The sequence below is a fragment of the Chiloscyllium plagiosum genome, unplaced genomic scaffold (assembly GCF_037043375.1).
Source record: "Chiloscyllium plagiosum isolate Xiang-an unplaced genomic scaffold, Cpla_swu_hap1 HiC_scaffold_29, whole genome shotgun sequence".
Taxonomy (NCBI): domain Eukaryota; kingdom Metazoa; phylum Chordata; class Chondrichthyes; order Orectolobiformes; family Hemiscylliidae; genus Chiloscyllium; species Chiloscyllium plagiosum.
Genome location: NW_028270167.1, coordinates 4,348,662 through 4,492,840, shown reverse-complemented (window position 1 = coordinate 4,492,840; position 144,179 = coordinate 4,348,662). Strand labels below are relative to the sequence as shown.

Sequence of the window (144,179 nt, the reverse complement as noted above, 5' to 3'; positions counted from 1 at the left end):
GTTGGTCTTCATGGATGCGGATCGTTAGCTGTTTTCCTGTTTGTCCTATGTATGTTTTGTGCAGTCCTTGCATGGTATTTTGTACACTACATTGGTTTTGCTCATGCTGGGTATCGGGTTCTTCGTTCTGGTGAGTTGTTGTCTGGAGAATGAATGGATGCTAATGGGGACTGTTAGAAGCTAAGAATGGGTTGTGTGTGGGAGCAGGTGATGTGATGACAAGGCCTGGTGTGTGGGGATGGGGGAAAACATGGGGGAAGATGCTCAAGCCCTAAAACTATTGAACTCCAGTCCAGATGGCTGCAGGGTCCCCAAGCAGAAAACAAGGTGTTGTTCTTCCTTGCTGGAACACTGCAGCAAGCTTGAGACAGAGATGTTGGCCAGGGAACACGGTGGGTGTGAGAGTGGCATGTAACACGAAGATCAGGATCTTTTTTGGAGATAGAATGAAGGTGTTGTGTGAAGCAGTTTGCACTTTGTTTCCTCAATGTAGAGGAGACCACTCTGTGAGCAGCAAATGCAGTTGACAAGCTGTAGTTTGGTTAGTGGTAAGAAGGGCACCACCCATCATATCTCTTGTGCGCACCTAGTCTCTCTGTATCTCGTTGCCCTCGAAACGGCCACAATGGTGAAGGAACTGTTGCACATCTCTGTCTGGAATAACCCTTTGCAAAGATGATCTGGAGAGCAATGCAGAGGTTTGTCACGAACAGCTCCATGACACAGGACTCTGATCTACAGACTTCCCTGGGAAGTACATTGTGACAAACATCAACTGCTCCTAGAGCATTGTCACCTCAGTGGAAGGCACTTTTTGCTCTGCCTAAATCTTGGTGAACTTCCCGTGTAAAAAGATTTCCTTGACCGTGCGTTGCAGACTGACACATTCCAAGGTCGTGGACTACATGCTGGGGAACACACCAACACTTGGGGCAGCTGACATCAAGGTGCAATAGGAAAGGCCACTGTCTAAGGCCTTTCTGCCAATGATATCCCAAGTGTCTGTTAACTTCTAGAACTCATTATAGTTTGTATCTAAATGTACATACTTCCTAGTCATATTCAGTAAGTGATCCAATTCTGCATTTGGATGGAAACCTGAGTGTGATGCTGAAAAGAAAAAACATGATATTTTCTGTAATGTATAACTTGAACTGTTTTGTAATGTACTCATAGGTAATTAATGAATAAAGTATATTTTTGCAAAACAAATTCTTGACTCATTGAGTGATTCCTTCCTGAGCACTGGAGGAGTCATGAGGAACAAACATATGGAACATAAAAATAAAACAAATACATGCTGATGCTGGAGATCTGAAAAAACAAAAAAAACAGAAATTGCTGCAGAAACTCTGTTGGCCTGGCAGCATCTGTGGAGAGAGAACAGAGTTAATATTCCAAGTCCATTGGCCCTTCTTTAGAACGGAACAAGAGTCATACTGCATTCGGGAGGCTAACTCTGTTTGTCTCTTCACAGATGCTACAGGACCTGAGGAATTTCTCCAGCAAGTTCGGTTTTTGTTTGAGACATATGGAGCAGTCTGATGGTTTTTTAAAATAATGCCTTTTTAAAATTATATCTTAGGTGTAGAAAATGGCAATACTTTGCATTGTAAGTAGTTCTTTTATTTCAAAAAGTAACACCACACTGTGATACTAAACCACACGCATCAGGATGCCTCTGTTCGTCAATGAATATTAATAATTTGAATATAGCTCTGGAAGGAGGTCTGATGCATTATATTTTTTATCCATTGGTTGTGTGCTTCTTCCACTTGGTTTCGTGGGGGTAGTGCATACATTTTCCCAGCTTCTCATAGAGTCTGCCTCTCTTGTTCGCACTTTTACTTGACTTCAAGATGTTCTGTTTATTTATAGAGCAGCACACATTTCTCTCCTGTAGTCTCCCTCTCCTTACAGGAGCAGGTCCCTTGTTGATTCAGTTTCATTGCAGTAATGTCCAGTGGCTGCTTTCTGTTCTCTAAGATACACACGCTGACACTCTAATACAAAACTGTTATGACCACAAAGAATAATCATTCCTACAGCAGAATACATTCCACAATTCCTGGTCAGGAGGGAGGGAGGCTTCTGGTAAAATTATGACATTAAGAGGTGCCAAATAGGATCACGTAAGCTGATACATGTGGAACAGAGACAAAGAAAAGAGCCTTTGGCAAAGTCAAGTCTCTGTGTACCAGTGCAGGTCTGTCACTAGGAGTCTAGAACAAGCAGTAACAAATTCAAGCTTCACAAATTAAGAGAACGCTAATTGATTTGTCCTTTGAATTCAACATCAATCAATTCAAGATTTTTGACGAATATTTTCAATAGGGCATATTGTTACACAACTCCGGAGCAGTTAGATTTGAAACCAGGTCTCCTGGATCACAGGTAGGGACACTGCAAGAGCCTGGTACCCCCTTGTAACAAGTCTCAGAGTGACATTGCCATTTGTTGGGAGCAGGTTGCATAGTTAACAATGCTGCCTCACAGCGCCAGGGACCTGCGTTCAATTCCAGCCTTGGGCAACTGTCTGTATGGAGTTTGCACATTTTCCCCGTGTCTTGAGTGGGTTTCTGCCAGGTGCTCTGGTTTCTTCCCACTGTCGAAAGATATGCAGGTTGGGTGGATTAGCCATGCTAAGTTGCCCCATAATGTCCAGGCTGTGCAAGCTAGGTGGGCTAGCTTTGGGAAATGCAGGGCTACAGGGATAGGGATGAAAATGTATTGCTGGAAAAGCGCAGCAGGTCAGGCAGCATCCAAGGAGCAGGAGAATCGACGTTTTGGGCATGAGCCCGATAGGGATAGGGTAGAATGCTCGATGGGCTGAATGGCCTCTTTCTGCACTGTAGGGTTTCTGTCATTCCTGCCAGTCACTTCACATGTCAGCAAAATAAAGAAGTAGGTCATCGACTTCAGGAAGTGGAGTGGAGGGCACAACCCTGTTTGTATCAATGGTGCTGAGGTGCAGGTGGTTGGGACCTTCAGTTCCATGGAGTAAACATCACCAATGATCTATCCTGGTCAATCCATGTCAATGCTACAGTCAAGACAGCACACCAATGCCTCTACTTCCTCAGGAGGCTAAGGAAATTTGGTGTGGCCACAATGACTCTGACCAATTTTTATAGATGCACCATAAAAAGCATCCTATCCGGATGCATCATTGCTTGGTATGGCAACTGTTCTTCCCAAAACTGCAAGAAATTACAGAAAGTTGTGAATGCAGCCAAGTCCATCAGGAAAACCAGCCTTCCATCCATTGACAACAAAAACAGAAATTGCTGAAAAAGCTCAGCAGGATTGGCAGCATCTGTGGAGAAAAATCAGAGTTAACGTTTCAGGTCCAGTGACCCTTCCTCAGAACTGATGGTAACTAGGAAAATGTTGGTTTTTATACAGAAGATAGGATGATGAGAGGAGTTAAGGTGTAAATGATAGGTGTGGATAGAACTCAAACAGAGAAGGACAATTGGATAGACAAAGGAGTGGATAACGATTAAGCTAGGAGATGAATAGCTATTAATGGGGTCTGTTAGTGGCTAACAGTGGTTGGTATGTAATAGCAGACCATGTGATAACAAGGCCTGGATTGTGGGGGAAGGGGTAAGGACATGGGATAAGCTCAAGCCCTAAAGTTGTTGCGCTTGATATGGAGTCTGGATGCTGTAGAGTTCCCAAGCAGAAAACGAGGTGCTGTTCTTCCAGTCTGTGCTGAGCTTTGCTGGAGCAACGCACCAAGGCTAAGACAGAGATGTTGGCTAGGGAACAGGGTGGGGTGTTGAAGTGGCAGGCAACGGGAATCTCAGGGTCTTGTTTGCGGACCGCATAACAGTCACACAATCTATCTTTCATTTCCCCAATATAGAGTTTCTTTCCATTGATTCTGTCTATACTTTCCACTGCCTCGGCAAAGCATTCAACATAATCAAAGACCCCTCTTACCCCAGTTCAACTCTCCTCCACCCTCTTCTGTCAGGCTGAAGATATAAAAGTTTGAAAACATGTACCAACAGATTTAAGAACAGCTTCAACCCCGCCGTTATCAGACTTATGAGCAGACCTCTCGTATATTAAGGTTGATCTTTCACTGCACCTTCTCTGCAGCTGTAGCACTATATTTTGCATTCTGTTCTTTTACCCTGATATACTTATGTAAGGTATGATTTGTCTGGTTAGCGCGCAAAACAGTATTTTTCACTGTACCTCGGTACATTTGACAAATTGTAAGTAGATTTCAGTTTTCTGTAAGAAAAATAGGATGGTTATGGTAGGGGATTTTAACTTTCCAAGCATAAACTGGGACTGCCATACTGTTAAGGGTTTAGATGGAGAGGTATTTGTTAAGTGTGCACAAGAAAACTTTCTGATTCAATATGTGAATGTACCTCCTCGAGAAGGTGCAAAATATGACCTACTGTTGGGAAATACGACAGGGCAGGTGACTGAGGTGTCAGTGGGGGAGCGACCATAATTCTATTTAAAATAGTGATGGAAAAAAATAGACCAGATCTAAAAGTTGAAATTCTAACTTGGAGGGAGGCTAACTTAGACGGTATCAGGCAAGACCTTTCAAAAGCTGATTGGGGGCAAATGTTCACAGGTAAAGGGATGGCTGGAAAATGGAACGCCTTCAGAAATGAGATAATGAGAGTCCAGAGACAGTATATTCCGGTTCGGGTGAAAGGAAAGGCTGGTAGGTGTAGGGAATACTGGGTGATTAGAGAAATTGAGGGTTTGGTTAAGAAAAAGAAGGAAGCATATGTCAGGTATAGACAGGATAGATGGAGTGAATCCTTGGAAGAGTATGAAGGCAGTAGGAGTATATTTAAGGGGGAAGTCAGGAGGGCAAAAAGGGGACATGAGATAGCTTTGGCAAGTACAGTTAAGGAGAATCCAAAAAGTTTTTATAAATACATTAAGGACAAAAGGGTAAGGGAGAGAAGATGGCCCTTCAAAGATCAGCAAGGCAGCCTTTGTGTGGAGCTGCAGGAGTTGGGGGAGATATTAAGCGAGTATTTTGCATCAGTGTTTACTGTGGAAAAGGACATGGAAGATATAGAATGTAGAGTAGTAGATGGTGACCTCTTAAAAAATGTCCATATTATAGTGGACGAAGTGCTGGATGTCTTAAAATGCATAAAAGTGGATAAATATTAGGGTACACCTGATCAGGTGTACCCTAGAACTCTGTGGGAAGTTAGGGAATTGATTGCGGGGCCCCTTGCTGAGATATTTGTATCATCAATAGTCACATATGAGGTGCTGGAATACTGAAGGTTGGCTAACGTGGTGCCACTGTTTAAGTAAGATTATAAGGACACGCCAGGGAACTATAGACCGGTGAGCCTGATGTCAGTGGTGGGCAAGTTGTTGGAGGGAATCCTGAGGGACAGGATGTGCATATATTTGGAAAGGCAAGGACTAATTATGGATAGTCAACATGGCGTTGTGCGTGGGAAATCATGTCTCATAAACTTGATTGAGTCTTTTGATGAAGTAACAAAGAGGATTGATGAGGGCAGAGTGGTTGATATGGACTTCAGTAAGGCGTTCGACAAGGTTCCCCATGGGAGACTAGTTAGCAAGGTTAGATCTCATGGAATACAGGGAGAACTAGCCATTTGGATACAGAACCAGCTCAAAGGTAAAAGACACAGGGTGGTCGTGGAGAGTTTTTTGTTTTTTAGACTCAAGGCAGGTGACCAGTGGAGTGCCACAAGGATTGGTGCTGGGTCCAATACTTTTCATCATGTATATACATGATTTAGAGTCATAGAGAAGTACAGCATGGAAAAAGACCAGATATCCCAACACAATCTAGTCCCACCTGCCAGCACCCGGCCCATATCTCTCCAAACACTTCCTATTCATACACCCATCCAAATGCCTTTTAAATGTTGCAATTGTACCAGCCTCCACCACTTCTTCTGGCAGCTCATTCCATACACGCACCACCCTCTGTGTGAAAAAGTTGCCCCTCAGGTCTCTTATATCTTTCCCCTCTTACCCTAAACCCATGCCCTCTAGTTCTGGACTCCCTAGCCCCAGAGAAAAGACTTTGTCTATTTATCCTATCCATGCCCCTCATAATTTTGTAAATCTCTATCAGGTCACCCCTCAGCCTCTGATACTCAAGGGAAAACAGCCCCAGCCTGTTCAGCCTCTTCCTATAGCTCAAATCCTCCAACCCTGGCAACATCCTTGTAAATCTTTTCTGAACCCCTTCAAGTTTCACAACATCTTTCCGACAGGAAGGAGACCAGAATTGCATACAATATTCCAACAGTGTTAGGGTGAAAGGAAAGGCTGGTAGGTATAGGGAATGCTGGATGACTAAAGAAATTGAGGGTTTGGTTAAGAAAAAGAAGGAAGTTTATGTAAGATATAGACAGGATAGATCGAGTGAATCCTTAGAAGAGAATAAAGGCAGTAGGAGTATACTTAAGAGGGAAATCAGGAGGGCAAAAAGGGGACATGAGATAGCTTTGGCAAATAAAATTAAGGAAAATCCAAAAGGTTTTACAAATACATTAAGCACAAAAGGGTAATGAGGGAGAGAATAGGGCCCCTCAAAGATCAGCAAGGAGGCCTTTGAGTGGAGCCGCAGAAAATGGGGGAGATACTAAATGAGTATTTTGCATCAGTATTTACTGTGGAAAATGATATGGAAGATATAGAATGTAGGGAAAGAAATGGTGACACTTTGAAAAATGTCCATATTACAGAGGAGGAAGTGCTGGATATATTGAAATGCATAAAAGTGGATAAATACCCAGGACCTGATCAGGTGTACTCTAGAACTCTGTGGGAAGCTAGGGAAGTGATTGCTGGGCCTCTTGCTGAGATTTTTGTATCATCAATAGTCACAGGTGAGGTGCTGGAAGACTGGAGTTTGGCTAACGTGGTGCCACTGTTTAAGAAGGTGGTAAGGACAAGCCAAGGAACTATAGACCAGTGAGCCTGACATCGGAAGTGGGCAAGTTGTTGGAGGGAATCCTGAGGGACAGGATGTACATGTATTTGGAAAGGCAAGGACTGATTAGGGATAGTCAACATGGCGTTGTGCGTGGAAATCATGTCTCACAACCTTGATTGAGTTTTTTGAAGAAGTAACAAAGAGGATTGATGAGGGCAGAGCAGTAGATGTGATCTATAAGGCGTTTGACAAGATTCCCCATGGGAGACTGGTTAGCAAGGTTAGATCTCATGGAATACAAGGAGAACTAGCCATTTGGATACAGAACTGGCTCAAAGGTAGAAGAACTGGTTCAAAGGTGGTGGTGGAGGGCTGTTTTTCGGACTGGAGGCCTATAACTACAAGGATCGGTGCTGGGTCTTCTACTTTTTGTCATTTACATAAATGATTTGGATGCATGCATAAGAGGTATAGTTAGTAAGTTTGCAGATGACACCAAAATTGGAGGTGTAGTGGACAGCGAAGAAGCTTACCTCAGATTGCAATGGGATCTTAAACAGAAGAGCCAATGGGTAGAGGAGTGACAGATGGAGTTTAATTTAGATAAATGCGAGGTGCTGCATTTTGGGAAAGCAAATCTTAGCAGAACTTATACACTTAATGGTAAGGTTCTAGGGAGTGTTGCTGAACAAAGAGACCTTGGAATGCAGGTTCATAGCTCCTTGAAAGTGGAGTTGCAGGTAGATAGGATAGTGAAGAAGGTGTTTGGTATGCTTTCCTTTATTGGTCAGAGTATTGAGTACAGGAGTTGGGAGGTCATGTTGCGGCTGTACAGGATATTGGTTAGGCCACTGTTTGGAATATTGCGTGCAATTCTGGTCTCCTTCCTATTGGAAAGATATTGTGAAACTTGAAGGGGTTCAGAAAAGATTTACAAGGATGTTGCCAGGTTTGGAGGATTTGATCTATAGGGTGATGTTGAATAGGCTGGGGCTGTTTTCCCTGGAGCGTCGGAGGCTGAGGGATGACCTTATAGAGGTTTATAAAATCATGAGGGACATGGTTAGGGTAAATAGACAAGGTCTTTTCCCTGGGGTGGGGGAGTTCAGAACTAGAGGGCATGGATTTAGGGTGACAGGGGAAAGATATGAAAGAGACCTAAGGGGCAACGTTTTCACACAGAGGGTGGTGTAAATGTGAAATGGGCTGCCAGAGGAAGTGGTGGATGCTAGTATAATTGGAACATTTAAAAGGTATCTGGATGGGTATATGAATAGGAAGGGTTTGGAGGGATGTGGGCCGTGTGCTGGCAGGTAGGACTCGTTTGGATGGGCTATCTGGTCAGCATGGACGGGTTGGACCGGAGAATCTGCTTCCCTGCTGTACATCTGTATGACTCTATGACTCTGTGACTCAGATCAAATCAAATGTGAATCATTGTCATAGTTGAGTGGTTGACCAATAACTGTTCACAGAGGTAGTGAGGCACTGGATTGAAGACATGCATATCCATGCCTCATAAAGTACAATGAACAGAGATGTTCAGCTGTGTCCGGTGTCAGGAGATGGAATGGTATCCAGTTGTTTCCACTAATGGGGCATGAGAATGGCCTACAGGTGTATCTAGTGTCTGGGGTGGGTGGTGGTAATTTATCATTACGTCCAGTATCAGGATCGGGAACGGTTTAAAGCTGTTTAAGAATGGTGCCTTGTTTTAAACTCATTCACGGGATGAGGGCATCGCTGACTAGGTCAGCATTTATTACCCATCCCTAATTATTCCTGAAGAAGGGCTTATGCCCGAAACGTCAATTCTCCTGCTCCTTGGATGCTGCCTGACCTGCTCCGCTTTTCCAGCAACACATTTTTCAGCCCTAATTATTAAGAGTCAACCACATTGCTGTCGGTCTGGAGTCACATACAGGCCAGACCGGATAAGAATGGCAGCTTCCTTCCCTAAAGGGCATTAGTGAACCAGATGGGTTTTTCTGACAATCGACAATGGACTCGTGGTCATCACTCAACTCTTATTTCTGAATTATTTTTGCTGAATTCAAATTCCACCATCTGCCATGGCAGGAGTTGAACCTGGGTCTCTGGATTAATGATTCAATGATAATACCACTAGGCCATCACTATTAAAGAAGTTTGACTGGAGACTGGCTTTATTTTGATCCCAGCCTCATTATTGGCAATGGCACAAACCCGATACAGTTGGGCCTCTTTTAATAAAACAAACCCGTGACAAGAGGTAGAATCAGCCTATTTCACTAAAGCAGCTTAAAGCTCAGTGCTAATAATTTAACGTTTATTGATCGAAACAGTAAAACGTTTATCAGCTTGACTTGAAGCAAACTGTTTTCAAGTACTGCAGTGGTTTCCTTAGGGCCATTTTCTGATTGTTCCCAGTGGGCTAATAAGACAAGGACTGCGAAAGATTAGTCTAATAGGCCTATAATTCCCCTAATGTGATAACACAGAGGTCACACATGTAACACCACTGTCTGAGGACAAGCATTACATAAACTTAACTATTTGCAGGGAAATCTGATATCTTTAAAAGATAAACATGGGGTTTAAATATAATAACTGTGTTCAATAATATAATGTCTGACATTGTAAGATACAAGCTTCTAAAGATGTAAATACTTGCAATTCTGAAGAAGAGTCATACCTTACTTGAAACATTTACCTCTGCTTCACTCTCCATTGATGTTACCAGAACTGTTGAGTTTCTCACAACTAGGACAAGTTTAATCTGAATCACTTATCACTGATGTTGTTGTTAAAGGTCTTCAGATTGACTCATTCTGAAAGCCTGAACATAATAGTCTGCAGCAAATGTTTGATGTGAAACTGTATTTGGGTTTTATTGCAAAGCCTGATTCCCTCTTCTGACTGACTGTGAGGACTCTGGATAATAGGAATTGTATTCACTGCCTCCAACTTCAAACACCTCTCTCCTCTCTTAAAACGAAGCAGTGTGGGATTCTGGCTGAAACTTTATTGCTGGAACAGCACAGCAGGTCAGGCAGCATCTAGGGAACAGAAGATTCGACGTTTCGGGCACATGCCCTTCTTCCTGAAGAAGGGCATGTGCCCGAAACGTCGAATCTTCTGTTCCCTAGATGCTGCCTGACCTGCTGTGCTGTTCCAGCAATAAAGTTTCAGCTTTGATCTCCAGCGTCTGCAGACCTCACTTTCTCCTCCAGTGTGGGATTCTGGCCAACCCAACTCTGCTGTAGAACCTAGAACATCGAACATTACAGTGCAGTACAGGCCCTTCAACCCTTAATGTTGTGCCGATCTGTGAAACCAATCTGAATCCCATCTAACCTACGCTATTCCATTATCATGCATAGGTTTATCCAATGACCATTTAAATGCCCTTAAAATTGGCCAGTATACTACTGCTGCAGGCAGGGCATTCCACACCCCTACTACTCTCTGAGTAAAGAAACTACCTCTGACATCTGTCCTATATCTATCACCCCTCAATTTAAAGCTATGTCCCCTCGTGCTAGCCATCACCATCTGAGGAAAAAGGCTCTCTGTCCACCCTATCTAACTCTCTGATTATCTTATATGTCTCTATTAAGAATCCTCTCAACCTTCTTCTCTCTATCAAAAACAGCCTCAAGTCCCTTAGCCTTTCCATGTCTGCCCCACTTTCAAGGAATTTCATAGATCTGTAATCCATTATACTGCATTCAGAGTGGAGTAAAATAATTGCTATTAAAGGGGGGCGGGCGCTGGTCAGGGGAAGAAATGACTATAATAATCCACATCAAACAATGACAATAGAAAGATTGGAGAGCTGGATTAACTGGATAGTTCTACCATGGGCCTGGCATATACACAATCAGCTGAGTAACCTCTTTTATCAATGTTGAATGGCCCACTCCTGCTCTATTATTCTATGATTCTAGATCTGAATTTTATATTTGAATAAGGGAAGTATATGAGTAACAGTTTGGATTTGCACTTAATACATTATCGAAAAGACAGCAAGACCAACTGAGTGGCATTCCCTTAGTACAGCACGAGACTGTCAGGCCACAACTTCCAAACTCAGAGGGCAGGATAATATCAACTGAGCCTCAATGGTGGTTTTATGGGGAGAAACTGCTGAAGAAAGCCTCAGTGTCAAGCTGGGAGAAGAAAGCCTCAGTGTCAAGCTGGACGGCTTAGTGGTTAGCGCTGCTGTCTCACAGTGCCAGGGACATAGGTTCAATTTCATCTCAGGTGACTGTTTGTGTGGAGTTTGCACGTTCTCCCCATGTGGGTTTCCTCTGGGTGCTCTGGCTTCCTCCCACAGTCTAAAAATGTGCAGCTTAAGTGGATTGGCTGTGGGAAATTGCCCATAGTGTGCAGGGTAGATGGCTTAGCCATGTGGAATGCAAGGTTACAGGGATGGGGTAGATGGGTGGGTCCAGGTGGACTTGATGGATTGAATGACCTGTTTCCACACTGTAGGGATTCTGTGATCTAAGATCATTGTTCTGTTGCAACACCAACTAAAACACATAATCTTCAGTGTGGTTTCACTGTTGAATCTCATCACAAAAGTTCACAAGCACATCTGCCATGTGAAAAGGACGTTAAAGGTTTTTTTTTGCTAATTTGAAATAATTGGAGTTTTGAGAATTTGAGCAAAAATGTTTAGTAAAAAAGACTCAAATTTTAAAAAGTTGTTTCCTTTTGTTTGGAGCATTGTTAATTTTTTTGTAAGAGCTTAAATTGGAGACTTCAGCTGTGGTTTAACCAGCATTCTCACCTCTGAGTAAGAAGGTTGCAGACTCAAGTCCCACTCCACAAGTTTGAGCATTAGTCTAGGTTGCTATTTCATTACTTCTGAGTGAGGGCTGCATCGCCAGAAGTGCTGATTATTGAACTGAGACCTTCTCTGCCCTCTTGAATGGATGGAAATGATCCTATTTTGAAGAAGAGCGGTGGAGAATTCTCCCTAGTGGCTTAACCAACAGGGCTCTCAACCACAAACAAAACAAATTGCTGGAGAAACTCAGCAAGTCTGGCAAAATCTGAGAGAGAAATCAGAGTTAATGTTTTGAGTCCAATGACCCTTCTTCAGAACTACTAAATTTTTTCAGCAATTTTTGTTTTCCTTCGGAGGAAGGGTCACTGGGCCCGAAACGTTAAGTCTGATTTCTCTCCACAGATGCTGCCAGACCTGCTGAGCCTTTCCAGCTATTTCTGTTTGGTTTCTGATTTCCAGCATTCACATTTCTTTTTTTTTATTTCAGGCTCTCAACCAAATACATTGAAGCAGATTATCTCACTATTATCATGTTGGTGTTTGTGGGCAATTTAGCTGCCATGTTTTTTAAACGCCAACAGTGACTGCAGTTCAAAAATTACTTAATTGGCTTAATGTGTTTTGATACATCCGGAGTTTGCAAAAGGTGCAAAAGATGCAAAGTTTTCTTTATATGCCAAGGTTGAATTCTTGAACAAGGAATCAAACGCACAGTTTACGAAAGATTAAACAAAACATGGACTTACATCAAAGACCAAGATTACTAAATACTATTTGTCATTGAAAAATGCACATTTGATCCTAACTATATACCTTCTCTCCTCTTTCTCTTTCTACTTTTAACTTATGTGTATGTATCGACGCATTCTTTTTCAGATCCTAGCTGCACTAATCAATGGGCACTTGCCTTTCACAACATGACATGTGTGCATTCCCAGTTTCAGTCCATATCAGTGGATACCCAGATGTTCTGTGCTATCTGAACATCAATCTTTTTTTTGATATTCCTGGTTCAACAGGGAAACAGAAAACATAATTGTTTTAGATTGATGAGGCTTCAAAGGAAAGTGGAGTCTTGGAGACTGGAAGTGAATATAAACCTGCACGAGCTGGAGAAAGACAATCCTTGTGCACATATATTATCAGCTTTGATAATAGTCGTTCAGTCTTAGATTTCTAACTACTGTTCTATTCATACAAAATGGATTTCTTATTTTTGATCTTGGTGTCTATTAGTTACATCTTCATGTTTGTTTCAGTCCGAGTTCAGGATGTTTACAGAGTAATTTCTGATGTTAGACTTCTCTATTGGGAATCTCATGACCATCGAGGTCACTTGAAGTTTAAAAGTCAGCGTTATAAGTTTGCCTGACAAAGGAAAACAGTTGCCGCATGGTTAACCTCACCTCCTGTTCTTTAGCTGGATTTCGAGTCCATAATTCACTTGTAATTGTGATGCCATCAGACAGAATGTGATTAATGCAATACAGATGCATCTCGGTTCTGGTTTCAGAGTGAAAAATAGGTGAATTAAAGTAAGGATTTCTTTTTCATCGAGAAATGAAGGAGAATTTGTTTCTAATGGTCTCTGAAGCAAGAACAAATCTTGCAATTTGAAGTAGAAATCAGATTTAAAAAAAATAATTTTAAATGATTCTTACCCATTCACTGTGTATTTGTCTTAGATATTGTACTCTGAGAAAGATTCTTTTTAAGTAGGTGACTAAAAGGTGGGAGATACAGGAACTACCACAACTTTTAGGAGATATTTTGATGAGCGCTTGAAGTACCATATCATATAACCAACATGCCAAGCGCTGGAAAATAGAAGTTTAGATCAGAGTGGTGCTGGAAAAGCACAGCAAGCCAGGCAGCATCCGAGGAGCAGGAAAATCGATGTTTCGGGCAAAAGCCCTTAATCAGGAATAGAAGTGGGAAGCCTCCAGGGTGGAGAGATAAATGGGAGTGGGGGGAAGGGAGGGGGAGGGGTAGGTGGGGAAGGTGGAGCTGGTGAGAAGGTAGCAAAGAGTACAGTAGGTGAATGGGGGTGGGGATGGAGGTGATAGATCAGAGAGGAGGGTGGAGTGGATAGGTGGGAAGGGAGATTGGCAGGTAGGACAGGTCATGGGGAAAGTGCTGAGCTGGAAGGTTGGAACTGAGGTAAGGTGGGGAAGAGGAAATGAGGAAACTGGTGAAGTTCATATTGATGCCCTGGGGTTGAAGTGTTCCAAGGTGGAAGATGAGGCGTTCTTCCTCCAGGCGTCGGGTGGTGAGGGAGCGGCGGTGAAGGAGGCACAGGACCTGCATGTCCTCAGCAGAGTGGGAGGGTGAGTTGAAATGTTGGGCCACTGGGCGGTGTGGTTGATTGGTGCGGGTGTCCTGAGATGTCTGTGAGGAGGCGTCCAGTCTCCCCAATGTGGAGGAGACCGCAATGGATATAGTAAATGACATTAGTGGATGTGCAAGTAAAACTTTGATGGATGTGGAAGGCTCCTTTGGGGCCTTGGATGCAGGTGAGGGGGAGGGGGGTGTGGGCGCAGATTTTGCAATTCCTGCGGTGGCAGGGGAAGGTGCCAGGATGGGAGGGTGGGTTGTTGAGGGCGTGGACCTGACCAGGTAGTCATGGAGAGAACGGTCTTTGCGGAAAGGGGTGGGGAGGGAAATATATCTCTGGTGGTGGGGTCCGTTTGGAGGTGGTGGAAATGTCGGCGGATGATGTGGTTAATGCGAAGGTTGGTAGGGTGGAAGGTGAAGACCAGGGGGGTTCTGTCATTGTTACGGTTGGAGGGGTGGGGTTTGAGGGCGGAGGTGTGGGATTCGATGAGATGCGTTGGAGGGAAATTGTGGTCTCTAAAGGAGGAGGCCATCTGGTGTGTTCTGTGGTGGAACTGGCCCTCCTGGGAGCAGATACGGTGAAGGCAGAGGAATTGGAAATAGGGGGTGACATTTTTGCAGGAGGTAGCGTGGGAAAAGGTGTAATCCAGGTAGCTGTGGGAGTCGGTGGGTTTGTAAAAAATGTCAGTGTCGTCATTAATGGAGATGGAGAGGTCCAGGAAGGGAAGGGAGGTGTCAGAGATGGTCCAGGTAAATTTAAGGTCGGGGTGAAATGTGTTGGTGAAATTGATGAACTGTTCAACCTCCTCTCGGGAGCACGAGGTGGTGCCAATGCAGTCATCAATGTAGTGGAGGAAGAGGTGGGAAGTGGTGCCGGTGTAATTACGGAAGATGGACTGTTCTACATAGCCGACAAAGAGACAGGCATAGCTGGGGCCCATACGCGTGCCCATGGCTACCCCTTTGGTCTGGAGGATGTTGGAGGATTCGAAGGAGAAATTGTTACGGGTGAGGACAAGTTCAGCCAAACGAATGAGAGTGTCAGTGGAAGGGTACTGTTGGGGACGTCGGGAGAGGAAGAAATGGAGGGCTTGGAGGCCCTGGTTATGGCGGATGGAGGTGTAGAGGGATTGGATGTCCATGGTCAAGGTGAGGCGTTGGGGGCCAGGGAAACGGAAGTCTTGGAGGAGGTGGAGGGCGTGGGTGGTGTCTCAAACATATGTGGGGAGTTCCTGGACTAGTGGGGATAGGACAGTACCGAGGTAGGTGAAGATGAGTTCAGTGGGGCAGGAGCAAACTGAGACAATGGGTTGGCCAGGGTGGTCAAGCTTGTGGATCTTGGGAAGGAGGTAGAATCGGGCAGTGGATGATATGGTTAATGCGAAAGTTGGGAGGGTGGGAAGTGAAGACCATGGGGGTTCTGTCCTTGTTACGGTTGTAGGGGTGGGGTTTGAGGCGGAGCCCTCCAACGCATCTCATTCCCCTCCCACTCTGTCGAGGACATGCAGGTCCTGGGCCCCTTCCACCGTCGCTCCCTCACCACCTGACACCTGGAGGAAGAACGCCTCATCTTCCGCCTCGGAACACTTCAACCCCAGGGCATCAATGTGGACTTCACCAGTTTCCTCATTTCCCCTCCCCCCCACCTTACCTCAGTTCCAACCTTCCAGCTCAGCACTTTCCCCATGACCTGTCCTACCTACCAATCTCCCTTCCCACCTATCCTCTCCACCCTCCCCTCTAACCCATCACCTCCATCCCCACCCCCATTCACCTATTGTACTCTTTGCTACCTTCTCGCCAGCCCCACTCCCCCTCCCCCCAATTATCTCTCCACCCTGGAGGCTTCCTGCCTCTATTCCTGATTAAGGGCTTTTGCCCGAAACATCAATTTTCCTGCTCCTCGGATGCTGCCTGACCTGCTGTGCTTTTCCAGCACCAATCTGATCTAAACTCTGGTTTCCAGCATCTGCAGTCCTCACTCTTGCCTAGCTGGAAAATAGAACTAGACTAGATGGGTGCTTGATGACTGGTGTAGCCATGATGGACCAAATGGCATGCTTCTATGTTGCAGAGGCCGATAAATCACCCAGATCAGATTGACTACACCCCAGAGTTCTAAGGAAGGTAGACGAAGAGATAATGGAGGCATTAGTGGTGATCTTTCAGAAATCGCTGGAATCGAGGAGGGTCCCAGAGGACTGGAAAATCGCTAACATGCTATCTCTGTTTTAAAAAGGGGTAAGGCATAAAACGGAAAAATACAGACTGATTAGCCTAACCTCGGTTGTGGGTAAGATCCTGGAATCCATTGTGAAGGATAAGACTTCTGAATACTTGGAAGGGTATGGTAAAATAGGGCAAAGTCAGCGTGGTTTCATCAAGGAGATGTCATGCTTGACAAATCTGCTAGAATTCTTTGAGAAAGTAATGAGCAGGTTTGACAAAGGAGAGCCAATGGATGTTATCTATCTGGACTTCAAGAAGGCCTTTGATAAGGTGTTGCACAGGAGCAAGATAAGTGCCCATGGTGTCAGAGGCAAGGTGCAAGCATGGACAGAAGCTTGGCTGTCTGACAGAAAGCAGAGGGTGGGGATAAAAGGGCCCTTCTCAGGATGGCAGCCGGTGACAAATGGTGTTCCACAAGGCTCAGTGTTAGGACAACTTTTCACTTTATACATTAATGGTCTAGATGAAGGAACTGAGGGCATCCTGGCTAAGTTGCAGATGATACAAGAATAGTGCTACGACATGGGATAAACCCCTCTGCTAATTTAATCCCGACACACAGAGAAGTTCACCTCGTGCCGTAATCTGTCAAATTTTGAGAGGCAACGAACTATTGCAGAGGTCACTATTTAAAGTAAAAGTTAACAATTTTATTCTTTAAGTTAAAAAGAGAAGATCAGACAACTACTTCCAACTCCTTTCTCTTAAATCTATCTTGTACCTCCCACTCGACAATACTGGTCCAATTAAAAAACCCTGACTAAAATTTACAAAAAAAAAAATCATGTTTCAAAACCAGTCGACTTTGTTGATTCTCCTTTGTACATTTTCTTCTGTAGATTTTTCTCTAGGTCGGCTCTGATGTTCTGCTGCACAAACTTCTTATCGACAGGTACCTTTCAGAGAGCTCTTTGTCTAGCAGTCTATACTTGTTGGTGTTCTTAGCATTTCTCCCTCTAACTGTTCAAAATGTCTCATTATATACCCCAAAACATCAAATCATTTCCTTAGTTTGATGTTGTCAAAATACTAAATTCAAATTTGATTGGGTTTTGGTATCTTGGGGTATAATTTAAACCGATTGGCCGAATTTGAAGTTGTTTTTGTATCATGGCAACTCAGTCGCACTATTGGTTTCACAGTCAAATGTTACATTTTTTTTTCAGCACACTCTGAAAGTCTGTGCCAGCTTCCAGTCTCTCTTAAAGGTACAGTACACAGCTACACCTTCAAAATAAGAGGTAGAAGGATAAGCAGCATTGAGGAGGCGGGAAGGCTGCAGAAGGATTTGGACAGGTGAGGAAAATGGGCAATGATGTGGCAGATGGAGTACAATGTGGGAAAGTGTGAGGTCATGAACTTTGGTAGGAAGAACAGAGACATGGACTATTTTTTGAATGGGGAGAAAATTCAAAAAATCTGAAGTTCAAGGAGACTTGGGAGCTCTAGTCCAGGATTCTCTCAAGGTAAACTTGCAGATTGAGTCAGTAGTTAGGAAGGCAAACGCAATGATGACATTTATTTTGAGAGGACATGAATATAAAAACAGGGATGTACGTCTGAGGGTCTATAAGGCTCTGGTCAGACCACATTTGGAGTATTGTGCGCAATTTTAGGCCTTATATCTCAGGAAGGATGTATTGGCTGGAGAGTGTGTTCAGAAGAGATTCATAAAAGTGGACCTAGGAATGAAAAGCTTAACATATGAGGAACGTTTGGGAACTCTGGGTCTTTACTCGATGAGTTTAGGAGAATGAGGGGGGATTTAATTGAAACTTACAGAATACTGAATGGCCTGGACAGAGTAGATGTTGGGAAGATGTTTCCATTGGTAGGAGAGACTAGGACCAGAGGGCACAGCCTTAGAGTGAAGGGAAAACCTTTTAGAATGAATATAAGGAGAAACTTCTTCAGCCAGAGAGTGGGGAATCTATGGAATTCATTGCCACAGAAGGCTGTGGAGGCCAGATCATTGGGTATATTTAAGACAGAGAAAGATAGGCTCTTGAGTATCAAGGGTCACAGGGAGAAAGCGGAAGAATGGGATTGATAAACATATCAGCCATGATAGAATGACGAAGCAGACTCGATGGACTGAATGGCCTAATTTCTGCTCCATATCTTAAGGTCTTATGGTAAAACTCTGCTACTTTAATACACAACCAATAAGTACTTAAGGATAATTGATATAATCAAAACTGTTGAGATTTAGAAATTGTGTCAGCCCAAAGCTTTGGAGTTAAGCCAATTGGGTTCAACTGAGCTGTGGCTCAGTGGTTAGTGCTCTTGTCTCTCTGTCAAAAAGGTTCAACTCAAGAGGCTTGAACAGAGTCTGGGTTTCCACCGCTGTACTGAGTGAGGGCTCAGCTGCCCCAGGTACCATCTTTCAAATGTGATGCTGTACATGACAAAGATTGCATCGCACATCGAGGTGGGGAATTCTTCTCTGTGTCCGAGCTGTATTTATCCTTTAATCAGCACCTAAACCAAATCACCTGATTGTTTTCAACATGGCTGTTTTGGGGACTTTAGTTTGCAAATTGGCTGCCCCACTTCCTACATTGCAACAAGCACTTCACAAGATCTTCATTGACTATAATGCCCTCACAGAGATGTCTTTAAATTAAGAAAAATTAAGAAAAATTGTTCTCGAAATGAAAGTTTTTTTTTCATCTGGGTTTCACATGTGATTGACATTCTTTTCTTTCAGTTTTGGCAATTTCATTACCATCCCCTACTTCCGCCATAATCCCGACCACACCAGTCTCCCTCTGGATTGTCCTCATTTATCCCCACCCTCCTGAGTGGCCAAGACTCAGCTCTCTTATAATATCTGAGAAACTAGGAGCAGGAGTAGGCCATTCAATATGATCATGCCTGGTAGTCCAACTCAGTCCCTTGTTCCCATTTTCTCCCTGTACTCTTTGATCCATTTAGTTCTATGAATTGTATCTAACTCCTTCTTGAAAATATTCAATGTTTTGGCTTCAACCACTTTCTGTGGCAGAGAATTCCATAGGCTCCCCACTCTCTGGGTGAAACATTTCTCCTCATCTCAGTCCTAAACGACCTACATCTGTCCTTAGACTGTGGCCCCTGGTTCTGGGCTACTGGGTCATTAGGAACATCCTTCTTTGTTTACCCTGTCTAGTTCTGTTAGAATTTTATACACTTCTGTGAGATTCCCCGTCACTCTTCTTAACTCCAGCAAATATTGTCCTAACCGATCCAATCTCTTTTCACACACCAGTTCTGCCACCCCAGGAATCAGTCTGGTAAACCTTTGTAGCACTCCCTCCATAGCAGTACACCCTTCCTCAATTAAGCAGATGAAAACTGCACACAATACTCCAGGAACAAAAACTGAAATTGCTGGAAAACTTCAGCAGCATCTAGGAGAGAAATCAGTGTTAAAGTTTCGGGTCCAGTGACCGTTCCTCAGAACTCCAGGTGTGGTTCCTCCAAGACCCTGTACAATTGCAGCAAGACATCCCTCCTCCTGCATTCCAATCCTCTCCGCACTTTCCCAATGCTGTCTGTGAGAGTCTCTGAAATCTTATACTTCTGATCATTCAGCACAGAAGGAAAAGCTTCAAGCCTCAGACCTTTTAAAATAATATTAGTGAATCTGGAAAAATAACAGGTCACCTGTCACTCTGCCTCATGGGCCTAAAGACTGTGTCAAAGCACAGTGTAACTATTATCACAGCAGGATTTGGAAGAGACAGTCACCAAGAGACACAATTACTGTAAACAGCTCCTGATATTATCCCAAAAGATCAGATCCCTTCAACGTCGAATGCTGGAATAAGGGGTGTCATGAACTGACAGCTAGAATGGGAGCTTCAATAAGATAGAACTCCCTCTGTGCACCAGGCTTTCTTTCTGCTGACAGAACTAAAATGGATGCCTGGAAACAAAGCTCTTGGAATCACCATAACACAGTAATAGACTGATAGAGAGATGACACTTCCTGTAATGTGGAAGTCCAGATAAGAAGCACAATCTTAAGATTAGATAGAAAACCGAAAGATCTGTGGATGCTGTAAATGTGAAACAAGAACTGAAATTGCCGGAAAAGCTTGGAAGGTCTGGCAGCATCTGCGGAGAGAAATCAGAGTGAATGTTTCGGGTCAGGTGACCCTTCCTCAGAACTGAACCCAAAACATTAACTCTGATTTCTCTCTGCAGGTGCTGCCAGACCTGCTGCACTTTTCCAGCAATTTCTGTTTTTGCCTCTTAAGATGAGGTTTGTTTTATCCAGCTGTGAAATGGTAGTGAAAATCTGAAACTTTCCCCTTGGAAAATCTGTGAAGGTGGGATGTCAACTGAAAATTTCGTAACTTGAGATTGGTGGACTATTTTTTATTAACGCTAATAGACTAGAGTAAGATGGTGGAATTAAGGTACACATCAGTCTTAGTCTTAATAAATGGATCAGCCACGATCCTATTAAATGGCAGAGCAGACTCGAGGGTCAAATGGCCTATTCCTGTTCCTATTTCTTACTGGGTTATGCGGGAATTGGTTAGCTCAGTTGCCTGGATAGCTGCTTCTGATGCAGAATAGCACCAGCAACACAGTTTCAAATCCTGCACCAGCTGAAGGTACCTCGAAGGATTCTCTTTCTCAGCCTGTCCCCTTGCCTAAGGCATTGTGACCCCCAGATGTCTAATGGGAGAGTGGCCCTGTAGCACCTTACCTTAAAAGATCTTGCAGAACACACTCATGTGGTCACATTGTATCCTCCTGTTGCTGTGCTCCCACTATCAGACAAGCAGATCCCAAACTGTGCCAATGTTATAGCTCCCTACCACCCTGAACCACTGAGCACAAAACACAAAAGCATACCAACTCTGTGCATGAAAATGCAACTTGAGGTAACTGCTCAGAAGCAACATCCAAGCTACTTAGCAGTCACTGACCTTTGAAAGAGACATTAAATCAATGTCCTCATTCGGCTTTTCAGGTGAACTTTAAAAAATTGTACAGAAGATTTACTCAAGGAAGGGAGTTTTCCTAACACCAGATCAATGTTCATTCTTCAACCAATACTGTCAAAGATAACAAAGATGTGGAGGAGCTAGTGTTGGACTGGGGTGGATAAAATTAAAAATCACAAAACACCAGGTTATAGTCCAACAGGTTTATTTGGAAGCACTAGCTTTTGGAGCGCTGCTCCTTCATCAGGTAACTGTCAAGATAACAAAGTAATTGTCTACCAGTTGTTTGTGAATCAGGCTGGCATACCTAGCTGCATTAACCTAAAAGGAGAGTTAGACTTGTTGTTTCTATAAGGGCATCCCAAAGTCTTTTCAACCAAGGAAGTTGGTTTGAAATAGTCATTGTTATAAAAAGGAAACAACAGCATATCTGCACATAGAAAGGTCACCAATATCAATGTGATAATGGCCAGATTATTATTTTAAGCAACATTAATTAAAGAGTAAATATTGGCTGTAACATGTGGGATATTTTTCCTATCCTTCAAAATAACGGCACAGAATCCTTTATAGTCACCTGAGAGGGTAAGCAGAACCTCTGTTTAATGCCACTTTACCCTCAGAACTAAACAGCAGCATCAGCCAGGTTTGGACTGAAGTCCCTGGAGTGGGATAGAACCATAATCTTCTGACTCAGAACAAGAATGCTACCAACTGAATCATAAATGACCACATGTCTGAGCTTGTGGAATTTAAATCTAATCCATTCCTCAAAGTACTTTGAGACATTTTTGTTCTAGAAAGGGGCTGTGTAAATGCACAGATTATCACCTGCTTGCAGTAAGTTGACTTTTAAAAAGCCATATATTATTTATTATACCCTTGTGTCTGAGCACTGTAGATTTCTATATTAGTGTTTTAAGGGTCAAGAAGCTGGGACAAATGACACCCTTTGGCAGGTATGTGGCAATTATGACAAGAGTGTAGTTCATCAGTCAGTTCAGGGAAGACTAATTAAGGAATAAATTGCTGGCCACTTGGGATAGATCTTACGGAATTAGATTAAAAAAGGATGCTTGAGTCAGAGCTAAGAGTTACTGTGATACTGGAAGATCACAAACGATGCCTTTATTCAAAGGTCATTACTTTCTGCTGGTTCCATGTGGAAATGAATGTGACTTGTCTTTACATTAAGGGAAGACTTCCTAGTGTGATCAAAAAGTGTACTAACTAATTCTTTGTGCACACATTACCGATTCTGAAAATCTGATTGAACAATTGTGAAGTGTTGGAAGCTGTATTTTGGATTGATGGATTTCATTGTGCTCCTGAACTTAATGTAAAATAATTGTAATTGCTCTCATGATGCATTTCCCATGTTGTCGTCCATTTCATTCTTTGAATACATTTACACACATGCAACAGGCATCTCTCCACATACAGTGCTGTTTGTTACTGAAGTTCCCCTCTTGAAACTAAAACTAACTTGATTTTGTTCAATTTGTAAAGTTTCTGCCTTGTTTTGCTGAAATATGCACTGCTTTCAATTCCACATGCTGCTAGTCTAATATCCTGTGTTAGCTGTACAGAAAATTTCTTCAATTAAATATTGGGAAGTCCACTCTGTAGCATCCAATTCCATCTCTCTCCCTAGCAACTGTGAGAGGCAGTTCCAGACTGTTCATAATCTCAATGCCCTACCTGAATATGTATACCCCTCCTTTGTGATGCTCCTTTGAACTAAGTGGTTTGGCCACATGTCCTCAAAGCTCCTTATGTGGTTGGGTGTCAAATTTCTCTGATAATGCTCCAGTTATACACCTTTGTCATTTACTTTATGCTATACAAGTGAAAGTTAATGTTGTTAGCTTGAAGCTCCCACCTAAAAACCCGGCCTTTGTGTCTATGCCATGCATTTCATTTCTCCAGCAATCTGCAGTTCCAGTTTTTATATGATCTCAGGGCCACTAGTTGGGGCTGTTGTGCCACGTGTAACCTTCATCTATTTTACCGGTGGAAGTGTTAACACCCCCAACATTTCCTATAATCAGACTGACATTCACTGAGATTAAAAATAACTCTGAGTTATACCATCTCCGCAGTCAATCCTGGAACCCACATTTGCATATCAACAGCTTCGGCAACTGCTTGTCCTTCAAAATGTACAGTACCAGCTCACACTAGCTCTGCACTGACTGCTATTCATTTATGAGATGGAAGCCCATATTGATTTTGTAATGTACATAACACATGTTATGTATTGTGATGTAGTGGTTATGTTACCAGACTAAAAATACAGAGAAGGTGCATTTATAATCGCACCTTGGATATTAAGAATTTGAACTCATTCACAGGACCACAGAATTCTCAAATTCCAAATAAAAAAACTGATATCAGTAAAAATGACCATGAGGCAGTTAAATTGTTGTGAACAGCTGATTCACTGATATCCTTTGGGCACGTTAAAGTGCAGTCCTTACCTGGTTTGATCAATACACAACTGATACAGTCCCACCAGGTCAGGCAGCATCCAAGGAACAGGAGGATTGACTTTTCGGGCATAAGCCCTTCTTCAGGAATGAGGAAAGTGTGTCCAGCAGGCTAAGATAAAAGGTAGGGAGGAGGGACTTGGGGGAGGGCCGTTGGAAATGCGATAGGTGGAAGGAGGTCAAGGTGAGGGTGATAGCCCAGAGTGGGGTGGGGGCGGAGAGGTCAGGAAGATGATTGCAGGTTAGGAAGGCGGTGCTGAGTTCGAGGGATTTGACTGAGACAAGGTGGGGGGAGGGGAAATGAGGAAACTGGAGAAATCTGAGTTCACCCCTTGTGGTTGGAGGGTTCCTAGGCGGAAGATGAGGCACTCTTCCTCCAACCAACATGTTGCTATGGTCTGGCGATGGAGGAGTCCAAGGACCTGCATGTCCTTGGTGGAGTGGGAGAGGGAGTTGAAGTGTTGAGCCACGGGGTGGATGGGTTGGTTGGTCCGGGTGTCCCAGAGGTGTTCTCTGAAACGTTCCGCAAGTAGGCGGCCTGTCTACCCAATATAGAGGAGGCCACATCGGGTGCAGTGGATGCAATAAATGATATGTGTAGAGGTGCAGGTGAATTTGTGGCGGATATGGAAGTATCGCTTGGGGCCTTGGAGGGAAGTAAGGGAGGAGGTGTGGGCGCAAGTTTTGCATTTCTTGCGGTTGCAGGGGAAGGTGCCGGGAGTGGAGGTTGGGTTGGTGGGGGGTGTGGACCTGACGAGGGAGTCACGGAGGGAGTGGTCTTTTTGGAACGCTGATAGGGGAGGGGAGGGAAATATATCCCTGGTGGTGGGGTCCGTTTGGAGGTGGCGGAAATGACGGCGGATGATATGCTGTATATGGAGGTTGGTGGGGTGGTAGGTGAGGACCAGTGGGGTTCTGTCCTGGTGGCGGTTGGAGGGGCGGGGCTCAAGGGAGGAGGAGCGGGAAGTGGAGAAGATGCGGTGGAGGGCATTGTCGACCACGTCTGGGGGGAAATTATGGTCTTTGAAGAAGGTCCGTTTGGAGGTGGATATATTTCCCTCCCCTTCCCCCCCCCCCCCCCACCACCAGGGATATATTTCCCTCCCCTCCCCTATCAGCATTCCGAAAAGACCACTCCCTCCGTGACTCCCTCGTCAGGTCCACATCCCCCACCAACCCAACCTCCACCCCCGGCACCTTCCCCTGCAACCGCAAGAAATGCAAAACCTGCGCCCACACCTCCCCCCTTACTTCCCTCCAAGGCCCCAAGGGATACTTCCATATCCGCCACAAATTCACCTGCGCCTCTACACACATCATTTATTGCATCCACTGCACCCGATGTGGCCTCCTCTATATTGGGGAGACAGGCCGCCTACTTGCGGAACGTTTCAGAGAACACCTCTGGGACACCCGGACCAACCAACCCAACCACCCTGTGGCTCAACACTTCAACTCCCCCTCCCACTCCACCAAGGACATGCAGGTCCTCGGACTCCTCCATCGCCAGACCATAGCAACACGACGGTTGGAGGAAGAGTGCCTCATCTTCTGCCTGGGAACCGTCCAACCACAAGGGATGAACTCAGATTTTTCCAGTTTCCTCATTTCCCCTCCCCCCACCTTGTCTCAGTCAAATCCCTTGAACTCAGCACCGCCTTCCTAACCTGCAATCTTCTTCCTGACCTCTCCGCCCCCACCCCACTCTGGGCTTTCACCCTCACCTTGACCTCCTTCCACCTATCGCATTTCCAACACCCCTCCCCCAAGTCCCTCCTCCCTACCTTTTATCTTAGCCTGCTGGACACACTTTTCTCATTCCTGAAGAAGGGCTTATGCCTGAAACGTCGATTCTTCTGTTCCTTGGATGCTGCTTGACCTGCTGCGCTTTTCCAGCAACACATTTTCAGCTGATCTCCAGCATCTGCAGTCCTCACTTTCTCCTTTGATACAGTCCCACACCAACCCCAATGATGTGTCCTAGATGGCTACTCAGCTGTATTAAATAGCAGCAAACAAATTGCATTTTTGTAGTGCCATCAATATAGTAGAATTTTCTAATGTGTTTTGCTGAGATATTAATGAAACCAAATTTGGCACTGAGCCACATAAGGAGATATTAGGTAGTGCAGAGGTGAATTTTAAGCAAGATTTTATTTTGAAAGGGACATTGGAGGGAATTCTAGACTCTGGAATCCAGGATACTCAAGTTGTTGCTGTTGATCCTTTGGGATTACACCTTTCTGTGTCTCTAAGACCATAAGAAACGGGAACAAGAGTAGGTTGTTAGGTTCCTCGACCCTGCTCCACCATTCAATAAGATCATGGCTGATCGGACATTCCTCATGTCCACTTTCCTGCTCTTTCTCTGTAACCCTTGACTCCCCAATTGATCATGAATCGATCTCAGCCTTAAATATACACAAGTATCCCCCATCCCCCTCCAGTTCTCTGTGGCAAGGAGTTCCAATGACTCTCAATCTTCTGAGAGAAGAAATTACTCCTCATCTCAATCTTAAATTGGTGCCCCTTTATTCTGAAACTATGCGCTCTGATCGTAGACTCTTCCATAAGGGGAAACATCCTCTCAGCATTTACCCTGTTAAGCCCCTTCAGAATCGGAAATGTTTCACTTAGATCACCTCTCATTCTTCTAAACTCCAATGAGTAGAGTTCCAACCTGTTTACGCTTTACTTATAAGACAATCTCTCCCTCGGGATCATCCTAGTGAACCTTCTCTGACCTGCCTCCAATAAAATTTTTTCTTGAGTAAGTGGACCAAAATTGCTCACAGTATCCCAGTTGTAATCACAATACACAGCACTCCAGCACCTTGTACAGTTGCAGTAAGGCTTCCCTACTCTTTTACTCCAACCTTCATGAAATAAGGGCCAACATTCCATTACCCTTCCTGATTACCTGCTGTACCTGTGGGCTAGCTTTCTGTGCTTCATATTCAAGTACCCACTGGCCCCTTTCTGTTGCAGCTTTCTGCAGATTCTCTCCATTTAAATGGTATTTTATTCTTTTGTTCTCATTTTCAAAATGAACAACTACATTTTCCTACATTATACTCCATTTGCCATATTTGTGTCCTCTTTGTGTCTAGTACCACCAGCCCTAACATTAATTTGGGCACTGAATATTCTCTTATCTGAGTTCCCTGCAGAGTCCACCAACGTCTGACTTTATTTGTTGGGAATCCATATTCATATTTAAAGACTATCTGGCAAATACTGGAATATTTTGAACTGTGAAAACATTCTCTGGATTGAGGGGGCTTGGGAATGCAGTTTACAATGTGCTGTAAGCCACCCTCATTTCCCTGGAAATCAAATGGCTTTGAAGAACGTGCTGGGAAAAATTTTCAAGGACATAAGAGAAGGGATTTATTACCTTAATTCCAAAACAAGGCTTTGGGAACTGACTAGAATCACCAATGTTAATCCAGCAACTCTCTCTGTGTTTAGAGTTCTGTTTTATAGAACCAGGGGTCCTGAAATTCTGTTCCTTCGAATAAATCCCAAAGAACCTGAAAAGAGTTTCTAAATGCAAACATTTTTGTCTGATAGAGCCTGAAGTAGTGGTCTGTGACTAATTTTCAACAGTATGAATCAAAGTTGATTGGAATCAGAAGTGGACATTTATCATCAATCTATGCTCTCAGCAATTCGACTTCATCCACAGGAAATTCAGCAAAAATAAAAATTCATCACAGTTTATCCATTGTTTCTAGACCATTGGCCTACAAGAGTTGTTTATTCTATCCCCTTTCATGTTTTCTTCGAAAATGTACCATCTCTGAAGGGTTATCTTATTTCTGGGATTAAGATGATCTGGTTTTGATGCCAGATCAAAGTTTAAATGTTAACCAGCGTTTTCCATTGAGTTTAAGAATAGGTTTTCTTCATAATAAGCAGATTATTTTGAGCTCATTAAAGTAGTACAAAAAAGAAATAATTGGTCATTGAATCAAATAGTTTACATCATGGTGTGACTGGTAGAGTAGTGGGACTTGATTATTAGTGCATTCCTCCCATCACACATCATAACAACTTCTCAACAAAATGATCCCAGATTCAGCCTCCAATGTCCAGAATTATGGGACCACCATCCCTGAGATCATCAAAGTGTTCCTAAATGCCTCAGTGTTCCTAAATCTTGTCTCCATTTGCCTCGTACTCTCTTCCCAGATATGTACATATAGGGTAGGAAATAGAAATGAGGTTGTGAAACAAGCAGAGCAACAGTGTTGGGAAGAGAGACATATTTTAAGAACTGTGTTTGTTACATGTGGTGCAGTGAGGGAGGCATTTTCTCTTTGTCTAGTTATTTTAATTCACTGTTAATGAGCTGTACAGAATTTTAATAATCTTTGCCTGGCATGGTATGAACTAGTTTCCAACAAAGTGACATGAATTATGTTGATTGTATCCTCTTATCATTTTAATTAAATGCATCTTTAAGTTACGTTAAAAAGCAATTCACTGATGTGCTAATAAGGAGATGTTTATTGAATACATTATCAGTCTTTTTAAATAGGTATCTGTATTGAGGAATCTTTGATATATGTTGATGAGATGTTTTCTTTTCTTTGCTAATTGTTGTATGCCAAATACCTATTATTGATCAGTTGTAATTAAATATGTCTAATATTTAATATTATATGTCATACACATCAGCATGGTCTCTATTTTAACTCGAGACGAAGGGTTCATTTTAAGTGTGTTAGGTCCACTGCCTTTCTCTGAAGAAACAGAGGAAAGAAGCAGAATTGAGAGGTAGAGAGTGAGACATAGTGCAGGGATAAACAGCCAATGCTAATCCAGCAATTTGTTTAATGTTTATCAATTTCTGTTCCCCTCCTTTGCTTCTCTGCTGCCAGTCTGAGAAAACAGTGGCACCACCTTTCCCATTGAGAGGAGTTCACTTCACTAACCCCTCCTGATATCTTCTCAGAGCCCAAAGATAAGGAGTGAGTCCAGGGAACGAACCACTCAGTCTATCTCTCTTGCTTCTTGCACACTAGTTTGCAATGTCCCTGTTATAGATTGTTTCTTTTAGTTTCCTTCTCCAGTCCACTTACCCATTTAATCTCCTGTAGCAGGAACCTAACTAAATACTAAAATAGAAGCACAGTACTGTGGATGTGGGAAATCTGAAACAATAAAAAAAGTGCTGGAAAGATTCAGCAGATCTGACAGCTTCTGCAGAGAAAGCAAAAAAATGAACATAACAAGTTGAGTGACTTTTTTTAGTGCTAAAGGAAAGTTGAAATTTAATGGGTTGAAAGTGGGAATGGGGAGGAAGAACAGAAAGGAAGTTTTGGGATATGGTACAGGGAAGGAGACTTTAAATTACAAAGCTATCACTGAATAATAGACAAAATGAACAATAATGGTTACAGTAAAGAAACAAAGAATTGTTCAGCACGTAAATGAGTTTTTTGTCGGTATTTCTTTATGTTCCCTGGGATGTTGAGAAGCTTTGAATTGATCGGTTTGCAGCTGTCAGTACTGTGAAGGGAAGTGACCAAATTAATTCAGGCAATGCCAAGTGAAAAATTCAAATATCAGAGGGCACACGTCAGACATCAGAAGGTTAGTGAGAAAGGTAATTAGAAAGAACATTTTAATATAACTGTTATAATATAACCTACATTCAGATAGGTCAGTGACTGTTTTACGAATGCACTAATTTCCTGTCCACAAATTTTAATTCGAGCTACCATTTTTCAAAAAAACGTGATGTAAACATTTAAAGTTGAAATTTTCTATGTGGACATTTACTTCACTGACTCAAAGACGTTTACAGCACAGAAGGAATGTATTTGGCCCATGATGTCCATGCCAGTCAACAAAGATGTGATTACAATAATCTCATCCTTTAGTTTTTTTTGACTCATAAATGTGGAGGCCAAGAAATTATCTAAATACTGCCTGAATGTTATGAGAGTTTCTGAGTCACCTACCTTTTCAGGCAGTGAGGTCCAGCCTCTCACCACCCTCCTTGTGAAAATATTCCTCCTGAACTCTCCCCTTATCCTCCTCCCTTAAATCTACGACCCCTGGTTTTTACCCCCTCTATGAATGAAGAAAGTTTACCTCTAATTTATCTGTAAACTCTTTGTTGCTGAATCAAATAATTTAAAATGTATTTTAAAAAGAACATTTATGCAATTACCTCACTAACTGAAATTTATAATGGCCAAATTAAGGTTTTAAATAAATTAGAATTACAGCTGATTAAATCTCTCATAGTAACATTTATCCATTGTAACATCCTCCATTGTAATAGTGATGTTCTTTCAAAAGTATGTCATTGACTATAAAGCCTCTTTGGGATGCTTTTTATTACTCTTTCCTACCTTTAATTAATTCCTTCCGGGATCTGGATTTAGATTTTCTTTTCACCTCACAGAAGTTGTCTAGAAATATCAGCTACAATTCTTTTGCAACAATTCATTCATTGATGAGACTTGACAAATGGAAAGTTTAAACCTCATCGTATGAAGATTTAGAGTTTACTTGTTAACTGAAGATTGAATATTAATTCTTATAGAAATGATGGATGTAAAACAGTAAAAGTAAAGCTACAAGACCATCTCTCTCATTAAAGAGAGATGGCTGCTGTCTCATTAAAGAGAGATGGCTGATGGGGAATTAACCTGAGGATCTCCATGCTTCAGACAAGGGGAGAGGTTGAGAAGTGAAGTCCTTCATGGTGACATCAGGCAATGCAGGAATTGAACCCACGCCAATGGTATCATATGGTGTCACAAACCAGCCATCCAGGCTAACCAACCCCCTTGACGGATGGATAAATTCATGGTCAGTTGGATTTTGTTTTTCACTGTCTTACAAGAGACATCTATGAGAGGCAGGATATTCAACATGGTGAAGAGTCCATGTTGTTTGGCACTAACTTTTTCTTATTTTAAAGGCAGATATGAAGTTCCATGTTCCAGATGTGATGCGATTGGACAAACCACTCAGCTTTAAGCAAAATACTATTTAAACACTACAGTTTAAACACGAACAAAAGAAAGTGGAATTTAGAATAGCTTAATTATTGGAAAACGTAACCGATCCAATACAGTAACGTAACTAATTAACTGTTCCAATATAATAACATCCCATTTACACACCCCTTGGCAAAAAGGTAGATACAGATGCAAATTCTTACAGGCAGGAGGGAGCAGGATCCAGGGAGATTTCCAAGAAAGTCAATTAGGAATCATTTACTAAAACATGCAATCCTTCTGATACTCAAAACATCTTGTGACAGCTACAGCTAAAAAAAATCTATAACCTGAACTGGGAGAACTGGCCACTTCCATTCCATTGTCAAACTATTTTAAAATAACCCAGCTCCCTCGACTCTTCAGCACCTCTGCCTTTGCAACCTCGCTTCAAAAAATTCCAGGACACAATAACCTTTTCAAAGTGACAGCATCATCGCAATTGTTATTGAAAATTAAATTTTTAATAACTCCCCCTTGCTGACCTATTTAATATTGACCTTCTAAAAATGTCATAAGTAACTGCCTTGTTTATTTGTGGATATTTCATTTTCAGGGTTTTAAACCAAGTTCACATTTAAACCAAGTGACACACAAAATGGGGCATTTCTGAACTCATCCCATTTTTCCCTGTGCCCTTCACTTCTTCTCTGGAAATCCTGGCTAAGTCTCCACCCAAACTGCAGCGGAGTTGTTAAAATCCTAACAAACATGATCAGAATATTTCACAGAGGACTGAACATGTGGGAAATTGTCCCTGTTTTAGTGTGAACTGCCAATATCAATCATTACGCAATGAAAGTCACAGTGCCTCTGGACTCCTCAGGGATTTATTTAATTTTGGCTGTTTTATTTTTGATAGCCCAGATGTTGACAGCAGTAAAAGAATCCTGCATTGGGACTGAGACCATTTTCAAGGAACTAATTTTCATTTCATTCACTGCATCAATATTTGTTAACCTGTCAAGCTGAATAATAAATGGAATTCTCAGAAAACCTTTTAAGAACATATGAAATAGGAGCAGGAGTGGGCTGTTTAGCCTATGAGGCTGCTGTGCCATTCAGTAGAAGCTCAGCTGATCTCAGTTCCACTTAAGCAAGCATCCACAGTTCTCTGAGGTAGAGAATTCTAAAGGTTTACAATAGTGAACAAATTTCTCCTCATTTCAATGGCCAACCCTTTATCATGCAATGATGAACCCTCAGTCAGGAGTGTCCATTCAGGAGAAACAGCCTCTCACCTGCCACACTGTCACACTCTCTGTCACCTCTCATTCTTCCAAACACCAGGGTATTTGCACAATCAATGTTCTCCCCTAAAGGAGCTTCACATCAGAAAGCCTGTAGAATACAGAGTATAAGGAAGCCTGGGTTCAACTGTCACCTGATCCTAAACAGCTTGATTGGAAATTACACTACTCTCCTCTCGTACCCACGGGCGATATGTTCCAATACCTACCGGGGAAGCCTGAAACCGCGGATAGGAGTGAACCCATTTGTTTCTTTTTTTTTCCACAAGTTTACAAAAGAAAACTAAAAAAAAGACCCAAGTATAAACATTGATATACAAATAAATCTTAAATAAATGATAACCAAAATCTATGAAACAAGAAAAAAAATACTGAGAGAAAAAAAAGACAAAACTCAACTAACTACTCATCTAACTTACAACTAACCAGAGTGTATCATTAAAATTCTTACATTATTCAAGAGAAAAAAAAACCCAACGGATAACACATAAATTGAGCAGTGATATACATGCTCAGAATGTGTTAACATCAGATCACAACAAAACCCGTATTTATCCAAAACATCCCGAGTATAGAGCATATAAAATTTACAAAAATAAAAGCTCTTTAGTACATTCAGATCAATATAATAAAATAAACTATAGTAAAAATGGTAAATAGTAAAAAAAAAGTATAAAACGTATTTAAATGGAAATCTTCCCCCTTATTCCCAAGGTCATCACTTCCTTTCCAAAATAACCCATCATAACCTCTCCCAACTAGTGCTCCACCCTTGACCCAGGCACCCCATGCTAGGATAAAGAAAATTCAAGTATACTACTGAACTAGAACTAATAGTGAGTACCCTATTCCCCCACCCACACCAACACCAATATTTGGTAATGTTAATATTATATATGAACATATATGACTATAAAATTACAGTCTCAGCAAATAATAGTAAAATATATTAGTACAAAATTACAGGGGAAAACAACCCTGCTCGCAAGAACAAAGATAAAATAAGATAAGGTAGCCACCTTCCCCCCATCTACATTAACTAGACCCCCTGGCCTATATATATATATATATATATATATATATAAAAAAAGGGGGGAAAGGAAATCCTAAGTAAAGGATGAATAAATAAGTCTTTCTTCCCACCCCCCAGAGATAATATTAAACAATAAGATAATGAAAGGAAAAAAAAGGGTAGGGCAAAACAACATGAATTAACTCTTATAATTTGTCTATGATAGTCCAAAAGTTCCTTGGCCTTCTCCGGTGATCCGAAGTTAAACACGGACCCTTCATGGCTAAAGTGTAGTATAGCTGCGTCGCGCAAGAGTATTGAATGTTTAAATCCCTTAAACACTTCTTTGCTTCATCAAACGCCTTCCTCTTTCGAACCAAAGCTGGGGAAAAGTCCTGAAATAACATCATCTTGGATCCTTTATAAGTCATGGCTTGTGGATCTTTCCCAAGATTTCTGGAGGCTTCCAAGAGCATCTGCCTCACCTTATAGCTCTGCAATCGGAACTGGACCGGACGGGGCCGCTGGTTTGAGCTGGGCCCGCATATTGCAACCTTATAGGCCCATTCTACCCTTACCTGGCCTGACCCAGCCTCAAGATTCAATAACTGCAGAAGCCACTGTTCAAGGAACCTTGTAAGCTGGCTGCCTTTTTCTTCCCGTTTGGGAAGGCCCAGCAAACGAATATTTTTCGATGACCTTGATTCTCGAGGTCGTCAATGTGGTTCTCGAAGGTCCGGACTTGCTGCTCGAGGGTCCGGACCCGATCCACGGCTGATTCTGCAACGGCCTTGGAGATCGCAGCCTTTAGCTCCACCCTTCCGACTTGGCATTCGATTTCTTCGCTGTCGCGGCTGTGCTTTTGTAGCGCGGCTGAGAGTGAATTTCACCGACTTCGGGACTCTTCTATGAAAGCATCGATCTTTGCCTCGAGTTTGGAGATTATTTCCACAAGGCTCGCCACCGTATGTAAGTCCCCCGGGACGGCTGCGGATGCCTCTGCTGCAGCTCGGGAGGGTGGGGGAGGGGCTCCTGCCTGCTGAGAACTGCGGGCTCTTTTCCCCCTAGTCATTTTTACAGGAGACTGAACTGCATAAATTTAGTACGAAACCACTAAATACATTAAATAAAAACTATTTTTAGTTGATTTGGTGAGTGTGGTGGGGGAGGGTGGCCCACTTTGTCTAGATCTTGGGAGGAGCACTGTAGACTCAGACTTGCTGAGTCGCCGCCATATTGGATCTCCAACCTATTCATTTCAATGGGGAATTTACCGTCCCGGCAGCCCCCTGGTCCCTGGAGGCTCCCTATAATATGTTCGGGCTGTGGTAAACCACAGGTAACTGAAACCGCGGAAAACGATTCCGTGGATACGGGGATTGCCCTGTATCTAAAATACCACATCGATCCAGCTAAGGAGGTATTAAGTCAGGTGTTCAACTGCTTATGATGGACACAGACAATGACCAAGACTTCCTCTTTTCTCCCGATGTGTTGGGACGTGTGTGTTAGGTGGTGACTAATACACTGCAGCCACCAAGAACTCACCCAATTGCCTGCCAATCCACTTCTTATGAGCTGACTAGCTGATCATGGGCAGGTAACTCAGTCTCAGGGTCATCAGATTCTGACAGATAATGGACCACAGGCAGATGGTTCTGTATCATAGAATCCCCACAGTGTGGAAGCATTCAGCCCTTCAAGTCCACACTGACTCTCCAAAGAGCATCCCACCCAAACTCATGCCTCCATCCCTGTAACCCTGCATTTCCCAAGGTTAATCCACCTAGCCTGCACATCCCTGGACACGGTGGGCAATTTAGCATGGCGAATCCACCCAACCTGCACATCCTAGGACTGTGGGACGAAACTGGAGCACCTACACAGACACAAGAAGAATGAGCAAACTCCACACAGACTGTCGCCCACGGATGGAATCAAACCCAGGTCCCTGGTACTTGGGGCAGCGGTGCTAACCACTGAGCTACTATGCAGTAATATCATTGGGCTTGTGATCCATGAGGTTCCAGACTAATGCTCTAAGGACATGAGTTAAAATCCCATCCTGGGAGATGGCGAAATTTAAATCTTTGAAAATCTGGTATTAAAATCTAGTCATGTTGTGGTCATTGATGATTGTCATAAAAACCTAGCTGGTTCATTAATCTCTTTTACAGAAGGAAATCTGCCACGCTTACCTGGCCTGGCCTACATGTATCTCCAGGCCCATGGCAATGAGATTCTTCTGAAATGGCACCAGCAAGCCACTTGATTCAAGGGGTATTGGAGATGGGTAATGACTAGCCAACAACTCTCACATCCCCTGAGAACCAGTACTTTTATTAATAAAACTTGCCATTCAAGGTCCACGCCTTGGGGATCCAGCAGTGAGAAGATACGTTTATTTTCTTGTTCCCTTGAGGTGGGGGGTTGTGTGCCGTGTCAAGGACAAGGGCATGAGAATGGTTTTCAGAGACCATCCCTTTGCCTGTTGTCTTTGCCTCCAGTTGCCCCCAGACTGAGACAGTTGGAGACTTCCCCCCTCCCCACCCCACCCCCCCTCCAGCAGGCCATTCTGGTCTCACACTTGGGAAACTAGCTAGCTTTCTCCTCACTGGGAAGATGGATGGATTGAGGCCCTTAACCAGCCATTAAGTAACCACTTAACTGCTGATCGGTTGGGAAAGTTGCCAGTGGACCTTCTTGCCCAGTATTTAATTGCAGAGGTGGCAGGAAAGGGTAGGTTTGCGAGAGAATTTAGCTCAATTCTTTCCCCTCTCATTACCTCCAAGTATCTCACTGAGTGAAACTTAGTTACACCCACAATACAAAGCCAGAATAGGACAGATGCTAGAAATCTCAAATAAAATCAGAGACACAAAAAGGCTGAAGGTGTTGACATGAAAAGTTAACTTTGTTCCCCTTTCTCGATGTTGCTAAGTATTTCCAGCATGTTCTTTGTTAGTTGTCAAACTGTTTTTAGGCAACAATCTTCTTCCTTACATAGTAATCCTGTCTACATCCTTCAGTTACAGTCGATGTCTTTGAGATTGGTCTTCTGTTTAATTTTCCTGTCGACTTTTGAGATATGATGTTCTTCCTTAGGTTGGAGACCATATAGTAACCTGTATACACTCCTCCTGATGGGTTCCTCTAAATGTCAAGTACAGTTACAGAAGCATTTCCTTGCTGGTAGATATTCTTAATCAACCTGTTCAGACATCTTTAAAATGCCACTGGAACAAATGGGACTTGAACCTAGACCTCCAGATTCAGAGATAGAGACACTACCACTGCATCACCCAGGCCCTATCAATTCTCCTGTAATAAAGCCTAACTTTATATACTTCCCCAAAACAAAGGAAAGAACGATGGATGCTGGAAATCAGAAATAAGAACAGGATGTGCTGCTTAAACTCAGCAGGTCTGGCAGCAAATGTGGAGAGAAATCAGAGTTAATGTTTTGGGTTCCCTCACCCTGCTTCAGAACAGATCATATGCTTCCCAATTGCTTCCTGTATTTACTGTTAATTTTTAAATGATTCATGAGTAAGGATGGCCACATTGTTGTGCATGCCAACATTTAAAAGTCTGTCACATTTTAGAGAAAGGATTCTACTTTTCTATTTTCCCAACCAAAATGGATAACTTCACCTTTCTCTGTGTTATACACCAGCAGATTCTTAGCTACTCTGTCAGCTTGTCTATATCCCTCAGTTACACTCCACTTTCAAATACCTTTGAAACTGCTCTTATGTTTATTTTTCTCTCTACCTGTTGATCTCAAATGAAAAGCCACTTGTTCTGGGAACAGCAATAGCTAGTGATGCGAAGCTCCTAAAAGTTCCCAATGAGCCCCTGATGAAGTGAATGAGGAGTTGTTAACTCTGTTCACTGGTTCTCAATCAGCAATGATTGCTATCACATCATTTCACATCACGCTGTGCTCCCAGAGAAAACCAACTCCTTCCTGACTCAATCATTTCCTAAAGCCGCCAGTTGCTCACTGGAGAGAGAGTCTCAGACAGAGAGGCAATCACATCTCTGCACTGCGGAGAGATTTGGCCAACTCTGTGAGATTTAGTTACAGTCACTCACCTCGGGATACAGAGATGATAATGTCACACACACAGCCTCAGGACTGAGGTACAGTCCTATCCCAGCTCTCTGTTGGAAGGGTGATATATCAGAGTGATGGTAAAACTGATTCCTTTCAGATTACCAGCTGCCCTGCACCGATAGAAACACAAACAACAGCATCAGCGATTTATCAAGAGCAAGGAGCATGAAATTGATTCTTAACTTCTAATAAGTCAGCTTTAATTTGAAAAGTGTACCAGGAAAGAGTAACACATTGCCAGCTCAAAGTTGCTGGGGGAAAGTGAGGGAGACAAGTGAATTTTCACAAGCTGAGATGAGAAGCAGCCATGGACTCATTATATTTATCGCAAGGGGGTTGGGAGCCCGTCAATGTGAGGTATATATTGAGGGATTGGTCAGGCTGCCCCAAACTACAGTAAAAGCTGGTGCTGCTTCTCTTCATCTTTCCTTTTTTCCCATCATTCGCTTTGGGCTGAATCTTACTTGTTTTTGCTAAGTGCAAGATGCAGCAGGTTTTTAGGAGGGAATTTTACTGCAAGCCTCAGTGAGATTTCCTGCAATGTCTTACCAAACCCGCCCCATTAGCTACCTGCCCTGCCCCTCTGGTATCCCTCATGTCTTGCCCCATCTTACCACACGCACATTCCCAGAACAGCTCATCACTCAGCAGATGTCTCCCTAAAGACCAGCATTTCCCAAACTCGTGTCACCTTTCAAAGCCCGTTGTGCTCCTGGACGGACACTGTCTGACCAAAGCTGCCCTGTATGCTTCCTGACATTTGCCTCAGATCCAGCTGATGGGGGGAATGGATGCCCTGCTCTACGGGCAGGATCCTGTAAGTCTTACTGGAATGGGGGTGATGAAAATCCGGGACTTCCCCTTCCCCCAGGATCAGCAGTTGAGGCCATGCCAGCTGCACCCTCCCAAGTGAGAGCAGTCAGGCGGCTGCAGGATGCCCCCTCTGCACTACCCACTCACTCACTCGGGACACCTCTCTCCACCTTCACCAAGAGTTACTGTAGTGCCATTTACTTTCATCTTCTGTAACGCCTGCCTCTCTTTCACTCCAGGAGGAAAGCAGCCCCCAGATGGGAAGCGAGAGTCCAGAAGGGTAGTGGGCTTTTAGATGTTCACCTCCTCAGCCTTCATGTGGAGAGGATCCTGACTGACCAGCCCAAGTGACTGTCTAATGGGGTCTATGCCCCAGACTGGTATAGGAGGCTGCCCTGACCTAATAAGCCAGGACTCCTACAGTGAATAGTATCACCATTGACCCTGCTAACATCCAGGACAAGACTTCCAGCTTTGTGACTGACCTATCCAGCATGACAAGAGAGCAGGATTATGAGCCAGATCCTTCTGGCTGAGGGGACAATGGGCAAAAACTGAAAACAAGGCAAGGCAGGGATGCTGTGAACATTGGGGTAGGCTCCAAGTGAGTGAGGGCTATGAGAGTGTGAAGATCCCAGGGATACAGCCCAGTTTCTTCCTGAGCTGGGTGTGTGTCTCTGAGCTGAGTATGTGTCTCCCTGAGCTGAGTATGTGTCTCCCTGAGCTGGGTGTGTGTCTCCCTAGCTGGATGTGTCTCTCTGAGCTGAGGTGTGTGTCTCTGAGCTGGGTGTGTCTCCCTGAGCTGGATGTGTCTCCCTGAGCTGGATGTGTCTCTCTGAGCTGAGGTGTGTGTCTCTGAGCTGGGTGTGTCTCCCTGAGCTGGGGTTGTGTCTCCCTGAGCTGAGGTGTGTCTCCCTGAGCTGAGGTGTGTGTCTCCCTGAGCTGGGTGTGTCTCCCTGAGCTGAGGTGTGTCTCCCTGAGCTGGGTGTGTCTCCCTGAGCTGATGTGTGTCTCCCTGAGCTGGATGTGTCTCCCTGAGCTGGATGTGTCTCTCTGAGCTGAGGTGTGTGTCTCTGAGCTGGGTGTGTCTCCCTGAGCTGGGGGTGTGTCTCCCTGAGCTGAGGTGTGTGTCTCCCTGAGCTGGGGGTGTGTGTCTCCCTGAGCTGAGGTGTGTGTCTCCCTGAGCTGAGGTGTGTGTCTCCCTGAGCTGGGTGTGTCTCCCTGAGCTGAGGTGTGTGTCTCCCTGAGCTGGGTGTGTCTCCCTGAGCTGGGTGTGTCTCTGAGCTGGGTGTGTCTCCCTGAGCTGAGGTGTGTCTCCCTGAGCTGGGTGTGTCTCCCTGAGCTGAGGTGTGTCTCCCTGAGCTGGGGTGTGTGTGCCGGAGCTGGGTGTGTCTCCCTGAGCTGGGTGTGTCTCCCTGAACTGGGTGTGTCTCCCTGAGCTGAGTATGTGTCTCCCTGAGCTGAGTATGTGTCTCCCTGAACTGGGTGTGTCTCCCTGAGCTGAGTATGTGTCTCCCTGAGCTGAGTATGTGTCTCTCTGAGCTGGGTGTGTGTCTCCCTAGCTGGATGTGTCTCCCTGAGCTGGGGGTGTGTCTCCCTGAGCTGGGGGTGTGTCTCTGAGCTGGGGGTGTCTCCCTGAGCTGGGTGTGTCTCCCTGAGCTGGGGGTGTGTCTCCCTGAGCTGGGGGTGTGTCTCCCTGAGCTGGGGGTGTGTCTCCCTGAGCTGGGGGGTGTGTCCCCCTTAGCTGGGTGTGTGTCTCCCTGAGCTGGGTGTGTCTCTGAGCTGCTGTGTGTCCCTGAGCTGGGTGTGTATCCCCCTGAGCGGAGTGTGTGTCTCCCTGAGCTGGGTGTGTGTCTCCCTGAGCTGGGGGTGTGTCCCTGAGCTGGGGGGTGTCTCTCCCTGAGCTGGGTGTGTCTCTCCCTGAGCTGGGTGTGTCTCTCCCTGAGCTGGGTGTGTCTCTCCCTGAGCTGGGTGTGTCTCCCTGAGCTGGGGTGTTTCTCCCTGAGCTGGCTGTGTGTCTCTGAGCTGGGGGTGTCTCCCTGAGCTGGGGGTGTGTCTCCCTGAGCTGGGGGTGTGTCTCCTTGAGCTGGGTGTGTGTCTCCTTGAGCTGGGAGTGTGTCTCCCTGAGCTGGGAGTGTGTCTCCCTGAGCTGGGAGTGTGTCTCCCTGAGCTGGGAGTGTGTCTCCCTGAGCTGGGTGTGTGTCTCCCTGAGCTGGGTGTGTGTCTCCCTGAGCTGGGTGTGTATCCCCCTGAGCTGGGTGTGTATCTCCCTGAGCTGGGTGTGTGTCTCCCTGAGCTGGGTGTGTGTCTCCCTGAGCTGGGTGTGTGTCTCCCTGAGCTGGGTGTGCGTCCCCCTGAGCTGGGTGTGCGTCCCCCTGAGCTGGGTGTGCGTCCCCCTGAGCTGGGTGTGCGTCCCCCTGAGCTGGGTGTGCCTCCCTCTGAGCTGGGTGTGAGTCCCTCTGAGCTGGGTGTGAGTCCCTCTGAGCTGGGTGTGAGTCCCTGAGCTGAGTGTATGCCCCTGAGCTGGGGGTGTCTCTCTGAGCTGGGTGTGTCTCCCCCAGAGCTGGGGGTGTCTCCCCCTGAGCTGGGAGTGTGAGTGCTTGAGCTGGGTGTGTGTATCTGAGCTGGGTGTGTCCCCCTGAGCTGGGTGTGCGTATCCCCCTGAGCTGGGTGTGCGTATCCCCCTGAGCAGGGTGTGCGTATCCCCCTGAGCTGGGTGTGCGTATCCCCCTGAGCTGGGTGTGCGTATCCCCCTGAGCTGGGTGTGCGTACCCCCCTGAGCTGGGTGTGCGTATCCCCCTGAGCTGGGTGTGCGTATCCCCCTGAGCTGGGTGTGCGTATCCCCCTGAGCTGGGGCTGTCCCCCTGAGCTGGGTGTGTCCCCCCCTGAGCTGGGTGTGTCTCCCCCTGAGCTGGGGGTATGTCTCCCCCTGAGCTGGGGGTATGTCTCCCCCTGAGCTGGGGGTGTTCTCCCCCTGAGCTGGGGGTGTGTCTCCCTGAGCTGGGTGTATGTCCCCCTGAGCTGGGTGTGTGTCTCTCCCTGAGCTGGGTGTGTGTCTCTCCCTGAGCTGGGTGTGTGTATCCCCCTGAGCTGGGTGTGTGTATCCCCCTGAGCTGGGGCTGTCCCCCTGAGCTGGGTGTGTGTCCCCCTGAGCTGGGTATGTCTCCCCCTGAGCTGGGGGTGTGTCTCCCCCTGAGCTGGGGGTGTGTCTCCCCCTGAGCTGGGTGTATGTCTCCCTGAGCTGGGTGTGTGTCTCCCCCTGAGCTGGGTGTGTCTCCCCCTGAGCTGGGTGTGTCTCCCCCTGAGCTGGGGTGTGTCTCCCTGAGCTGGGTGTATGTCTCCCTGAGCTGGGGTGTGTCTCCCTGAGCTGGGGTGTGTCCCTGAGCTGGGTGTGTCTTCCTGAGCTGGGGTGTGTCTCCCTGAGCTGGGGTGTGTCTCCCTGAGCTGGGTGTGTCTCCCTGAGCTGGGTGTGTCTCCCTGAGTTGGATGTGCCTCCCTGAGCGCACAGTGTCCTTGCTGCAGTATTACAATAGGAGTTACCATGGGCAGCACTAAGTTCCAGCAGTATCCTGTAAGTATATCAGAGATGTGCAATGAGAGTTTAGAGATACTGATTCATCAATGTCAATGTGTGGCTGGTGCCTATGGAGCGTGGCCCTGAGATGTTTCCATTCTGTATCCAACATGGAGCCCTTTTGGAGCAAATGGTACCCGTTCCCTGCTCTGTTTTCTATGTCAATATTTCTCAATGCCTAGCTTGTTTGACACATTTGGTGAAATGGGAAACTGAATATTAATGATGCTGTTAACAAGGTGTTTAACAAGCTGTAATCCCTCTTCATTGGCAACCTGCCGCTGTCTGGTAAGAAACTTGCCCCACCACTCGTCTAAAGTATAACACAAGCAGGGATGGTCCTGATGTCGAGATGGGCCTCACTGGACCTCTCGGTCTAATTCTGTCACAAATCTCACCATCACTCAAGCCCTTTTTCCGCCCAGTCTCTCTCTCTCTCTGACCTCCTCTTTCTAAATCTCATCCTTTTATTCTCCATCTTTTTACTTCTTTGTACTATCAAGCCAAATAATATAGCAGGAGAAAAGCCTTTTGAAAAATTACTGTGTGCAAGGGATGAGTGAGAGAAGATCTGATTAAGGAAGGATGTTATTAGGGAAGGATATTATTATAGGAAAGGTATTATTAAAGCTGGAGAGAATTCAGAAATGATTTACCTGGATGCTACTAAGAGTGGAGGGTTTGAGTTATAAGGAGAGACTGGATGGGCTGGGACTTTTTTCACTGGAGCGTAGGAGGTTGAGCGGGACCTTATCGAGGTTTATAAAATCCTGAGGGGTACAGATAAGGTAAATGACAGGTGTCTTTTCCCTAGGATGGGGGATTTCAAGACTAGGGGCATAGTCTTGGGGTGAGAGAGGAGAAAGATTTATAGAAGACATAGGGGGCATTTTTTTTTACACAGAGAGTGGTTGGTGTGGGTACAGTTACAATGTTTAAGAGACATTTTGATAAGTTCATGAATAAGAAATGCTTAGAGGAATATGGGCCAAGCAGAGGCTGGTGGGACTAGTTTAGTTTGGGATTGTGGTCGGCATGGATTGGTTTGACCGAAGGATCTGTTTCCATGCTGTATGACTCTAATAAAACAGTGAGGAAAAGGCAAGACAGCACAATAGCAATAAGGGAAATGCTAACCAGCGTGTGGTGGGAAGGGAGCACATCAATAGATAAGGTGAGTTGTTGTAAAAATAATAAAAAGACAGAATTAAAGGCAATCCTTCTGAATGCAGCAAGATGGATGAATTGTTGGCATAGATAGAAATAAACAGGTGTGATCAAATTGCCATTCAGAGATGTGGCTGCAGGCTGACCAAGACTGAGATTCTAATATTCAAAGGTATTTGAGTTTTGGAAAGGTGAAGCAAAAAGGCAGAGATGGAGTAGTGTTGCTTTAAAGGATGAGATTAGTGTGAGAAGATCTTTGATCAGCAATTCAAGATATACCATCAGCTTGGATGGAGCTAAGAAACATCAACCAGAAACAATCAATGGTAGGACTTGTTTATAGGTCACTAACCAAATCAAGTCACCATAGCCCCTTTCTCTCTCTCATTGAAGGATTAACCTGAGGGTCACCACACCTCTGGCAAGGAGGGCCGGGAAGGGGTTGAGAAGCTAGGATCTTCAAGGTGCAGGAATTGAAGCCTTGCTGTTGGCATCATTCAGCATTGCAAACTAACCATCCAACCAGCTGAGCGAACCAAATCCCACAGGATGAAGGTCACTAAACACCAGTTATAACGTCAAGCATGGATTAATGCAGACAATTGCATGTAGCGTAAGTAATCATAGAGTCTTAGCGTCATAAAAATGTACAGCACGGAAGCAGACCCTTTGGTTTCGACTTGTCCATACCAACCAGATATCCTAACCTAATCTAGTCCCATTTGCCAGCACTTGGCCCACATCCCTCTAAACCCTTCCTATTCATACCCCATCCAGATGCCTCTTAAATGTTGTAGTTGTACCAGCCTTCACCACTTCCATTGGCAGCTCATTCCATACACATACCACCCTCTGTGTGAAAATGTTGCCCCTTAGTTCCCTTTTAAATCTTTCCTCTCCCATCCTAAACCTATCCCCTCTAGTTCTGGATTCTCCCAATCCAGGAAAAAATGACTATTCACCCTATCCATGCCCCTCAATCTACATGACTTCAATCTACATATAGACTGGTTAAACGTAAATAGCACTAATGCTCTTGGGGATGAATTCCTGGAATATGTAAAATGGCTTTCTGGAACACTTAGATTAAGGATCAGACTACAGAATAGATTATTTGAAGTTTAGTCATTTGTAATCAGAAAGGGCTAATTAATAATCCAATTGCAAAGGCATCTCTAGAGAAGACTGATCATAGTATGTGGAATGTGACATCAGGTTCAAAAATGATGTCATTTAATCTAAACAAAGGAAACAACAAAGACTGGGAAGCGGCAGGGAATGGTATGATGGTAGACAAGCAGTGAATATATGACTTAGAATAAATTTTACATTCCTTTGAGGCATTCAAACCCAAGCAGAAATGTGATTCAACCATGGCAAAAGGAAATTAAAGATTGCATTAGATCAAAGGAAGCTTATAAGGTTGTCAAGAAATTGTAGCCTGGGAATGGGGAGCATTTCAGAATTCAACAAAAGTGGACCAGGAACCTGATAAAGAAAATACAGAATATGAAAGTAAATTAGTGTGAAACATAAACATGGACTGTAAAAGCTTCTATGGGTTCTAAAAAAGGAAAGAATCAGCAATGACAAATGTGGACAAACTGTAGACAGAGATTGGAAAATTGATTAAAGGAAATAAAGAAACGGCAGGGAAACTAAATAACTAGTTTGTGTCTGTCTTCATGGAGAAGTATATATTTTTTAAAAACTCCCAGGAATACTGTAGCACGGTGACTCAGTGGTTAGCACTGTTGCGTCACAGAGCCAGGGACTTGAGTTTGATTTCAGCCCCAGGTGAATGTCTGTGTGGAGTTTGCATATTCTCCTTGTGTCAGCATGGGTTTCCACCAGATGCTCTGGTTTCTTCCAACAGTCCAAAGATGTGCATGTTAGGTGGTTTGGCCATGGGACATGCAGGGCTACAAGGATGGGGTGGTTCTGGGTGGGCAGCCCTTCAGAGGGTTGGTGTGGACTTGATGGGTTGAATGGCCTGTTTCTACATTGTAGGGATTCTATGATTCTACAAAAGATCTACGGGATAGTGAGAATAAGAAACTGAAAGAAATTGTATCACTAAAACAAATTAGCACTAAGAAATTAATGGGCTTAAAATTTTTCAATGCTTAGACTACATCCCAGAATGTTGAAAGAAATATCTTTAATATTAATGGATATGTTAATGAGCCTTTTCTAAAATATTGTTGGTTCTGGAATGATTCCCCCAAACGCAAGATGGCAAATGTTACTGCATTACTTAGGAAAGGAAGACGAGAGAAAAGGAGAGAGGGATCCACAGGCCTGATATCCCGAAATCAGTAGGAGGTAAAATGCTAGAACCTAGTATAAGAGAAGTGATACCTGGGCATCCTTGAAAATAATGGTGAGATTGGACAGGTTCATAATAGCTTTATAAAAGGAAAATCATGTTTGACAAATCTGTTAGAGCTTTTGAGGATGTTAAGAGCAGAATAGGGAAGAGGGAGCCAGTGAATGTGGTGTATTTTAGAATTATATGATCATGTCCCACACACAAAGTTGTAAGCAAATGAGAGCTCATGGGTTTGGGGATGACAAATACATTCAATAACCTTATAGGCTAACTTCAATACTTACATATTCCTGGGGATTTTGTTTTAGCAACTTCAAAGCCACTCAGGACTTAATTCCTTCTGCCAGACTGTTTTAGAGACTGCTTCACTATATAAAAGAACCTTGCACACTCACTGACCTTCTGGTTGGTTATGTTTCTCGAAAAGCACCTCTTTCCATCCCTGTCTCCCTGCATCATAGGATGCCTTGCTGCTAGGCAATAGTTCAATTTTACTTGCCCCTCTTCTACCCTTGTTCTCCAAAGCATTGTGTTTCTCATCTCAAGGTTTGTTATTAGAAGTATGTATCTCAATGTATGTAAATAAACTCCAGATAAACCATTATCATTCACACAACTGACCTAGCATGAAACTAAAACAATCTCCTCTTCTTAACCAACATGATTTAGAAATACATAGGCAGTAGGGCGGTTAGCACTGCTGCCTCACAGCGCCAGGGATCCGGGTTCAATACCTGCCTCAGCCGACTGTCTGTGTGGAGTTTGCACATTCTCCCTGTGGGAGCGAGTTTTCTGAAGAAGGGCTCGTGCCGGAAACGTTGATTCTCCTGCTCCTTGGATTCTGCCTGACCTACTGCGCTTTTCCAGCAACATATTTTCAGCCCACACTCTCCCTGTGTCTGCATTGGGTTTCTCCGGGTGCTCTGGTTTCCTCCCACAGTCCAAAAATGTTCAGGTTACATGGATTGGCCATGCAAAATTTCCCATAGTGTCCAGGGAATAGCAGGTTAAAGTTATTAGCTATGGGAAATGGAGGGTTACAAGGATAGGGCGGGAGGGTTGTTCTGGGTGGATGCCCTTTGGAGAGTCAGTGAACTCAAAGGGCTGAATAGCCTGCTTCCACACTGTAGGGATTTTATGATTCTATGAAATCAAACTAAGCATGGTTCTGTCCATGTTATACTCCAAGTTTCCAAACCATAATAACATATAAGTCTTCATCAGATATTGATCTTTTCTCTGAGCTTCATGTATTTTCTGAAATTTAGAGAAGATTAATCATCCTATTGTGAAAAATATAATTGTAGAATGTTAAAACTTAAATATTTATGGCAGTGTGATGGCCTAGTGGTATTATCACTAGTCTGTTACTGCAGAGACTCAGGTAATGTTCTGAGAACCTGGGTTCAAATCCTGTCATGGTGGATGGAATTTTAATTCAATAAATATCTGGAATTTGGAGTTTAATGATGGCCATGAAACCATTGCTGATTGTTGGGGGGGAAGAAATCCCTCTGGTTCACTAATGTCCTTTTCGGGAAGGAATTTGCCATCCGTACCTGGTCTGGCCGACATGTGACTCCAGACATATAGCAATGTGGTTGACTCTTAACTACCCTCTGGGCAATTAGGGATAGACAATAAATACTGGCCTTGAGAGTGGTGTGGGGTCCATTTGTCGGTGGCGGAAATGTCAGCGGAACATGCGATTTATGCAGACATTGGTGGGTGAGGACCAGGGAGGTTCTGTCCTTGTGGCAGTTGGAGGGGTGGGGTTTGAGGGCAGAGGTGCAGGACGTGGATGAGATGTGTTGGAGGGCATCTTTAACTGCGTGGAAGGGAAAATTTCGGTGCTTAAAGAAGGAGGCCATCTGGTGTGTTCTGTGGTGGAACTGGCCCTCCTGGGAGCAGATGCGGCGAAGGCAGAGGAATTGGGAATATGGGATAGCATTGTTGCAGAAAATAGGATGGGAGGAGGTGTAATCCAGGTAGCTGTGGGAGTTGCTGGGTTTGTAAAAAATGTCAGTGTTGAGTCGGTCCTCATGGATGGAGATGGCGAGGTCCAGGAAGGGAAGGGAGGTGTCAGAGATAGTCCAGGTGAAGTTAAGGTCGGGGTGGAATGTTTTGGTGGCGTTGATGAACTGTTCAACCTCCTCGCAGGAGCACAAGGTGGCGCCAATGCAGTCATCAATGTAGCGGAGGAAGATGTGGGGAGTGATGCCGGTGTAACTACAGAAGATGGACTGTTCTATGTAGCCAACAAAGAGACAGGCATAGCTGGGGCTCATACGGGTGCCCATGGCTACCCCTTTGGTCTGGAGGAAGTGGGAGGATTGGAAGGTGAAATCGTTGAGGGTGAGGATCAGATCAGCCAAACGAATGAGAGTGTCGGTGGAAGGGTACTGTTGGGGACATTGGGAGAGGGAGAAATGGAGGGTTTGGAGGCCCTAGTCATGGCGGATGAAGGTGTATAGGGACTGGATATCCATGGTGAAAATGAGGCGTTGGGGGTTGGGGAAACGGAAGTCTTGGAGGAGGTGGAGGGCGTGTCTCGAATGTATGTGGGGAGTTCCTGGACTGGGGGTGGGGGTGGGGGGTATTAGGACAGTATCAAGGTAAGTGGAGATGAGTTCGGTGGGGCAGGAGCAGGCTGAGACAATGGGTCGGCCAGGGTGGTCAGGCTTGTGGATCTTGGGAAGGAGGTAGAATCGGGCGGTGCGGGGTTCCTAGACTATGAGGTTGGAAGCTGTGGGTGGGAGATTTCCTGAGGTGATGAGGCTGTGTATGGTCTGGGAAATGATGGTTTGGTGATGGGGGGTGGGGTCATGGTCGAAGGGGGGCGGTAGGAGGAGGTGTCTTTGAGTTGGCGTTTGGCTTCAGCGGTGTAGAGGTCAGTGCATCAAACTACCACTGCACCCCCCTTGTCTGCTGGTTTGATGGTGAAGTTGGGATTGGAGCAGAGGGAGTGGAGGACTGCATGTTGTGAGGGCGAGAGGTTGGAGTGGGGAAGGGGGGGTGGACAGGTTGAGGCTGTTAATGTCCCGGCGGCAGCTGGAAATAAAGATATCGAGGGCAGGTAACAGACCAGCACAGGGTATCCGGGTGGATGGGGTGTGTTGGGGGTGGATGAAGGGGTCCTTGGAAGGTGGGTGGGAATCTTGATGAAAAAGTAAGCTCGGACGCAGAGGCTGCTGAAGAAGCGTTCGATGTCACAAAATGTGTTGAATTCGTTGATCCGGGAGCAGAAGGGGTTGAAGATAAGGCCTTTGCTGAGGACTGATTGTTCATCATCAGTGATGGGGAGGTCTGGGGAGATGGTGAAAACTCAACAGGGCTGGGAGCTAGTCTAATCTCCAGCATCTGCAGTCTTCACTTTCGCTTAATAAATGCTGGCCACTGATGCCCACACCCTGTGAATGAATTTTTTTTTAAAATTAGGAAATCAAATTACAGAGAGCAGTTTTCATAGACATTTTAACATTGGAACATCTTTAGGAAATGTCTTCAAACCAACTCTATCGGTACTCTAAAATACAACAAAGAACTGCAGATTTTGGAGATTTGAAACAAAAGCAGAAATTGCTGGCAAAACTCAGCAGGTCTGGTAGCATCTGTGGAGAAAGCAGAGTTAATGTTTAGAGTCTGGTGACACTTCATCAAATTCTGTTGTTGTTTCTAATTGTAGCCCAACAGCTTTTTTTAATTATTGTCAAATTGACAACCTTCCAAGTTTGTCCCTAGGTCTCAGAAATCAAACCTGGCAAAATGCTCACAAACTCAAAGAAGAAGTTTTATAGTTATAAATGCATTCAACGTGCTGGCAGAAGACTGATGACAGGCTATGGAAACTCATCAATCAAGAACTGAAGAGTCTATTCAGTTTTCCAATGAGCTATAAGAAGGCAAAGAGAAAATCTCGACAGCCTGTCGTGATGGGAGTGTGGGGGTGGAGCATTTAGATTCAGGAAGCTTGAGACAGTCCTGGCACAGTCACAGTGGGTTGAGGGCTCTCTAGTGCTCTGATTTTATCTGCACACCTCTCTCCTTGAGTATTTGTACCATTTCTGAATGTTTAGACAGAACATCGAACAATGCAGCGCAGTACAGGCCCTCCAGCCCTTGATGTTGTGCCGACCTGTGAATTAATGATTTCCAAATCTTTCTTATGGAAATATGATGGGGCTTCTAAAAGTACAATCTGGGTGGAACTGGATTGGATACAGGGGGCCCCACAGTGAGTGGCTTGCTGACGTCTATTGTCTTGACTTGCATGAAGGATGGAAACTGACAAGAATAGTTTCTTTGTAAATTGCACAGTTCAACACCCATGCTATTATCTGCTGTGAGTTGCTGCTAACTGGCAGCAGATTTCACGGCAGGCAGGCTTGTTGCTGAGCACGACTTGGCTGAGATTGATCTCAGTCTATCTCCGTCTATGACTTCCTGTCACCCAGCCTGTCACTGAGGCTCTTGCAATCGCTGCACAGTTTAAATATTTCCTGATTGCACTGCTGATTCTGCTGACGATCAACAAGTGCTACTTGAGGTGTAAGAAGATAAATGTCAGTGAGGGCATAAATAATGACAGAGAGCAGGCAAGGGGCCTGACACTCATCAACAGAATTGCTCTGTGTGAAACAGTGACAGCAAAATTGCTTGTAATTTCAGAACTGTGTTCCAGTTTGTTCTGGATCATTCCACCGAAATTTACAGCAAACATTGGGCGCGTCAGCAGACGAAAGGAGCTGATGTCCTCATTTGTCAACAGAGCAAGCATTCAGCAGGATACAGGGAGATTACTGAGTTCCTTCTCACTGCCTAATAACTGCGTACATTACCTGTGTGCTGTGAATGTGGATCTCAGTACTACAGGGAGTAACTGAGGTGAATAACATAGGATCATCAAATCCCTATAGTGTGGAAGCAGGCCATTTGACCCACTGAGTCTATACTGACCCTCCAAAGAGCATCTCACCTGGATCCACCCCATCCCTGTAACCCTGCATTTCCCATGGCCAATCCACCTGACCTGCACATCTTTGGACTGTGGGAGGAAACCGGAGCACCCGGAGGAAACCCACGCAGACACAGGGAGAATGTGCAGACTTCACACACACGCCCAGTCACCTGAGGCTGGAATCAAACCCAGGACCCTGGAACTCTGAGGCAGCAGTGCCAACCACTAAACCACCATGCCACCTTGGCATGCATTCAATAGAACCACAGAAATGTACAGCACATAAGGAGGCCATTCAACCCATCGTGTCTGTACTGATTCTTTGAAATGGCAGCTGTGAGTAGCATCCCCCATTCCCCCTCTCTCCCTGAAACCTTGTAAGTTTCTTATCCTCATTTAGGAAGTATTAAGTTCTTAACAGCAGCCTTCTAACTGATACAACACTGTGCCATGGTACTGATAGAACACCACTCTGCCATGGTAGTCTCTACTGCATTGGCTGCTGAGGAAGACAGGGGCCTGAGAGAGTACACTTCTGTTTTCTTCCAGCCCTTGTTGACCAGGTGAGTTTTTTACTTCTGCTCTCTTCTTCCAATACCCCTTCAACCAGGTAGCCTCCATAGGTCCCAGCCATCAGCACTGCCTCCCACTTATCAGGGTCAATGTTCACTGTCTTCATAAGCCACCTGCAGCTGTCGTTGCTGCAGAGCACTGGGCAGCCAGTGACTGGGCCAGCGGGCAAGAGGTTCTAAGACAATACAGCCATCACCTGACCAAGAATGTGGTCAAACCAGCACAGCTATCATGGTCTTGGTGATGAGGTCACACACATTCTTAAAAAAAATCATTCATGGGATGAGGGCATCACTAGCCAGGTCAGCATTTATTGCCCATCCCTAATTGCCCAGAGGGCAGTTGTGAGTCAACCACATGGCTGTGGGTCTGAAATCATGTGTAGGCCAGACCAGGTAAGAATGGCAGTTTCCTACCCTACACGACATCAGTGGGTTTTTCCCAATAGTCGGCAAAGGATTCATGGTCGAAGAACGAGGAGAACAAAGAACAATCCAGCACAGGAACAGGCCCTTTGGCCCTCCCAGCCTGCACTGCCACATTTTGCCCTTCCCTTCCATTCTAAAACTGTCTTCACCTACAGGATCCGCATCCCTCTATTCGCTTCGCTTTAGGTATTAGTTCAGGTGCTTCTTGAGTCCTGCTATTGTGTCTGCTTCCATCACCTTCTCTGGCAGCGCATTCCAGGCACTCACCACCCTTTGTAGGAAACATTTGCCTCACACGTCCCTTTTAAACATTTCCCCCCACTGCATTATGAACCTGTGTCGCCTAGTGATTAACATCTCCACCCTGGGAAAAAGCCTCATACTTTCCACTCTATCCACACCATGATAAATGTCTATCAGATTGCCCTTCAACCTCCTGCGTTCCAGTGAGAACAAACTTAATCTACCCAACCTTTCTTCATCGCTAAAATCCCCCATACCAGGCAACATCCTGTTAAAACTTTTCTGTATCCTCTTCAAAGCATCCGCATTGTTCTGATAGTGTGGTGACCAGAATTGTACTGGTCACCATTTATACTCCTCATTCCAGAGTTCAAATTCCACTATCTGCTGTGGTGGGATTTGAACTTGGATCATTAACTGGGTTTCTGGATTAATAGCCCAGTTGTAATTCCTCCAAGCCATTGCCTCCCCTCAAGCTATAGGGACCTCTGAGTTGGTGATCCCAAGGATAGACAGAAAAGTGAAAATTGTTCAGTCTTTTCTTGTGCCAGTGTGAGTTGGCTCAGCCTCACCACCAAGAGAAATTCATTGAGGACACAAACTTTGTAGGCTCTCTGGTGCTCACGGCTGCTGCACACGCCCTCACTCAGCCTGAACACAACAGAGGCAGCTTTTGAAATTCTGGTGTCGGTTTCAGAATCAATTGACTGATTGTTTCTCATCATATCTTCACTCTACAATCACCAGTAATCAACAAGCTTCAGGGTCACATTGTCAATGCTGATAGATGACCATGTAGCAACATCCAGGGTCATGGCATTCATCTTCCTGATACTGATAGTCAAATCAAAGTCTTTACAGAAGTGAGAGAATCCATCCATTTGTTGCTGAAGCTTTTCCTCAGGGTTAGTGCAGCACCATTAGCATAAAGCAACTCCCTGCTGAGGCCTGGATGGACGTTTCTCTTCAATCTCAGCTAAACAAGGTTGAAAAGCTACCATCAATTCAGGAATGTAGGTGGACACCTTCTGTAGATGAATGTAGACAAATTACAGTAACAAAGAGAAGGCTATGCCGAAGAACTTTAGTGTAAGAATGTAACATGGTTGACCCCACTGCAGATCTCAAAGTGTTCTGATGTTGCTCGTGCTGTCACTGGCTTTACCCATTTTAGAATGAGGAGATCACGGGCAGCACATGGCTCAGTGGTTAGCACTGCTGCCTCACAGCACCAAGGTCCCAGGTTTGATCCCAGCCTTGGGTGACTGTGCAAACTCCACGCAGACATTCTCCCCATGTCTGCGTGGGTTTCCTCCGGGTGCTCTGATTTCCTCCCACAGGCCAAAGATGTGCAGGTCAGGTGAATTGACTATACTAAATTACCCATAGTGTTAAGTTCATTAGTCAGAGGGAGATGGATCGGTGTGGACTTGTTGGGCCGAAGGGCCTGTTTCCACACTGTAGGGAATCTGAGCAGCTTTAGGGGCTAGTCATATTTCTTCAGCAGTTGAAATAGACTGCCTCTGCTCACATGGCCAAATGCCTTGCTGAGATTGATGAAGGCAATATATATCATGTCTCCTTTATTCACAGCCTTCCTTTTGCAGCTACCAAACCAAAATGATCATGTTGATCATAGATCTTCCAAACTCAGATGTGGAGAATCTGCAGGCTGCCTAGGCCAATACAAAGCAATGTTCAGCAGAGAGGTGCCTTGATAGTTACTGCAGTCACTCTTACTCTCGCTCAGGGTCACAATCTTTTGAACAATCTTTAGAAATCTAAAGTACAAAGACAGTTGAGAGTTCTAGCCCAGGATTCTCTCAAGGTAATCTTACAGGTTGAGTCAGTAATTAGGAAGGCAAATGCAAAGATGACATTTATTTTGAGAGGACTTAAAGATAAAAGTAGGGATATGCTTCTGAGGCTTCTATAAAGCTCTGGTCAGACCACATTTGGAGTATTGTGCACAGTTTTGGGCCCCATATCTCAGAAAGGATGTACTGGCCATGGAACGTGTTCAGCGGAGGTTCATGAAAATGGTCTCAAGAATGAAAACCCAACATATGAGGAACATTTGAGGTTTCTGAGTTTATACTCAATGGAGTTTAGAAGGATGAGGGGGATCTAATTGAAACTTACAGAATACTGAATAGCCTGGACAGAGAGGATATTGGGAAGATGTTTCCATTGGCAGAAAGACTAGGACGTAGGGGCACAGCATTAGGGTAAAAGGGAAGACTTCTTCAGCCAGAGAGTGGGGAATCTATGGAATTCATTGCCACAGAAGGCTGTGGAGGCCAGGTCATTGAGTATATTTAAGGCTGAGATTGATTGGTTCTTGAGTATCAATGGTTACAGAGAGGAGACGGGAGAATGGGGTTAAGAAACTTATCAGCTATGACTGAATAGCAGAGCAGACCCAATAGGCTGTTTGGCCTAATTTCTAATCCGTTGCCTTATGGTCTTATGATTTAACAGACATATTGCTGAGCATTGTCCTGACCCTCCAGGAGAGAAACAGAACATGCAGATGTTATCAGAGCCTTGGTTTTCCTTGCTTGATGTATTCAGCACCTAGAACATTGCAATTTGCAAGTGAGTCAATAAGTTTTTAAAAAGTGTTTATTCATTAATGAATCTGGGCATTGCTGCCAAGATTAACATGTGTTGCCCATCCCTAGTTGCCCTGGAGGAGATTGTGGTGGGCTGCCTTCTAAAGTCCTCAGGGTGTAGGGATGCCTGTAATGCATTAGGACAGGATTTTGACCCCACGATAGTGAAGGGACAGTGATATATTTCCAAGTCAGGATGGTGAATGGCTTGGAGAGGAACTTGAAGGGGGTGGTATTCCTACATATCTTCTGCCCTTGTCCTTCTCGATGGTGGTTGTTTAAGGAGCATTGTTGAATTTCGGCAGTGCATATTGTAAATGGTTCACACTGGTGCTACTGAGCACTGGTGGTGGGAGTGTGAGTGTTGAAGATGGTACATGGGCTTTGAATCAAGTGGGCTGTATTGTCCTGGATCGTGCCAAGCTCCTTGAGTGTTGTTGGAGCTATAACCATCCAGGCTAGTGGGGAGTATTCCATCTCATTCCTGACTTGTGCCTTGTAGGTTGTAAAGAGTCAGGAGGGGAGCTTTTCACTTCAACATTCCAAGCATTTGAGCCACTCTTGTAGTCACATGCCTGGTCCAGTTAAATCTTTACACTAATCCTATTCCCAGCTCTTGGCTCATAGCCCTCAAAGCAATGGCAAGTGAATATCTAAATACTGCCTAAACATGACAATAGCTTCTGACAGAATCCTTCTTAACCTGGATGGCACAGTGGCTCAGTGGTTAGCACTGCTGCTTCACAGCGCTAGGGACCTAGGTTTGATTTCCAGCCTTGGCCAGCTGTGTGTGCAGAGTTTGTACATTCACCCTGTATCTGCGTGGGTTTCCTTCAAGTGCTCTGGTTAACCCCTACAGTCCAAAGTTGCATGAGTTAGGTGGATTAGCCATGCTAAATTGCCCATAGTGTCCATGGATGTGCAGGCTAGGGAGATTAGCCATGGAAAATGCAGGGTTTCAGGGATAGGGTGGGAGACTGGGTCTAAGTGGAAGGCTATTCAGGGGTTCAAAACAATTTGATGGGCCAAATGGACTCTTTCTACACTGTAGGGATTCTGTGATTTTTTTCAGACAGTGACTTCCAGACTCCCACCACCCTCTGAGTAAAAAGAAAAATCCTCAACTCTCCTCTCAGCCTTCTGCTTCTTACCTCTAAATTGTGCTCCCTGGTTATTGACCCCTCTGCTGATGGGAATGGTAACCCACCCTTATCTACGCCCCTCATTCTCTTATACACCTCATTCAGGTCCCCTCTCAACCTTTACTGCTCCCAGGAAAACAACAGCAGCCTATCCAATCTTCTTTCATATTTCAGCCTGGGCTGAATCATTGGGAGTCTCCTGGCATCCTCTCCAGGACAATCATATCCTTCTGATAAAGTGATGACCAGAACTGTGCACAGTAGTCTGGTTGTGGCCCAATCAGCTCTTTATACACTTCCTGCATAACCTCCTCCTTTTGTATTCTATGCCTTGGTTTTTAAGGTAAGTATGGTATGTATCTTCTTAACTACCTTATTCAGCTGCGTTGATACCTTTAGGCATCCGTGAGTATGCATACCAAGGTCCTTCCTATTTTCATTCCTTTCCAGGGTCCTCCCATTCAGAGTGTAGTCCCTGGTCTTGTTATTCCTCCCAAGTGCATGACCTGATAGGTTTCTGAGTTGAATTCCACTTACCTCTGCCCAACTGATCAGTCCCTTGAATCTTCCTCTCGTTTATAGCTATCCTCACTATTTTGCACCCTACCAATTTTAGAGTCATCTGTGAATTTCTTGATCATATATCCTATGTTTAACTTGAAATTATTAACAAGCATCACAAACAGCAAGGGTCCCAGCACTGAGCTCTCTGAGAACCCAGTGGGAACAGACTTACAGTCTCTCAAGCAGCATGCTCTGCTTCGGTCCTCTCAGCCAGTTTAAGATCCAACATGCAATTTTGCCTCAGATTCCATGGGCTCTTACTTTCTTGGCCAGTCTGCAGTGAAACACCTTATCAAAGCCTTGCTAAAGTCCACGTGATCCATATCAAATGCATTACCCTCATCAACACTTCTGTTTGCTCCAAACAATTCAATCAAATTTGCCAAACATTGCCTGAACAAATCTCTGACTATCCATTATTATTGTGTCTCTTCTAGTGCAGATATATTCTGTCCCTCAGGTTTCTAATAACTTACTCACCATTAGGTTAAGACCGACTAATTTCCTGGTCTACTCTTCCTCCCTAATGAGACAAGATTTGCAGTCCTGCAGTCCCCCATCACTTATTGTGTCAAAGTAAACCCAGATATTGTGGAAAATTTATGAACATTAGTCGAGGTGCACCACCTTGCAGTTTGTTGGACATTTCTTCATTTCTTCTGTATGAGATGTGGCCTTCACTAACAAGACCAGCTTTAGCTGCACATCGGTAATAGGCCTTGGACTGCATCGTTTGTTCAACCATTTCAGAGGCACAAGAGTCAAATATATTTTCTGGGTCTGAAGTAGCACATAGAGTCATATAGCACAGAAACAGACCCTTCAGTCCAACTCATCCATCCTGACCAGACATTCCAATTTGATCCCAACCCATTTGCCAGCATTTGACCCACATCCCTCTCAACCCTTCCTGTTCATATACCCATCCAGATGCCTTTTAAATGTTGTAATTGTACCAGCCTCCACCATTTCCTCTGGCAGCTCATTCCATACACACACCACCCTCTGCATGAAAAAGTTACCCTCGGGTCCTTTTTAAATCTTTCCCCACCACTGTAAACCTATGCCCTCTAGTTTTGGACTCCCCCCACCCTGGGAAATAGAGCTTGTCTATTTACCCTATCCATGGCCCTCATTTTACTAACCTCCACAGCCAGACAAGGTAAAGATGGAAGATTTATTTCCCTATTAGTGGACCAGATTTTGTTTTTAAACAATCAACAGTAGTTTCATAGTCACCACTATTGGGACTAACTTTTGATTTCAGATTTATTAATTGAATTTAAATTTCAATGATCAGGAGCCTGGTCTTGTAGATTACCAGTCTAGTGACACCATCACCACAACTTAAGGAATTAATGAAATCAGGCCACTTGGTTTTAATGAAGTGTTCTAACACAGTGATGTCACCCTCAAACCAGCCAGCTGTTTCCACTCTTGCAGCCCATATGTTGAGAGCGCAGAGTCATAGATTTGGAGTTGAGGTATGCACCATTTCTCTTCGGTGCTCAGTATAAGAAATGCCCGAAGGTTCATGAAAACACAGGCTTTGGGTATCAAATATCATGGTTAAATATCCCAGGTGTTTCAATGCACTGTATGCAAGTGGGTTAAACTTGTTAATGCAGCACACACAGTGTAAACTGACAGTTAAATATCACACTTTGGTACACAATCTGTACTGAGAAAATTAATTGGCATTTGAATTATGATGATGATGTCATGTGCAGAATAACGATGGCACAATCCGTTTTGAAATTCCAAGCGTTCTGTGAGATCAGTGCCTGGAGGAAACATGCAGACATTTCCATAAAATCGCATTACATTCTGTGCAGGCAGAGAATGCCTTCATTATTTGCATGTTCGGGTTCTCACTAATCAGACCCTCATTAGGAAAGATTTACATATTGTGAGCCTCTGACTAGCTCACATTTCAAACAATCAATGGGAAATGTCAGAGGAGCAGTTTTAACGCAGCAGGAGAGATTAATGTTCCATCAGAGCTATGGCTCAGAAACAGGCCATTCAGCCCAACATATTCTGTGGTCATCCTTTCCTAATCCCCTGTTACTACCTTAATCTCTTATTCCCTTATCCCCTTCCTTCAATCACATAACTGACCTATTCTTAAATGTGGACATGGTCTCTATTCCAAACACTAACATTCTTCACCTCACGACTCACTAATATTTAAGCTCATATCCATACCTACTCATTCTAGGCTCCTCAATCTCTTCAATTTTTCTTTTGTCTGTTAGCCCCCTCTCTGGAATTCCTAATGGCTCTGACAATCATCCCACAACTCTGCAATTCTAATAAAAATAATCCCTTTTACATTCCTTAAATTTGTAAGAGCCTATACATCATCCTGGTACACCTTTACTGCATGTTCTCTATCACCTCTATGCCTTCCGCATTTTGTGGAAGCTAAATTACAGCCATGTTTCCCACATTCCAACAGTGGCTACACTTCAATGAGTGCTTGCATTGTCATAAGAATGTCGACAAGTCCTGAGGTGAGGCAACTAATGTGTAAAAATGCAATTTTTTTCTTTCTCTCTTGTCATTTCTTTTCCGTTTTTCTTTCCTCTCATTTTTGCTCTTCATTAAGTAATCCTCACTCCTGCACTGGAGACTCAGGTACTGTACTAAGACAAATCTGAGTTCCAGGGCCCAATGTAAGGTGCTAATCCTGGATCCTAAACCTCAGGAGTAAGACACATCCAAAGGTTCCACGGTGGACTGTCCTGTGCTGCCAGAGGCACGCTGGGGAATTGGTCTGTTGTCTTCATCAATCACACAAAGTTAATCAACACAGCGACAGCACAGGTCAATATTTATAGCTACTCCTTGCTGCAGCTCCAGATTATATTGCTGGTGCTAAATATTACCTTTGCTTCCTCACACACTGCATCCTAGTTCACACGGGGGAAGTTGTTGATTCTGCCAGCATGTGAGTTTTGGACTTTATCTGTTGGAGAACATTCCAAGACACAGAGAGAGAGGGTGATTTTAATAAATTGTGTGGAAACCCCTCAGACAGACTGAATTGTACAATATTGACAGCAATCGTGAGTAACATCAGACGAGTGTCACAAAGTAACCTCGTCTATTTTGGAACAGGTTTCAAGACTAATTGTTAACTCTGTTTCTCTCTCCATAGATGCTACCAGACCTGCTGAGTTTCTCCAGCAATTTCTGCATTAGTTTCCAATTTCCAGCATCTGCAGGATCATTGCTTTTGCCCGTCTGTTTTATGGGGGCAAATTCAGTTAAATTACCCCCAGAGTCACAGATGATTTAAAATCCTCATTTGTTTCTGTGTTGTATCCCAGGGAAGAAACTGTCAGTGCACTGACTGCAACAACTCAAGGAGAAACTGCACCGACAGCTTCTCTGGGAAACTAAGGATGGACAATCAATGCTACGCAAGTCTGCAACTCTTAAATAAATTTTACATTTTGCACCTTACCATTGCCTACTTGGAGATAGGCAAAAGTGAGGACTGCAGATGCTGGAGATCATAGTTTAGATTACAGTGGTGCTGGAAAAGCACAGCAGGTCAGGCAGCATCCGAGGAGCAGCACATTGACGTTTCGGGCAAAAGCCCTTCATTCCTGATGAAAGGCCTTTGCTCGAAACGTTGATTTTCCTGCTCCTTGGATGCTGCCTGACCTGCTGTGCTTTTCCAGCACCATTCTACTTGGAGATAGCCTGAATTAGGCTGGCCTTGAGCTATCTGACACCAGGGAAATATTACTGAGGTTCATCTCATGAAACTGATAGCTCATGACCATAGATGTCACAGAACCTTCCTCATCTTCGATTTCATGATCCTTATCTTTTCACCAAATGTAGAGTTACCCTGCTCCTGGTGTGAGGCACCCTGTTGACCTGTCAATCAATTGGTAGTTGAATGATAGACCCAGAATTTCTCCAGAAGTCTCATCCCTTTAACTGTGATCACCAAATTGTCTTCCTGCTCACTTGCTGTGAATAGATCAGCAACCATCTTAATATGGTTTGTCCAAATGAGGGGAGACAACAGCCTATTGGTATTATCACTGGTTTGTCAATCCAGCGGCCCAGGTTATGCTCTGGGGATCCAGGTTTGAATCCTGCCATGACAGATGGTGGAATTTGAATTCAATAAAACTAAACTCTAGAATTAATGATGACCATGAATCCATGGTTGAAAAAAACCCATCTGGTTCACTAATGTCCTTGAGGGAAGGAAACTGCCATCCTTACCTGGTCTGGCCTATGTATTACTCCCAACCCACAACAATGTGGTTGACTCTTAACTGCCCTCTGACTGATATGGGATGGGTAATAGATACTGCTTAGCCAGCAATGCTCTCATCCCATGAGTGAAATTTTAAAAAGATCGTCTGTATTGTAGTAATAAACTAATGTGAAATATTTTCAGACATCTGAGGGTGGTGCCAAGTTGATCAGATTAAAAACTTATTTTCTCTTACCTTAAGTTTATCTCTGAACACCGTGGAATAAAGCCCCTGAACTCTAACATTCACAGAATCTCAGAGTGTTGCAGGTGCAGAAGGAGGTAATTCAGCCCATCTTGCCTGCACAGCCTGTTAAACGAACAGCATTGTCTGCTGCCACTTTGCGGCGTTCTCCCTGGACCCATACACAATGTTTCTATTCAAATAACCACCCAGGTGCCCCTCTTGAAAGTCTGAATTGAACCTGCCGCCTCCAGATTTCACAGGCAGTGCATTCCACACCCTAACAACTGGCTGAGTGAAAAAAGATTTTTTTCCACATCACCCTTGCTTCATTTTGACATCGTTTGAAATCTGTGCCCTCTTGTTTTTGTTTCTTTGACAAGTAGAAATAGTTTCTCCTCTGTCCAGCCCACTCATGGTTTTGAAAACCCCAATCAAATCTCCTCTCAGCCTTACTTTCTCCAACGAGAACAATCCCTAGATCCCGCAGATGTTTTCGGACGGAAAACTCTCACAATGTGAAATAATTTGGACAGCGAACAACTGAGTAATCCCAATGTTACTCATCATGGAGGTTACTTGCTGGGTTACATTCATTGAATCATAGGATCCCCACAGTGTGGAAGCAGGCCATTTGGCCCTTCGAGTCCATACTGACCCTCTGAAGAACATCTCACCCACACCCATCCCCATACCCGTAACTCACGTTTCCCATGGCTAATCCACCAAACCTGCACATCTTTGGACTGTGGTAGGAAACCGAAGTACCCGGAGGAAAACTATACAGACACGGGGAGAATGTGCAAACTCCACAGACAGTCACCAAATGCTGGAATTGAACTGGAATCCCTGGTGCTGTGAGGCAGCAAGGGCTAACCACTGAGTTAAAGCTGTTCAGCAAACTGATCCCAGGGGACTGTCCTAGTAATCATGAATTATTTTAATTTAATGGATTAAGGTACTTGTGGTAAATAGAGATTGAATTTGTCATTTTAATTAACTATCCAATGGGCAGGAGCCTCTGTCATCTGATTAATGACCATTATCCCAGAAAGTTGACCTTTCACTCTTGAAATTTGATTTGGGATCCAATCTAAAGCAGTGATCTGTTTAAATTAACAGTGATCAGTATGTGCTGCTGCCTCAAACTTAACAAACTTGCTTCATTGGGCCATCCTTTCAGTGTTTGATTTTTATTGACGCTGTCAACTCGAAGCTTGTGATCCTGAAGGAATCTTCCTCATAAAACAGATAAAAAAAAATATAAAGAGGAGAAGGTGGGCGGGGCAGGGGCTTGCTGGGTCTGTATTGTCTGCACTTTTGTATGTAACAGTACTGTCTAATGTACAACTGTCATTGCTGTTGTCTCTTTATATCTTTGTGAAACTGGGATTTGAGGTTTGTCCTCATGTCCCTGTAAACTGTTTGTTTGAATGGTAGGGTTTGGGGCCTGGCTTTGCTGCTCCTCTCCCTTGTAAAACTGCTGTCTTTTGTGTACAGCTGTCAATGTTTTTTGTAAACTGTTTTGTAAATAAAAAAAAAAAAAAAAATATAAACAGGGGGAAAAAAAAAAAAACTGGGAGAAAAAAAAACAGATAAAAAAAAATATAAAGAGGAGAAGGTGGGCGGGGCAGGGGCTTGCTGGGTCTGTATTGTCTGCACTTTTGTATGTAACAGTACTGTCTAATGTACAACTGTCATTGCTGTTGTCTCTTTATATCTTTGTGAAACTGGGATTTGAGGTTTGTCCTCATGTCCCTGTAAACTGTTTGTTTGAATGGTAGGGTTTGGGGCCTGGCTTTGCTGCTCCTCTCCCTTGTAAAATTGCTGTCTCTTGTATGCAGCTGTAAATGTAACTGTTTGTTGTAAACTGTTTTTGTAATTTGTTTAATAAAATAATATAAAGAGAAAAAAAAAACAGATAAAAAAAAATAAAACAGATAAAACTTGTGAATGCTGAAGATGTGCAATACCCCAAAAATAGAAATTGCTGGAGAGCCTCAGTAGGTCCCGCAGCATCTGTGGAGAGAGAAACAGAGTTAACATTTCAGGTCCAATGACCAGTCAGTTCTGAAGAAGAGTCACTGGACCCAAAATGTTACTCCATCGAGTGGTCTGAGTGGTCCAGGGTATTATCAGGGTCTCTGGATTAATAGTTTATTGAAAATACTAGTAGGCATCACCTTCCCATAAATAAGGGTCATAACTTCAAGATGTATTTTACTCATTTGTGGGGTGTGAGCTTTGCTGGTTGGCCAGCATTTATTGCTCTCATTGCCCTTGAGAAGGTGGTGGCAAGCTGTACACATTATGCCAGGTGCAGTCTCACAAATGCCTTGTACAGTTGCAGCAACACTTCCTCACTTTTATACTTTATTCTTTTAGCAACAAATGCCAAGATTCCACTTGCCTTCTTTATTACCTGCTGTACCTGTGCACTAGTTTTCCGTGATTCATGCAGGAGGGCACCTAGATCTCTCTACACCAAAGCACTGTAGCATTTCTCTCCATTTGCTTCTAAAGGATGTGTTGATCAAACATAATGCTGCACTTGGGCCAGGATGATGCTACACTTGCAAATAACCTCAAGGGAAGAGAATTAAAATAAGTTATAAAACATGTTAGTGCATCTCTTGAAGGGTCCATAGATGGTGCTGTGAATAGTGCAAGGTGATATGCCCAAATCATTAGAATACAGACAATTAGAGCTTGGTTAAGTCTCAGTTAGAAGGTCTGGACCTGTTTCTGACTGGAACAGAGATGGCCTTGTACGAGAGACATCAAGTTATGTTCAACAATGCTAAAGGAATATTCTTGATCACCTAACACGGTAAGAGAGAAGTCATTCTGTCATCTCCAAATGAACATTTGCTAATCTGTGTATTTTGCCTCTCTCAGGAGATATTGTAACTCTGAGGGGGTGTGAGTGTCTCTATTGTGAAGCATTGAGGTTGGTTAGCTCAGTTGGTTGGATGGTTGGTTTGTAATGCAGAGTAACGCCAACAGCATGGGTCATTTCCCACACTGGCTGAGTGTACTGTAACATTACATTACTTACAGTGTGGAAACAGGCCCTTCGGCCCAACAAGTCCACACCGACCCACCGAAGCGCAACCCACCCAGACAGATTCCCCTACATTAACCCCTTAACCTAACATTATGGGCAATTTAGCATAGCCAATTCACCTAACCTGCACATTTTTGGACTGTGGGAGAAAACCGGAGCACCCGGAGGAAACCCACGCAGACATGGGAATTGAACCCAGGTCTCTGGCGCTGTGAGGCAGCAGTGCTAACCACTGTGCCACCGTGCTGCCCACTGTAGTTACCATACCGGGACTCTCCTAAATCTCTCACCTTGCCTGAGGGATGGGTGACCCTCAGATAAAACCTCTCTAATGAGGGAACAGCCCCAGTGGGCTCAGCGTGGAGTGGTGGCAGACCCCTGGTGGTTGAAAGCACCACCCGTGAAGGCTCCTCCCGTGATTAATACGAGGTTGACAGGCAGACAAGTTGCTCGGCCTAGGTACCTACATGGTGGTTCCAAACCCCATATGGAGATAAGACTTTGACAATAAGATCTGGGCGCTTTTCTTATCTTTTGGCTTTCTTTTACTTCTGCTGTAGTTTTCTTTAAGATCCCGGTTTTGTTATCAAGATGGCACTGGAGAATGGCGATGTTGTAGATTTTTGACGGTACTCCTGTATTCCTATACGTGAAAACATGTGAAATAAAATCTATTTCTAGTTCTAAGATGATGGCAACTTTATTTTGAATCAACACAACAGATTGGAGGCCGAGAGTGTCTTTTACTGTTTGTTAGTTTCCCATATGGCCACCAATCCCTTATTTGTGTTGAAGGGAAAACATGGATTTCAAATTGAGAAGCAAATCCAGATTTTGAAGACACAATTTCATCAATGATAGCTGATTATCAAAGTACCAGGATGTCAATAATCAGCAGATTTTTATCTTGACAAAGTAAGATAGTATGATACTTGGTACTCAGCAAGGTCTCTTCCACTCGCTGGCACTTTCCATGAGCAGTAATTGAAATATTAAAACCTTCAGTATGACATTAATGGGTTTTTCTCTATTGAACTGAATGCAAACCACATTAAAAGTCCCATGGTACTCTTCCAGATGTTTATTTCTGTAAAGTTTCCAGAGTTGATGCTATCCAGCTGGAACTAAACCCAATCAGTGCTTGTCATCTGTAGAAAGACTCCTGTTTGTACTAAGTTTCAACATCCACCTACTGTTCCACTCCAACTAACCCTGCTCAGGCATAGAGAATATAGAGAGTCTGAACTTCAATATGGCTCTCTAAAATATGCTATAATCACACCCTCTAGCTCTGGATGTATGTTTGCTCGCTTGCTGAGCTGGAAGGTTTGTTTTCAGACGTTCCGTCACCATATTAGGTAACATTATCAGTAAGCCTCCAGATGAAGCACCAGTGATATGGCCTGCTTTCTATTTTTATTTAAGTTTTCTTGGGTTGGTGATGTCATTTCCTGTTCTTTTTCTCAGGGGTGGTAAATGGGATCCAAGTCAGTGTGTTTGTTGATAGAGTTCTGGTTGGAATGCTATGCTTCTCAGAATTCTCACGCATGTCTCTGTTTGGCTTGTCCAAGGATGGATGTGTTGTCCCAGTCAAAGTGGTGTCCTTCCTCATCTGCATGTAAAGATACTAGTGAGAGAGAGTCATGTCTTTTTGTGGCTAGTTGATGTTCATGTATCCTGATGGCTAGTTTTCTGCTGTAGTGTAGTGTTTGTTACAGTTCTCGCAAGGTATTTTGTAAATGACATTAGTTTTCCATGGTGTCTGTGTGGAGTCTTTCAAGTTTATTAGCTGCCGTTTAGTACGTTGGTGAGTTTGTGGGCTACCATGATGCCAAAAGGTTTGAGTAGTCTGGCAAACATTTCTGAGTTGTCTTTGATGTAGGGGAGAGTGGCGAGGGTTTCTGGACATGTCTTGTCTGCTTGTTTGGGCTTGTTGTGGAGAAATCGGTAGACTGTGAATCGGGTGCCTGTTTTTTTTGAATTCACTATATAGGCACCTTAACAGACACTAAAAAAGCCATCTTAGTAAGAGGATTAAATTACAACTTCCAGGATACAGACAAGAAATATTTCTTAGCAGCATTAGAAACAAAACTGAAAGACAACCAACTCACAGAAGAAATCCAGCAAACCATCAGACAGACAGTTGCACTGACATTAAGCAGAAAAAAACGAAGGAAACACACTCAATACACAAGAAAGGAAAGCACTGGAAAGACTAAAATGAGCATTGTTTTCAGACCTGCAGACAAAGGACTCCAGATAGTCATTTTAAATCAAAGAGACTACATTGAAAAAGTGAACGCACTACTTGCAGATACCAACACTTACCAACAAGTGGCGTTAGACATGACCTCACAACTGGAGAACCGAGTCACAGCCCTACTCAAAAAACTTCAGAAACCTGGAGAAATAAATAAGACTGTCTTCTAAAATTTTAAACCAAACAGATCCAACACACCACGCTTCTATGGATTACCCAAAATTCACAAACCAGGAGCCCCCCTTGGACCCATAGTCTCACTACCTGGAACACTACCTTACAGATTGGCCAAGGAGCTAGACCAAAGACTAAGACATTTAGTAGAAGACTCAAGCCATTCCATCCACTCCACTCAAGAATTCCTGAAGACCATCAAAGACACCAAGATAGAAAAGGATGAAAAAATGGTCTCCTTTGACGTAACAGCCCTGTTCACATCCATCAACATCAACCTGGCCAAGGAAACACTGACTATACTATTAGAAGAGCCAAACACCACCAACTTCATCAGCAAGGACAGTATTGTCAAGCTAGTGGACCTATGCCTTACCACCCACTACACCTTCAACAACAAAACCTACAGACAAACCAACTGAATAGCCATGGGATCTCCAATATCAGGATTCTTAGCAGAGGCCATAATGCGGAGACCTGAACAAACAGCTCTGCCAATCATCCAATCCAAACTTTCGGTCCGTTACATGGATGACACCTTTGTCATCACTAAACAAAACAAATTAGAGGAAACCTTCAAGACCATCAATAATACCCTTACTGGCATAAAATTCACTAAAGAGGAGGAAAACAACAACAAACTGCCATTCCTAGATATCACAGTAGAGCAAACAGTCAATGGGGAACTTCAAACCAGCGTCTACAGGAAAACTACACAAATGGACCAAATACTGAACTACAGAAGTAATCATCCTAACACCCACAAACGAAGCTGCATTCGAACATTATTTCAATGAGCCACCATACATTAGGGCACAGAGGAACTACGCAGAGCAGAGCAAAATCACCTACACAGGCTCTTCAAAAAGAATGTGTACCCAATGAACACAGTCCACCGATTTCTCAGCAAATAACCTAACAAGCAGACAAAACATATCCAGAAATCCTCGCCACTCTCCCTCATCAAAGATATCTTGGAAATGACTGCCAGATTACTCAGACCCCTTGGCATCTTGGTAGCCCACAAATCCACCAACATACTAAAACAGCAGCTAATAAACTTGGAAGACTCGATACAGACAACAAGCAAAATTAATGTTATTGCAACATACCGTTCAAGAACTGAAACTAGCACTACATTGGACAAACAGGCAGAAAACTGGCCACAAGGATACATGAACATCAACTAGCTACAAAATGACATGACCCACTCTCAATAGTATCTTTACATGCAGATGAGGAAGGACACCACTTCAATTGAGACAACACATCCATCCTAGGGCAAGCCAAATAGAGACATGTGTGAGAATTCCTAGAAATATGGCATTCCAACCGGAACTCTATCAACAAACACAATTGACTTGGATCCCATTTACGACCCCCGAGAAAAAGAACAGAAAAGGGCATCACCACAGGAAATGACATCACCGCAGGAAATCACATCACCAACCCAAGGAAACCTAAGCACATAAATAGAAAGCAGGCTACATCAACAGTGCTTCATCGGCAGGCTCACTGATGATGTTACCTAGTATGGTGACAAAATGTCTGAAAATAAAACTTCCAGCTCAGCGAGCAAACCTGTATCCAGAACCTCAACCTGAGCTACAAATCTTCTCAAAACTCGCTAACACCCCCTAGCTGTTACTGAGCCCCAGTGACCTCAATGCTATTAGAATAATTAGATATTTCTTGCTACATCTCTGTGACATGGATATCTGCATAAAGATTCTTGGAGGCAGTCAGTATCTTGGCCTGGCATAAGACTCATTTGCCCCTTCACTGTAACACTTTTTTATTTACAGATCTACACTACAAGTTACTGAATATGGTTCTCCAGCCTAGTGCCTTAGATAACTCTCTTCACAAACATATTCCTCACTTAAATTCTTCTTCTGCTCTGCTGATAATCAAAGTAACCTCCCCATCAATTATATCATAATTATTTGTAAATTCCATCACACCACAACACAGTCACTTTGCTCAGGGGATGGTTAATGTTTACCTAATAATCTGATTAACTGTCAAAATCTCCAAAGTTTTTTTCTAGATGAGCAAGCGATTTATTTGTACTTTCAATTCAGAAAGCTGTGTTCACGATGAGGCTTCTTCTGCATTTGGGAGACCAAACACCGACTGGGTGATCTCCTTGTTACAAATCTCTGTTCAATCTGTTGGTGTAACCCTGAGCTTGCAGTCCCTTACCTTTCTAATTCATTGACCCATCTTCACACTAACCTCCTGGTCATCCGTCTCCCACCCTGTTTGAAAGAAGTTCAGGGGAAGTTTGAGGAACAGCACGCTTTATCTTTTGAGGAAGTACTTTACAATACTTTAGTGCAAGAACATTATCTGGTTACCAGCACTCCTGTATTTTGATGGTACTGGTTCTGTTTTTCCCCTTAAAGTCCTCCACTGAAACATCTTTTGGTCTTTACTTGTCTCGTTACATATCTATTGCACATCATCCCTATTGTCATTGACTTCTCCTGTATTTCACCCAACCACAGGCCTTCCGTCTTGGTCCTAATTGCTTACTCCAATTCCTTCCCTGCCTCTGTTTGTGCTTAAAAGCTACTCCTTGTTCCAGTTCTGGGGAAAGACCTTCAACCTGAAAGATTAACTCAGTTTCTCTAGAGATTCCCCAAGTGGTTCCAGCATTTTCTGTTGCTTGTCCATACTTCAGTTGCTGAAGCCTTTATTCCAAGGTGATCAGTGGTAGCATGTTCTATCCAGTTCTCCTGAGATTTCTGGTTTGGATTCTCACACTGACATTGAGGAGTGGGAAGGTGAGTGATCCACATGGGATTGGTGATCTAGCCTCGTAACAAAGCTTTGTTGTAGCAGGAGGTTTTGACCTTGTGTGATTCTCTGTAAGATGGGGAAGCAGTGAATCAGCTTTCCTGTTCTACATCTCTCCCAGTGTTTTATTTTCATTGTCCACCCATTTTACTCAAATGAGCAAAGTTGATCTTACACCCTTTTTTCATTGGTCATGAATCTCATGGAGTATATATCAGTTAACTCACTTTCCCAGCCTCACATTACAAAATGAATATTAAAATGCCCTATTGGATTGTTCAAACTGCTTTGAAGGTAGTTCTTTTTGCCATGCATTCACCTGTCTTTTTGTCATTGACAATCACTCACTAAAGAGTCAGATTGTTCATTGAGGAAGTTCTGTCTCACTGCTTACAGGTTCTGTTGCTCCTTGTGCTGCTGATGAGCCTGATCCCAGAGCCACATCTCTCACCACATCAAGTGGCACGGTGGCTCAGTGGTTAGCACTGCTGCCTCACAGTGCCAGGGTCCTGGGTTTAATTCCAGCTTCGGGTGACTGTCTGTGTGGAGTTTGCACTTTCTCCCCGTGTCTGCGTGGGTTTCCTCCCACAATCCAAAGATGTCAGGTGGATTGGCCAACTAAATTGCTCATAGTGTTAGATGCATTAGTCAGGGGTAAATATAGGTAAAAACAATGACTGCAGATGCTGGAAACCAGATTTTGGATTAGTGGTGCTGAAAGAGCACAGCAGTTCAGGCAGCATCCGAGGAGCAGTAAAATCGACATTTCGGGCAAAAGCCCTTCATCAGGAATAAAGGCAGAGAGCCTGAAGCGTGGAGAGGTAAGCTAGAGGAGGGTGGGGGTGGGGAGAAAGCAGCATAGAGTACAATAGGTGAGTGGGGGAGGGGATGAAGGTGATAGGTCAGGGAGGAGGGTGGAGTAGATAGATGGAAAAGAAGATAGGCAGGTAGGACAGGTCATGGGGACAGTGCTGAGCTGGAAGGATGTAACTGGGGTAAGGTGGGGGAAGGGGAAATGTGGAAACTGTGTATAGGGTAGGGGAATGGGTCTGGGTGGGTTACTCTTCGGAGGGTCGGTGTGGACTTGTTGGGCCAAAGAGCCTGTTTCCACACTGTAAGGAATCTAATCTGGGAGGTGGAATTGGTCCTTGCCTTTGAGATCATTGGCATTCCTTTGATGTAACACCTCTTGCCGATGAGTGTTCTCAAAGAATTGTATCTCTTTACACAGGACCTTCCCCCAAGTTGGTTTCTTCTGAACAAGGGAGTCCCATTTGTTGACATCTATATAGCATTTCTTGAGGAAAAGCTTCAGGGAGTCTTTGAAGCTCTTCCTATGTCCTGTCCTTGTTTGAGGGCCTTCCTTGAGCTGGGTGAAGACGATTTACTCTGGCAGTCGGAACTCAGGTTTCCTGGGCACTGAGCATCCATCTGTCCGGAACCAGGAGCCTTGCTGATAAGTTTGGTTTGAAAATGTGTAGAAACGAGGGGAATTCGATGGTTGAAGAAAGGAAACAGAAATTATTCTCAGCCTAATTTTTGACATGGCACTCGTGAACATCCCAAAGGGCATCACAGCTAATGAACTAATTTTGAGGTGTGGTCATTGCTGTAGTGTGTGAAACTAACCCACCAAGTTTGTAGCACAAGTTCCCACAGACAGCAATGTGATAACGACCATGGCAAGTGGACCAGGAAGAATGCAAGTAAAATCAAAATACTGCAGTTGCTGGAAATCTGAAACGAACACAATGCTGGAGAAACTCAGCAGGTTTCACAGCATCTGTGGGGCATGAAACAGAGTTAATGTTTTGAGTCCAGTAACACTTCTTCAGAATGTCCCTTTCTCCACAGATGCTGCCAGACCTGCTGAGTTTCTCCAGCATTTTCTGTACCACAAAAAAACTTCATTGCTGTCTTTCACAATTATGTAATTGAATCATTTACATCCACCTCAGGGAATCCCTACAGTGCTGAAGCAGGTCATTCAGCCCATCAAGTCCACATTGATCCTCGGAACAGTATCTCATCCAGACCCATTTCTCTACCCTATCACTGTATTTTTCCCATGGCCAAACCCTCCTAACTTGCACATCTTTGGACTGTTGGAGGAAACCGGAGCACCCAGAGGAAACCCATGCAGACACGGGGAGAACATGCAAACTCCACACAGACAGTCACCCAGGGCAGGAATTGAACCTGGGTCTCTGGCACTTTTGGCCACCTTGCCACTCACTTGAGAGGTTGGACAAAGCCTCATTTGTGATTTCAGCCTTGGGTGACTGAATGTATGGCGTCTATATAGTCTCCCTGTGTCTGTGTGGGTTTCCTCCGGGTGCTCCGGTATCCTCCTACAGTCCAAAGATGTGCAGGTAGGTGGATTGTTGTTGAAACTTTATTGCTGGAACAGCACAGCAGGTCAGGCAGCATCCAGGGAACAGGAGATTCGACGTTTCGGGCACAGGCCCTTCTTCAGGAATGAGCAGAGAGTGTTCAGCAGGAGAAGATAAAAGGTAGGGAGGAGGGACTTGGAGGAGGGGCGTTGGAAATGTGATAGGTGGAAAGAGGTCAAGGTGAGGGTGATAGGTCGGAGTAGGATGGAGGCGGAGAGGTCAAGAAGAAGACTGCAGGTCAGGAAGGCGGTGCCGGGCTGGAGGGATTCGGCTGAGACAAGGTGGGGGGAGGGGGGATGAAGAAACTGGTGAAGTCCAAGTTCATCCCCTGTGGTTGGAGGGTTCCCAGTCGGAAGATAAGACGCTCCTCCTCTGACTGTCGCGTTGTTGTGGTTTGGCGGTGGATGAGTCCAATGACCTGCATATCCTCGGTGGAGTGGGAGGGGGAGTTGAAATGCTGTGCTACAGGGTGGTTGGGTTGGTTCGTCCGGGTGGCCCAGAGGTGTTCTCTGAATCGCTCCGCAAGTAGGCGGCTTGTCTCCCCAATATAGAGGAGGCCACACCGGCTGCAGCGGATGCAGTAGATGATGTGGGTGGAGGTGCAGGTGAATCTGTGGCGGATATGGAAGTTTCCTTTGGGGCCTTGGAGAGAAGTGAGGGGGGAGGTGTGGGCGCAAGTGTTGCACCTCCTGCGGTTGCAAGGGAAGGTGCCGGGAGTGGAGGTTGGGTCGGTGGGGGGTGTGGATCTGACAAGGGAGTCGCGGAGGGAGTGGTCTCTACGGAAAGCTGATAGGGGAGGGGAGGGAAATATATCCTTGGTGCTGGGGTCTGTTTGGAGGTGGCGGAAGTGACGGCGGATGATGCGCTGTACATGGAGATTGGTGGGGTGGTAGGTGAGGACCAGTGGGGTTCTGTCCTGGTGGCGGTTGGAGGGGCGGAGCTCAAGGGCGGAGGAGCGGGAAGTGGAGGAGATGCGGTGGAGGGCACCGTCGACCACGTCGGGGGGGAAATTGCGGTCCTTGAAGAAGGAGGCCATCTGTGTTGTACGTATTTTGAACTGGTCCTCCTGGGAGCAGATGCGGCGGAGACGAAGGAATTGGGAGAATGGGATGGCGTTTTTACAGGGGGCAGGATGAGAGGAGGTGTAGTCCAGGTAGCTGTGGGAGTCGGTTGGTTTGTAGTAGATGTCCGTGTTGATTCGGTCGCCTGAGATAGAAACAGAAAGGTCTAGGAAGGGGAGGGAGGAGTCCGAGAATGTCCAGGTGAATTTGAGGTCGGGGTGGAAGGTGTTAGTGTAGTGGATGAACTGTTCAACCTCCTCGTGGGAGCACGAGGTAGCGCCGATACAGTCCCCTTCCTAGACCAAGGATATATTTCCCTCCCCTCCCCTATCAGCTTTCCGTAGAGACCATTCCCTCCGCGACTCCCTTGTCAGATCCACACCCCCCACCGACCCAACCTCCACTCCCGGCACCTTCCCTTGCAACTGCAGGAGGTGTAACACTTGCGCCCACACCTCCCCCCTCACTTCTCTCCAAGGCCCCAAAGGAAACTTCCATATCCGCCACAGATTCACCTGCACCTCCACCCACATCATCTACTGCATCCGCTGCAGTCGGTGTGGCCTCCTCTATATTGGGGAGAGAGGCCGCCTACTTGCGGAGCGATTCAGAGAGCACCTCTGGGCCACCCGGACGAACCAACCCAACCACCCTGTAGCACAGCATTTCAACTCCCCCTCCCACTCCACCGAGGATATGCAGGTCATTGGACTCATCCACCGCCAAACCACAACAACGCGACGGTCAGAGGAGGAGGGTCTTATCTTCCGACTGGGAACCCTCCAACCACAGGGGATGAACTTGGACTTCACCAGTTTCTTCATCCCCCCTCCCCCCACCTTGTCTCAGCCGAATCCCTCCAGCCCGGCACCGCCTTCCTGACCTGCAGTCTTCTTCTTGACCTCTCCGCCTCCATCCTACTCCGACCTATCACCCTCACCTTGACCTCTTTCCACCTATCACATTTCCAACGCCCCTCCTCCAAGTCCCTCCTCCCTACCTTTTATCTTCTCCTGCTGAACACTCTCTGCTCATTCCTGAAGAAGGGCCTGTGCCCGAAACGTCGAATCTCCTGTTCCCTGGATGCTGCCTGACCTGCTGTGCAGTTCCAGCAATAAAGTTTCAACTTTGATCTCCAGCATCTGCAGACCTCACTTTCTCCAGGTAGGTGGTTTGGCCATGGGAAATTGTCCCATAATACCCAGGGACATGCCAACTAGTGAGTAGGCCATGGAAAATGCAGGGGATAGAGTGGGGGGTGTGGGTTTCAGTGAGATGCTCTCTGGAGGGCCAGTGTAGACCCAATGGGTTGAATGGCCTGTTTCCCCACTGTAGGGATTCTGTGATTGGTTCTATGATTTAATGCCTCCTCCAAAAGCTGGCACCTATGACATTGCAATATTCCCTCAGCTTGGAACTTGTGAGGATAGATTGTGTCCTCGAGCACATCAATCCCTTGTCTGAACCCCTGCCACTTAACCCCCTGCATTTGTCTAATAAAAAAAATGGGTGGCACGGTGGCACAGTGGTTAGCACTGCTGCCTCACAGCACCAGGGTCCCAGGTTCTATTCCAGCCTCGGGCAACTGACTGTGTGGAGTTTGCACATTCTCCCCGTGTCTGTGTGGGTTTCCTCCGGGTGCTCCGGTATCCTCCTACAGTCCAAAGATGTGCAGGTCAGGTGAATTGGTCGTGCTAAATTGCCGATAGTGCACTAGTCAGAGGGAAATGGGTCTGGGTGGGTTACTCTTCGGAGGGTCGGTGTGGACTGGTTGGGCTGAAGAACCTGTTTCCACACTGTCTTTCACAATTATGTAATTGAATCATTTACATCCACCTCAGGGAATCCCTACAGTGCGGAAGCAGGTCATTCAGCCCATCAAGTCCACATTGATCCTCGGAACAGTATCTCATCCAGACCCATTTCTCTACCCTATCACTGTATTTTTCCCATGGCCAAACCCCCCTAACCTGCACATCTTTGGACTGTGGGAGGAAACCGGAGCACCCAGAGGAAACCCATGCAGACACGGGGAGAACATGCAAACTCCACACAGACAGTCACCCAGGGCAGGAATTGAACCTGGGTCTCTGGCACTTTTGGCCACCTTGGGAATCTAATCTAATGAGGCTTCCATTTGCTCTTCATCTCTCTCCATTCTCTCTCTGTCTCTCTCCGGAATGAAGGGTTGTACAGGAAACAGGGATTTGTGATTGGGAGGGTTGGGGAGGTAGAGGGGGTGGGGGTGTGCAGCTGGCTGGAATTGCCACATGAGAGTGAGGGCCGAGCTACCACTGGGACTGAAGCCAGAGGATTGGGATATCACCAGGGACGTGGACTATGCAATCCTTTGGCGATGGCAGCTTAGAAACTAGGTCAGGTTCATTGCCTCTCAGCTCAAATGTGCCAGAACACTCCTATTAATATTCCAGTCAGACTCATCTGTTTGAAATGAAATGCCTGATTTGTGAATAATGTTGCTTTCATTTGACATGACTCAATGATGTAATTACAGGGAGTTGCTGGAATAATTACGATCCACAATAATTTTTAAAAAAATCTATTACTCAACATCCAAGATAATTATGAAAAGATTCCAAATTATTTTGTACTTAAAAATACTTGCTACATACAGTCTCTTGATGGGATACTTTTCTTTGAAATAGCAGATTAGCAACAAAAAAACTTTCATTTTCCTTTAATATAATAAAAGATCTCAACACAGAAATTCCTAAATAAAATCTGACACAGAGACACATAAAGAGAGATTAGGACAAATGGGAAGGCATTGACAGAGCAGAATTGCTGTCAGACTAATAATTCAGAGATCTAAATAATGTTCTGGGGTCCTGGGTAAAATCTGGAATTAAAAACCTAATGATAACTATTCTCAATTGTTGTAAAAACCCACCTGGTTCACTAATGTCCTTTCGGAGAGGACATCTGTCATCCTTACCTGGTCTGGCCAAACGTGGCTCTGAAATAGCCAATCTAGCTACTCAGTTGCATCAAGCTGCTACAAACCCTCAAAATAGGAATGGAGCCTACAGGTTAACCTGGTGCTGGAAGCAGCAACTGTAAACATAGCCCTGTCGACTGAAAGGTCTTTGTTCCAAATTCTGGGGAGAAATGACAAAACTGTCTCATAGACTAATCAAGAAATAACCTGACAGATTGTACTGAGGGAATCATACCTCACGGACAATGACCCAGTCACCGCCATCACCAACCTTGGGTATGTCCTGTCCCACCGGCAGAAATCTGCCCCCTTCTTTGTCATCACCACCTGGAGGAAGCACTGAGGGTGGCAAGAGCGCTGATGTACTCTGGGTGGGGGTTTCAATGCCCACCACCAAGAGTGACTCGGCAGCAGTACTACTGATAGAGCTGGTCGGGTCCTAAAGGAAGTAGAATCTAGACTGGGTCTGAGGCAGGTGGTGAGGGAACCAACAAGAGGGAAAAACATACTTGACCTCATCCTTACCAATCTGCCGGCTGCCGATGCATCTGTTCATTGCAGTATTGGCAGCAGTGACCATGCTCAATTCCTGAGGAGATAAGGTCTCATCTTCATATTAAGAATATCCTCCATCGTATTATGTGACACTATCATTGTGCTAAATGGGACAGATTTCAAACAGATCTAGCAACTCATGACCATGTATCCATGAGGCGCTGTGGGCCATCAACAGCAGCAGAACTGTACTCCAGAACTGTACAATCTGTAACCTCGTGGCCCGGCATATCCCCCACTTAACCATTACCATCAAACCAGGGGATCAACCCGGGTTCAATGGAAAGTGCAGGAGGACATGCCAGGAGCAGCACCAGGAACACCTGAAAATGAGGTGTCAACCTGGGGAAGCCACCAAACAAGACTACTTGTCAAACAACATAAACAGCAAGTGATCGACAGAGCTAAGTGATCCCACAACCAAAGGATTAGATCTAATCTCTGCAGCCCAGCCACATACAGTCATGAATGTTGGTGGAAACTTAAACAACTCACTGGAGGAGGAGGCTGTACAAATATCCCATCCTTAATGATGGAACAGCCCGGCACATCAGTGCAAAAGATAAGGCTGAAGCATTTACAACAATCTTCAGCCAGAAATGCCGAATGGATGATCCATCTCAGTGGATCTCCTCCAGTGATCCCCAGCATCACAGATATCAGTCTTCAGCTAATTCGATTCATTCCATGCAATATCAGAAAAAAGCTGACAGCACTGGAAATTGCAAAGACTCAGGACCCTGACAACATTCCACCAATAGTACTGAAGACTTGTGCTCCAGAACTTGCGACTCCCCTAGCCAAGCTTTTCCAGCGCAGTTACAATGCTGACATCTACCCGATAATGTCGAAAATTGACCAAGTATGTCCTGTACATAAAAACTAGAGCAAGTCCAATCCAGCTAGTTACTGCCCCATCAGTCTACTCTCGATCATCAGTAAAATGATGGAAGGTGTCATCAACAGAGCTATCAAGCAGCTCCTGCTCAGTGATGCCCAGTTTGGGTTCCCCCAGGGCCACTCAGCTCCTGACCTCATCAAAGCCTTGGTTCAAACAAGGACAAAAGAGCTGAATTCCAGAGGGGAGTGACATCAAAGCTGAGTTTGACCAATCGTGGCATCAAGGAGACCCAGCAATATGCAAGTTAATGGGAATGGGGGGCAAACTCTCTGCTGGCACATATGCAGATAGTTGTGGCTGCTGGAGGTCTGACATCTCTAGGACATCTCTGCAGGAGTTCCTCAGGGTAGTTTTCTGGGCCCAACCATCTTCAGCTGCTACATCAATGACCTTCCCTCCATTGTAAGTTGGCGGGGGGCGAAATAGTCGCTGATGATTATGCGACATTTAGCACCATTCACAGCTCATCAGATAATGAAGCAGTCCTGTGTACAAATACAACAAGATCTGGACAATATTCAGACTGATCTCCTCCCGGCAATTGGAGGCAGCAGCAAGGACATCCTCCCAGCATTTGGGGACAGCAATAACGGTAAAGCTCCTCCAACGGCCGGAGGTGGCGGCAGTGTTAGTGGCAGCAAGAACATTGCCCCTCCCAGCGATTGATGGAGACTTGCAGGCTTACTGAGACATCAGGCCATGGCTAGGCCCGGGTACTTGCATCGGTGGTTCCTTTATGGAGATGACTTCAAGATCCGGACATTTCTTTTATTTCTGCTGTAGTCTTTTTCAAATTCTGGTTTTGTAACCACGATGGTGCCCGAGATTGGCGACGTTATACACTCTTCATTGTACTCATGTATTCCTATACTCGAATACACATTACAATAAAATCTAATTCCAATTCCAATTTCAATAGCAACATAGTTCAATAGGCTTAGAATTAGAGCGTTGCAATCATTTTGGAATGTTATAGGGCTGCAGGAGATTACCAAGATCAGGAACAGAGAGGCCATGGAGGAACTGGAAATGAAGAATACTAAGTTTAAAACTTAGATATTGCTAACTCAGTGAGCACACACTGAGTTAGCAATAACCAAAGGTTATTAAATGACTGTCTATAACAGTGTATATGATGGAGCTAATCACAAATATTGCCCATCTTCAGGGAAAATGGATTGGGTAAGGTGTACTTGAAAGAATCGCTGGATCCATTTGGTGAGGCTTGAGGTCTGTCAAGACCCCATCGATACTTACTTCCATCAATTGGAGAGCAACAGGACCACACATGCTCCCTCCCACTCCACACTGAGATACATGTATTCTAAAGCTTGAACTTCTTGGTTTTGGAGGTAGCTTCTGGAATTCCTGTTAGGCCATACATGTGCTTAGCTTCCCTGAGTCTCACTGGTGCTTGGCACATCATTTGAATAGTAATGGTGTGAGGGGATATGGGGAAAAGGCAGGAGATTGGCACTGGGTAATTGAACCAGTGCAGGCACAATGGACTGTGCTAGCACAAGTCTGTGATTCTGTAATCCACCCAGACCTACCTTGCAGAATGAGCCGGCTGCCACTCAGGTTGGGCGTCTGGAGATGTTCCGCCCTTGCTCTCCCACCAACATGTCCAATATTACACCTTCCTGCACCACAATTTACTGGGTCATTTTTGTACAGGTACCACTGACCAAGTTAAAAGCAGATCCATCAAGTGCTTTAGCCTTCAAAAGATTCTGCCCTGTGGACTGTGGGAGTCCAAGTATGTGGGGTTCCTCCAGTTTCTGCACAAGAAGACTGTGGTGAATAAGAAAAGAGGCAACAGGTGATATCAGCAGGGGAAGTGCTGTGTTCAATGCCTCAGTAGTTATATTGGGATCTCAATTGTTTCCAACTTACACAAATTACTTGAATTCAGAGATTCAATGAAATTGATCAGATTTGTAGATAGTACTAAAATAAAGTGGGTTGCTGACTCTGAAAACCACAAATGTGTTCTACAAAATGCCTAAGTAGGCAGATCAATGACAGATGATATATAATACAGACTTGGGTAACACACAGCTTGCAAAAAGAATAGGGTGCCCTATGTTCAGTGTTTTTTGTAAATCATGTCAAGGCAGCGACGATGAAATTGAAAGAGTCCCAGGGGTTTTGGTGGACTAAATGCACAATGTAACAACTCTCCACTCTCCTCCATCCCTACCTGGTTTGTCCTGAATATTAATAACAGATCAAGGTAAGGCATATTGGAAGGAAGATGTTCACAGGCTGGTTGCCTTTCGTGTCCTTGATTTTCCTTGCCCTCTTCAATGGTTATGACAAATTAAAAGATAATTTTCTCTCAGTAATTTTATTTCAAGTTTGAATATTGAAGGTAAGAACAGTTATTAAGGTGCAATGAAGTGACACAAATTCACACAGAGCTATACAGAACAATTAAAGTTGGGTTTCAGCAAAGATTGAATGACAAATTATTTTCTGGAATGGACTATAATCTTCCCGTTTCAACAATTTTTGAAACAAAATAGAAACTCTGTTTTATGATTTGTAGTTTGTGCATTTTATATTAGCTACCAGAATCAGTGATGCTCAGTCTGTAAGAATGTCCGTCATCTTAATAAAATACAAGCACCAGAATAACATTATGATGTCGAAGCATCACCAGCACTTAACCTTAGATTTAAGGATAATTCATTGTGTAACTAGAATTGCTATTTATTCAGGGTTAGAGTTACTCTATGTGCAGCTGTACAGAGTTACTATTTATTCAGCCAGATAAGTGCAACACAATGTGAATCAACACACTGTTCCATACTTACTTGTTAATTGTTGAGATATAGGATAGTCTTTCTTGCGCATCAGTCACTGAAGGCATTAGGGATTCCACCAAAGAGTCTTGTAATAATGTCCCTGCCTCTGACCCAGAAGGTCTGGGTTCAAGTCCCACCTGCCTCAGAAGTGTGATATACCATGTTCATCCAGGTTGATAATAAAATTAAAGAAGGATCTCCATACATAGTGGGACTGGAATTAGATTTAGGCCAGATCAGACAGAGATAGCAGGTTCCTTTCAATGACAGACATTGGTGAATCAGTGAGACTTTATAACAATCCATTCGCTTCCATCATCCTATTTTTCATGACAATCCAGAGATGACTTGACTTTATTGAGTCTGATTTTACAACACGATATCAGTGCTAAAAGGATTAAATTAGAAGGTCAGGTTTAAATGCAGTGCATTATAGGAGTGAGCTACTCTCACTGGGACTGTGTCATACTGGTCTGTTGATGTTCCTTCTCACTGGGACGGTGTTATATTGGTTTGTTGATGTTCCTTCTCACTGGGACTGGGTCATACTGGTCTCTCAGTATTCCCTCTCACTGGTGTCTCTCCGAAGATGCTGTCAGGAATCTGCTGAGTTCCTCCCATGTCCTCCCATGTTTGATAATTCCAGTGCTCTGATTAGTGCTGGCTATGGCTGTATTGGACTGTTCATGATCTTAATGCAACCCTCACTCCATCACCAAGGTTGCCTGCTACATTGAGCCTCCCTCAATTATTGCTTAAGTCCTCATTACTTGAATAAATAGTAACACTCTACAGTTGCTTGGTGAGTAATTCTAACCCTGAATAAATAACAACTCTGCACATTTATGAACTGAGTAACTCTTATCCTGAATAAATTGCAACTTTAGTAATGCTAGCAGTGAGTTCTCCTTATATCTGAGGTTAAGTGCTGGTGATGCTCAGATATCACAATGTCATTCTAGAACTTATATTTTGTTAAAACGACAGATATTCTTACAAAAGGAGCACCTCTAATTCCCATAGCTAATATTAAATTCACAAACATCAAATAATAAAGGAACATTTAAAAATTATTGAAACAGGAAGGTTATATTTCATTCCAGTAACTAGCTTGTTATTTAATCTTTGCTGAAACTCAACCTTAATTGTTTTTTGTCTATTCACCTCAAGACTTGACTATTCTAATACACTCTTGGCGTATCTTGCATAGATCTATACTCCAGAAAATGAAGGTCATCCAAAACTTTACAGCCTGCATCCTAAGTCACATTAAGACCCATTCACCAGGAAGCCCTATGCTCCCTAACCTACACTGGGTCTTGGTTAAGCAACAATTCCATTTTAAAATTTTCATGCATCATCTCAAATCCCTCCTTATCTCACCCCTTCCTGTCACTGGAACCTACAGACCTTCAAGTTGTTTTCACTCCTCCCCCAATCCTGGCCTCTGGGCCAATACCACTTTTACTTGTTCTACCAAAGATCCTGCAATCAGAGTTTAGGGAATTAGAAAGAAAATTGTAAAGCAGGATTTCAAGAGAAATTATTTTTGGATTACTCTAGGTTCCACCCAGAAGTGAGTTTAGGAATAGAAGGATAGGGCAGATGAATGTGTGACTGAAGAGACGGTGCAGGAAAGAGAGTTTTAGATTTCTGAGCCATTTCGAGAGTCATAGAGTCATCCAGCATGGAAACGGACCCTTCAGTCCAAACTTCAGTCTCCTCCAATACCACTCCCTAACCACCCTGGAGGAAGAATGCACCATCTTCTGTCTCGGGACACTCCAACCACACAGGATCAATGTGGATTTCACCAGTTTCCTCATTTCTCCTTCCGCTGCCTTATCTCTGTTCCAACTCTCCAACTCAGCACCGCTCTCTTGATCTGTCCATCTCCCTTCCCACCTATCTGCTTCACTCTGACCTAATATCATTACTCCCACCTTCATCTATCTATTGCACTCTCAGCTACCTTACACCCCCCCACCCAACCCCCCCCCCCCCTCCCCACACACACACACACACACACTTATCTCACCATCTCTTCGGCTCACAGCCTCATTCCTGATAAAGAGATTTTGCCCGAAACATCAATTCTCCTGCTCCTTGGATGCTGCCTGACCTGCTGCGCTTTTTCAGCACCACACCCTCGACCCCCTTTGGTCCAACCAGTCCATGCCAATTGTGATCCCAAACAAAACTAGTCCCACCTGCTCCTGGCCCATATTCCTCCAAACATTTCTTATTCATGTACTTATCTAAATTTTTAAAAAATGTTGTAATTGTGCCCATATCCACCACTTCCTCTGGAAGTTCATTCCAGACACAAACCACTCTCTGTGTAAAAGAATTGCCCCTCATATCTTTTTAAAATCTTTCTCCTCTCACCTTAATAATATGCCACCTTGTCTTGAATTTGCCCACCCTAGTGAAATGACACCTGTCATTCAATTTATTTATACCAGTGAAAACCTCCAGCCTATCCAGCCTGTCCTCATAACTCAAACCCTCCATTCCCAGCAATCCCTTCTGAACTCTCTTGAGCGTAAGAAGATCCTTCCCATAATTGGATGACCAAAAGTGGACACAGTACTCCCAAGGATGCCTCACTAATGTCCTGTACAACCTCAACATAACATACCAATTCCTATACTCAAAGGTCTGAGCACTGAAGGTAAGTCTGCTAAATGCCTTCTTAACCACCCTGTCTATATGTGATGCAAATGTCAAGGAATTATATAAATGAACCCCTAGGTCTTTCTGTTTTATAACAGTGCCCAAGGTCTTTTTTGGGAATGGTGTGACCTGTACAAATTGGATGGATTACATCTGAACAGAAACAGTATAGCATCCTCGTGGGAAGGCTTACGAATGCTGTTGGCATGGGGTTTGGGTCACTGCACTACAGGTGGATTGTGACTGCCCTCAAGAGAGGAAATTTACCTGGAGGCAGGAGGGTTGGAACTGTGAGGAAAGCCTGCACTGATTACAGTACGCTTTCCTAGATCAGCGAAGGCTGAGAGACGACTTGTTAGAGATGTATAAGATCATAAGTGACAAAGATAGGAAAGCTGTCTTTTCATCAGTAGAGGGGCTAATAGCCAGGGAGCACAGATTTAAGGTAAGAGGTAGAAAGGCTAAAAGGAGTGTCCAGGGAAATTTTTAATAAGCAGTATTGAGATATTCACTTGTGTTGCCATCGTATCCAGGACCATGTGCCAAATGCTGGAAGATGGATTGGTACAATCAGATATTTGTTGACCATCTTGGACACAATGGGTGTTGGCATCCTTCTGTGCTGCATATGTCTATGGCTCTACAATTGGTTGCCTGCATTCAATGACTGAGGCCCTGAGCTCTGGAAGTTTCTCCATAAACCTCTCCGGCTCTATCCCCTTCTTTAAGATTACTCCTTAACGCTGACCTTTTCAACCAAACATTGATCATCTGTGCTAATATCTTTTGCTGATGTTTAATAGGTTAGAAGCCCTACATAAATGCAAGGTGTTACTGATTAAATTGAGGCATTTAAGGTGATTAAGGAATTTGATAAGGAATAAGTAAATGAATAAGAAACATTTTTTGACAGAGGAGTCAGATTAAGGAGGCATAATCTTAAATGTAATGCCAGGCCATTCATGGATGGTATCAGCACCTCTCTCCCCCAAAACTGACTAAATCTGGGGGTTATTTTGGTTAGGGAATAATATTAAAGATTACAGACCAAGACTGGAAAATGGAGCTAATATTTAAATCAGATTAATTGAATGATGGTGAAATAACTTCACACAGGCTGGTATCCTGTCACCAAGTCACTGTTTGTTTACATCTGCCCAGTACACAGGCTCTGACCAGCCAGCTCAGAGCCAGTCCCTGGACTGAGGAGACTCTCTGAATCTCCTGTCTATATTGTCAGTCAGGGTTCCCTAATTGGCCCCAGGTCAACAACTCCAATCAAGGATCTCATCGTCAATGAGACTCACCTGGCCATGGTTCCAATCACTACTGATAGAGACATATTGGAGGGGCTGAATAGCCTTCTTATGTTCTATATTCCTTATTATTCTTCTTTCCACAGATGTAACTGCACTGTGTTGGATTTATCATTGCCTTCTGCCTCACTGAAGTTGAATTTTACACTTAAATGTCTGATAGGTTTTTGTTGTAGCCACAGCATTAACAATGCATGTCATTATTCACAGACAAATCAGGCAACAAGTTCAAGCAAAGATGACAAATGCATGAGTTGCAAATCTCCATAACTTGCTGATCGATTTATAATGCTTCTCACAAGTAGCATCTCAATCACCGAGTTTTTTTTTATTAAAAGAAAAAGTTGCAATAAGTTGACAAATGATGACATAAGGAGATTGCGATCTGGGATCTCAGACTGCATTTAATGAGTTGGATACTCAGTGACTTTCAGGGATTATTAAAAGTTGATTCACAGCTAACTTTCAAAAAGATCAATTCCACCGTTGGATTTCGTTTTAAGCTGAGAGTTGTAGAATCGCAATCAAGAGACAGCTTAGTCACCCACACAAACCACAGCTCTGGCTTTTTATATCTTTTTACATAAAAAGAATTTTAAGAAATTTCACTACTGCTGAAATTTTTCCAGGAGGCTTGATGAATCATTACTGGTGTCTCCACACACCATTCAACCTGACTGTTACATCTTTTGGTTTCAATACAGGTTTTCAATGAGATTAAGCTCTGCTGCCTTTCCTCAATTCAGCCACAATGGATCAAAACCAGCTAGAATTGTAATCATATTAAAAATGTGTGTAGGAAGACTCTTGTGTTGCAGGGTAGTGTCCGTACCTCTGAGCCAGGAAGCTTGAGTTCAAGTCCACCTGCTCCAAAGGTGTGTAATAACATGTCTTTGGACAGGTTGATCAGGAAAATATTTAAATATGAGTGCAATTATTAGCATACAGATTGGAAAGCAAGTTCAAATGAAGAAGGCATGTGGCAAAAGTTGAAACTCTCCAGAATTTGCCCATCGATTTATACTGCTTCACACAAATCTCAACCTTAGCTTTCCTTTGTTTAAGAGGGATTTGCTGGATTTATGTACTAATTGTGCATTAACTCCCCCGCAGAAAGTTAAGCCGAATAGTTAACTGTGTAATTGCCCATTTAATGCTGTGTCCATTGCCTCTAATTAATCCCTTTAGACCAGGATGTAAAGAATTTATTGTGGAATCTCAGTTCTTCAAGTAGTAAATTGTTCATAGAGATTTTACAAAGGCCAAGTTTTAAAATTTTCTCTTCTACATAAGAATATAATACAAATATAAGAGCTAGGAGCAGGAATAGGCCATTCGGCCCATCGAGCCTGCTCTGCCATTCAATAACATCATGGCTGATCTTTTCATGGGCTCAGCTCCACTTACCCGCCCACTCACCATAACCCTTAATTTCTTTACTGTTCAAAAATCTATCTATCTTTGCCGTAAAAACATTCAACTATGTCACTGGGCAGGGAATTCCACAGATTCACAATCCTTTGGTGAAGAAATTCCTCCCCAACTCAATCATTTCTCACTTTTCTCTCAATTTATCTTTTCTCTCCCTCTCTTTATCAGATTGATATAACTACACTGCAGCAGTGTACACAGTAAGAGACCCTTGTCCTCCTTGCCCATCTGAGGGAACTAGACGTTTGTTTACTTGGAAGCATCTGAAACCACAAATGAAACTGAGAGAATGAGGAGCCCATGATGTTAAGGTTGAAAATATTACACTCAGAAAGTCGCTTTTCAAGCATCTGTGAGGAAGAAACCCTGCCCCACGATTGTATCTGTGGGCCATTCAACCCCTGAACCCTCTCTCATCATTCAATCAGTTCATAGCTTAACTCCACTGGAGGGCTGTATCAACTATATCTATTTCTTTATCTCTCTCTGCCTCATGTTAGCTTCCCCTCTATCCCCCTTTCCCCCAGTGCTGATGTACGAACCTGTGTCAGAGCTGATGGTTTGTTTGTGGGATGTGGTTGCCACTGGCATGAATGATATTTATTGCTATTTCTGTTTTAATGGGGGAGGTGGTGTTGAGCTGCCATCTTAGACTTCAGCTATCCATCTGATGCACCATCCTCCCAGGGTAGCACATAGCAAAAGGTTCAGTTTTCCTTTGTTCAAAAGTCAAAATTTGTTAGTAAGTAATGGCACACCCACAAAGGCATCAGAAATATCAACTAAGCTGCAAGTAAATAGTTCCCAGACATTATGAGTCTCAATGCTATTAACCAGCTCTGCGGCAAAGTGCCTTTTAATATACTTTGACCTCAGCTGATATCAAATTTTACATGAACATAGTACAGAACAGTTAGTCAATAGTTTAAAAATCCGCTGTGATATGAAACCATCCATGGGGCATTGATGCTCTGTTTGATCCTTAATGCATTTCCACAGCCTCAGGGGATCTGACAAACAGCTTTTAGATAAGATCGCTTCATCAGTAAATCACTGACTAAAATTGCCATCCTGCACCACAAAACTGTCAATCACAGAGCTCTGCAGATAGACATCACAGCCAAGCTGTCAGTAAAACAGTTAGAACAGAACCAGCTCACAAAAGCCTGCAAGAAGCTCATAGCTCAGGGCTGGCCAATGGGTTCATGGTCAAGGTGGGGAGGTTGTCTGGTATGGTTGACACTTCCTAATTAGGTTGTGACCCCCATCACTAATTCTAATGACACTCCACTGGGGAATGGCATGAGACCATCAATCTAGAACATTCTGGCTGATGCTCTGGGGATATGGGTTCGAAAGCCATTGTGACAAATAGCGAAATTTGAATGCACATATAAGTCTGGAAGGAGAAAAACTCCTTTACTGTTGACCATATAAGCACTGTTAACTGATCTGGTTCATCAGTGTACTTTCAGGAAGGGGCACCTGGAGTTGTCCAATGTTCCTTGTCTCCCAGTCATTGTTGGTGAGGATGGAGTGATGGATTGTGGGTCCATGTCTACATGGCACACAGTGAGGCTGCTAGACGTCTGTCTCCATGACAACTGCCAACCTGTCCTCAGAGGCAGACACACACTCCCCTCCCAGAGGTGGCTCAGGGCAGGTGATGTTGGTAAATTCCTCCAACTTTCTGATCAGTTTCCCAACAAGCCTGCCCGCTGGACCCCATGTCTGTTTGTGCATTTGAATGAAATGATTAGCGGCCAGTGCCATGGGTTCCTCTCCTGCTCGGGGCTGAGTGGGCGCCTGGTCTCCCAGAGTCCTTCATGTGCCAGCGGCTTGAGGCATCTCTTCATCGACCAGTTGTGGAGACGTGGCAGCAATGGGCTCACCAGACAGTGCTGCCATCTGTATTCTGACTAAAACACACAGCCAAGTGTCAGGATCTGAGCTGGGGGAGGGGCAGGAGGCTGCAGCCTTGCCTGAGCCTCCCATGAGGGATCTGCAGCTTCTTCCTCAGAGATGGAGGAGGGGCATGGTGTTCCTGAGGGGCAGCTCTCTTCATGGTGGTGACTGTGAAGATGCCACAGGCAAGTGGAGGAGACACGGGAGGGACTGCGTTGGCTATAAGTAGAGGAATTTGGTGGCAATAATGGGAGATCAGCGCAGTAATACAGAATGCTTAGTACTTGGTTACTGAGGCATAATGGTATTGGCATATCCTCACAAACTGTCTTGGTCCTCACCAGCCAGCACCTAGAGTCTCTTGACACAAAGGGTGAGGAGTTAAGTGTCAGGCATCTCAACACTGGTGCTAGTTCTCTCTGTCTGACAGTGAGCTATTTTCTCCTGGAATGAGAGAAAGAGGGCGGGTTGAATGAGATAAAGTGGGTGGTGTCAGTGTCGATGAGGTTGATGAAAGGTGATGCCCGAGTCAGTGAGTAGGCAGGGAGAGTGGGCAAGAGGGTTGGGTTGGGTGAGACCAAGTGAAGGAAGGTGTGGCAGGTGACACTGAGACTGGTAGAGCATGAGCCTTGGTGGGAGATGTGTGATGAAACAGAGATAGAGAGTGTGAGGGATTGGAGCGATGTCTGTGGCACTTATCTGGGTGCAGTGAACGTCTTGCTGCATTGATGCCCCTTTCTCCATATCACTGAGATCTCACTGAGCCAGGTGGAGACCAGGCTGACAGAGCCTGGTGTTATGGCCTCCTTTGGCAGGCTTAGCTTAGCTTAGATTAGATTAGATTACGTACAGTGTGTAAAAAGTCACCGCTAGTAGCCGTCCTCCACACCTCTCTGTCCACAAGCACCTCCAGATCCCTGGCCACAAAGAGGACTCAATTTACCCCATTCTGCCATGACCATGGTGTATAATATGACCCATACCGGGCACTGGCAGCACTTGACCAGTTGCACAGCTGCCTTTTAAACATGGATCCAGTGTCAGAGAGCGTGGGAGAACTGGACAGTGCTGAGTATGTTTGTCTATAGCAAATGGGAGAACACAACGAGTGGACAGTCACAAGGGCATGGTGTAAAGGTAATGGGGCAGGTTTGGGATCTTAGTGCAAGAAAACTGTCCCCTGCTTTTCGCTATTTATATGAATGATTTGGATGCAAACATAGGAGGTATAGTTAATAAGTTTGCAGATGACACCAAAATTGGAAGTGTAGTGGACAGCGAAGATTACCTCAGGGTACAATGGGATCTTAATCAGATGGGCCAATGGGCTGAGGAGTGGCAGATGGAGTTTAATTTAGATAAATGTGAGGTGTTGCTAATCAGGACAGAACCCATACAGTTAATGGTAAGGTTGTGGGGAGTGTTGCTGAATAAAGAGACCTTGGAGTGCAGGTTTATAGCTCTTTGAAAGTGGAGTCACAGGTGGATAGGATAGATTGGTATGCTACCCTTTATTGATCAGAGCATTGAATATAGGAGTTGGGAGGTCATGTTGCAGCTGTACAGGACATTGGTTAGGCCACTGTTGGAATACGGCATTCAATTTTGTTCTCCTTCCTATCGGAAGGATGTTGTGAAACGTGGAAGGGTTCAGAAAAGATTTAAAAGGAAGTTGCCAGGGTTAGAGGGTTTGAGCTACAGGGAGAGGCTGAATAAGCTGGGGCTGTTTTCCCTGCAGTGTCCGAGGCTGAAGGGTGACCCTACAAAAATTTATAAAATAATGAGGGGCATGGATAGGTCTTTTTCCAGGGGGTGTGTAGTCCAAACCTAGGGGGCATAGATTTGAGATGAGAGGGGAAATATTTAAAAGGGACCTAACGGGCAACTTTTATCACACAGAGGGTGGTACGTGTATGGAATGAGCTGCTCGAGGAAGTGTTGGAGGCTGTTACAATTATAACATTGAAAAGGTGATTGGATGGGTATATGAACAGGAAGGGTTTGGAGGGATATGGGCCAATGCTGGCAAAAGGGACCGGATTTATTTTGGATATCTGGTCGGCGTGGATGAATTGGACTGAAGGTTCTGTTTCCATGCTGTACATCTCTATAACTTGAATACTCTAAAATGCATTGCAGGGAGAAAAACCCTCTGTGAAACTCCCCAAAACTAACACTTAGCCAATTTAGATGTAAGTTTGCTCGCTGACCTGGAAGGCTTGTTTGCAGACATTTCGTCACCATACTCGGTCACATCATCAGTGAGCTTCCGGTGAAGCACTGGTGGTATGGCCCGCTTTTTACTTAGGTGTTTAGATTTCCTTGGGTGGGTGACGTCATTTCCTGTGGTGACCTTTTCTGTGGTGAAGTAATTGCCTGTTCTGTTTTTCAGGGGGTGGTAAATGGGATCCAAGTCAATGTGTTTATTGATAGAGTACTGGTTGGAATGCCATGCTTCTAGGAATTTTCATGCGTGTCTCTGTTTGGCTTGTCCTAGGATGGAGGTGTTGTTCCAGTCGAAGTGGTGTCCTTCTTCATCTGCATGTAAAGATACTAGTGAGAGAGGATCATGTCATTTTGTGACTGAGGAAGGACACCTCTTCGACTGGGACAACACATCCATCCTAGCACAAGCCAAACAGAGACACACACGAGAATTCCTAGAATCATGGCATTCCAACCGGAACTCTATTAACAAGCACATTTACTTGGATCCCATTTACCACACCCTGAGAAAAAAACAGGAAATGACATCACCACAGAAAATGACATCACCACAGGAAATAACGTCACCAGCACTGATGATGTTACCTAGTGACGCGACGTCTAAAAATAAACCTTCCAGCTCAGCAAGCAAACCTATGTCCAGAGCCTCAACCTGAGCTACAAATTGTTTCAAAACTCGCTAACTTAGCCAATTTGTGGCAAGATTGATAGAACACAGAACATTCAAACCTTGTTTCATTTATATAGCATTGCAAAGTAGTTAAACATCTCAAGTTGCTTGCCAGCAGTGTTTCTCAAACCAAACTTATCATTGAGCCACATAAAAAGATATTGGAATGTAAGAAACTGGATCTGGAGAAGAGGTGATCGCCCCATGGTATTACCACCAGAGCATTAATCCAGAGAATGCCACCCCCCCAGCGACCATTAACTCTATCTGGACCCCTCGTGATTTTATAAGCTTCTATCAGGTCACCTCTCAACCTCTGATGCTCCAGTGAGAAAAGTCCCAGCCTTTCTTCCTAGTTCAAACCATCCACAACCACAACATCCTGGTAAATCTTTTCTGAATCCAAAATGGTCATTATCTTTTTCATAGTTTTGAGCATCCAGCCATGGTCAAGAATCTCTCAGAATCTAATGTAATTTAACAAAATAAGTGAACACCAGAAGTAGCAATGAGTCATGATGGTTGGAGGATTTGAGCTATGGGGAGAGGCTGAACAGCCTGGGGCTGTTTTGCCTGGAGTGTTGGAAGCTGAGGGGTGACCTTATAGAGGTTTACAAAATCATGAGGGGCATCGATAGGGTAAATAGACAATGTCTATTCCCTGGGACGGGGGAGTCCAGAACCAGAGGGCATAGGTTTAGGGTGAGAGGGGAAAGATATAAAAGGGACCTAAGGGGCAACTTTTTCACACAGAGGGTGATGCGTGTATCGAATGAGCTGCCAGAGGAAGTGGTGGAGGCTGGTACAATTACGGCATTTAAAAGGCATTTGGATGAGTCTATGAATAGGAAGGGTTTGGAGGGATATGGGCCGGGTGCTGGCAGGTGGGACTAGATTGGGTTGGGATATCTGGTCAGCATGGACAGGTTGGACCGAAGGGTCTGTTTCCATGCTGTACATCTCTATGACTCTATGTTACAAATAGAAGCCGGGAAGGGTGGGATGGTAGGGGGAATGGTGCTAGAAGGCAGCGGTTTCAGAGATTGGGAGCAATGCAGATTGAGGCTGGTTTACCAAGGTTGGAGGGTCGAAGGCTGGAGCTTGGGAAGATCAGTCATAGACAAGGGTCAAACCTCAGGAAGAATACACTTTAGGGGGAGACATCACAGACCACATCACAGCTCCTTAAAAAAGGCTTAAAATTTCAAATGATACAGTTCCAGGCTATTTGACAGACACTGTCTCGCTTTTATGTTAATAGCCAAGAATTAACATTAACCAGTTTTTAAATGACTAATTGTGCATAAAACTAACAAACGATAAATTACACAATTCTCCCTGCTCAAGGTCTTTGTTTATGTCGAGTCTCTGAAAGACCAGCGCAGTAACGATGTGACTGTCAGCTCACCCCACACTGTGCTAATTACCAGTACACACTCACTATGTTGGCAGTTTTTAGATTTGCTACCAGGACAGTAAATGACTCTAATTAACTGATATTACCCTGTCAGAGCTGCTCCACTGCCTGCAACCTCTCTCCGAACATTACTTTCTGGGAAAACCCCTCCTATTACATCAGCCAGAGATGGTCAGTGTCTGTCCTCACGGTGAGGGGGGTGTTGGTCAGTGTCTGTCCTCACGGTGAGGGAGTGTTGGTCAGTGTCTGTCCTCACGGTGAGCGGGGTGATGGTCAGTGTCTGTCCTCACGGTGAGGGGGGTGATGGTCAGTGTCTGTTCTCACGGTGAGGGGAGTGTTGGTCAGTGTCTGTCCTCACGGTGAGGGAGTGTTGGTCAGTGTCTGTCCTCACGGTGAGCGGGGTGATGGTCAGTGTCTGTCCTCACGGTGAGGGAGTGTTGGTCAGTGTCTGTCCTCACGGTGAGCGGGGTGATGGTCAGTGTCTGTCCTCACGGTGAGGGAGTGTTGGTCAGTGTCTGTCCTCACGGTGAGGGGGGTGTTGGTCAGTGTCTGTCCTCACGGTGAGGGGGGTGTTGGTCAGTGTCTGTCCTCACGGTGAGGGAGTGTTGGTCAGTGTCTGTCCTCACGGTGAGGGGGGTGTTGGTCAGTGTCTGTCCTCACGGTAAGGGGGGTGATGGTCAGTTTCTGTCCTCACGGTGAGGGGGATGATGGTCAGTGTCTGTCCTCACGGTGAGGGAGTGTTGGTCAGTGTCTGTCCTCACGGTGAGGGGGGTGTTGGTCAGTTTCTGTCCTCACGGTGAGGGAGTGTTGGTCAGTGTCTGTCCTCACGGTGAGGGGGGTGATGGTCAGTGTCTGTTCTCACGGTGAGCGGGGTGATGGTCAGTGTCTGTCCTCACGGTGAGGGAGTGTTGGTCAGTGTCTGTCCTCACGGTGAGGGGGGTGTTGGTCAGTGTCTGTCCTCACGGTGAGGGAGTGTTGGTCAGTGTCTGTCCTCACGGTGAGGGGGGTGTTGGTCAGTGTCTGTCCTCACGGTGAGGGGGGTGATGGTCAGTTTCTGTCCTCACGGTGAGGGGGATGATGGTCAGTGTCTGTCCTCACGGTGAGGGGGGTGTTGGTCAGTGTCTGTCCTCACGGTGAGGGAGTGTTGGTCAGTGTCTGTCCTCACGGTGAGGGGGGTGATGGTCAGTGTCTGTCCTCACGGTGAGGGGAGTGTTGGTCAGTGTCTGTCCTCACGGTGAGGGAGTGTTGGTCAGTGTCTGTCCTCACGGTGAGGGAGTGTTGGTCAGTGTCTGTCCTCACGGTGAGGGGGGTGATGGTCAGTGTCTGTCCTCACGGTGAGGGGGGTGTTGGTCAGTGTCTGTCCTCACGGTGAGGGGGGTGTTGGTCAGTGTCTGTCCTCACGGTGAGGGAGTGTTGGTCAATGTCTGTACTCACGGTGAGGGAGTGTTGGTCAGTGTCTGTACTCACGGTGAGGGGGATGATGGTCAGTTTCTGTCCTCACGGTGAGGGGAGTGAAGGTCAGTTTCTGTCCTCACAGTGAGGGGAGTGATGGTCAGTTTCTGTCCTCACGGTGAGGGGAGTGTTGGTCAGTGTCTGTCCTCACGGTGAGGGAGTGTTGGTCAGTGTCTGTCCTCACGGTGAGGGGGGTGTTGGTCAGTGTCTGTCCTCACTGTGAGGGAGTGTTGGTCAGTGTCTGTCCTCACGGTGAGGGGGGTGTTGGTCAGTGTCTGTCCTCACGGTGAGGGGGGTGTTGGTCAGTGTCTGTCCTCACGGTGAGGGGGGTGATGGTCAGTGTCTGTCCACACAGAGAGGGGAGTGTTGGTCAGTGTCTGTCCTCACGGTGAGGGGGATGATGGTCAGTTTCTGTCCTCACGGTGAGGGGGATGATGGTCAGTTTCTGTCCTCACGGTGAGGGGGGTGATGGTCAGTTTCTGTCCTCACGGTGAGGGGAGTGTTGGTCAGTGTCCGTCCTCATGGTGAGGGAGTGTTGGTCAGTGTCTGTCCTCATGGTGAGGGAGTGATGGTCAGTTTCTGTCCTCACGGTGAGGGGAGTGATGGTCAGTTTCTGTCCTCACGGTGAGGGGAGTGTTGGTCAGTGTCCGTCCTCATGGTGAGGGAGTGTTGGTCAGTGTCTGTCCTCATGGTGAGGGAGTGATGGTCAGTTTCTGTCCTCACGGTGAGGGGAGTGATGGTCAGTTTCTGTCCTCACGGTGTGGGGGGGTGATGGTCAGTTTCTGTCCTCATGGTGAGGGAGTGATGGTCAGTGTCTGCCCTCGTGGTGAGGGAGTGTTGGTCAGTGTCTAAGCTCACGGTGAGGGGGGTGATGGTCAGTTTCTGTCCTCACGGTGAGGGGAGTGATGGTCAGTTTCTGTCCTCATGGTGAGGGGGGTGATGGTCAGTTTCTGTCCTCATGGTGAGGGAGTGTTGGTCAGTGTCTGTCCTCACGGTGAGGGAGTGTTGGTCAGTGTCTGTCCTCACGGTGAGGGGGGTGTTGGTCAGTGTCTGTCCTCACTGTGAGGGGAGTGTTGGTCAGTGTCTGTCCTCATGGTGAGGGGAGTGATGGTCAGTTTCTGTCCTCACGGTGAGGGGGGTGATGGTCAGTTTCTGTCCTCATGGTGAGGGGAGCGTTGGTCAGTTTCTGTCCTCACGGTGAGGGAGTGTTGGTCAGTCTCTGTCCTCATGGTGAGGGGGAGTGATGGTCAGTGTCTGTCCTTCCGATGAGGGTAGTATTTATATCTCAGTCCTCACAGTGCTATCAATCCTGTCACTGCTCCCCCTAATGTTCCTATCTCGCTTTTGTTTCTGATCCTACAATGCATCAGATTGAATTCTGTCATTCTCAGTATCTATCCAATTTAGTTAATTAGCCGCCGTACCTCAGAATCCACTGTTTCCGTGGCAATATCCTTGTGCATTGTCTTATTTTGGCACTGACCATTTGTAGCTTTGTGTTTCGCATTGGCCCCATGGTCAGGAAATCACCATGAACATCTCCTTACCTCTAACCTCAACCCCTTCTTGAAAGCCCTGTGAAAGCACTCCTTTTATCATCTGCGGCTGTGACTGCACCGTGAGTCACTTATATTACCTTATTGTAGCACTTCTATGGAAGTTTTCTATAACTGAGGTGCTACATAAGAACATAAAAATAGGAGAGGAATAGACCATTTGGCCCTTCGAGCTTGCTCTGCCATTCAATAAGATCTTGGCTGATCTTTTTGTGGACTCAGCTTCACTTACCCGCCCGCTCACCATAATCCTTAATTCTTTTACTGTTCTAAAAGTTTTCTTTGCCTTAAGAACATTCAACGAGGTAGCCTCTACAGCTTCACTTGGCAGGGAATTCCACAGATTCACCACTCTCCTCAACTCAGTCCTAAATCTGCTCCTCCCTATTTTGCGACTGTGCAGATGTTGCTATATGTGCATGTCATGTAACCTATACTGTCAATGTTATGCATAGTTTGTAGTCTATGACTTAAGAGTTAAAGATAAAGGTTTCACTGTTCATCCCCTTCAACCTATTACTCTGCACCATAACTGACCTATGACCTCAACATATTACTGTCCAATCTGCACGGCCCATGATTGACTCATTGATCCCCCTCTGATTCAGAAGGTCCCACTGCACAATCTATTTCATATCAATATCTCAGAGTCTGATGCTGGTGTTTCCATCGGTATTTCTAACCTTGATTCTGAAGGTTGTGGAATTTAGAGAGTGCTTGCTTATATCCCCCAGCCTCCGTGCTGAGAAGCACCTCATAAATACAACAGGAGTTGAGGCTGCAGTCTGATTGTAGGAATGTTTCCTGGAAATATGTGTGCTGCACAGACAGTGTTGAGGAATCATCTTCAGAGCTGACAATTAGGAACTTAAATACAGCACAACCTATAATTGCAGCTAAAATAATAGTGATGTTTATCAAGTCTCTGCCCGGTGCATTTCGGTCTTTGCTCAATCATAGTTTGATGTGTATTTGCTCCAAGTTATTGACCACAATTCATCGGAGACTCTGAGATCAGGATTTGTTGCACAAGGTCACAAATCATTCAGCAAAGACGATGCTGTGACACCTCCTTCAAGGATCTGTCCAATTAGTTCCACTCTCCTGCTCTCTCCCCATAGCTGCAAATGTCTACTTATCCAATTCCCCTTCAAAGTTAATATTGAACTTGCTTCCAGCATCCTTTCCAGCAGCTCTTTCCGGATCACAACAACTTACTGAACAAAAGAAATTATTCTCATCTCTCCTCTGGTCCTTTTCCCAATTATTGCTAATCAGCATTCTCCGCTTACTGACCCTCCAGCCAGTGGAAAGAGTTTTCCCTTCTTTAGTCTGTCAAAATGATGTTAACTGTGTTATCATGCTTTAAGCTAACACTGCTTCATGCACATTGACAAGCCTGTTTGGAAAACTCAGGTTTTCAGAATCTGTTCCCACACACTCTGACCCAGAGACTACTTTCTCTAAAAAAGGATTTTCAATTTCATATGTTCTGTAACTGCTTTATTTATGACTTGGAGGTGCCATTGTTGGACTGGGGTGGAGTTCTGGGATTTACATATTAAAGAACCCAAACTAGCATATCCCATTCTAAAAGATGGAAGACTAATCTAAATTTGTTTAATATATCATTACAGCTCCATGACACTGTTAGCCTTTTGCTATAAATTCTGTGTCTTATGGTCCTGCTCCACAACCACCTGATGAAGAGGCAGCATCTCGAAAGCTAGTGCTTCCAAATAAATCTGTTGGACTATAACCTGGTGTTGTACGATTTTCAACTTTGCTTTATTTATCTATCCATAACAGGTTCTCAAATACCAGAGGGTTTAGTTTCCAAGTCATAGAGATTTACAGCATGGAAACAGACCCTTCAGTCCAACTTGTCCTTGCTGATCAGGTATCCTAAACTAATCTAGTCCCATTTGCCAGCATTTGGTCCATATCCCTTCAAACCCTTCCTATTCATATACCCGTCCAGAGGCTTTTTCAATGTTGTAATTATACCAGCCTCCACCACTTCCTCTGGCAGCTCATTCCATACACATGCCATCCTCTGCATGAAAAAGTTGCCCCTTAGATTCCTTTTAAGTCTTTCCCCTCTCACCTTAAGCCTAAACCCTATAAGGAAAGGTTTGGATCTCCCACCCCAGGGAAAAGACCTTGTCCATTTACCCTATGATAATCATGCCCCTCATGATTGTATGAACCTCTATAAGGTCAGCCCACATCCTCTGACGCTCCAGGGAAAACAGCCCCTGTTTTCAGCCTCTCCCTGTAGCTCAAACCCTCAAACCCTGGCAACATTGTTGTAAGATTTTTTTGAACCCTTTCAAGTTTCACAACATCCTTCCTTATAGGTGGGACACCAGAATTGAACACAGTATTCCAAAAGCCCTCTCTCTATACAATAAAATAAAAGGTAAAATACTGTGGATGCTAGAGATCCGAAATAAAACCAGAAAGTGCAGCTCTGTTAACTCTGCCTTGAGAAATTGTTCTGCTCTGTGGAGAACAATCACAGCTTCACTCTGTACTCTGGGTTAAGAGGTAACAGAAGCCCCTCATCTCTAATACCAGGCCTGTAATTCCCCTCTGCACCCTCTCCAAGGTGCCATTGTGCCCAGGATTGAACTGTCTCTCCATCTGTTGTACTCAATTGATCATCCAAAAGCTAACCAATTAATTACAGATTGGTGTAGCAAATGGTTTATAACTTCTATCAAGGTGAAATACCACGTGGATGGTTCATACCCCAAGTAACGATATTAAGCTCTTGGCATTTTGGGCAATGTTTACGATGGAAGAGTTACTGCCTCCCATCACTGACATGTACGATATCCTGCTCCACTTTGGAGCAGTGCTGTGCAGTTATGCTGCAAGGCTGTCATTAACTCTGGGATGATACCATGCTGTGGAAAAAGGACTAATATTGCTAACACATGACACTAGTTTATAGTCCAACAGGTTTATTTGAAATCACAAGCCTTCGGAGCACTGATCCTTTGGCAGGTGAAAGAGCTACGCTCTGAAAGCTTGTGATTTCAGATAAATCTTTTGGACTACAACCTGGAATTGTGTGACTTCTAACCATGTTCACCCCAGTCCAACACATTGGGTTTATTTGAAATCACAAGCTTTTGGAGTGCTGCTCCTTCATCAAGTGAACCTTTTGGACTATAATCTATGTGACTGTTCTGAGGAAGAGTCACTCGATCTGACACATTAACTCTGAGTTCTCTCCACAGATGCTGCCAGACCTGCTGAGCTTTTCCAGCAATTTCTATTTTTGACCTTTAACCTGGCGATTTCCACCCTAGTCCAACAACGACACCTGCACATCAGTGAAACCCAGGGCTAGCTACTTGGTGATATCACTGCCTGGGAAGTGTACTTGAACTGTTTCTGCCTGTTTGGATGAATTGTCTGGATCATGAGTAACACAGAAGGAAGCTGGCATTAGGAGCAGAGAGCTTGTCAATGATGAAACTTCTGCAGTTAATCAATCAATATGAAGCCAACTAATGGGAAGCAAAGAAATGTCAGCGAGCATTCTGACAGAGATGCCAGGTGAGGTTTGAGGAGGGTTTGTTATTGTGGTAGCTGCTTAGAGTCAAAAGGATTGGATCAATTTCAGTTTAAAGTGAAAACAATACTGTGTAACTGAATAAATTGACACCTCTTTTATAATGAAAATTGCTATCCCTTTAAAGTGAAAATTGATCTTCTGTAGAAACATGTCCCAGTCCAACATACAGAGACAAATGTATAGCTACAACAGAATGACTGCTGAGCATCATAAAGCAGCTGAAGACTGTCAATATACTGACGGAATGTGTTAATTAAACTTTATAAAGCTGTCAATCCATTTTAGCTGCTCTCAATAGTCAGTTACAATCCTTTTCAAGGATAGCGTCGCCTGTATCCACCCCTGCCTCAGCCCACTTACTGTTCAAATCCTCACTCACATCTTTGTTACCTCTATACTTCCACTTACTGTCAGTACAAAGTACAGGAAGCAATCTCTGTGAGGAATTTATTTGAGGCTGTAAGTGAATGTCGTTTATAAATTGCCTTTTGAATGGAATTCAGTGTTTGGAGATGGGAGAAACAAATGCTATAATTTAATAAGCGGCCTGTGACCATTGCTCACTTGTTCCGCACATTTCTCACACATCTTAAAAATGTCACAGTTAATTTGGTGTCACAAATAGTTGATGTAGTGATTAAACCAGATCACCATCCATCTTTCAGATCGATAGTAACAGGAGGGTCATGCATGAACTCAACAACAAAATGGGCGAGATCAGCTTTTAACAAATGGTAATTTTCTCTCCACAAATCTGCTGAATCGAGAAAACAACAGATAATGAATCTGTGTCGACTGTAGGCTGATATTTGTGGTGTTGTGATTATACCTATCCAACCTCCTCTTTCTCTGTTACTCCATAGTTCCAAACTTTGCTCAGGCTTCAGTGGAGAGATAGGTAGAGATAAGGAGGTGGGAGGCTGCCGAAGAACTTGGAGGAAGTGAGGACTGCAGATGCTGGAGACCAGAGTTGAAAGTGGTGTGCTGGAAAAGCACAGCAGGTCAGGCAGCATCCGAGGAGCGGGAGAATTGATGAATCTGTCATTTCCTGAAGAAGGGCTCTTGCCTGAAACGTCGATTCTCCTTCTCCTCGAAAGCTGCCTGACCTGCTGTGCTTTTCCAGCACTTCAATTTCGACTGTTCGGAAAGTGGACAAATAGGTGGCAGATGGAATACAATGTGGGATAGTGTGAGGCTATGCATTTTGTAGGAAGAGTAGAGGCATAGATATTATATAAATGGGGAAATACTGTGGAAATCTGAAGCACAAAGGGACTTCGGAGTCCTAGTTCAGGATTCTTTTAAGGTTCAGTTGTCAGTTAGGAAGGCAAGTTCGCATTCAGTTCAAGAGGGCTCGAATGCTAGAGCAGAAAATGTGTTGCTGGAACAGCGCAGCAGGTCAGGCAGCATCCAGGGAACAGGAGAATCGACGTTTCGGGCATAAGACCTTCTTCAGGAATCAGGAAAGTGTGTCCAGCAGGCTAAGATAAAAGGTAGGGAGGAGGGACTTGGGGGAGGGGCGTTGGAAATGCGATAGGTGGAGGGAGGTCAAGGTGAGGGTGATGGGCCGGAGTGGGGTGGGGGCGGAGAGGTCAGGAAGATGATTGCAGGTTAGGAAGGCGGTGCTGAGTTCGAGAGTCCGCCCCCACCCCACTCCGGCCTATCACCCTCACCTTGACCTCCCTCCACCTACCGCATTTCCAAAGCCCCTCCCCCAAGTCCCTCCTCCCTACCTTTTATCTTAGCCTGTGGGACACACTTTCCTCATTCCTGAAGAAGGGCTTATGCCCGAAACATCGATTCTCCTGTTCCTTCGATGCTGCCTGACCTGTGCGCTTTTCCAGCAACACATTTTCAGCTCTGATCTCCAGCATCTGCAGCCCTCACTTTATCTCATAGAATGCTAGAGCAGGCATGTATTGCTGAGGCTGTATAAGGCTCTGGTCAGACTGCATTTGGAACATTCTGAGCAGTTTTTTGATGAGTAAGGGGATCAAAGGTTATGGGGAGAAGGCAGGAGAATGGTGTTGAGAAACTTATCAGTCACAATCGAAAGGTAGACCAGCATTGATGGGTAAAATGGCCTAATTCTGCTTATTTATCTTATGGTCTCATGGCTTTATTCTTCCTTTCTTCCCCCTGTTTCCACATGCTCTTCAGAAGGGAACTGCAGAGTTTGGGGGCCCAGGCAGCTGAAGGCATGGGGTATGAGTGGAAACTATGGAGAATCAAAAGTCCAGACAATGGAGCGCAGTTGTCAGGGGCTGGGGGAGGTTACAGAGAAAAAAACCATTACATGTAGTTTTAGATGCCATGCTATAGGAAGGATGTGGAGGCTTTGGAGAAAGTGCAAATGAGGCTTACCTGGATGTTGCCTGGATTAGAGTGAACTAGCTATAAAAATAGGTTGGATTGTTTTTGTTAGAGAATTGGAGGCTGAGGGGTGACCTGATAGAAGTGTATTGACATGGATAAAGTCGACAGTCAAACTCTTTTTCCCAGGATGGAAATATCAAATACTAGGGGATATAGGTTTAAGGTGAGAGGGGAAAAGTTTAAAGGAGATGTGAGATGCAGGTTTTTTACACAGAAGGTTACAGGCGCCTGGAACGCGCTGCCAGGGGAGGTGATGGAAGCAGTTATGATAGCAACGTTAAGAGGCATTTGGACAGATCCATGAACAGAGAGTAGAGGGACATGGACCACATGCATATGGGATTAGTTTAGAAAGGCATCAGAGTTGGTGCAGACATGATGGGCCGAACAGCCTATTCCTGTGTTGTAATATTCTATATTTTAACATGTGGGCTGCTGGAGTGGTTTGAATACAAGAATTCCAATTGTAAACTGGAGATATCACCAAAGTATTAACTAATATTAGTCAGTAAGATGTTGGATAATTTTGGTGGGTCAGAAAGTGTTTTAGATGATTTTAAAAAAAGTATGATAACATCCCTCAAACAAACATGACTCATGTTTCTGATATTTTCCTAATCAACCTGTTTAGTAATTTTATTATGCACTTCTGGCTCAGGTGAGACTTGAACCCAGACCTTCTGGATCAGAGGTAGGGACACAACCACTGCACCTCACGCCTTCTTCACTATCCTATCTACCTGTGACTCCACTTTCAAGGAGCATTGAACCTGCACTCCAAGGTCTCTTTGTTCAGCAACACTCCCTAGGACCTTACCATTAAGTGTATAAGTCCCGCTACGATTTGCTTTTCCAAAATGCAGCACCTCGCATTTATCTGAATTAAACTCCATCTGCCACGTCTCAGCCCATTAGCCCATCTGATCAAGATCCTGTTGTAATCTGAAGTAACCCTCTTCGCTGTCCACTACACCTCCAAATTTGGTGTCATCTGCAAATTTACTAACTATACCTCTTATGCTCACGTCCAAATCATTTATATAAATGATGAAAAGTAGAGGACCCAACGCCGATCCTTGTGGCACTCCACTGGTCACAGGCCTCCAGTCTGAAAACAACCCTCCACCACCACCCTCCGTCTTCTACCTTTGAGCCAGTTCTGTATCCAAATGGTGAGTTCTCCCTGTATTCCATGAGATCTAACCTTGCTAACCAGTCTCCCACGGGGAACCTTGTCAAATGCCTTATTGAAGTCCATATAGATCACATCTACTGCTCTGCCTTCATCAATCCTCTTTGTTACTTCTTCAAAAAACTCAATCAAGTTTGTGAGACATGATTTCCCACGCATAAAGCCATGTTGACGATCCCAAATCAGTCCTTGCCTTTCCAAATACATGTACATCCTGTCTCTCAGGATTCCTCCAACAACTTGCCCACCAGCAAGGTCAGGCTCACAAGTCTATAGTTCCCTGGCTTGTCCTTACCACCTTTCTTAAATAGTGGCACCACGTTTGCCAACCTCCAGTCTTCCGGCACCTCACCTGTGACTATCGATGATACAAATATCTCAGCAAGAGGCCCAGCAATCACTTCCTTAGCTTCCCACAGAGTTCTAGGGTACACCTGATCAGGTCCTGAGGATTTATCCACTTTTATGCATTTCAAGACATCCAGCACTTCCTCCTCTGTAATATGGACATTTTTCAAGATGTCACCATCTATTTCCCTACATTCTATATCTTCCATCTCCTTTTCCACAGTAAATATTGATGCAAAATACTCGTTTAGTTACCAGTCTTTCCTTTCACCCTAACAGGAATATACTGTCTCTGGATCCTCGTTATCTCATTTCTGAAGGCTTCCCATTTTCCAGCCGTCCCTTTACCTGCGAACATCTGTGCCCAATCAGATTTTGAAAGTTCTTGCCTAATACCGTGAAAATTGGCCTTTCTCCAATTTAGAACTTCAACTTTTAGATCTGGTCTATCCTTTTCCATCACTATTTTAAAACAAATAGAATTATGGTCGCTGGCCCCAAAGTGCTCTCCCACTGACACCACAGTCACCTGCCCTGCCTTATTTCCCAAGAGTAGGTCAAGTTTTGCACCTTCTCTAGTAGGTACATCCACATACTGAATCAGAAACTTTTTTGTACACACTTAACAAATTCCTCTCCATCTAAACCCTTAACACTATGTCAGTCCAAGCCTATGTTTGGAAAGTTAAAATCCCTTACCATAACCACTCTATTATTCGTTCAGATAGCTGATATCTCCTTACAAATTGGTTTCTCAATTTCCCTTTAATTATTAAGAAGTCTATAATACAATCCCAATAAGGTGATCATCCCTTTCTTATTTCTCAGTTCCACCAAAGTAACTTCCCTGGATGTATTTCCGGGAATATCCTCCCTAAGTACAGCTGTAATGCTATCCCTTACCAAAAATGCCACTCTCCCTCCTCTCTTGCCTCCCTTTCTGTCCTTCCTGAAGCGTTTGTATCCTGGAACATTAAGCTGCCAGTTCTGTCCATCCCTGAGCCATGTTTCTGTAATTGCTATGGTATCCCAGTCCCATGTTCCTAACCATGCCTTGAGTTCATCTGCCTTCCCTGTTTGGTCTCTTGCATTGAAATAAAAGCAGTTTAATTTATCAGTCCTACCTTGTTCTTTGCTTTGTCCCTGCCTGCACTGACTGTTTGACTCACCTATGTTCTCAACTGTACCAGTCTCAGATTGAAATCTTTCCTCACTATCTCCCTTGGTCCCAACCCACACTTTACTAGTTTAAATCCTCCTGAGCAGCTCTAGCAAATCTCCCTGCCAGTATATTAGTCCCCTTCCAATTTAGGTGCAATCCGTCCTTCTTGCACAGGCCACTTCTACCCCAAAACAGTTTCCCCTCATAACTACCACCCCTTGGTATTGCAGAGTTTGCGGACCTGTCCTGGGAGCAGTTGAGGAAGGACAGTGTCAGGGCAGCATTGCTCTGTATCTAACCCTGTGCTGTCCCTGTGCCAGGAGCGTTTGATGGAGCAGTGTCAAGGAGGCTTTACTCTCAACATTGACAAATTCCTGGGACTTCTTGTGGCTGTAATTTGACCCTACTGAAATGAGGAGAAAGTGTAATGACTCCATCACGCTGAGATGATCATGTGCCTCAGTTTCAGTTTGATGGAGACGGTCTGTCTGTTTTGAAAAATCGTTGTTTCTATGTAGCAACCCTGTCACTTGCTTAGTGTGTACTTTGCTCAGGATACGACAGAGACATGTATGGGTGTTAAAGCTGCCAGGGTAATCTTTGAACATGTCTCTAGAGAGATGTTCCTGTCTGTCAGGCTCAGGCTCCTACGAGATCAGTAGTTCACAGAACTCCCAGCTCCGCTACAATAACAACCACCTGCATTTATGTGGCACCATTAGCATAGGAAGACATCCCAAAGGGTTGCATGGGAGCAATTTATCCGCAGCCACAGTTTGCCGAGCACAGATGGTGGTACTTCTGAGCTTGTAGCCCAGGGAGCTGAAGGCGTGGTGGAAATCAGGGGAGTGTGGAAGCAGGGTTGGAGGAACAGAGAACTCTCAGAGGGGGGCTATTGGTAGCCCATGCATCCTTAGAATGAGGATGGACGATACCCAGGTCAATCTATGGTTGAAGACTGTGGGAAGATGGGGGATGGAGAGCAAGGTCGGAGATTGTGGGAGGAGAGATATGTTGAAGGGTGTGAGAGATGATGTAAGGAGAGCAATAGGTAAGGGGGTGGGAGTGGGATGGGGTGTGGAGGTGGGGCTTGTTTCCAGAACACTGACTGGGAGGAAGTATCCTACTCTTCCTCCAATTGCACCAACCATTCAGTGAAAGGACAGACAACTAAAGATGGCATCTCCAACAGTGCAGCACTCCCTCAGGATTGCCCTGGAGTAACAGCCTGGATTTAAGGCTCAAAGCTCTGGAATCCACAACCTTCTGGCCTGGTGACAAAAGTCTACCCATTGAACTTCAGTATGAAGGAGCAGGCAGTAGAAATGAATTTGTTTATTCCTGACAGCAATGGGTACCACTTCAAGGTAGAGTCATTTTGTTGAAAAATGTTCAAATTTACTTTTCATTAATTTTCATGTCAGAACATGGAAATTAATTCCAAATAAAAGCCTAGAGGATAAATCCTGATCCATATGCAGTCACCTCCCTCCCGTTCGATGCCACATTCTGAAATATATTATTGTGAACCGTTTAATACAGAAGGTCTCCAGGGGCCAGTGGCCAATCAGAAAAGGTTTCCTCACAACAGGAAGAATGATGAATAATGCGGCTGAAACAACCTGGAAACAGCCAACCTGACCGAGAGAGTGATCAGAGACTTCACAGACAGACGATCAGGAGCACACGGAACAGCTCCAATGCCGGTGTAGCACTTTCAGGGCTAAACAGGTAAATATTTCCAATGTTGACACATGTTTCAGCCCCTTGAGTCCAGCCAATAGCATTATGGATGATTGCTGTCTCAGCTCCATTTTCATGCCTTGATTCAGTAATCCGTAATAATTGAGTCTGACCAAATGAAAAAAAAATCTGTCAACCTCAGTTTGGGCATTTCCAATGGCTCCCCAATTCTCTACAAAAACACCCCCTCCCAGAAGAAAAGTAACCTTTCCTCTACCTTTTGTAGAAGAGGTTTTACTATTTCACATTGTTGGCTAGGTTAACGTTTATCGCCCATTTCTAATTGCCCTAGAAGGTACAGGTGAGCTGCCTCCTAAAGTTCTTGAGGTGCATGGACCCTCACAATGCCCTTAGAGAGGGAATCCCAGGATTTGGAGCCAGTGACATTGAAGGAACGGCCAATGTGTTTCCAAGTCAGGATGGTGAGTGGCTTGGAGGGAAACATGCAGAGGGTGGTGTTCCCATGAATCTGCTTACAGATGGTGAGTTTGGAAGGTGTTGTTTAAGGAGGCTTGCAGAAGGTAAGAAGTTAACACTAGAAACTAAATAAACTAGTGCACGGCTGAGACAGGTTTAGAAAAAGTCCCACGATAAAGGACAAAGTCATAACAGTCACTCTTATTCTGAATCAAGAAATCAAAAGACATGAAGTAAGAATTGCATTTAGAACTTAAAGGTATCTCAAACAATTTCCAGTATTTGTGACGTACTAATAAAGTTATAATGTCAAAATATATGCCCACTTCAAGCTCTCATAAAAAGCAATAATGTGCAGAACATCTGTCTGAGTGATAAGGTCTAGGGATGAAAGTTCGAGAGCAGAAACCTTCAAACAGCACCATGAGTTTGTGTGGAAAGACTTACTTGACATAGTCTCACCAAAACTAAACCATAGCCCTGAAACCAAAACATGCTAGAGATCACAGCAGCATCTGTGGATGATCTCAGTGATCTCCAGTAGTTTATGTTTTCAATGCAGATTCCAGCATCGACAGTAAACCACAGCCCTGCTGGCAGTGCAGCACTCCCTCAGTACTGTCCTGGGAGGATCAGGTCAGATTTTGTTCTGAAGCCTTTGGGAGGATTTAAGACCATGAATCCACAAGCTCCAATTCAAAGGCAAGAGAGTAACCCACTGAGCCATGACAACCCCATCACGCAAGGCAGGCACTGAGTCAGAGTGCAAAATTGCAATGAAGGTGTGCAGGCCCCAATCATATTGATGTCACCGTTGAACTGGCCTTGGGGCTCACAAACAACACAACAGTAGCAACGAATTACCGTTGTATGGAGCTCATTTCTTAAGCTGCTTAAGAGTGTGCCTGTGATTATTTTGCAAGTAATTCTTCTCAACAAAGACTCTCATTAAATCACTAATGTAAGGATGCCATTAAATTATGCACCTTTGTTCTGTTCTCTCATCCTCCTTCATTCCAAAGACATTTCTTCCTATATTGGTGCCACATTCTCTCAAGCGTTTTTGAAAAAAGGTTAAAAAAAATAATCTCAGTGATCTCCAGTAGTTTTTGTTTTCAGTGCAGATTCCAGCATCGACAGTAAACCACAGCCCTGCTGGCAGTGCAGCACTCCCTCAGTACTGTCCTGGGAGGATCAGGTCAGATTTAGTTCTGAAGCCTTTGTTCTCATTCCTGAAAAAGGGCTCATGCCCGAAACGCCGATTCTCCTGCTCCTTGGATGCTGCCTGACCTGCTGCGCTTTTCCAGCAACACATTTTCAGCTCTAAAAAAAAAAATGAGTTCAGATCAGGGTCAATAAACCTGCCTCTTTCACCCCGGCTGAGATAACAGAACCCTAGTATTTTAGACACAAATTACTGATTACAACTTGTCACACAAAAGAAAGGAATAATGAACTCTACTCAGACTGGGAGAGGCACTGTGGCTGAGTGGTTAGCCTTACAATGCCATGGACCCAGGTTTGATCCCACCTTCAGGTGACTGTCTGTGTGGAGTTTGTACATTCTCCCCGTGTCTGCATGGGTCTCCTCTGGGTGCTCTGGTTTCCTCCCACAGTCCAAAGATATGCAGGTTAGGTGGATTGGCCATGGGCACTGTAGGGTTACGGGGATAGGTTAGGAGAATGGATCTGGGTGGGTTGCTTTTTGGACAGTGTGTGTGTGTGGACTCGATGGGCTCAGTGACCGGCTCCCATGCTGTCAGGGTTCTGTGAGTTTGGAAGAACTAGCTTTTGGAGTGTTGCTCCTTCATCAGGTGGTTGTGGAGAATAAGATTGTAAGACACAGAATTTATAGCAAAAGTTTACAGTGTGATGTAACTGAAATTACATATTGAAAAAGACCTGGATTGTTTGTTTAGTCTCTCATCTTTTAGAATGAACATGTTGGTTTCAGTTCTTTTATACGTAAATCACAAAACTTTTTTTGAAAGTTACATTCGCAAGGAAACTTTAACAATTGATGTCATGTCGGCCCAGATCCTGCATTTATGGTGGGAGCTGCCCTGTGTGAGGCTGGCCTTTGTGGCACAGACAGCCTCACACAGGGCAGCTTGCACCTTCAATGCATTATCTGGGCCGACATGACATCAATTGTTAAAGTTTACTTGAGAATGTAACTTCTAAAAAAAGTTTTGTGACTTACATATGAAAGAACTGAAACCAACATAGTTGTTCTAAAAGATGAGAGACACTTTACAAACAATCCAGGTCTTTTTCAAAATATAATTTCAGTTATATCACACTGTAAACTTTTGCTATAAATTCTGTGTCTTATGATCTTATTCTCCACAACCACCTGATGAAGAAGCAGAGCTCTGAAAGCTAGTGCTTCCAAATAAACCTGTTGGACTATAACCTGGTGATTTTTAACTTTGTACACCCCAGTCCAACACTGACATCTCCAAATCAGGGTTCTGTGAGTCAGACTTTCCACAATGGTGCATCTGCCAGGGTTTGATAGTTAAATTCAGGTGTTTAAGCTGTTTAGAACAATGTAGAAGTGAATGGAATTCACACACCAGCAGGCCATTTAGCCCACCTATTCTATGCCAGTGTTTATGCTTCATACAGGTTTATTCCTGACTTCATCTCATTGAATAATCCACTCCTTTCTCCTTCATGGAATTCTCCAGCTGCCCCTTCCATGTATCAATGCTATTTCCCTTGTCCCTTCGTGTGACGCAAATTCCACTTCCTCACATTCTTAATGAATTATTAATAACTATCTCATGCCTAAGGCATCTCTGGTTTGTTTCCCCTCATATCACCAACCACCACACCTACCTTATCAAGCCCCTCCAGAATTGTAAAGACCTTGGTTAGTTTTTGAGATAAAAGACCCTTAGCCTGTTGAGTGTCTCCTTATAGTTCTAACTCCAGGATCAGATTGTGTTTTCATTCAAACATCAAATTTTTGCTACACAGAAGGAGACCATTTGGCCTGTCTTATCTATGCTACCCTCTGCAGGACAAATTCAGCAACAGCCACTCTCCCACTTTTACCTTTGGAAATCTCCATCCTTTTCACATAATGATCATCTCCCTTTCAAATGCCTCATGAGAATTTGTCTCTACCAGATCCTAATCTCTTGCTACGTGACCAATATGTCCGTCATGTTACCATTGCTCCGTTTGTCAATTTCCTTACCTCTGTTCCCTCTGCTTCTTGATCCTTTCATCAATGGGAACAGTTTCCTCCTTCAGACCTCCCCCATCCACCTGCTTTAACCTTCATTCCCTCCTCCATCGATGTACAGTAACAGTGGCCTACGTACTGTCTACAGGATGGACTGCAGCAACTCACTGAGGCTTCTTTAGACAGGACCTTGCAAATCCGTGACCTGTATAATCCACAAGGGTAAGAGCTGCAGGTAACTTGCCAGTTCCCCTCAAAGTAACATACCATCCTGACTTGGAACTACATCACCCTTTCTTCAATGTAACTGCTTCAACATCCTGGAGCTGCCTTTCTAACAGGAATATGGCAGCCCTACGCTCCAAGGAGTACAGTTCACTACCACCTTCTTGCTGATGGTGAATAAATGCTAGCCCAACTAGTGACACTTACATCCATGAATGCATAAAGAAAAGAAAGGTCAGGACTGGCTGTGACTGAGTTGTTCGTCTACATTTTCACAGGTTAAAATAAATTATTTAGTGGTGTCATTAGAAAATGCACAATTTATAAAAACAGGCTCCTAAGTTATCGCAGTTTCTCGGACAGACTTAACCCTCCTGGTACTGCTAAGCTATGTCTGAAAGAGATGAATTTGAGAGATGGAGCGTTACTGTTCATCAGTTGTAGCTAAGGCTGTCTCTGATACTTCCTAGAATCACACATATCTCTTTTGCCCCAACCCTCCTTCTGTATCAGTTCCTGAAGAAAACTAGACACCAACCCACTTAAAGCTGCACTTTATAAAATCCTAACCTTTGACCTTCTATTCATCACAATATTTCTGCAACTGATCATTTCCTCAACCCACTGTTATCTCAGATTTTGATGTTCTAATTCCCTAACGTCCTTTCTCGTCTTGGTCATTCCCCGATTATAGGCCTCATTGTCCCTCCTTTAAATCGAAGATGCATAGATGTGAGAATCTATGGTGGACAACCTGGTTTAACCAATCATCTGCCAGATCTGGCTGGACCTCTCCAATCATTCTCAAGTTCTGCTCTCACCTGCTGTGACTGCCCACTCTTCCTGAGATGATCCTGAAATGTAAAGATAATCCTAGCTTCTGGTCACTATTGCAAAGTGTCTTCTTCATACTGTCGCCCATCCGTCTCAGCTTCAATCATGGACTTCACTAAGATGGAGGACATTTTTGGAGAGACAATGGCCTAGAGGTATTATCACTGGACGGTTAGTCCAGAGACCCAGTTAATGTCCTGAGTGCCTGTGTTTGAATCCCGCCACTTCAGATGGTGGAATTTGAATTCAATAAAAAAAAGTCTGAATTAAGAGTCTAATGATGACCATGAATCCATTGTTGGGAAATGCCATCTGGTTCACTAATGCCCTTTAGGGAAGGAAACTGCTGTCCTTACCTGGTCTGGCCTTCATATGATTCCAGACCCATGTGGTTGACTCTTCTAAGTCAGATTCTTCACCTGACTAAGGAGCAGCGCTCCAAAAGCTTGTGATTTCAAATAAGCCTGTTTGACTATAACCTGGTGTTGTGTGACATCTGACTCTCTCTGAGTTAAACTGACTAAACTACTGATTGCTGCAGTTCAAATTCTGTACCCTGCTAGTTCTTCCCTTTCAGGTATATTCTGCCTTATCGAAGTCAGCTGGCATTATGCCTCTCCTTAAAGAACTACTTCTTGCCCACCACTGTCCCTGCACTCCATGTGCAGCTCTTTCACTCTCCATTATCTTCCAATATCTGGTCACCTCCAAAATCCATTCTCCTCTCTCCTAGAAATCTATGTTTGAGTTTCTCCCATTAAATTCCATCGCTGCCACTATGGCAAGTCAACTCTCATTAAAGTTACTAATTCACCAAATCACTGAACTGTTACAGCGCAGACAGAGACCATTCAGCCCATCCTGGCTGCTCAGACTAACTGTGCATTGTTAGCTTGTGCCAATCTCCTGCTTTTACCGTGAACACTTGCGCATTCATTTTATTCAAATAATCAGCCAATGTCCTCTTGAATACCTCTTGAACATAATCACATCCTGTTTAATTGTGACAAAGGTAAATATTCCTGCTATCTCTTTCCACCTGTCTGCAGCAGTTTAACTGTGGCTGTGCAGCAGTTTAACACCAACTGACTACACCACCCTCATTTCCTGTTGCTGTACCATTCCCTCTTATGTCACCCCATAATCCTTGGCCCTCTCCTGTTTCTTATCTATATATTGCCCTCGTAATATCATTGGAAAACGCAATGTTAATTTTCACACATAAGCCAATGATATCCAGTTCTACCTCACCATCACCTCTCTCTCTACACGTTCACTGTTATTAAATTATCAGACTTTTCATCTGTCTCGTGCTGAATTAGCCGAAATGTTCTCCAATTAAATATTGGGAAGATGTAAACCATTGGCTTTGATCCCTACTTGAAATCTGATTCCCAGATGACCCAGCCTTACTCCTCAATCGACAATAAGCCAGTCCTGTTACCAACCTCAGTGTCATTTTTAATCAGGAGGTGAGCTTCTGACCTTGTCCTCATGCTCATGACTGAACCTGGCTATTTCACCCTCCAAAACATCATCCTGATGAAAAGCTTATGCCTGAAATGTCGACTCTCCTCCTCCTCAGATGCTGCCTGACCCGCTGTGCTTTTCCAGCAACACACCCTCAACTCTGATCTCCAGCATCTGCAGTCCTGATTTTCTCTAGAACATCATCCAACTTCACCCAGTCTCGGCTCATTTGCTTCAGTGATCCTGTTATCTCTGGGCCTGACCTAGCTAGCACATTCCCACATCTTCCCTTGTGTAAAATTGATGTTGCACAAACCTCTGCTGCCTGAGTCATAACAGACATAAAGTTGTTTTTGCCTTGCACTTGCTGAGCTACTTTGCCTCCTAACCAGGTGTTGCTTCGATTCCAAAATTCTCAGTATTGATTTCAAATCTCGCCATGACTTCATCCTTCCCCATTTCTGTGACCACTTCTGGATCCACAATCCTGTGAAATAGTTAAACTCATCTAACTCTGGCCTCTTCTACACAGACTCACGATGCCGCTAGCCAATGCCCTGGCTTAATGCTGCAGTGTGTAATACGTTCTGTGCCAGCGAGGTTTGAGAAGATTTGTAGTTCAGGTTGAGGTTCTGGATGTCGGGCTGCTCGCTGAGCTGGAAGGTTCATTTTCGGAAGTTACATTACTATACTATGTAACATCTTCAGTGAGCCTCCGGGCGAAACATTGTTGATGATTCCTGCTTTCTATTTATATGGTTGGGTTTCTTTGGGTTGGTAATGTCATTTCCTGGGTTGATGTCATTTCCTGTTCTTTTTCTCAGGGGTTGCTAAATCGGGTCCAAGTCAATGTGCTTGTTGATAGAGTTCCGGTTGGAATGCCTAACCCTAACCCTAGAAGCATGGCATTCCAACTGGAACTCTATCAACAAACGCATTGACTTGGACCCGATTTACCACCCCTTGAGAAGAAGAACAGGAAATGACATCACCCCAGGAAATGACATCACCAACCCAAACAAAACCCAACCATATAAATAGAAAGCAGGAATCATCAGCAATGCTTCGTCCAGAGGCTCACTGAAGATGTTACATAGCATGGTAATGCAATGTCTGAAAATGAACCTTCCAGCTCAGCGAGCAAACCTACACCCAGAACGTTCTGCGCATTCTCTGGATCTCACCTTGAATGCACACAAGTGTTTAGGCAACATTGAAATTAAGTAGGAGAACTGGCTCAGATACTGTAGCCTGTATGTTAACTGTTTCACATGGTTCATTACACTCAGCAACAATTTATTCTGGTGAAAAAGAAGGAATTGATAAGATAGTTGAACCACCTGTGGTTACCAAAGGTGGTCAAGGACAGCAGGTCAGGCAGCATCTGAGAAGCAGCAGAGTTGACGTTTCGGCCATAAGACCTTCATCGGGAGAGTATCCAATCAAAGACTAAGGCAGACAAAGTGGCACAAACCTAATGGTAGACCAGAGGATCGGGAAGTTTTTAAAGAGCTAGCAGTGGTGACAAAAAAATTAATAAAGAGGGAGAAAATTGATGATGAAAGTAAATTAGTAAGAAATATAAAAACAAATAACTAGAGCTTTTATGGGTGTATGAACAGAGAGAGGAGCTAAAGTAAGTGTGGGACCCTTGGAAAATGAAACTGGGAAATTAATAGCGGGAAAGAGGGCGATGGCAGATATTTTAAAACATTATTTTCTAGAAATATTCACAGTGGAGGACATGATAAACATCCCAAAAACAATAGATAAGCAAGGTGCTAATGGGAGGAAAGATCTCTATTGTGAGGGGCAATGTTCATAGAATCCCTAAAGTGTAGAAACAGGCCATTTGGCCCAACAAGTCCAACATTCCAAAGAGCATCCCACCTGATCCCTGTATTTCCCATGGCTACTCCACCTAACCTACACATCTCTGGACACAATAGGCAATTTAGCACGGCTAAACCACCTGACTTGCATGTCTTTGGATTGTGAGAGGAAACCAGAGCATCCAGAGGAAAATCATGCAGACAGGGGAGAATGTGCAAACTCAATACAGACAGTTGCCTGAGGCTGAAATCGAACTCAGATCCCTGGTGCTGTGAGGTAGCAATGCTAACCACTGAGTGTCCAGACCACCCCATTATGTTTTGCTGCATTGAAGGACAGACTTTCACAGAGCTCAGCCTGGTGAGGATTCATTTGGTAGATTCTCCCATCTTCCATGTTCATAATGGTGATCTACAGGTCCTGATTACTCTAGCGTCTTCAAAGAGAAAAACACTTGCTAGTCAAGGAATAACAGGCTCTTGTCTTAAGATGTAGTTTATTGCATGATAGCAACTAAGTACAAACTATATTGATGTGATCAATATTGGTACGAGATTATGAGGGATGTTAGGTTAAGCTCCTGCTTAATGAACTCCTGAGCAATAACCTTTGAGATTCCCTACAATATGCTGTGATAGTACAATTATCTAAACTCAAACTCTGGTCTGAATAACCCTATAATGCAGTAATTGTTGTAAAAACGTGTGAGATTGCGTGTGCACATTGCCTCTAGTGAACAAATAGATATGATATGAAATGTGGAAACAGACTTTAGAAACAAATATGCTATTGAAAATGAGAACAGGCATGATATAGAGTGTGAGAGCAGGCCCAAGATTGACTGTGGATATCCTGCTGATATGTTATTTGTAAAAGGCCAGAATCTAATCACAATGTGAATATGTATTTAGTGTGCTAAAACCCACCTGCTAGCTGCTAGAAATATGCTCAATGAGGCTCCAGAGTTCTTGAAATTATTTTGAAAAGTTTTGTTTTGGGAACAAGCAGACACAACAGTAGCACAATGAGCAAAATAGCTGCACAGTAGCAGAGATATTGTTCCAGTCCCCATCAGTCCATAAGAAATAGGAACAGGAGGTTCTACCATTCAATAGGATCAAACCTGATTCGACATTCCTCACTTCTACTTTCCTGCCCTTTTCCTGTAACCGTCGATCCCCACTGATCAAGGATCTATCTCGGCCTTAAATATATACAAGGACTCTGCCCACACAGCTCTCTGTGGCAAGAAATTCCATAGATTCTCAACCTTCTGAGAGTCCAAAGTTCTCCTCGTCTGAGTCTTAAATCGGCTCTCCTTTATTCTGAGACTGTACCCCTGGTCCTAGACACTCCCGTGAAGGGAAACATCCTCTCAGCGTTGACCCTGGCAAGCCCCTTAAGAATCCTCTATGTTTCAATGAGATCACCTCCTATTCTTCTCAACTCCAGTCAGTACAGTCCCAACCTGTTTAGCCTTTGCTTATAAGACAATCCCTCAATACCAAAGATCATCTGAGTGAAACTGAGGCTGAGAGGACAGTGCACGTAGACAGGGCAAGGCAGGGATGCTGTGACCAGGAGGGTCAGCTCAGAATGTGAGCACTGTGACAGTGAGTGAGATCCAGCCTGGGGCAGTCCTTGAGCTGGGATGGGGTGTCCCAGAACACAGTGTCCCTGCTACAGAGTCACAGTGAGAGTTACCGGGTGAGCCTGATGGGGAGCATTAACATGGAGAGAGACTCTGAACAACTATAATTCAGTGTCTGACTTGAGATGTCACCTTTTGTATCTCTCCTTGATTGAAGTTTGGAAAGTTAGGCAGACACAGATAAAACCTTGAATTAACTCAGGGCAGTGACTTGTAACAGATGCTGAACTTGCATCTTAATCAATCGAAACGTGCATCTCTTTACTAACAGAATTCTCCATCAGACATTTTAGGTTCATTCACTCCACTCATATCAGTTGTACGATCCTTTGATCTCTCTGCCTATAAACTCTGTGTCAGTGTGCCCTCTCTTACCGCATCTGATGAAGGGGCAACACTCCGAAAGCTTGTGATTTCAAATAAACCTGTTGGACTATAATCTGGTGTTGTGTGACTTCTGACCTTGTCCACCCCAGTCCGACACAGGCACATCCACATCGTAGAGACCTCAGTAAGCGGATCGGAGATGTGCCATGAGAGTTCTTCGAGGCTTGCACATGCTGGATGCCAATGTCTGTGGATGTAGGGTAGGTTAACCAATGTCTGTGGATGTAGGGTCGGTTAACCAATGTCTGTGGATGTAGGGTAGGTTAACCAATGTCTGTGGATGTAGGGTCGGTTAACCAATGGCTGTGGATGTAGGGTCGGTTAACCAATAGCTGTGGATGTAGGGTAGGTTAACCAATGGCTGTGGAGTGTTCCCTGGGGTGTTGAGGCCGGGTATCGAATTTGGAAGTCCTTTGTAACAGGCAGGGATTGGATTCTGCCAGGTGCTGGCTCTGATTTCCCTGTCGCGCTTTCTTGATGTTTAGCTTGTTTGGCAGGTGTGATAAAATGGGACACTGAATATTAATGAGGTGAGTTGAGACGTTAAAAGGCATTTAACAAGCAATAATCCTCCTTAATTGGCAACTCACTGTGTCGCTTGTCAGAAGTATAAACGATAAAGCGAGATTCTCCTCTCATCAAGATGGGCCTCACTGAATGCCTCAAATATCGAACAAGGAATTGTGGATGCTGGAAATCTGAAATAAAAACAGAGATTGCTGTAGAAATTCAGTAGGTATGAAGTTGTTCTGGAGACAGATCACTGGACTTGAAATGTTAACTCTGTTTTCTCTATAAAGAATCAGAAGTCACTCAACACAATTATAGTCCAACGAGTTTATTCGAAATCACAAGTGTTAAGACAAAGGAGCAGCGCTCCGAAAGCTAGTGCTTCCAAATAAACCTGTTGGACTATGACCTGGTGTTGTGTGATTTTTAACTTTATACAACCCAGCCCAACACTGGGACCTCTACATCACAGCTTCTCTCCACAGAGGTAGCCATACTGGCTGAGTTTCTTCAACAATTTCTGTGTTTGGATCTCATCCACATCACTCAGACCCCTATAAGATTCTGCTCGGGATCTTGTTCATCCAGCTGAGAGGGCAGGCAAGGCCTTGATTTAACATGTCATCCAAAACATAGCACCTCCCACACTGTACTGCCTGCTGTCTGGTGTCCTGCAAGATTACAGGCTCAACTTTCTGGTGATGGGTTTGAACTGTCAGCCACCTGACTCAGAAATGAAAATCCAACTCAGGAGAAATAAACTGATCCCTTGGGAGAGCAGTGCAGATTTATCGAGATCATTTTGGGGGATAAAAGCCAGTGAAATGATAAGGATACATTGACTATGAGCTCTTATGTTCCATTGAGTATTGAAGATTACTGTATGATTGAACTGAGTGATCAACTTTTAAGTTGACTAGATAAGCTAACAAGGTAGAGAGAGAGAGAGATACTGGTCTGGTGTGGGACTAGAGATTAGGGAGATGTAGCTCTTAATATTAAAGCAAGCCCATGTCTCGGGCTGAAGGAAATCTGGAAATCTCTCCCTTAAAAAGCAGCTGAAATTAGAGGCCAATTGAAAATTTTCATTGGGATTGGCAGTTTTTTGTGACTCCTCCTCCTATGCCAATGTCTACACAAAGGCAGACATTTGAACATCAGAGTATACTAAACCTTTCATAGGAGACAGCAATTCTTCTTGTTGTAAATGGTGTTGGGCAGTTTGCAGGTGGAGACAGACCTGAGACAGGCTGCAGGAACAATAGGCAGTGAATGCTAAGGACTCTGAGTGGATTGGGCAGTGTTCGGACCCGGACATTGGAATCGATATGCTGTTCACACAGTGTATAATGGACAGGGTTACAAGCCATTCATTAGACAACAATCTTAGATTAATGAACTGCCTGATCCACTGGTAACAGGCTATGATCACACTTCACACAGTCATCAACATTGATGAGAAACTGTAGATAGCTATCACAAATGGAATCAATGAGCACTGTAATTATAGTAACACTGTCTCAGAATCAACACAGATCAAACAGTATTGACCGTAAAAGAAATGTGAGGTTTGAATGAAAAATAATATTCTTTTCATTTTTCGTGACTTAACAATATTTCTTTATTGTGTTTCTTACAAATTTGATAACAGTCAGCAGTCAGCATGCACAATAACATGATGAATTGCAACGATATCTGCCTGATTTCCAGGTTTAATCCACAGCTCGGGGCTAGACTGTGTATCCTGTCCTGGTTACATCAGATTTCATTAGCGTAGATCTCCCCCAGGAAAGGCATCAGGGCACAGGGCAGCAACTTTGACTGAAGCTGCCCTAGAAATTCAGGAATATTCTTACGCACTGAGATTTCTAATCTGTTAGACCCAAGTGGGGAAGACTGCACATGATCAGAATGTAAACATTTCTCTCTCCTTGGGATCGGAGAAGGATCTTTGGCAGATTGTCCCTCTTCTATTATTCAAGTCACGTGGATTGCTACTGTCTCCAGTCCAAGGTGCCTCATGAGGTGAAGAGAAAGAAAGAATTTGCAAATATATAATGTATTTTATAACCTCAGAATGCCTTAAAGCATTTCACAGCCAAACAAATACTTTTCAAAGGGTGGCACAGTGGTGCAGCGATTAGCCCTGCTGCCTGACAGCACCGGGGACCTGGGTTTGATTCCAGCCTTGGGGTGACTGTCTGTGTGTGGAGTTTGCACATTTTCCCAGTGTCTGTGTGAGTTTCTGGTTTCCTCCCACTGTCCAAGGGTCTGCAGGTTAGGGTGGGTTGGCCATGCTAAATCACCCATAGTCTCCAGGAATGTGTAGGCTAGGTGGGTTTAGCCATAGGAAATACAGGGATAGCATATGTATGGGATGCTCTTCGGAGGGTCGGTGCAGACTTGATGGGCCGAATGGCCTACTTCTACACTGCAGGGATTCTGTAAAGCTGCTGTTGCATTCTGTGACTCTGACTATTCACTGGTTGTGTCACAGCATGGCATCATTTACAGCGATGGGGAACTCCTTACAAATGCTAACTCTGAAACTGGGGAAGGGCCACAGCACCCAAGGGATGGAATTTAATGGGCCTCCTGAGATTGGGGGAGGCTGTGGAATTGAGGGTGGGTAGTTGTTTTCCTGATGTCATGCAATCATCTCAACAGCGGGCACTGTCTCAGAACAGCTTTCTTGCACAGAAACCACATGAGGCTCTTAAATGGACTATTAAGAAAGGGCCATTACTAGTTTCTAATGAAGAGTCATCAGACTTGAAAGATTAACTCTATTGCCCTTCCCACAGACCTGCTGAGCCTTTCTTTCATGGACAAGCCTCTTCCTGACCAGCTCACGTTCTGACAGCAGTGAGGGGCTCCCTGGTCAGTGCGGAGAAACCCTCCTACACAATCTGGGGTCCTCTTTCTGTGGACCTGCAGGAGGTGGTGGGGTGGGGAGTACGCTATGGCTGACTCAGGACTCCCTGCCCATGATAGCCAGGCCTTCCTCTTGTGAAACAACATCCCCTGAGCTCACCAATAACTTCTCACTGGGGTTAAAAACAGAAAATGCTGCAAATGCTCAGTCAGTACCTGGGGCAAGAAACGGATTAAATCTTTCAGTTTAATCAGATAACCTTTTAAAGAAGGTTTTGAACAAAGGGTGGATCAGACCAGGACAAAAGGAAAATCTGTGATAGTGTGGAAGGTAAGGGAGGTTTTATTTATTGCCCGTCCCTAGTTGTCCCTTGAGAAGATGGTGGTGAGCTGCCTTCTTGAGCTGCTGAAGTCCACGTGCTGTACGTAGACCCACAATGCGCTTAGGGAGGGAATTCCAGGATTTTGACCCGGCAACACTGAAGGAACGGCGATATATTTCCAAGTCAAGATGGGGAGTGTCTCAGAGGAACTTGGAGGTTGAATGCCTGGAGAATTAGTCTGACAGAGCTGAAGGGAGTAGTGACAAGACAAGATTAAATATAGCAGAAAGCAAAACTAAGATTAAAACTAAAATATGCAGATAAAAGGAAATGATGGTGGGGTGGAGAGGGGGTTTGATGAAGACAGATCACATTGTTAAACTGGAAGTCTGGAAAATGGCTAATAAAAAGATGAGGTGCTGTTCCCCAAGCTTACATTGAGTCATAGCAACTGAGTCACAGAGTCGTATAGCACAGAAGAGGCCCTGCAGCCCATCAAGTCCACACTGACCTATCCACTTTTCTCCCACTTTCCAGCATTTGACTGATGGTCTTGAATGTTATGACATTTCAGGTGCTCATCCACATTCCTTTAAAAGGTTGTGAGGTTTCCCACCTTAACTATTCTTCCCAGGCAGTGCATTCGAGACCCCTACCACCCCCTGAATGAACACATTTTCCCCAAATCCCCTCTGAATATCCTGCCCTTCACTTTAAAATGATGCTCCTCGTTACTGACACTTCAGTTAAGGAGAACAGCTCCTTCTTTTCTAACCCCTTAACCCCTTATAACCTGAACACTTCAAGTCCCATCTCAGCCTTCTTTGCTCTAAAGAAAACAACCCTGGTTTGTACTTCTCTTTATAGCCAGAATGTTCCAAACCAGGCAACTCCCTGGTGAATCTCTTCTGCACCCCCTCCAGTGTCATCATATCCTGAGCTGCACAGGAAGAGCACAGCAGGATGAGGGTAGACGTGTCAATGCTGGCCATCTTGGCTGAGTTCCAGGACAGCACCCACAACTCTGCTGCAGGCCTGGTGTTATGACCAGCAGTTATCACCACAGGGAACAGAGAGCTGCAGACCTGAGCTTTCCCAGATATTGGACGCCCCCACACTGGGAAAAAGATCTTGCCCATTCAGACTATCCATGTCCCTCAGGACTTGTTAAACCTCTGTCATGTCACCATTCAACCTCTGACAGTCGAGGGGAAAAAGCCTCATCCTGTTCATCATCTCCCTGTAGCTCAAACCCTCAGGTTCCAGAAAATCCTTGCAAATCTTTTTTGCATTCTTTCAAGCTTAGCAACATCCATCCTTTAGCAGAGTCAACTGACATGTACGCAGTATGCTTAAAGTGGCCTCACCTCCATACTGTACAAGCGCAAAATGCTACCCCTCCTCCTATACTCAAATTTCTGACCGATTAAGGCAAGCATGCCAACCACGTTCCTCACCACTCTACCGACCTAAACTCCACTTTCAAGGAACTATGAATCTTCACCCGTAGGTCTCTTTGTTCAGCAACATTCCCCAGGGCACTACCCCGCTTTAACTTAACAAAATGCAAAACCTCACAAATATCTAAACTAAACACCATCTGCCAGTCCTTGGCTCATTGATAGTCAAGGGTCCCGTTATATTTGAGATAATCTTCTTGACTGTCCACTGCACCACTTTGTTGATGTTACCTGTAAAAATACTAACCATGCCTTCGATAATCACATCAAAGTTGTTTATATCCGTGATGAAAAGCAGTGAGCTCAGCACCGATTCTTTCAGCACACCGCTGGCCATGGGTCTCCAGTCTGGAAAACAATCCATTACCTTCAATCCAATTTGGTATCCAATTGGTTAGCTTTTCCCAGATTACATATAACCTAATTTTAGTAATCTCTATGATGGGGAACCTTATTAAATGCCTTGCTGAAGTCTGTGTAAACAATGTACACCACAGTGTTTTCTTCAATCTTCTTTGTCACCTCTTCATAATACTCAATCATATTGTATAAGACTCTGGTGCGGCCGCATCTGGAGTATTGTGTGCAGTTTTGGTCGCCATACTATAGGAAGGATGTGGAGGCACTGGAACGGGTGCAGAGGAGGTTTACCAGGATGTTGCCTAGTATGGTAGGAAGATCGTATGAGGAAAGGCTGAGGCACTTGGGGTTGTTTTCATTGGAGAAAAGAAGGTTTAGGGGTGACTTGATAGAGGTGTACAAGATGATTAGGGGTTTAGATAGGATTGACCATGAGAACCTTTTTCCACGTATGGAGTCAGCTATTACGAGGGGGCATAGCTTTAAATTAAGGGGTGGTAGGTATAGGACAGATGTTAGGGGTAGATTCTTTACTCAGCGAGTCGTGAGTTCATGGAATGCCCTGCCAGTAGCAGTGGTGGACTCACCCTCTTTATGGGCATTTAAACGGGCATTTGATAGGCATATGGTGGATAGTGGGCTAGTGTAGGCTAGGTGGGCTTGGATCGGCGCAACATTGAGGGCCAAAGGGCCTGTACTGTGCTGTATTTTTCTATGTTCTATGTTCTATGGACCCATCATCGGGCATAATAGTGCTCCAACAATATCATCCCAAGGCAAAACAAGCACTTTTCCCACGGCCCATTTATATTTGATGTTCTGACTAAGCGGTGAAGACATTTGAGAGAGTAGAAATAAGTGAGGCACTTCAGATCTTGAATATTTTTAGATGTTTCAATATTTTTGCATTCAGTTGCAATAGCCCTTTTATTGTGAAATCTAATTAGACAGAATTTAGATTAGGAGCTGAAAGTCTAAGTTAATCTTCTGGGTCTTTACTTTTGTGCTGCTAATCCCAGATCTCACAGAATAAGTAATTCTTTTTTTACAGTATTGATTAGTGTCGGGATCAACCAAAGTGTCAGCAATAGTCACTTATTATTAGGGCTAATGGCAACTGTCTGTAATTCACACTTTACTCAAATGTCATCATTGATTTTCATATCTAACGGCCACACACAGTTATCTATTCTCTTTCGTTTGTTCCTTCCTTCCCGTTTTTTGGTGGAAGGCGGTAGGAAGGCAGCTTTGCCAGGGTCCGGAGGTGGCAGGGGACTGGTGAACCTGGGGCAGGACTCTGATGGATGATGGTGAGGAGGCGGCTCGCAGAGGGAGCAGGTATCGGCTGTGGTGATGTTGGTGAGGTGGAGACCACATCCGGTGGTGTCGGCTTTGGTATCTTCGGATGGGTTGGTGGCGGCTTCAGTGATGAGGTGGCCCCGATATTCCAGTGGACAGCATGGTGCCCTTGCAGCAGGACTGTCTTTTCCCAAATCCAGGAGCTGGGAACTGAACTAAAATAGATTAGATTCCCTACAGTGTAGAAACAGGCCCTTCGGCCCAACAAGTCCACACCGACCCTCCGAAGAGTAACCCACTCTGTCTGACTAATGTACCTAACACTATGGACAATTTACCTGACCTGCAAATCTTTGGATTGTGGGAGGAAACCCACGCAGACACGGGAGAGAATGTGCAAACTCTACACAGACAGTTGCCAGAGGTGGGAATCGAACCTGGGACCCTAGTGCTGTGAGGTAGCAGAGCTAACCACTGAGCCACCGTCTTTTTTTCCTTATCGATGCCTTCTGTCATTAATATAGATGCCGTGGTATGGTGACTTAAACACTTTTCACTGTATTCATTTTGGAAAAATACAAGTGACAATAAATGACTATTCTATTCTAGTTTATTCTAAGGTGTTCGACCTTCCGTTCAGCAACATAAAAGATTATTTTTCTTTCATCGCAACATGTCCTTCATTTTCTGGTAAATTTGTTTAATCAAGAAATAAAGATTTCCAAAACACCCTTAATTACCTCAAGGTGTCCCAAAAGCACTTCAGTGCCAGTGAGATACAAGGATTGTTCCCCAGGAAACCAATCAGGAGAACATTGAGTGTTTATCCAGACAGAGGTAGTGGTTTAACTCAGTTCGCTAGGGTTTGTGATGCAGAGTACCGTCAAAAATATCGCTTCCATTCCTGTGTTGCCTGTGACTCCTGTGATTCTTCTTCTCAACCTTCCCCTTTACCTGAGGTGTGGTGAACCTCTGGTTAAACCACAATCAGTAGTCTCCCTATAATGAGAGACAGCCCTGTGATCTGGTAAGACTATGGTGACTTACCTATGTGGATGGTAATGATGTGCAGGTGATAGGCACCAGACAATAGAGCAGGGGTAGCCATGATGGGCTGAATGCCCTCTTGCACTGTAATCATTCTGTCACTCAGTTGTAATTTAGGAAATAAAGCAGTCAGTTGGTACACAGCAAGTTCCTACAAAAACAGAATAATAATTGATAACAAGAGAATTTTTGTTTTAGTGCTGTTAGCTCAAAGATAAACATTGGTCCAAAATATCAGGGCATTCTCCTACACTTCTTCAAAATAGTGGTCTGCAATCTTTTCCATCCATAGACCAAAAACAGGAAGAGAAAAAAAAGAGAAGGCAAAGTAAGAGGGAGAAAAACACAGTAAATATAAATAGAACTTTTGTTATTTCTAAAATGTTAAGAAATTCTAAAAATAATATGAAAGATGAAACTCCAGAGATGCAATTATTTCCTGTCAGGGGTAAAAAGGTTATTCCAGCATTTCCTTCTTTTAAATGATCCTTAAGCTGTTAATTACTAGCCTTTGCTGTTGTGAGTTTAATGGGAAGTTCATTCACAAATGCAACAACTCTTGACACTTACTGAGGGTAAGATCCTGCTTTTGTGAAGTTGTGAAGAGCAGCTAAGTCATCCAGCAACTGGTGGCAAGTCACATTTTAGGAGGATCCTCCAACCTCAGTGCGTGCTGCTGGACATCTTCCATGTATTTGTAGGTGGATTCTGGCAGCCGGGTAAAGTGAAGGAGGAGGAAGCAGATTCACAAGAGTATTAATTATTCGCTGCAGATGTGCGAAGCTCCAAGCAACCTTTTGAATACACATTTAAATTGGGAGCTCTTCACTGTATCACACTGAATTGGACTGTTGTGCCCTTAATGACTTTTTCTTTTGCAAAAACATGCATAACCTTCAACTGAACTTTGAATGACACTTAAAAAGAAGCTTTATCATTGGCCATAGCTGCATGAATATCCCTCTGACATTAAAAAAATCTTTACCGATATAATCACTGTTAGTAAATGAACAATCCTGGGATTGATCAGGTCCCAGGATTCAATTCTGTTCATCTCTCTGATGGAGCTTTGTTATATAAAACACTAACTCTGTTTCTTTTCTGTTTTGTTTTTAATGAATATACTTTATCACACATCCCAATTTTCAACACTCATTTCAGGGGCATCCCATTCCAGCCATTAAATTCACAGTCAGATGTCCCTGGATGGAACAAATCCTATTGAGATGCCCGGATTATGGCCATTTCATTTCCTTTCCTCAGCTCATTCCCAGTTCATCCTCTGATAAGTGATGGTGTGTCTGCCTGTTCAGATCATATCGCCAGCCCAATTGCATTATTCAAAGAAGGAAGAAAGAATTATGGCCCCTTTTGTGACCCCTGAGTGTTCCAAGGCAATTTACAACCTATTAAATACTCCTTCTGAAGTATGGTTACTGTTGTAATGTATCAGCCAAATACTGCAAAAGCAAGCTCCCACAAGCATCAATGTGACATTGACCAAGTCAGGTGCTGTTTGAGGGGTAAATATTGAGCACGACACTGTCCAATTCTTCTTCAAACAGGGACCTTCCCTTCTATCGGAGAGGGTTAACTGGGGTCTCGGTTTGAACAGAAGATTCATTCCTCAAGACCGCTCTAAGAGTGTCAGTGGAGTTGATGGTTTCTCACATCTAAGCTGGGAACTCCCCTGGTCCCTGTGACTAAGACTGCCAAAAGCTAGATTCCTTTTTCTGATTTCTGGTTGTGGAATGTGATGGTGCAGAGTTACAGCCTCTAGAGCAACTTTAATATAAAATGCTAAGTCAAACATATTGAGAGGCTTCAGGATGCAGAAGATTAATAACATGGCAATGTAGTGATTATTGCTGCTGATAAGAATCTGCAGTCAGCAGCTTATCCCGATTTGTCCAATAGCTTCATTATTTAAGGCTACTTCTACAACCAAAGAACGCACAAGAAAGTTACAACACAGAAAGAGGCCATTCAGCCCATTGTGTCCACGCCATCTGGATAAATGAGCTACCCATTCCAATTCCACGTTTCAGTATCTGCTTTATAGTTTTGCAGGTTCCAGCACTTCAGAGGCAAATCCAGGTTCCTTTTCAATGAGGTGAGAGTTTACTCTTCAACTACCGAACTGGACAGCGAATTCTAGACATGCACTACCCTCTGAGGGGGGAAGGATTTTCCTCATGTTTTTCTAATCCTTTTACCAATCGCTTTAAATCTGTGTCCTCTGGTAACTGACCTCTCTGCTCGGGGAAACGCACCCACTCCACTTAAACCCCATACTGTTTTGTTACATCTCGATGAAGTCACTCCTCAGCATTCTCTGTTGACTGGAAGCCCACCCCAGCCTCTGTAACCTTTCCCCTTGCTGTAATTTACAATCTCTAGCAAAAGATTGTAACTCTCCTCTGAACTCTCTGTACAGCAATTGTGTCCTGCCTGTAATGTGGTTTGCACAGAACTTCTAACCTGTGTCTTATATATTTGCAGGATGACACCTCTAGTCTTGTATTCAACACGCTGTCCAATAAAGAAGAGCATCCCATGTCCCTTCTTTATCACCTTATCTACCTGTCCTGCCTCCTTCAGGGACCTGTGGACACCATCTCTGAGATTTCTGTCAATTCCTCTGCCCCTCTCAATACTCTCCTGTTGATTGTGTATTCCTTTCTTTGCTAGCCTTTCCCAAGTACATAACCTCATCCTTCTCCAAACTGAAGTCCACTTGCCACTTTTTCACCCACTCACCCAAACTAGTGATAGCCCCCTGCAGCCAGCAGCATCGTCTTCACCATCAACATCCCAGCTCATTTTTGCATCATCTGAAATTTTCTGAACATGTCTCTCATATTTAAGTCTAAATCATTAATTTATTCCACAAACAGCAAAACTTCAAGCCACACGGAACACCACTGGAAACTGGTTTCCATTTGCAAAAGCATCCGTCATTCATTACCCTCTGTTTCCTGTCACCAAGCCAGCCTTGGTTCCATTGCACCACATCCCCCTCTATCCCATGTGTTTTCATTTATCCCCAACAGCGTGCCATTTGGGACCTTGCTAAATGCCTTACTGAAATCTGTACAGACAATATCCACAGCTCGGCTTCCCGATGATCATTCCTGAGATAACCCAAGAGTGTTCCAACATTGCAGGTTGAATTGTTGAGACTTTTCTTTCTTTGACCATGAAGAATATGACCCCTGTCTGCAGAGTGTGGTTCCCAGCCTGGGACAGCCTCTGCTTCTTTAAAGCATCTTTCCCAGGCCCCATCCTCATTCGGGGTGAGCAGAGCGCTTCATCATTTGGTGGGGCCTTCGAGGAGGGGAGGATGACTCTCTTCCAATCTCAGGGTGAGTCTGGAGGTGGCTGTACAGACTGATGGGGCCAAGATTAGAGTAATGCTGGAAAAACACAGCAGGTCAGCTGTTCCTGATGAAGGGCTTTTGCCTGAAACATCAATTTTCCTGCTCCTCGGATGCTGCCTGACCTGCTGTGCTTTTCCAGCACCACTCTAGTCTTGACTCCAATCTCCAGCATCTGCAGTACCCACTTTCGCCCAGACTGATGGGGCCACCTACTACAGGCTCTGTTACACTAGGGCAGAAGGTGGTTGCAGGAAGGGGTGGGTGAGGCGTTGATAAGACAGTGTGCTCCTTACGCTGTTCTCACTTGTGTCTTTTCCTGACAGCAAGAGGCTATCCCGATGAGGATTACTGAACTACATGCTGCTGCCCAAAGATATGTTTCCCCCACCTTCACACATTGGTCAGTGTGAGCAGGCTCCTGCCCTGTTGCGAATGCTCCGTTGCCACATGACTTGGTAAAGTGAACCCTTGCAGAAGCCTGGCTGTATCTTTCTTTTAACGTGAGTAGCTTGAGACGGTGCTGTTATCCACACAGACTGGATGACTCGCTGGTCAGATTTCCATGATAGGACCCACATTCCCAGCATAGCTTTCTCTTGCCTCCGCAGTCAGTAACAGGCACAGACCTCCTTCAACTGCTCTCATGATGAGGGCTTTTTGGACCAGGCTTTGTCTGGCATCTCTATCAGACAATAAGAAAAAGAAACAGGAGGAGGCCCTTCAGCCCCTTGAGTCTGCCCCACCATTCAACAGGATCATGGCAGATCCAACATTCCTCGCTTCCACATTCCTCCCTTTCCCCAGAACTCTTGATTCCTGACTGATCAAAAATCTCTCTGTCTCAGCCTTAAATATACAGAAGAGCTCTGCCCCCACAGCTCTCGGTGGTAAGGAGTTTCAAAAATTCACATTCCTCTGCAAGATGAAATTGCTCCTCATCTCAGTCTTAAATTGTTGCCCATTTATTCTGAGACTGTGCCTTTTGGTCCTAGACTCTCCTCTGAGGGGAAACATCCTCTCAGCATTGACCCTATCAAACCTCTTAAGAATATGTTTCAATGAGATCACCTCTCATTTGTCTAAACTCCAGCGGGTGGAGCCTCAATCCCTTCATAAGACAGTCCCTCCATATCAGGGATTATCCTGGAGAACCTTCTTTGAACTGCCTCCAATGAAAAGATATCTTCTCTTAAATAAGGGACTGAAACTGCTTACAGTTCTCCAGATGTGGTCTCCCCAGCACCTTGTACAGTTGCAGTAAGATTTCCCTTCTTTATACTCCAACCCCGTTGAAATAAGGACCAACATTCCATTAGCCCTTCCTGATTACCTGCTGGTCCTGTGTGTTAGCTTTCTGTGTTGCGTGCACTAGTACCTCCTCTTGGCTCTACCAACACAACAATCTCTATTAGACTACACCAGCCAGTTCACCATGTCTCGGCATTGACAATGTTGTTTTGCTGTGCTAAAGGCGCAATATATGTGTCTGTCCATATGTGTCTGTGTGTGTGTGTGTGTGTGTGTCCCTGTGTGTGTGCATGTGCCTGTGCCCATGTTTGTGTGTATGTGTGTGCCTGTGACAATGCGTGTGTGTCTGTGTTTGCGTGTGTATGTGCCTGTGTCCATGTGTGTGTCTGTATGCCTGTGTGTCTGAGTGTGTGTGTATATGCGCGTGCGAGCCTGTGACAATGCGTGTGCTCCATGTGGGTGTGTGTGTGTGTTTACGTGTGTGTGTGTGTGGGTGGGTGTGTGTTAGTGGTTGTTGAAATTGGAAGGTGAAGGACAGTAAGAGATATATTTTATTTGTGGAGCTGCTCCTGGATGAGCACGGGAAATTATCGGCAATCTGTGAGAGCTCAGAATAGGTTTATCTCACGCAGCTGGGGCCAGGAGGCTGCAGCACGAACACAAGTCTCTCTGTGTTGGTGCAGTGATTTCACAGACTTTGCCCAGTGGAAGTCATTTCTCAGCTAAAGATGACGTTCTTTGTTTCGTTTCACAGCTGCCGATGTGTGAGGGACAGAATAAACAGTTTCAGAATGGTGGGTGTGTGTGATGGGATACAGCAGAGCATGGAGACTGCCCCTTAATGATGCTTTAACTCAGGATGGCTTAAACCACAATCCCTTCAGTGCTGTGGTAAGTGGGATCTGACTGAATGCACAGCTAGTGAAGCCAGACACTTTCTATAGAAATCAGCATTTCGAACAAATCACTGACACAAGTGACAAGATGTCAATGAACACATCCAAAACTAAAGCTAACAGCAAAGTTATGAAATTGTTACTCACCTGCTAATTTGTTTCCCCTCACTTCCCTCAGCTCCTCGGGAAAGAATTTCATAAAGATTACTTCCATTTTTTTGTTAGCCCCAGATTCTCTGAGCTCCTCTGCCTAGCTCCCTTCCTGCCCCTCCCTGCCCCTTCCTCTCCTCCCTTCCCCCTTCTTCCCCTCACTTCCCCCTTCCTCCCCTCCCTTCTCCATCCTCCCCTCACTTCCCCCTTCCTCCCCTCCTTGTCACCTACTTGACCTCTCTGCCTCCTTCCTCCCCTTCCTTCCCCTTCCTGCCCCTCCCTGTCCTCATCCTCCCCCCCTTCCCCCTTCCTCCCCTCCCTTACTCCTTCCTCCCCTCCCTTCCCCCATCCTCCCCTTCCTGCCCCCTACCTCCCCTCTCTGTCCCCTTCGTCCCCTCACTGTCCTCATCCTCCCCTCTCTTCCCCTATCTTCCCCCGTCCTCCCATTCCTGCCCCCTACCTCCCCTCTCTGTCCCCTTCGTCCCCTCCCTGTCCTCATCCTCCCCTCCCTTCCCCTACCTCCCCTCTCTGTCCCCTTCCTCCCCTCCCTGTCTAACCTTCTGTTCATCCCAGGCCCTGCTGTCGATATTGTATTCCCAGTCACCCCCTGGCCTTTCTGCCTATTGACTCAGATGGGTTCCCAATCCAGCAGTGCCTCAATTTTAAAATCCTGCTCCTTGTTTCTGAACCCCCTCACTCTTCCCTATCACTGTACTCCCCTCCAATTGTACAGCCCATACCTCTGCCCACAACCATCTTGAAATCCTTACCTCACCCCCTACAAACCCTGACTTTCCCCCAACTCTGCCATCTTGAGCAAACAGCCCAATATTTCCTTTGCACAACAAGTGGAAGTCTAGATGGAAGTAACAACCAATGATAACGTTGTCTGGATGATTAAAATGTCTGCACAGTCAATTCCAAATGTGGCTTTGTACGAGTGAGTCCAGTATATAAAGGGTCAACTTCAGATCATCTCTCACACACGAAAATATTAGCCTCAGCTACCATGGCAACCACCTCTGTGTCTCTTGTATTGCTGAAGGCATTAGTGCGATGGTCCTTCTGCAGACTTAAGTACAGAATGTAATTAAACCTTTGGCTTCATCAGAGTATTAGCAAGATCAAACAAAGCCAGTGCATTCTCCCTGACAGTATGAGTAAGGAGATGCCAACCTCTCCTTTACAGCAGGGCCCAAGGATTGCTCCCTACACTGGCTACTATCTGGACCAGTGATAGGGATGCTCCCTTGGACATGGTGAGAAATATTCCAGTACAATTTACACTTGGCACCACAATGAGGCCAGCCAGACATCAAACCACGCAACCAGGCTGGCCTGCAGTCGTGCCAAGGCATGAGCATCATAGCACCGAAATTGTCCACTGATTATAGTTAGACCTTTACTGAGGAATTGAGCAACAGGTCATTGAAGAAAGAAATAAAACAACTGTTTTATTATATCGAACTCTTCTTAAGCACTGGTGACTGAACACACTTTGCAGCCAATGAATTATCTTTCCGAGTGTAGACCCGGTTGTAATTTGAAAGCATGGCAACTCATTTATAAACAGTAAACTCCCACAAACAGCAAATGACAGGAACAAGACAGGCTGTTTTTCTGATGCAAAGTTTCTGATTTGCAGCATCCGCAGTTCTTTTGGTTTTTATGAGGCTGTTTTTTTACTGATGTCGTTTGAAGGATAAATATCACCCCCAAACCAGGGCACAACTCCTCATTGCTCTTCATAAAGTACAATTGGATCATTCTATCCCCATGAGGCAGGTGGACCATTTCACATCTTATTGGACAGACAGTACTTCAGTCAGTGCAGCACCCCCTCAGCACCGACCGTCAGACAGTGCGGCACTCCCTCAGTACTGACCCTCCGACAGTGTGGCACTCCCTCAGCACTGACCCTCCGACAGTGCAGCACTCCCTCAGCACCGACCCTCTGACAGTGCGGCACTCCCTCAGCACTGACCCTCTGACAGTGCGGCACTCCCTCAGCACTGACCCTCCAACAGTGCGGCACTCCCTCAGCACTGATCCCCTGACAGTGAGACGCTCCCTCAGCACTGACCCTCCGACAGTGAGACGCTCCCTCAGCACTGACCCTCCGACAGTGCGGCAGTCTCTCATTACTGACCCTCCAACATAGCGACGCTCCGTCAGCATTGATCTTCTGATAGTGCAGCAGTCCCTCAGCACTGACCCTCTGACAGTGCGGCACTCCCTCAGCACTGACCCTCTGACAGTGCCCACTCCCACAGCACTGACCCTCTGACAGTCCGGCACTCCCTCAGCACTGACCCTCCGACAGTGCGGCACTCCCTCAGCACTGACCCTCTGACAGTCCGGCACTCCCTCAGTACTGATCCCCCGACAGTGAGACACTCCCTCAGCACTGATCGTCTGATAGTGCGGTGCTCTATAGTGGCGCTCCATCAGCATTGACCCTCTGACAGTGCAGCACTCTCTCAGCACTGACCCTCTGACAATGTGGCACTCCCTCAGCACTGACCCTTCAACACTACAACACTCCTTCAGTACTGACCCTTCAACAGTGTTGCATTCCCTCAACACTGACCCTCTGACAGTATGCCGCACCCTCAACACTGACCCTCTGACAATGTGCCGCTCCCTCATCACATACTCTCTGATAGTGCAACACTCCCTCAGTACTGACCCTTGGAAAGTACAGTGTCATCCTTGATTTTCATTTTCTCTGTCTGGAGTGGTCTGAAATCCAGAGGCTTGTTTGAGTTGTGAGTGATTGAGAGATTGAGTAAAGGGTTGTGTCATGGTTGTCAAGGCATCCTTCAGTTGATATTGGAATACTCAGAGGAACTTGCATCTACTCAGATGCATTCAGCTTTAAAAATAAAATAAAACTCACGCTGAAAGAAGCTAAGGCGCCGCACAAGTTAGCCAATGACCTTGAATGTACAATAATTGATTCTGGCATCAAAAGATAATCAATTAGCCTCGAAAGACTGCAATCAATACAACTCTTGCACGGTGCAGCCTGACTTGTGAGAATTACTGAGAGCAGCTCTATGCAGTACCTGCAATGTCTCACAGGGGGCAGCATCACAGCAGATTCACTGCTGGGGGAGAAATTCAACTGAGGGGAGGCAGTGACCTAGGAGCATTATCGCTGGACGATTAATCCAGATAATGTTCTGGGAAGCCGGGTTCAAGTCTCACCGCAGCAAGTGGTGGAATTTGAATTCAATTTTAAAAATCTGGAATTAAAAATCTAATGATGACCATGAATCCATTACCAACTCTTGGGAAAAACCCATCTGATTCATTAATGCCGTTGAGGGAAGGAAACTACACATTCCCTAGTCTGGCCTAATGTGACTCCAGACCCACAGCAATTAGGAATTGGAAATAAATGCTGCCCAGCCAGCGATGCCTGCATCCTGTGAATGAATAAAGAAAAACAATTTAGCCTCACTTGAAGCTGGCTACAGATTGCACAGACTAGAATGTGTAGATTGTACAGACCAGAATACCCTGAATGAAAAGCTCATATCTCCAATCTCAGTGCAACATGGGACAAAACACAACCTACTCTGTCTTGGCTGCAGCTTACTGTGACATTTAATAAGACTTTATGTCGTGATGGTAATGAGGTCAGCCAGTTGGAATTTATTGAAAATGAGTACCCTGATTTGGGCTGTTAGTCTGGTCCAATCAGGGAGCCCTGGCTGACAGAGAATAATAGGAGTGTCGTGGGCGTCACGGTGGCACAGTGGTTAGCACTGCTGCCTCACAACGCCAGAGACCCGGGTTCAATTCCCGCCTCAGGCGACTGACTGTGTGCAGTTTGCACATTCTCCCCGTGTCTGCGTGGGTTTTCTCCGGGTGCTCCGGTTTACTCCCACACTCCAAACATGTGCAGGTTAGATGAATTGGCCACGCTAAATTGCCCGTAGTGTTAGGTGCAGGGGTAAATGTAGGGGTATGGGTGGGTTGCAGGTCGGTGTGGACTTGTTGGGCCGAAGGGCCTGTTTCCACACTGTAATGTAATGTAATCTAATATAAAAAATAATCTAATAACATTTAAGAAAAGGTGTAAATTAAAAAAAAACAAATAACAGGAGTGTCCTGGCGACGTATTTTTTCCGCCAGGTGTGTAACCTCAACTACCCTGTTCGTCGACCGTGACGGTTTGGAGGTCACCCTCAAGACGCTGCCTGTCTTTTACCAGGACCTGATCACTGTCTGGAACATGGTCGAATCGCGTCGCGCCTACCCTCCGGCTGGAGTAGCGGCTGTCGTCAAGGAGCCGTTGCTCAGGAATCCGCACCTCCGTACTCGTGGGTTCGAGTGGCTGTCGGAGGGGAGGGCCGCGGTGGCGAGGGTGACCAGGGTCGGGGACGTGCTGGGTGCCGGGGGCCTGGGCTGGACGCTGCCGCAGGACATAGCAGGCAAGGCAGCGGTAGACGTCCAGTACGTGGCCACCGCCATCCGACGCCTTAAAACGGCGGTGCTCGGACCCGACGTAGTGCACCAGTTGGAGGACGCTCAGGTGTGCGGTGGGATCCCGTCCGCGCTCACCCCAGCCCGGACGGAATTTCACATTGGCCCCAAGGTCCCGTACTTCCCGCGGGAGCCTGTGCCCCACAACCTGACCCGCCTCCGAAATTTTAATTTTGTTTTGTTTAGGGATATAAAAAGAAGAGCCCTGTACAGACTGCTGCTGCACACCGTCCACCTCTTCTCCCTCATCCACCGTCCGGACACGCCTTGGCGTGCCCATTTGCCACCGGGCGGTGGGGATCCCCAGTGGAGGGCTCTCTACGCAGGAGTCCTCCCCCTTTCCCTCGGGGATCTGGGGTGGAGGGTGCTGCACGCAGCAGTCCCCTGCAACCGCAGATTGCGGTGGTTCACGGACTCCCAGCCCAACTGCTTGTTCTGTGGCGCTGTGGAGTCCATGGACCACGTGTATATTGGGTGTGGGTGTTTGCACTCCCTTTTTGATTTTCTGAAAAACCTCCTCCTCTGCTTTTGGTTGCACTTCAGTCCCACGCTCCTGATCTTTGGGCACCCAGTACGGAGGAGGGAGGGCAGGTCTGAAGACCTCCTCGTGGGTCTGCTCCTGGGCCTGGCCAAACTGGCCATTAACAGGTCGAGGCAGCGGACCGTGGAGGGGGTCGTTAGGGCCGACTGCCTGCCCCTCTTCCGCGGTTATGTTAGGGCCCGGGTGTCCTTGGAGAAGGAGCACGCGGTGTCGACCAACACCCTGGAGTTGTTCAGGGAGAGGTGGGCGCCGCAGGGAGTGGAGTGCATCATTTCTCCCTCCAACTCCATTTTGATTTAGTCCCTACCCTCCCCTTCACTGTTTTGATCACACAGCACTGCCCTTTGATTGAAGGGCAGTGTTTGTCACTGGCCACTCGGGTGTTTTCCTATCTTCCTGGTGGTGGAAACTGAATAAAGATTCGTGCACTTTGTGTCTTTCACTGTGTCTCACACGTGCACACACACACACCATGGGTGCTGGGGAATAAATAAGCACTACCACAGTTAGGCGAGAGTGTAGGGGTTTTAAAAAAAAGAAAAAAAAAACAGGAGTGTCAGAGGTTCTGTTCAGGTAAAGGCAGCCAGAGGCATTGTCACTGGATTAATAATCTGGGCTAATGCCCTGGACATGGGTTCAAATCCTACTGCCGCAAATGGTGGAGCCTGAATTTAATAAAAACCTGGAATTGAAAAGCTTTCTGATGTTAACCATTGTTGTAAATATCTTGCTGTTACACTGATGCCATCCTTACCTGACCTGGCCTACATGTGACTCCAGACCCACAGCAGATCAGGTAAGAATGGCAAGTTTCCTTATTTAACAAGTGTGAACCAGGTTGGTTTTACCTTTACTTAAGTTGGGTTTCATGTAAAATCTAGAATTATTTATTTGACAGTGAAACTTGAACTTGAATCTTTTTGTTAATAAACAAGGGTTATTAATCCACTGATGTCACCACTATGCTGCTAAAATTCCAATTTCTTGAGCTCCCCTCCGCAGCAGCTGAAGTTTCCTGGTTGCTCTTTGTGGAGTAGACAAATACAGGTTTTAAACATCTTTGAAAAATAAACACAAACAAGCTACAGATTCCACTGATAATGTAATCCAGTGCATCATTCACCAGTAGGGGCATAGTTTAAATATTTTGTTGCATTGAAAACGATGCATTAGAAGATGGGAAAGTGGGATGTGTGACTATATCTGTGACTATAAATGGTGATTTAATGCAAAGATGTAGCTGAGTTCAGATAAAAATTGACAATCCTGGAAACACAATGAGTCATGCAACATCTGCAGAGAGAGAAGCAGGGCTTGGGAAATGACCTTTCATCATGGCTCAGAAAGACAAGAGATGCAACAGGAATTAAGTGAGTCTGTACCTGCATCTAATTCTTCTACTGGCAGTTCATTCCACACATGAACCACTCTGTGTGGACATGTTACCCCTCCATTCCCTTTTAATTTTTTCTCCTCTTACCTTAAAAAGATACCCCTCGTTTTGAACCCCATGCCCTAGGGAAAAAACCTTTGCTATTCACCTTATCTATGCCCCTCATGATTTTATAAATCTCAATAAGGTCACCTTTAAATCTCCAGTGAAATAAATCCCATCCTCTCCTTATTACTCAAGCCCTCCAGTCCCAGCAACATCCTTGTAAATCTCTTCTGAACCCTCTCTAATTTAATAATATTCTTCCTATAGTAGGGCAGTCAGAACTGTACTCCAAAAGGAGCTTTACCAATGTCCTGTACAACCTGAACATGAAGTTCCAACTCCTATACTCAATGTTCTGAGAAATGAAGGCAAGCATGCTGAACGCCTTCTTAACCACCCTGTCTACCTGTGACACATCTTTCAAAGATTTATGTACCTGAATGCCTAGGTCTCTGTGTTCTACAATACTCCCCAGGGCCCGACTATTACTGTATAAGTCCTGCTTTTTCTCGTTTTACCAAAATGCAATACCTCGCATTAATCCAAATTAAACTCCATCTGCCAGTCCCCAGCCCATTGGTTCAATTGGTCAAGATTCCTTTATAATCTTTGATAACCTTCTTCACTGTCCACTATACTATCAATTTTGGTGTCCATCTGCAAACTTACTAAGCATGTCTCCTATATTCTCTTCCGAAACATTTGTATAAGCGACAAACAGTAGACCAATGAACTTGTCCATTTTGGCGGGCATATTATCTCAATAACCTGAGATTGTTGAGCTCTGAGGAACAGAGGGATCTGGGTGTCTTTGTGCTTGAATCATGAAAGTTTAGCATGCAGTTACAACAAGTGATTAGGAAATCTGATAGAGTATTATCATTTATTGTAAGGAGAATTGAATACAAAAGCAGAGAGGTGTTGCTTCAGTTATTTAAGGACGGGTTTAAATACATTGGAAGCTATCGAGAGAAGTTTTGCCAAACTAACACGTGGAACCAATGAGTTCTCTTGTAAGGAAAAGTTAGAGAGGCTAGACTTGTATCCACTGGAGTTTAGAAAAGCAATTAGATTGAAACATATAAGATCCTGAGGGATTTTTATAGAATGCATTTGGAAGGAATGTTTCCTCTGTGGGAGAGTCTAGAACCAGGCGTTATTGTTTAAAAAGCAAAGGTATCATCTTTAAGACAGAAATGAGGGGAAGTTTTTCCTCAGAGGATCATGTGTCTATGGAGTTCCCTCCTTTCAAAGATGATGCAATCTCTTTATGGTCAAGGTTGATAGATTCCCAGTAAGCAGGAGGGTGAAAGGTTATCATGGGGAATTGAGAATGCGGTATAATCATGATCTTACTGAACTGCTTGAGGGACTCCCTGGTCTCCTCCTGCCCCGATGTGTTCATTCGGATAAAAGTTTACCAGAAAGCACACTGCATCTGGCCTCATGTGAAGCTGGGCCGTGAGAGCTCAGTATGCTGTTGTACAGAGCAGGTTGCTGTCAGGAAGATATCCTCATCAGACAGCACTTGGCAAAGACAACATTACTTGACAGGAAGTGATAAGAGCACTTGATGTCATTTCAATCTGTGAGACAATCCTGTTGCTGATTGGGCGAAGCCTAATAAGCATCCCTAACGGCAAGGGAAAGTATTGATGCTTTTTCTTAACAATCTGTACGCTTTCAAAGAACTACGGTGGATTGAAAGGAGAATTATCAGGGACAGAATTTCTGTTGGAGTCTTAGATGACACATTGTCTGACCACTGGTAGTCAAGGAATAACTGAACATTATCAAAAGAAATTCAACAATGCAGACAAGTGGATGTCAAAAAGCAAATTCAATTGGTGATTTGGAGAGACAGGGAGAATTATTTTCCAACAATGAGTGGGTGGCACGGTGGCACTGTGGTTAGCACTGCTGCCTAATAGCGCTAGAGACCCGGGTTCAATTCCCGCCTCAGGTGACTCTCTGTGTGGAGTTTGCTCATTCTCCCCGTGTCTGCGGGGGGTTTCCTCCCACAATCCAAAAATGTGCAGGTCAGGTGAATTGGCCATGCTAAATTGCCCGTAGTGTTAAGGGAATGGGTCTGGGTTGTGCTTCGGCGGGTCGGTGTGGACTTGTTGGGCCGAAGGGCCTGTTTCCACACTGTAGGTAATCTAATCTAAGACCGGCTCAGCACATTGGTGGGAAAAAATGAGGACTGCAAATGCTGGAAATCACAGTAAAAGTGTGGTGCTGGAAAAACACCGCTGGTCAGGCATACGTCGATGTTTCAAGCATAAATCTGGTCACTCACATTGGCTCTCCTGATCCTCGGATGCTGCCTGACCAGCTGTGTTCTTCCAGCACCACACTTTTTGACTCAGTGCAGTGGTGGCAAGTTGAAAAGGAGGGAAGTTTACAAAAATACAGAAGGCTGGGAACAACACCTCTATTTCCTCAGGAGACTAAGGAAATTCAGTATGTCCATAAGGATTCTCGCCAACTTTTATACATGCACCATAGAAAGCATCCTATCTGGATGCATCACAGCTTGGGGTGGCAACTGCTCAGCCCAGAATTGTAAGACACTACAGAGAGTTGTGAACATAGCCCAGTCCATCAGGCAAACCAACCTCCTATCCATGGACTCCATCTATACTCTTGTTGCCACAGAAAGGCAGCCAATCTCATGAAAGACCCCTCCCACCCCAGTTATAATCTCTTCCAACCTATTCCTTCAGGTAGAAGCTTAAACACCCTTTGAAGTTCAAGAACAGCTCCTTCCCTGTTGTTAGTGGACCTGCTGAATGAGCCTCTCAAATTTTAAATCTAAGGTTAATCTTGCTTTCTGTGTCCCTTCTCTGCAGCTGTAACTTTGTATTCCTCGCTCTGAGCTTCGTGTGGTACGATCTGCCTGGACTTTTCACTGTACCTAGGTACATGTGACCATAATAAATCAAATCAAATCAAATCAAATCAAACCAGTTGTGAAAATTGTCCTGCTAAAGAGACTAAGTGCCATTTTGGCAAAAAGAAAGGTCACTTTCAATCTATGTGTCACAGCAAGAAAAACCTAACAAGACAAATCTGTCAATACAGAGGAACCTCGAATATCCGAAGGCCACAGGTGTGGAGTATTTCGTTCAGGGTTTAATTGAATGCTGGATAATGTAGTTTAGCCATATATCAGGAACTTGCGATCTTGTTCAGATAATCTGAAATTCGGATGATCGAATGCTGGATAATCAAGGTTCCTCGGTATGAGTCAAGAGTCACAAAATAGGACATATCAGTGAAGTGGAGATGACTTTTCTCGGTGAGATGGAGGAATTCATTAGACATTATCAGCCTGTTGATATCTGAGAAGAGGAACCCAATACATGCTTCAAGTTAGACATAGGTGCTGCAATTGTGGTTCTGTCTGACCCTGATCCCAGGGCTGGGGATCTTTTCAATAATTGTGCATAAAACTGCACAGACCAGGAGTTATAAAGCTCAAGGGTATAGGACAACTGAATGCAACCCTTCAAGATAGGGACAGAAGGATCTATGAAAGCTGGTGTGTGATACTGAACCAGAGTTTCTCACTGTTAAGCACAAAAGCCAATACCCACTTAAAGCAGCAGAACAGAGTAAGTGGAAAAACACGCACATCAACATAAGAACATCAGAGCTAAATTTCAGGACTTCGAGAGCTAACACAGAGTTTAATATTCATAAAGTGAGATCCAAATTGCAGTTTGTTGGGAAGTACCCTCGACGAGGAGTCAGGGTTGTCCACAACTTTCATTGCACACTTTGTAAGGTTCTGGATGAAGAGACTGGGGACATTCTGGCGAAGTTTGCCGATGATACGAAGTTAGGTGGACAGGCAGGTAGTACTGAGGAGGTGGGGAGGTTACAGAAAGATTTAGACAGTTTAGGAGAATGGTCCAAGAAATGGCTGATGAAATTCAATGTGAGCAAATGCGAGGTCTTGCACTTTGGAAAAAAGAATACAGACATGGACTATTTTCTAAACGGTGAGAAAATTCATAAAGCCAAAGTACAAAGGGATCTGGGAGTGCTAGTCCAGGATTCTCTAAAGGTTGACTTGCAGGTTGAGTCTGTGGTTAAGAAAGCAAATGTAATGTTGTCATTTATTTCAAGAGGGTTGGAATGTAAAAGTGGTGATATGCTACTGAGACTTTATAAAGCTCTGAACAGGCCCCATTTAGAATACTGTGTCCAGTTTTGGGCCCCATACCTCAGGAAGGACATACTGGCACTGGAGCGTGTCCAGCGGAGATTCACACGGATGATCCCTGGAATGGTAGGTCTAACATATGATGAACGGCTGAGGATCTTGGGATTGTATCAGGTTGAGGGGAGATTGAGGGTGAGGGGAGATACATGGCTTAGAAAGGGTGGACACTGGGAAATTGTTTCCATCAGGTGGGGATACTAGGACTTGTGGGCACAGCCTTCGAATTAGAGAGGGTCAGTTTAGAACGGAAGTGAGGAGATATCTCTTCAGCCAGAGAGTGGTGGGCCTGTGGAATCCATTGCCACGGAGCTCAGTGGGATGTTAAATGTCTTCAAGGCAGAGATTGATAAATTCTTAATCTCGCAAGGAATTAAGAGATACGGGGAGAATGCGGGTAAGTGCCGTTGAGATGCCCATCAGCCATGATTGAATGGCGGAGTGGACTCTTTGGGCCGAATGGCCTTACTTCCACTCCTATTTCTTATGGTCTTATGTTTCAACAGCATTACAGCAACATCAGAAATCCTCCAAAGGACAACATCAAGCATTTTAGAAGGACTGGATGGAGTTGAATATTCCCCTGATCTATGGATCCATTCAAACAGAACATTGACCCTTGAGTTATTCAGCAGCTACTTCACTGGAAATACAAATTCTCACAGCCAGCTACCAAATGCCTTCATCATATTGTGGATAGATTGGTTGCAGAGTTGATTCTTGGAAGTTGGGAATAATTAAGGAATTTCCAACTCCATGGAATATGACTGAGCTCCAGAGAATCATGGGTATGGTAAACCAATATGGAATGTTTCTGGCCGACTTAGCTGCTGTCAATGAGTCATAACATCAGCTGCTGTGACAAGGCAGCACATGGTGCTGGGAGGAAATGCAACAGAGAAAACCAACAAGATGTTGGTATCACGATCATCACTTCAGATGTATTGCCAACAGGACTGAGACCTGTCCTCCTTTTGTAACAGACAGATGGGAAACACAGAGCGGTTTACTACACTTGCTGTTCACTGACAGACACTAACAAGGACATGCAGTGATAGACAGTGAAAGAAGTGTTAGCTGTTATAAGTGCTATGAAAAGTTTGCAGATAATGTTCTTGGCTTCACTTCAAGATGGAGACAGAATATAAACGTTAAATGGCACTTTCAAATTTCAAGGAGGTGACAAAACTGGCTCAATGATTCAGACAGGAGGCTTGATGGGAAGGTGGAGGGTGTTGTGGGAAAACAGCTGCCATACTTTGTCCTAACTCACTGTGGCAACACTTTAACAAGATGACATCATTTTTGTTCAAGGGGGACAAATCCTTCCATCACCAACAACCACAAATCCACCTGCAGCAACTCAGCAATGGAATGCTATCAGCAACTCCCTGCTTTGTACACAGAATCAACCTTCTACATGATCAAAGAGACCCGAGATACTCCATTCATTGAGATATCCAGATGATGGCCTGGTTGCTGAACCAGATTGACCTGTCAATTCTCCTTCCATCCAGTACAGCTCAGGAAACCACACAGAAGACATGAATTCAAAATCCTCTCCAGAGGATCTGGGAACACCTTCGGGTAGTCTAGTGAAATAGAGTCTCTCTCAAAAAAAGTTGAAGCCAGGGGCTTGGGGAGGAGATGCAGAATAAGGCGTTAATTCTGAGAGCGTGATTAGTGAATGAAGCATCCTATATATCATCATAGAAAGTGGTGCAACATCCCATGAACTTGTTTTCATGGTACAGTGAAGTTAATGTTTTCCTAAGCTCAACAGATTGTTAATACTCACAAAACTACAGACTGGTGAGCCTAACATCGGTGGTGGGCAAGTTGTTGGAGGGAATCCTGAGGGACAGGACTTACATGTATTTGGAAAGGCAAGGACTGATTAGGGATAGTAACCATGGCTTTGTGCGTGGGAAATCATGTCCCACTAAATTGATTGGGTTTTTTGATTGGCATTCAACAAGATATCTCATGATAGACTGATTAGCAAAGTCAGATCATATGGAATACAGGGAGAACTAACCATTTGGATACAGAAGTAGCTCAAAGGTAGAAGATTGATAGCAGCCAATACCGGGCCCCCGTACTCATCCCTCCTCTAGCTGCTTCCTTGACGCTGATACACTGATTCCAGATCCTGCTCTGGACTCACCAGCCACTGCCATGCTCCAAACCCCGACAAACACCACTGGTCTAAAGTTCCCTGGCTTTTCCTTACCACCTTTCTTAAATATTAGCACCATATTCGCCAACCTCCAGTTTTCCAGTGCTTCACCTGATGATACAAATATCTCAGCATGGGGCCCAGCAATTACTTCCCTAGTTTACCATAAGGTTCTCGGGTACACCTGATCCAGGTCATTTGTATCTGTACAGACATTGGTTAGGCCACTTTTGGTTTATCCACCTTCATACATTTTAAGACATCCAGCACATCCCCTTCTGTAATATGGACATTTTTCCAGATCCCATGTCCTTCTCCACAGTAAACACTGATGCAAAATGCTCATTTAGTATCTCTCCCATCTCTTGCATTTCCACACATAGGCAGCCATGTTGATTTTTAAGGGACCCTATTCTCTCCCTAGTTACTCTTTTGTCTTTAATGTATTTATAGAAACCTTTTGGATTCCCCTTTACCCTATTTGCCAAAGCTATCTCATGTCCCCTTTTTGCCTTCCTGATTTCTCTCTTAAGTATACTCCTACTGCCCTTACAGTCCTTTAGGGATTCAATTGGTCTCTGCTGTCTATACCTAACATATGCTTCCTTCTTTTTCTTGACCAGTACTCAATTTGTCAAGTCATTCAGCATTCCCTGCAGTTACCAACCTTTCCTTTCACCCTAACAGGAACATAATGTCTCTGGACTCCTGTTATCTCATTTTTGAACGCTTTCCACATTCTAACTGTCCCTTTACCCTCCACCCAGAACAACTTTTGAAAGTTCTTGCCTAATAGTTGGCCTTCCTCTAATTTAGAATGCTGATTTTTAGATCAGGTCCATCATTTTCCATAACTTGTTCAGTGCAATGAGTATAGGAAGTGGGAGGTCATTTGCATCTGTACAGGACATTGGTTAGGCCACTTTTGGAATACTGCATGCAATTCTGGTCTCCCGGTTGTAGAAAAGATGTTGTGAAACTTGAAAAGGTTCAGAAAAGGTTTACGTGAATATTGTGAGGGTTGGATGGAGAGGCTGAATAGGCTGGGGCTGTTTTCTCTGGAATGTTGAAGGCTGAGAAGTGACCTGAGAAGGTTTATAAAATCATGTAGGGCATGGATAGGGTGATTAGACAAAGTCTTTTATCCAGGATAGGGGAGTCCAAAACTAGAGGGCATAGGTTTAAGGTGAGAGGGAAAAGATTTAAAAGGGACTTAAGGGGCAACTTTTTCATGCAGAGGGTAGTCCGTGTATGGAATAAGCTGCCAGAGGATGTGGTGGAGGCTGGTACAATTACAACATTTAAAAGGCATCTGGATGGGTATATGAATAGGAAGGGCTTGGAGGAATATGGGCCAAGTGCTGGCAGGTGGAACTAGATTAGGTTGGGATATCTGGTCGGCATGGACAGGTTGGACCAAAGGGTCTGTTTCTATGCTGAACAACCCTAGGATTCTATGAAGATACCTTCAGCTCGCCTTTCTCCAAGAAAAAACAAAAAAAGAAGAAAAGAAGAAAAGAAGATAGAAACAAACATAAAAATAGAGAAAAAACAGAAAGATTCTATGAGCCAAAGGCAGTTAAACAGAGCAGCCATGACCTTATTGAATGGTGAAACCAGGCTTGAGGGGCTGAATGGCCCCCTCCTATTCCTGTGTCCCTCTGTTCCTAGCTCTGTAATCTCCTTCAACCCCACAACCATCCAAGGTTTCAGTGCTCCTCTAATTCTGGCCTTTAGTGCATCCCCAGTGTGAATCACTGAGCCATTGCTGGCTATACCATCAGGGGCATTCAGCCCCCACATTCTGGAATTCACTCCCTGAAACCTCGCCACCTCTCAAACTCACTTTCTTCCTTTACACCTCTCTCTGACTGAGCTTTTGGTCATTTGATCTAATATCTCCCTATCTGACTTATTTTGAAGCATCTTGCTACCTATATTGCAAGAAAGGGGAAGCAGTGGCCTTATGGTATTATGACTAGACTATTCATCCAGAGACCAAATTATGTTCTGGGGACCCAGTTTCAAATCCTGCCATAGCAAATTGTAGAATTTGAATTCAGTGAAAACCTGGAATTAAGAGTTAATTGATGATCATGAAACCATTGTCAGGAAACAGCCATCTGGATCACTAACACCCTTTAGGAACAGAAACTGCCATCCTTACCTGGTCTGGCCTACATGTGACTCCAGACCCAGAGCAGTGTAGTTGACTCTTAACTGCCCTTTGGGCAATAAATGCTGGCTGAGTCAGCATTGCTCACATTCCGTAAATGAATTTTAAAAAGGTGAAACACAAATGCAAGCATTTGTTGTTGTTGCTGAGACTGGAAGCTTGGAGCAAGTTGGAGTTAGAGTGAAGAAGACATGACCTGGGAATATAAAATACTGACAGGAGAGATGTAACAGGAGTACAGTATTAGGACTGACTAAATCATAAGGGGGGGCTGGGCTGGGTTGGGCTGGGTTGGGGGATATTACAGTTGGGAGTGGGGTGAGTTTGAGAACGTGGAGAAACTGCCCAGTGAAAACAGAGTGACCTTGGTGAGCAGAGAATCAGTCAAGCCTGAGGATGGGACTGGATACTGATTGTGTCACAGTTACTCAGTACCAGCACATAGTTTTGTGAGGACAGAGAGAAGCCTATTCTAATCAGTTATTTTCGATAGTGATGAGATGGCAGAGTATAAAAAGATGAACTGTGGATGAATGAAGCTCCCATCTGAACATCAATAGTTCATTATTTTGATTTACATGTTAATAGATTGGATAAGCTCTGATGATTCATGTACTGTAGTGTTAGCATTGATCTGCTGCAATTTCCTTCTTAAAATCACCATCAATCAGCCCCATTCAATATGCATTTATGCCCAGAAACTGTATTTAAAATTCTGAAACAAATCTACCTGTTAACTCTATTAGTCATTCATTACCAGCTCGATTACCCCCACAAAGCCACCACAAACCACAGAGGGACTGTTAAACCAAACACTATACTGAGCCTTACAAGACACATACCTGTATACCAGCTCTTTCACCTTGTATCCTGTTTCTCAATGAAGCGATACTGTCTGCTGTAACATGAAGGCTTTGTAACAAGGTTGAGGATTGAGAGCAGTATGTGCTGAACTGCACTGAGGGAGGAACGCCTTAGAGGACTCGTCGAGCAAGGCCATATCAGAACAGCTCAGGAATATGAAGGGTGCAATCACTTTGATGGGGTTGTACTACAGGCCTCCCAACAGGCAACAGGTGATAGAGGAACAGATTTGTGGACAGATGATAGAAAATTGAAAACAAAGTGATTTCAATCTCCCCTATATTGACCAGGACTCCCTTTGTGCCAGGGGGTTGGGGGGGTGGGGGGGTGGCGGTGGGTTTGGTGGTATTTGTTAGATGTATCCAGGACACTTTTTTGAAACAATATGTAAATAGTCCAGCCAAAGAACCAGAGAAGGTGACGTACTAGAGCTGTTATTGGGGAATGAGCCCATCCAGATGAGCAAAGTTTCAGTGAGGGAGCATTTTGGGAACAGTGATCATACTTCTGTAAGTATTAAGTTACTTATGGATAAGGATAAGAGTAGACCTCAGGTGAAAGAATTAAACTGGGGGAAGGTTAACTACAACAATATTAGGTAAGAACTGGGGAAGGTAGATTGGGGTGGCTGTTTGGGGTTTGTGGGAATCTTTTAATTGCCAGTTGATTAGCGTTCAGGA

The 144,179-nt window shown here is 44.7% G+C and overlaps 1 long non-coding RNA gene and 1 pseudogene across 1 annotated transcript; one reads left to right on the top strand and one right to left on the bottom strand.

Annotated features, from left to right (window-relative positions):
- The first annotated feature begins 33,697 nt into the window (after positions 1-33,697).
- On the top strand, positions 33,698-76,816 carry LOC148142237 (uncharacterized; annotated as a pseudogene).
- A 39,338-nt stretch (positions 76,817-116,154) lies between these two features.
- Positions 116,155-122,711, bottom strand: LOC122540505 (uncharacterized). Its single transcript, XR_015752035.1, has 4 exons — positions 122,476-122,711; positions 121,906-122,056; positions 119,447-119,547; positions 116,155-116,559 (listed from the first exon to the last, which is right to left on the bottom strand). It is a non-coding gene; the product is annotated as an uncharacterized LOC122540505 (long non-coding RNA).
- Positions 122,712-144,179: the final 21,468 nt, after the last annotated feature.